The sequence below is a fragment of the Panthera onca genome, chromosome A1 (genome assembly GCF_046562875.1).
Source record: "Panthera onca isolate mPanOnc1 chromosome A1, mPanOnc1 haplotype 2, whole genome shotgun sequence".
Classification (NCBI taxonomy): Eukaryota; Metazoa; Chordata; class Mammalia; order Carnivora; family Felidae; genus Panthera; species Panthera onca.
In genome coordinates, this window is record NC_138339.1 from 196878729 (window position 1) to 197022907 (window position 144179).

A 144179-nucleotide genomic window follows, 5' to 3' on the forward strand; every position below is an offset into this window, starting at 1 on the left:
AACCATGAGAAACAATTTGTCTTTTGGTGGTGTACAGTTACATTTTATGTAGTTTACCACAAACATGGAGTCCTAAATTTTTATTTTGAATTTGTCTGTTTAGATGATTACCATATTAAAGGAATAGAGATGTTGAGGATGCTGTGTTACATGATTACTTGATGGGGCAACTTGATTGCTCTCGTAATATGTTCAGTAGTTAAGATGACCTCCAGAACCATTTGCAATAGTAAATTACTGCCTTATATTCAGGTTTCTTATCCTCTTTACTCTCCTAGGCAATTAAAAATTCATTATGTTAAACTGCCCAACTCAAAAAAGTCATTGTTATGAGTTTTCTACATTGTCTTATTTCATGAATACAGTATATATCCATGCATGGTTTATGTATGATTTTTTGTGTGTTGTATTTTATTAATGAAGACTAGCTGATTAATATCTTTTCAAAATACTGTGTGATATTTAAATCCTAGATTCCCCACTTGAATTACCAGTCCCGTTTAGTATCCTGTATGGGAATCAGAGAGGATAGGCACAAAAGAAAACACATGTATAGTTCCCTGGGGTCCATTGATTTTTCCAGGGTTGGCTGTGTTGATAAAAAGCTTTTAGCTCTCTTTCCTTAGTCTCCTTATCCCTAGTCCCAGGTGTCAGATAGACTTTTGTTTTCTTTCTCATTTTGTATTTGCCTCAAGTTCTTATCTGTCTGTAGCCTCTTGCTTGTTTGCTTTGGATTCTGCTAGCCTAACGTTATAAACCTTTCAGACTGGATTGGGATTGGGTCCTAAAAAAGGTTTTGAGGCTGACGGTTTTTTGTTTGTTTTGTTTTGTTTTACCTGTATGCCACTAGTTCACTTTCAAGTGTTATGTAAACTTATTCTCATTATTATATCCTAGTGCCTAATTGTGGTCTAGCTTCCATTTCATTTTATTTGGGAAGTATATTTCAGCTTATTTTTCTTTCACACTCAGAACTCCTCCTAGATGAACTGTTAATCTGTATTATTATTGTCTTGGAAAGTGGGCTATAGCTTAATCATGATTCAGAACTATCAATATTATAGTTCAAGACTTGTTCTTCATTGCACTGTAAGACTTGTAAAGGGAAAATAATTCACTTATGTTCAAAAGGTAAGCTAATAAAATACTCAAAAGAAAGTAAAAATACATATAATTTTATCACCTATAAAAATATAAACAAAACAATGTTGCAAGAAAATATTAAATAACAGTTCATAAAAGCCATTTGAGTTCTGATTATGTTTACAAAAACCTTTGCAAAATTTGATTATGGTCAAAGATTTTATGATGAACAATTGCAATGACTATAAGTAGAAAATATATTTTCTAATATATTTAAATAATAACTAAATAAAGCTTTTAACCCCAGTATATATGGTAGCTTTATAAATGATAAATATCAGACCTGCCATGATAACAGCAATATAACTTGCCATGGTTCAAGTGAATTATGGACAAGTGTCCTTCTGTCAGAAAACTTATAATCTGGTGTGATAAAGGCATGTATAATTAACAAGTAATTTCTTTTGAGAAACTTTGTGAAAAAAATACAACAGAAAAAATGTGTTTCAAAGTAATTCAAGTTACATGGGCAGTCAGGTAACAATAGTCATCTAATGCCCTCTGAGGAAATTACACTGAAAATCATTGTCATTTTTGAAAAATAGGAACAAGGGCCAATGTTATCTGCATAATAATAAAGAAGGAGAGGAGGAGAGGAAGCAGATAGGTAAGCAGGGTCTGGTTCTTTTATGACTTTATTGAAAGTAGTAATGAGTAATGAGTTCACTTACTCTTCTAAATGAAATGGAAAATTGCTCTAAAATTTGAGGAAAAGGATTACGTGAACTGAGTTGTAATTTTTAAGACGCTCTGGTTTGTGGATTAGGTTTGACTGTGACATGGCAATAGTGAAAAAAGAAAGGCCACATAGGAGGCAATTTTAACAATCCTTGTGAGAGGTAATTAATACCATAGCAATGACCACAGCCACCTTATCTCTAATTCTAATAAATTTCAAACAATATACTCTTTCAAATGCCAGCAGTAGATAGTCTACAATAAGAGCCCAGTTGGAGAGAGACCAGCCAGCCAGCATCAAAGTTCCAGATATGTTATTGAGATCATTGCAGATCCTCTGGATGCACCTGAGATATTAGCGACTGCACCCTGGGAGGGGTTTGTGTGATTTTTCAGGCCTGAGAATAGTCAGTGACAAAGGCTTTACCTGGAGGGCCTCACAGTAGAAAGCTGCCCTCTTCACACAGACTTAGTTCATAAACAGTGCTTTGTAGAGTATGAAAGAGTCGCTATCAAGGACTCAACAACTCTCTCCTCATCCCCTGCACCCACACCCTGCTCTTATGCATATCCAGATACCTCCATTTAGAAGTCTTTCTATGGGTGTTGGGGCGAGCAGGATTTAGGAGAGGCTGTCCTCAGCTGCCACTGTTGAGACCTCCTTATCAAGGGGAGAGGAGGGAAAGTTGAGATGCTTTTCTTTATTCAGTACTCACTATTTTCCACTCTTGGCCCCTTTCCTTCTCCCTCACCTGAGCCCCAAGATCCAAAAAACTATAGGGGCCTTCTGTTTGGGACTCCTTTACAAAAGAAGGGCTAAAGAACTTGGCTATTAACAGAAAAGGTATAGACTATAGAACCTACAGGTGAAATGAATCTTATCTAAGACCAACAAAGATCTAGTGCAGTACAACTTAAAGTATGGTTCATGTACTTGCAACATCAGATTCACCTGGGATCTTGTTAGAAATGCAAATTCATGTGTTAACCCATAACAACTAGATCATATTCTCTGGGAACCAGAGGCAGGGATCTGTGTTTTAACCAGCATTACATTTGGTTCTTAGGAAGGAAAACATTTAAGATCCACTTCTAAGGCATGTTTGCATTCACTTAGGGTTAGCAACTTAATTATTTTCAGTCAGAAGAAGGAATTATTGGCATAAATATTTTCATAACCAGGGTACAGAGGTACTCTGAGGCTAAACAACTGCCCAATCCCAACAGTAAATAAATTTTGATTAACATTATTTCCAAAACATGTTTGTTTGCTAGAGGAGAAACTATATAGAATTCATTTATTGAGGTAGTATATACACATAATGAAATTTACCAATTGTAAGTGTAATAATTGATGAGTTTTGATGTATGCATATAATCATGCAATGACCACCAAGATTAGAATGGTCTCATCACCTCCAAAATATCTCCTGAGCTGATAAATCAATCATATGCCCTCTCCCAGTTTCTTGAATATCATCGCTCCTTTTCTGTTCTTACATAAATACATACGTACATACATACATCTATTTATTTATTTATTTATTTATTTATTTATTTATTTATTTATTATTTTCAGTTTAATGAATGCAATATAAATGTAAATGCAATCATTCAGTATGCAGTCTTCTGTGTCTGGCTTGAATACACTTAGTTTAATGTATTTCAAATTGAGGCATGTTGCATGTTTGAGTATCTAGTTTTCCCTATTGATTTTTCAATAGTATACAAATGTACTGATACCCTGTAATTTACCCATTCACCAGCTGATAGGTATTTGGGTTGCTTCCACATTCTGGCTATTATGAATGATATCTTCAACATACCTATACATGCTGTTGTGGAAGATACGTATGTATGTATTTCTGCATTTCTTTTAGGTAAATATCCAGGAGTAGAATTGTTGGGTTTTAAGGTAAGTGCATGTTTACATTTGTAAGATAATGCCAGACTGTTTTCTGATTGTTTTTACAGTTTACCTTTTCATCAGCACAGTATTATATTCCCAGCCAAACAATTCCCTCACCAACAATTGGTACCTTCAATTGTTTTAGTTTGGTCATTCTAATGTGTACATAGTAGCATCTCATTTTGGTTTTGATTGAATTCCCTTCATGATTAATGTTTGGCATTAAAGTATTGGGAAACATAGGCCAATTTCCTCATCAGAGATAAGGGCCATTTGAAGGATTTATATTATTGACTAGATTCAATTTTTTTTTCATATTTTGGAAGCCAGAGAATTGAGAAAAATGCGACTGTTTTAACTATCAAGAAGAGAAAACTAAATGCTGATTTCATTTTTTCCATTATAGGTAATTTTGATTAAGCTTATGCAAGCTTCCAGCTAAAGATCATGCACTCATGTTCAGTGAACTCTCACCTCAATAATTTTTATGATATTTAAGTCTGTTTTAGATAAATATTCAATGTCTTAATCCTTTTAGTTTCCACTGAATATAACATCTATGCAGTGCAGATAAACATCTTTAAATCAAACTAGAAATGGTGAGAAGCAATAATACTTTGCTTTCAAAAACATTTTCAAGTATGGCTGTTCCAATTATACCTCCACGCTCCCCCCTCCAAATTGTCATAAATAATACAGAGCATGGAACATAGTTTAGTGGGAAACTACAGGTAGCTTTGGTGTCATAAAAATTTGGTTTGAAATTCTCACTCCTCCTCTTCCTTGTTAGCTATGTGATCTTGAGAAGCAAAGTAACTTCTCGGATTCTCAGTTTCTGGTGTGTAACATGGTGAATGAGCTTTGACTCGGTGGCCCTGACTTAAAATGAAAATAAGTAGAAAGTTCCTGTAGACTATCTGCTAAGTAGTGAAGCACGATTAATACATACACATGTGTGCACACATTTACACACACACTCACATGCAGACACACACGATTTAGTTTCGTTTTTCTTCAGCTGCTCTCTCAAATAAATTATTTTTATCTCCTCCCTAGAAAGGAAAAGAAATAGGTTGGTCAAGAGTAACAACAACAAAAATAGATTACATAACTTTGGGGTTTTTATTGTCCAATATCTTAAGCATTTTCCATGTTTGCATATATTTAAGTAAGTTTCCTATGTTCACTAACAAACTTTATAAGAGAGATAATACATATCTGAGCTAAATTGTTCTTTAACTGAAATGTTATATTAAAAAATATTCTGTACTTTTTGAGTTACATTTCAGTATTTTTATTGTTTGTCAAAATTTTATATTTTCTTATAGTATCAAATAAGACAGCATTTTCTAGTGTTGTTAAATTATACTATAGATGAGAGTGCAATGATCTTTTACGAAACCAAGTATAAAGATGATAAAAATGTATATGATTTCTGTTGATGTCTGATTGTCCAATTATCTCAGAAAATTATGATAAAAAGTTCTGCCTCAGCCTTATTTTAGTGTACTCAATAGGATAATTGGAAAAATTTCTTCATATCTTTATAGAGAAAGAGAAGCATATAAAATTTGATAACAGTTGCTAACACGTCCATCTTCAAAACAAAGTAGAAAGAGACATTCACTTTCAAAATAAATAGATCATGGGGAAACTTCCCCTTGTAAACTGTTTATAAAAAAAAACCTCCACAAAGCAGTTCTCAAACCATGTATCCACACTAAATTATTCTATTTGACATCTTCCTTAGGTCCCTCAGTACATCCTCTTCTCATTTCCTGAATTTACCTCTCTTTCTCTTTTCTACTGCTTATCATTTCTATTATACTATTTTTTAAACTTTTTTAAAAAAATTTTTTTAGTTCTGTGAACTCTGATATTTTATTGCTGAATTACATCGCAATTCTAGGCTCAATGTAATCTTACTTAGCATTTTAATTTGATTGGCACATTTTCTTAAGTATTTTGTTTTTCCTCGTTGCTATTCAATAAAAGTGAAGTGATTGACAATAATAAGTAAGCAGTGGGAGTTTCCATAGACTTAGTCACCTTAAGAAGGACAAGGCTGATTTTTGGAAGAAACACTGAGAGGTGCAAGGCAGACAGAGTGATTTCCACACTCCTAAATAATACTTGTTACTGTGTTTTGAAATGTAACCACAGGGAGAGTTCAGAAACATATTAGTACAACTTCTTTATGTAACATTAATGCAAACTCAATCTGTAAAAGACTTAACAGTCTCCTAGTCAATTAGGGACACCCACCTGTATAGAGCATAGCTTTTTGGTATCCTTCATAAAGTGTCTATTCATTTTATTTCCCGTTCTTTGTGAAGATTTACTGGGAAAATATTTCAAATCCTTGTGGTTTGGGATACACCTACTTATTCACATTCACATCTCGAAAATATATTATTGTTTAGCATTTCATAATTTCCAAAGTGATATGATTCATAGTAGCCTCAGAGATTTTGAGATATAATTATATCATAATGAATTTGGACAGACAATTCATAGCTAATGACACTAATAAATAGTAGGGTATCTAAAAAGTTCAACATAAGAATAGTAGTATCTATTTCACAATATTGCTGAATTTGAAAAAAACTACTAAAGTAAAAGTGACCTATAAACTGAAAATGCAGTAAGTGGTAGTTTCTATATATGTAGGGAACAAGGGTGGGAATTCCCTGAGCCTGCACTGATGGGTTAACAAGGCATAAACAATTAGAAAGCCATAGGATGAACACACCCAAGTTTGGGTAAACAAGATTAGGCAAATAAGATTAGGTAAATGGGGCTAAGGCCACCAGTATAGGACAAGGTATAGGACAATAGCAGAAAGCTGCTTCCACAGGAAGGAAGGACTAATTAGGTAAACAGGTAAATAGGGCTATAGACTGCAGAGGGGAAAAGTTGCCCAGAGAGGAGCTAATTAGCAAAAGAAAGATGCCTTGTCGCCCCTGAGGTAGCATGCTCTGTCTGTCTTGTCCCCTAGGCCAGTTTAGGTAATCAGAGGGGAAGCCTCATGTTTGCTGTAAACACCCTTCCACCCAGCACCAGAATCTTGTTTTGTATTCACTCAAACCCCTAACAACACATACCTTCAAACCCCCCTTTTCCCCAAGCACATGAGTTAATGTTCAGGGTTTCATTTTCTCTTTGTGCATGCCCATCACACTTGTAAGCCTTCTGATCCTAATAAAAATGGAGCAAGGACCCTTACTTGAGGATCTTGTCTTCTGGACATTAGCCTCTCTCACATTTTTAATCCCTTGTCCCACTCTCTTGCTGGACAAGAGGGAACTCCAGACCCAGAGTCTATGACATCTGTATATATAGATATATCACATCTTATTGAATTTTTTTTCATTCTTCCTGAGTATAGTTGAAATTTAAAATACATGAGGTACCTGGCTGGCTCAGTTTGTTAAGCAACTGACTCTTGATTTTGGCTCGGGTCATGATCTCATAGTTCATAAGTTCAAGCCCCCATTTAGGGCTCTGCACTGCTGGTGTGGTCTACTTGGGATTCTCTCCCTCTCCCTCTACCTGTCCCGTGCATATGCTGTCTATCTCTCTGTCTCAAATGAAGAAATAAACGTTTAAAAATAAAATAAAATGAAATAAAATAATAAAATAAAGTCAATAATAAAATAAAATACCATCCACATTTCCATTGTATGTTCATTATCATAGCTTCATAGCTTTATTTGAAGTTTCTAAGACTTCCTGAACTACTTAGCCTCCAAATGAAAATATATTTATATTTTAATGTACCTAATAGTTTTAAAAGAGATAATTCCTACATTTATAAGCATAAATATTTGCTTATTTTGAGAGATACCTTATATTTTTCATGCTATTCTAATATCTTCTTATAGATATTCTGAAATGATATACAAAAATTGATTTTCTTTTAAAGTAAGGCAGTATAGGGGCGCCTGGGTGGCTGAGTTGGTTGAGCGTCCAACTTAGGCTCAGGTCATGATCTCAAGGTTTGTGAGTTCGAGCCCCGCGTCGGGCTCTGTGCTGATGGCTCAGCGCCTGGAGCCTGCTTCTGATTCTGTGTCTCCCTCTCTCTCTGACCCTCCCCCATGCATGCTCTGTCTCTCTCTGTTTCAACAATAAATAAACATTAAAAAAAAAAAAAGTAAGGCAGTATAATTTTTTGTTTGGGTGCTCTTGAAAGCATAAATATTTGAACCGTTTGCATATAGGAAACTGTTCATAAAAATATTAATAGGTTTTTTTTTTAACTTTCACTTTAAATCAAGGAAAAGTTTTTAATTTTTTTCCAATAGGTTGTATTTGACATTGTCTGATTGCTCCTTGAAGAGTTCACATAATAACAAAAGCACTTTGCATTTTTTATCTCATTTATTTGCGAAAACAATCCTTTGAGCTTGATATTGTTAGATTCATTTTCCAAGAAAAGAAATTGAAGAGCTTTCAGCAATGTTAACAAATAGATAATTTATAAATGATTAGATTGTCCTTTGAATTGCAATCTTCATGACACCAAATAGTGTATTTTATGGACATACATATTTTTTGTTTATTAGTTGTATCGGAGGTTAATTAGAAACAAAACCATCAGAAGTCAGGCAGTTGGGAAATGAAGATGGAGGTAATTGGGAGAAGAAATGACAGATGAACCTGTGAACGTGTGTGGGACTCCCAAAACCAGACATGAATCGGAATTTTGTTCCACTCTGAAATCTTCAACTTTGTTTATGGGGTGATTTGCCAGAAAGCTTGGACATTTCACTATGGAAATGGTGAAATGGACACCATTTCACTTGGACATTTCACTATGGATCACTCATTGGTTAATGAGGCTGAGGCATCAAAGAAGCCGAAGTAGAAGATTCATCAAGAGCTAGACTTGCAACACATCTGCTTTTTCTTCGAGAGAAAAAAAAAGAAAGAAAAAAAGTTGTTCAGCAGACAATTGGCAAGCTATGTCAGTTAAAACAGCTATCTTGTGCCTTGGCCCAAACTGGAATCTAAAAAAGAATGCGGCTGCTATTTCATTTCCACACAAAAAAATCTCTTGTAATCGCATATGTTTGGAAATACAGAGCAAATGTAATACTGGAAAAATACAGTTCCAGCCTAGCTATGTTGGCACATTGCTAACCTACCACAGTCCAAATCTTGTCAACTGGGTCTCTACATATACCACTTCTAGCCACATTTAACTTCTAAGTAAAGACATAAGCAAAATCATGATCATATCCAATATCATGAAACTTCTCTTCATATAATCAAAAATATTCATGATTTGAAAGATGTCTCAAAAGTTTCCCCCCAGATCTCACTAACTATCTTTGGGTCTTGTATTTTCCCCTAGCTAAGGCATATGCCCCTTTGGTATTCTTTAACTTAAATCTTGAGATTCAAGATTAAGCAGTAAAGACAATAATGTTACACAATAGGGGAGTGGAAGAGGTTAAGATAAAAATGATAAGTACACACACTAATATAACCATTTGTAATTTTAAAAAAAGAATGTTCATAATTATTGGAGCAAGCTACATATTAGGCATTATAATAAAACTCTACTACAAATGTGTGGTATTTTAGGCTTATTATTAAATATATTTGGGTTTGTCATTTTTACCTTAAGGTGAATGAAAATCTGAGGACGTATCTATTCATATGCATTGTTACTTTCACAATTTTTATTTTATTTTATTTTATTTTATTTTATTTTATTTTATTTTATTTTATTTTATTTATGTTTTTATTTATTTTTCAGAGAGAGAGAGAGACTGGGATCTAGGGGAAAGGGACAGAGAGAGGGAGACACAGAATCCGAAGCAGCCTCCGAGCTGCCAGCACAGAGCTGGATGTAGGGCTCGAACCCATGAACTGTGAGATCATGATCTGAGCCGAAGTTGGACGGTTAACTGTACTTTTTTTTTTTTTTCTTTAACAAAACAAATCGACTTTCCACAATTCCACAGTAATAAAGTGATGATACAACTGATTTGGAAGAAATAACGACTTATTTCACTAGTTTCACTTCAAGTAATCTTACGTATATTGTGTTTGATTGGTAGCCACGATTGATGGTGAAGTCCTAAAAGTGCAGTTCAACTCTATAAAGACTAATGAGGGCGCCTGGGTGGCGCAGTCGGTTAAGCGTCCGACTTCAGCCAGGTCACGATCTCGCGGTCTGTGAGTTCGAGCCCCGCGTCAGGCTCTGGGCTGATGGCTCGGAGCCTGGAGCCTGTTTCCGAATCTGTGTCTCCCTCTCTCTCTGCCCCTCCCCCGTTCATGCTCTGTCTCTCTCTGTCCCAAAAATAAATAAAAAACGTTGAAAAAAAAATTAAAAAAAAAAAAAAAAAAGACTAATGAAACAATAAGGCCATTAAAACATAAGCATCATTTATTTAACAAAACCCAGAAAAAACATCAAATCCAAGAGTTCTATGAAATAGAGTATTGGACTAAGACACTGACAGAAGCAGATGTTCAGGATTTTGCAAGTAAACATGAGTGTTTGTGGGCTTATAAAGCAGCATTCTAGGACACCTATACACTAGGTGATGATTAGGTTAAACAGAAAGATGATAAGATAGATAGATGATAGATAGATAGATAGATAGATAGATTCATGCTTAGATAAATATACAAAAACATATCCAATTGGTAAAATATAACAAAAAGACTACATCAAAGATATTTGTTTAAAATGCTGGGTGATTCTGCAACAAAGAAGGTAGCTCAAGTACTACTTTCCAAAACCCAATTAACTTCACATCTTCAGAAACTAGCTATGTTATTGAAGAGTAGTTCAGGAAAAAAAAAAAAAAAAAGCTGGCAGAGTATTTTTATTTGCAGTTTAATTAATTTGCTTATTATTAACATGATAAATTGCTGTATATGTGCATTTGAAGAAATGCTCCCTTCAATTTCAAGACTCACAAATTCAACCAGTTCTGATGTGAATACAGCATGAAGCATTTCATTGTCAAATTTGTGAACTGAAGTTTAAGTTTTGTGTAGAAATATGTTCTGGTTGTTCCCCAAATATAGGAAGTTTCACTAGGCCCATTCAAGGTATACTGATATAAAATGTCAGTAATGAATGATTTATGTATTAATATAAAAATATGAAATACACAAAATCTAATGCATTACATTAAATGTTATTCTCATTGCAGAAGCTTGTATATACAGCAACTATTGCATATTAAGATATGTGTTATTGAAGGGAGAACGTCTCTTGAGAAACTTGAATGAACTCTTTGTATTTCTGCAAGATATCAATTTGGTCTCCACTTAAAAAAAATTGACAGTCATCCTTGTTTATTTATCCAATATATTCAATATTTTAATGGCTATAAAACCACCTACAAGGAAGGAGTGCCACATGTTTATCAATGTCAGATAAATTTAAAGGGCAAAAACAGGAGAACAGAGGAAATGTGATTCTACAAACATTATGGCATGTTCAAGGAGTTGCCAGTAATTATCAGTGAAGTTTGTGATGATCTTTACATGGTATATCTGTAATCAGTTGTAACCAAAACCCTTACAACTGTAATAAAATATTTTATATTTTATTTTTCAATAAAAAAGATGAATAGAATGCACTGAATATAAATTTTTTGTAACATTATTATTTAAACTTAGCAATAATCACGTAGGATGCATTATTGGAACTGGCTACAGATAGACTGATGATACATTTTCTCACAATTTGAAAATATAACGGCACCTCTTTCATTTGGGGAAAAAAGTTTGAAATGACTTCCTTGAGACCGGCTAAAATTGTTTTAAATGTTTAGTCACTTGTTATCTTTTATACCTCTCTGAGACTTTATTTTATTATGGTTATTATTAAAAGACAGTAACAATTTAATTGTATTGTATCCCTTGCAGACAGTGCTGTCATGAATTCAACATACACTAGGTAACTTAATAAGCATGAAATAAGGGGTACCTGGGTGGTTCAGTTGGTTAAGCATCAGACTTCAGCTCAGGTCACGATCTCAGTTTGTGAGTTCCAGCCCCGTGTCGGGCTCTGTGCTGACAGCTCAGAGCCTGGAGTCTGCTTTGGATGCTGTGTCTCCCTCTCTTTCTGCCCCTCCCCTGCTCACATTCTGTCTCTCCCTCTCCCTCAAAAATAAACATTAAAAAAATAAAAATAAATAAATAAATAAACATGAAACAAGCTCATTTGTCACATTAGAAACATTTAAGTATTTATACACAAAGCAGTTACTTAAGGAGACATATATAGGATTAATAGTAGAAATCACCCTTTCACAGTATTTTGTTCACTTCAATAACAGAAAACAAGCAATGTAATCATAACAGAAATGTAGCATTCTAACTATCTATGCACATAATTTCAGTGATAAGGAACTAATGTACATTTTTTTTTTTGTAATTTTGCCCATATTGTATTTGTTCTAGCTGTATTTACTGAAATATAATTTTATGAATCTGGACTAGATAATTTGTTTTGCTTGTATTTTATGTCATTTTTATGTCACCTTCTAGATCATTATGTTGTTATTCAATTCTATAAAATGTGTTGGTATAGATTTGAATACAGTGGTGGTAGTAGAAGGAGAGAGTTAGTTTTCAAACAGGTAATTTCACACTAACTTAAGTTTACTGATGAGTATGATCTAAAGTTGTGTCCGTGAGGTTTGAAACAAAGTGAATAAATTAGAGAACCCCTCCTAGGTGTAATTGCCTAAAGCATGTGATTAATAGATTATGGGGACAAAAAAAGTTAGTAAATGTCAACAATGCCTCATGTTTCTGTTTTCGACAATAGCAACTACTGGTGTGCTGATAAATATTTAACAACTGTCTCTCCAAAGAGGAGGGAAACAAGTTTATTCAGGACCTTTGCCGATTTCCATGGTATGAATATAGAAACTATGGCTGATTTCGAGCCATGAACACAATATCACTAAATGTGTAGTTGGGAATAAATGCGCACCATTGGCTCCGTGAGGCACTGGTAGCCAGCTGCATCAGACCACTGATTGCTACTGTGTCATTTACAGAAATAAGCAAATCTAGAAGATTAATGTATTTGTAGAAAACAGCTATAAATTTTGTTTTGGATTGTTATATATGTGCAGTATCATTGTATTATTCAAGAGTCTAGCACTCAAGAGATTTCTGGTATACAGAAATAAATCTATATAGAAATTCTCTTTGAAGTCACTGCAATATTTAAGATCATCAAGGAAAAGCTTATAAAATGAAGGCATGCAAAAGCACAAAAACATTTCAATGAAAGCAGAGAAAGAGAGGGCCATAATTGACAATGAAAAGAAACATCTAGAAAGTTAGTAAACAAATGAGGTGAATGAATATTCACAAACATCAAGTGAACACAACACTTCAATCAGGAGGAAATGGATGGTCTATGGTGACAGTTAACAAACCACAGTTAACTATGAAACTGCATTTTAGTGCCCCAACGTGTTTTGCTTACATTTGTAGATTTGTCTAATAACATGTCATTATTGATGCGTAGACACTGGGTTTAGATCAATTAATAGAAGTCCTTTTTTCTGTAAAGATACAGTTAACAAGAAAGAAACAGACGAATACAAGCAATAAACCACTATGTAGAGATTCTTTTTTCTTTAAGTTTATTTATTCTGAGAGAGAGAGAGAGAGAGAGAGGGAGAGAGAGAGCATGAGTAGGGGAGGGGCAGAGAGGGAGGGTGAGGGAGAATCCCAAGCAGGCTCTGTGCTGTGTTGAGAGGCTTGATCCCAGAAACTGTGAGATCATGACTTAAGCTGAAATCAAGAGTTGGATGCTTACTCGAACTGAGCCAACCAGGCACCCCTAAACCACTATGTAGAGGTTCTTAAGACTTCGGAAAATAGGGGAATATTATCAAGTTCTTAGAAGTAGGTAGAGATTAGTAAATAAACTTTAGAACACATTTTTATAATTATTTTATGTTTTAGCCAAAATTGGGCTCCAAATCATTTTGGCTACTGATTGCAGTGAAATCAAACCCTAAAGCACATTATTTGTCCCTAACGAAAATGTTAGTTTTTTGTTATTTTTATGTATGTAGTGAATGTTGAGCACAATTCCAACATGAAGCATAGGAAAGATTTATTATACAGAAAGACAAGTTGAAACAACATATAGAATATCAAAATGAAATTAATGGTATTGGAGGAGCCATATAATTTATGAACATAAAATAACATATAAATAAAAATATAAAAAATGCAAAAGGAAAAGGAAAAATGATACAAACAATCATTAAAAATTTATAAATAGTAGAAATGAAGATTTAAACTATAGACATTAAATGGTAAAATTGCTGCAATGGGAAATTGCAAATGGAAATTACTCTCTTAGAATGTAGAGTTAAAAGACAAAAAAAGAACAAAAAAAGAAAAGAAAGCATATGGGTTCATTTGGAGAGTAGAGAAATATGATACAGTCTACATACAAATGGAGTTCCTGAAGAGAACATATTATAATTGAACATTCATGATAATAAAAATACAAGGAAAAATGATTTAGGACACTGTGATTGTTAAAATTTCTCTTAATGTAAATTTACATACATATATCACATTTTAACATTAAAATTACAATATGATGTTTTTTAAACATGGTAGAAATATTCTAAATATTATTCTAGAAAAAGAAATTAACTTAAATGTCAAGGATATCTTGAATTAGAATTGTAATGGTAAGGAATCTATGCTGATAATAACTTCTAACAGTTGCTCACATAAAATAAGTTAAGTAACTAAATGGATACTGATTGAATGTTAAAATATTTATTTAAAGGTAAAAATAATTTTAAAAATAAATTATTTTGTGAAAACAGCAAACTTTCTTAAGGAAATATAAATCTATTAACCTTTCATTACATATCAAAACAAACTAAACTTCTTATAAATCTGTATTTGCCTAAAAGTATATTTATTTTTCCTCTCTGTTTCTTGCTAGTTGAGTGAAATTGTAAGTGAAGTCTGGGTGTTTGTGTGTGCATGTGTGTGTGCATTAGAAGCAGTTTGTGTTAGGGGTGCCTGTATGGCTTAGTTGGTTGAGCGGCCAACCTAGGCTCCAGTCATGATCTCTCAGCTCATGGGTTTGAGCCCTAAATCCGGGTCTGTGCTGACAGCTCTGAGTCTGGAGCTTGCTTCGGATTCTGTGTCTCCCTCTCTCTCTGCCTTTCTCCTGCTTGTGCTCTGTCTTTCTGTCTCTCAAAAATAAATAAACATTAAAAAAAAAAAAGAAGCATTTTGTGTTCAAGCATGATGGTAAGGTGGGATTATGTGATCTAATCTAGAAGCTTGCAGATATCTGATACACCTCTACGATTCTTAAAATGCAAGAAGGCTCTGCAGTTATTTGGGCTGCTGAGTGCTTCCATGAAGTCTTATTCATGGTGTTGGAAGGACACACCATAAATCTGATAGGAGCCTGCTCATCTCTCAGTCAGTCCTGGAGTAAGGACCTGGAGAGAATTCCTCACCTGTGTTGAATGGATTCTTGCATTTTTACCTTCTAGCTCTTCATTGGTATGAGGGAGTCCACTACTGATATTGAACCACTTACTGAGCTCTTTTAGTTTTGGACTTTGTCAACAAAGCAACACAGCCATGATTACTGATGGTCACAATCTCCCCATCAACTGTGTTAAAATGACTAAAATTTGATCATTTCAAATGTGTAAATTGAAGAAGGAAAACTAAGTTCAACAAGTTTAATAGTATTGAGGCAAAATCAATGGAAAGACTAGAAAATATCTTTAATGTTAATGAGATATTCTGAAGCATACTATATTTTAAAAGTCAGCAAATAAGAGGAGATATTTTTGGTGAAAATAAAAGATAATGTCCACTTTGTAAAGTTTAATATGAATTCCACATGAATGTTTATATCTAAAAAATTGGAGACAAGATGTCCTGGAATAAATAAATGAATAAACAAACCAGGAAATTAATATCAAAGTTGTAAAAAAGTATATTCTTCCTTAAAAAGAAGAAATACCTAACAATATTAATGAAAATACCAATATGACAGAGCTGAAGTTGACCACAAAGTAAAAATAAATCATCTGAATTTTCAATACCACTGATAAAATGAAATTATTAAGCACATGGGAAAAATAAAAGATCAATGCAATAAAGCAAATAAATAAATTAATAAAAATAAAATCAGACATTAATGTAGTAGAAATAAATAAAACACTTTATCCCAAATAAATCAATACATGAGATAATTCTTTATAATGTTCAATAGAGTTTATAAAGTTTTATCTAACCTAATAAGGAAAAAAGGAGTGGGGTGCCTGGGTGACTCATTCATGTAAGCTCCAACTTTTGGTTTCAGCTAAGGTCATCATCTCACTGTTCATGAATTCCATCCCCATATGGGGCTGTATGCTGACAGTGGAGCCTTCTTGGGATTCTCTCTCTCTCCTTCTCTCTCTGCCCCTCCCCTGCTCTCTCTCTCTCTCAAAATAAATAAACTTGAAAAAAAAAGAGAATGTAATTCTGGTTCATTATGAGATCTATTAATTAATTTATTTTTTGAGTGTTATTTATTTTGAGAGAGAAAGAGAGAGAACAAGCCATTGAGAGGCAGAGAGAGAGAAGGAGAGAGAATGCCAAAAAGGCTCCACACTCAGTGTGGAGCCGACACACGGGGCTAGATCTCAACACTGTGAGATCATGACCTGAGGGGATATCAAGAGTCTGTTGCTTAACCCACTGAGCCACTCAGGTGCCTTGACATCTATTAATTTAAATGAGCCTTCTGATAGATTTAAGAGAAAGAATCATATGAAGAAGTTGCTTGATGCTAGAAATAATTTCAAAATTTCAGTACACAATTTTGATAAAATGACTCAATAAAATAATTAGTAATTACTTCTTAACAGAAGAAAGTATATAAATATATATCGATCTAATACCATTATCTAACCTAATAGATTATGCAAGCAGTCCCACTATAGTAAGAAAAAGTAACTATCAATATTTTATTGGAGGGAATTAAGCTAAAACAATTTGGAATTATTATCCCTATTTATAGATGCCAGATGATGTAATTGTATGCCTAGGAAATAAAAAAAAAATCAAATCAAAATTACTGAAAATTACTGAAATCAAATCAAAATTACTGGAAAGAATTTTTTTTAAATAGTAGAAATAAAATTAATATATAAATCAATAGAATCCATTAAAATAAAAAAACAGTTAAAATGTAATGTAAGAGAAGACTTCATTCAAAGTAGCACTAACACTTATAAGATGTCTTCTACTAACCTAAAGATAAATACAGACAAAAATATAAGCATTTTTTAAAAAGAGTCTCGAAAGACAAAACAGAAAAAAAGACAGAACTCAGAAAATGAGTTGAAGTGTGATAACACCAAAATAATAATAATTAGCAACAGAGATGAACTGAAAGTTCACAGAAAAACAAAACAAATGGTCCTTAAATATATGGAAATATGTTTAATCCCAACAAGAATAAGACAAACACTAATTAAAAGCATGCTAGCATAATTTCTAACTTTTCAAACTAGTAAATACTCAAAATGCTGACAACACTGTAGAAAAATAGGTGCTAGCTTATACTGGCAATGGGACTGCAAAATGAAAAAATATTTTGGAGAAAAACTTGGAAGTTAACCCAATGACCCAGCAATCCCATTTCTGGGACTAAATTCTGTATAAATAGTACACATTTAAACTAAAACATGTTTGTAATTTGGACCATTGTTTATGATTTTAAAAATGTTGGAAACAATAAAAGAAGTCCATCTATGAGCGGCTCATTAAAAAAAATGTATAACCATTAAATGTATATGTAACTGTAGAAAATACTGAGAAATTTCCATGTAACAGAGTATATCAGTATGGGATGATTTCATTATTATGATTTTAAGCGAAAAGTTTAAATCTCAGAAACTAAATCAAAAAGGTTGGGAAGTGATAATAAAGTCATATATATTACGAAGAAAAACAGACAAATGAAAAATAAAAGTGATGCTAGATGTGTGGATGTTTTGGTGAGGATAATTTGATAAAGTATTTTTTTTTTTTTTTTTTTTTTTTTTTTTTTTGGGACAGAGAGAGACAGAGCATGAACGGGGGAGGGGCAGAGAGAGAGGGAGACACAGAATCGGAAAGAGGCTCCAGGCTCCGAGCTGTCAGCCCAGAGCCTGATGCGGGGCTCGAACTCACGGACCGTGAGATCGTGACCTGGCTGAAGTCGGACGCTTAACCGACTGCGCCACCCAGGCGCCCCAAAGTATCTTTATACAATTTTAATTTTTGAGCAAAGTGAATGCATCATAATCAGGAAAATAGTTTTCATTAAAAGGCATTTAGAGCTTGAATAAGTTTTTTTTTTTTTTTTAAATAACAAGCTGACAAATAGAGTGTATAGTGCTACAAACTATGTTTTCCAGAAACTCTACCAAATGATGTACTATCTTTCAATACAAAGGAATATAACAAATACATATAAAAAATGAGTTTAATGGTGACATATTTTGGATGCCTAATTTGTCAATAGCATAAAAATAATATTACAAATTATTCATAAATACCCTCACGGTTGAGTTGGGGGTAGCAAAAATGCTCTTAGTTATTAAAATTAGTTATTAAAATTTTATGTAGTGAAGGTGATGACTTAAATTAATATATTGGGATAACTACAAGTAGATAGAAGGATTGAACAGGAGTTGAAAATTTTAAAATAATTTCTAGTGTTAAAAGTAAGCTAAAAATATAAATTAGTTATTGATATTCGTGCCTCAAACTTATGAACCAATAAATAAATCAATTCCTACTAAAGGAAACAATTAAATGTTTCTTAGTCTGATACTGAGAGTACAGTGACTCTATATTAAAAACCAAAAGAAAACATTAAAATTTTAATGATACACATTTAATATTTGGTATGTAATACCATAAAATAAGAAGTAAAAAAAATATGCTAACAATGTAGATGACAAAAAAAGCATAAGTATATAACGTATATGTATCAATTCATAAGGAGTTATTGAAATTGATGTGATACACAAAACAGTGGGTAAAAGGACAGAAGTGAGTCATCAAGATGTTTGTGATGCAGAATTCCCCTCCACCCCAGTAAGGACTTAGAGACGGTCACTTGCAATATATGAAAAGAGGAGAGTGATATGTCATTCACCTATCAAAGTTTGATTAAGCAGTGGATTTAATGAACTGCATCATGTGCCCCAGGTCTACATAAATAAGGGGGGAAGAAAATTAGAGAATTGTTGCTGTGAATGGTGGTGGTGGAGTTTTTCCTGACAGTAAAGTGTCCTGCAATCTTACCAACTGGCATGGCGAAGATATGTCCTCCCCACTGTATTGTGCCTGATCTCCAGTGGTACTGGTAATTCAAGAATGGGACCCACTGGGAGAGGGGATTCTACCAGAAAGAAATTCTGGAAAATAACTTCTTGTCCCATAATCTGAGGAAAATCTAGAGGAAAAGGTCTGTTGGTGACAAATGCCCAACACTAGATAATTATGCTACTTGAAAGCCCTACAGGGTTCCTGAGTAACAAATACATGAACTCTACCCGAGAACCAACACATATACATGCCTGTTATCCAGAGTGAAATAGACGGCCAAGCTAAGCCAGAATGTCAGGAATAACCAACCACGAGTATCTATAGCCATGGAAAGCTTATCAAATCAATGTTTGGCCTATTTTTTACTCTTTTTTCTTCTTTTCCAAGCTTCTCAGAAAAATAGTAAGAGCTTTAAAAAGAAACGAGGAGGCATGTCTGAATCAAAATATACCACTTATCTCTACATCAAAGAGCCAGAGTAAGTAAGAAGAAGAGTAAAATAGGAAGTCAGACACCTTTCTCAATTCAAGTCCCTGGAGATAATATCTTTCCATTGTACGAAGAACAAGAAGAAAATATGTAATGCGGTGATAAAAGATGGGCTTTTAATTTAAAACATGTAAACTGAAAGTTATGAAACTAGCTGCAAATTTTAAGTGAGAATATTTTATACAGCATAAACTTAACATTTATTAAGGAAAAATTATATCTTATCTGCACTTTTCTTTGATGAGCCTATACTTAGACAATAGCTCTGTCTATTGATGAATATGACCAAAGACTGTCCTAAACTCTAAAGCTTCAAGTTCACATCTCCTTCCACCTTATAAGAAGGCATCAAATGTGGTAGGAGAGTTAGCTGTCCTTCATTTGAATAGGGACTAAAACTTGCTTGAGTCCAAGGTGTTTACTATATGGCTGATAGCAATCTCCCAAAATAAAAACTGAATCATCTTTGGATTGTACCAATAAATACAGAAAACAATTGACAGCTTTAGGAATCATGATTTACAGTCTTTGTCTCTAAAATTTTAAACAGACATAAATACATTTTTTCACTCTGAATTTTATCAAAGAGGCTTTATTTATTTGTTTGTTTGTTTATTTATTTACTTTTCTGTCGGATGAAGCACCTCAAGAGTTTTCATTTGAGGATCTGGCATTCAGTTGTAATATGTTTACAATCTATGTAATGTCATACAATCTGTTCATATCTCCAAATCCTCAACTTTTCCAGTTCTGAAACAAGGGTAATATGTTGAAGGTTTCTAAAGTACTTTCATCTCTTTAATTCATTGCAATTTTAAGTATACCAACATGAAGAAGAGAAGATCATTTATGGCATTTTGACAAATTTAAACCACTTTTTATAATTTTATTTTACTATACTTATGTTTCAGCATTAAGATTTACAAAATAGGAGACACATCATTTTATCTGCTTGGGTTTTTGCAAAGTATCAAATTATAGAATACTCACAAAAGAGCTTAGTCACAGTTTCATCCTATCTGTGACCCAGAACATTACAACAGCTTGTGCAGCATGAAAGGGCAAGAAAGGATAAACATCCTTTGCAATTATATAACAATAAATGAACCATAGCTGATCAAGCATTATGATGGGATGTGTCTTGAGAGAATTTATTTAGTCAGTTAGTCATTTAGGAGAATTTGCACAGGGTAAATTCATTGGGCATATGGACAGCATGTGTTCAAGGACTCCCTGCAGCATTGAGATGACACATTATTTTAAAATATAGTGTACCATCCCTGTTATTATGGTGATTCTTATGAGAAAAATAAATCTATGTTTTTTTTATATACACAAATTTCCTGGGAATAAAATAACATAACAAAAAAAGGTGATGTGGAATGTATCTAAAGATATTTTTTAACTACAAAAAGTAGTGAATTAGAATGAAATTTGATTGGGAATGGCATACACTATATAAAGACTTTTTTTTTAATTTAATTTACCAGATGCCTAATGGTTTTTTGTTTTGTTTTTGATTTTGTTGTTTAGTTTTTGTTCTTTGTGTCATTTATTTTCTTTATTTCAAATCTAAGGTTCTAATTGACAATTGAAATTGGGTGTTTTCTTTTTATTATTGGAAATTCAGAACAAACATCTAGGACTACATAGTTTAACTCACTCTTGCAAGAATATTCACTGAGTAACACTGTGTGGGGTATAGACGCACTTAGATGTTTCTTCTCTAAGAGATTATGTTTGTTTTCCTTTCTTAACATATAATTCACTACTGTAATAAATCCACAACAATCAGTTAAATAAATCAAAATTTTGTCTTCAAAAGAAATGGTTCCAGAAGAATTATTGAAATTCCCAATGTACTTTTTGTACTGACTAAGAACAGTGGAAAAGATAGACTGTACATGTTCACATCATCTTAGGGAAATCTTACATTTGAAAAAAATAAACAGAGAAGCATGCAAATAAGAGAGGATTTGTGAAACCAGATATATTTTCAGTTCTGTGTCACATAGTCACTTGTTTAGTAATAAAGATCAGGCAGTGATATTAGGTATTGATATACAAATAATTCTGTGAAGAAGCCAAATCATACCAGCTGTCTAGATCCACTCGTTAAACACAGCCATGATTAAATCTATTTTATACTGATTAAATTATGCTAAAGACAAAGATAATAAAAACTTGAATCTCATTACTTTCTCATTCTTTTTTTAATGTTTATTTATTTTGGAGAGAGAAGGAGAGAGAGAGAGAGAGCTTGGGGGAGGAGCAGAGAGAGAGGGAGACAGAGAATCCCAAGTGGACTCCAGGCCCAGGCCAGAGCCTGATGTGGGTCTCAATCTCAGGACTGTGAGATCGTGACCTGAGATGATATCAAGAATCATATGCTCAAACCACTGAACCACCAAGGCATCTCAACTTTCTAATTCTTCTACTACATTCTACTAATGTCCCTTGTCTTGAGGTTATACCTATTCTAGCTGTATGATGAAAATAATAAGTAGCTGCTGCCTTGCATTTTTTTTTTTTCTTACCTGCAAGTGGAGTTAAATTGGTAGCTTGAAAAAGTCTCATGTGAGTGTTTGCATCATGAACCTGGACAAGAGCTACCAATCAGGGTTGAATTTATTGTTCTGTTGATTTTTTAGATATATAAAAGTGATTGAAAATGTTGTGTATGCCATGCCTGTAGCTGTTTTATTATGGTTAGAACAACAATATGGAGTAATATTCTCTTACTGTAAAACTATCACCTGTTTCGGCAAGTAAATCATACACATCATTGACAGACTTTTGAATTTCCAATATAAGTCATCATTGCTTTGCTTAATCATCAATTTAAACAAAATTATCAATCAAATTTCATGTTAAAACTATTCGCATCAGTCAATTACATCCATGGATACAAAAGGTTTGGCAAAACATTTTAAAAGCCTTCTTGAGAACTGATTGTCTCTAAGAATTTAGAATAAAGAGAATTGTCAATAGTTGTATATGTGCACTCTACTTCACGTATATCAGTAAAATTTGTAATAAATGTATGTATACATGCACACATTTTTCTTTCAGTGAGCTGTGAAATTGCACCATTACCCACTGTATAAACAAAAATGAGGTGACTAAGACAAGTTAGAGTGCAAAGAAAGGGAAAATTAGAAAATAAAGAAAAAGAAATAGGAGATACAAGTTTCTCCAGCAATTCTTACTCTATGGTTAATAAGAGTGAAATATTCCGTTTCAAAAAAAGGCAAATGATTCAAATGGACATTTCTCTAAAGAAGGTTTACCAATAGGGTCACCTGAGTGGCTCAGTTGGTTAAGCGGTCGACTCTTGATTTTGGCTCAGGTCACGATCTCATGGTTTCTTGGTTTGAGCCCCATGTCCAGCTCTCTGCTGTTAGCACAGAGCCCACTTCAGATCCTCTGTCCTCCTCTCTCTCTGCTCCTCCCCCACTCGCGCATGCATGCGAGCATTCTCTCTCTCAAAAATAAGTAAACATTTAAAAAAAAAAAGGTTTACGAATAGCCAATGACACATGAAAACATGCTCAATAGCATTAGTCATCAGGGAAATGCAAATTATAACCAGGAAATAATCACTTTACACATACTATGATCACTATAATTAAAAAGAAAAAAAAAATGGAAAGTAACAAGTGTTATCAAGGATATGGAAAAATTGGAACCCTTTTACATTACTTACGGAATGTTAAGTGGTGCGGGTTTCTCAAGATGTTAAACATGCGAATACTATATATACAGCAATACCACTCCTGCATCTATCTAGAAGAAGTTACCAAAGCAGTGACTCAAACAGACATTTGTAAACTAACATTCATTTGTTATGAAATTTAGATGAATTATTACAACTTATTGCCTACTTGCATGGTTTCCACATCTCTACCTCCTCTTTTCTGCCACTGTAGGTCAGTGCTCACCTCCCATCTCTCCTTGAAATTCACCCATATTTTGTGCTAAATCAGGCCTCTATGTATGTGCAGGAAAAGCCACCACAGAGATTAGATACTTCTCTATTCCTGTCTCCAAATTCCCCAATGAATACATAGTCGATAGCCAAGCAGAGGAGCCAGTGAGTGCATGCAAACTCCACTCTGTCTGCAACTCCCAAGGTTCCTATACACACAGCCAGTATATTCTCAGCTTTTAACCATTTGTTAAAAAATGTAGATGAATTCTTACAACTTATACATACTTGTATGGTATCCATGTCTCTTCTTCCTCTTCTCTGCCACAGTGGGTCAGTGCTCACATCAAACATTCCCATGGGAAATTAACTCATATTGTCTTAGGTATGAAGCTACTTGTTTGTGCAATAACCTCAATTCTCTGATGGATTCATGAAAACTTACATGATTTTGTAATTGATCCAGCTTTTTCTTATTGTTAGAATGGTATTCATGCTCTTTCTGGCTTTATACATCACAGGGAGAATCTGAAAAAAATTTTGAAACAACTGTAAACCTTTTATTTTTAGATAAATACACTGAGTTCTCTAGGTGAAAGGAGTTAGACAATGGGGGCAAACCATTTGGCTTAACTCACTCAGAAAAAGAAAAGCTCTAGACATAAGCAAAACACCATTCTTTGACATCAGTTTGGGATGCTTGAAGATAGCATTTTTTTTCCCATGTATCCGTATAAAAAAAAAATTGACTCATCAAGTTCCAATAAATGTTCTTGTAAACCATTTTCTACTTCTAGTTTATCATTTCCAGTGGTGTTTTATTGCCTTTTTAAGTCAATATCTGTCTTGCTGTCTTCATTCAGGCTGCTGTAACAGAATGCCATACATGGGTGGCCTAAAAACAATAGAAATATATTTCTCATAGTTCTAGAGGTTTGAAATTTAAAATCAGGGTGCCAGAATGGTTGAGTTCCAGTGAGGATCCTTGTCCAGGTTGTAGACCATACACTTGTATCCTCACATGTTAGAGAGCAGAAAAAGGAAGCAAGCTCTTTCATGACTCTTACAATGGCATTAATCCTATTTATAACTCCAGGGATTAAGCCACTGAGGTTTTAAAATGTATATGTGAAAGGACTAGTGTAGCCTTATTAATAGAGAAACTGATAACAAATATTGCAGATCCTCTTTGGTAGATTAATGCCACTGGTTTGGTATTCTGGAGGGAGAGGGCAAGAAGATAGATATTTCTGGATGGAAGGGCAGAGAGGCTTCTTATGTGAGAAAACACTGGTAAAACTGTCTCTCTTCTGTGATGATTTTCAAGGCAAATGAAGTGTTTACTGAGGCTGTATCTCTAAGAGAAATGGAAAGATTTCTTGGAAGGATTGGATTTCTTGGATTTCCTTCCATCCTTGAAAGGATTACCTTGCTAATGTGTTTGGCTATTATTGGAGTCTTCAGGCAAGGTATTATAATAAATAGTTCAAGAAAGAATATTGTTTTTCATTTGTTTGCTTGTTTGTTTGTTTGTTTTTAAGTGCAGAGATGAAGAGAGATAGTATAAAGATCAAAGCATTTCATGTTGAAAATCTTTCTGGTTCTAGACCCCAAAGAGGAAATTATAATAATAACCAGTAGAGCAACAAAGTTGAAAAAAAAAAAAAAAAAGGCTTGGAAAGTGAAAACTTTATAAAATATCTTAGTTGGATGAAGTAAAGCAGCCTTGTATCAAACTTCAGATTAAGAATGTGGCCTTCCAGATGGCTTTGAAAAATGTCATTAAATTGAGGAAAACAGCATGGGGGAAAAGAAACAAAGGAGTAACAGAAAGACTGAAACTTATGTTCAGATAAAACCTTTGTCTTTGGTTGCTTGGCGCACAGAACGGACAATAAACAAGAATATTAGGAGCCAACCACATTTTTCAAGCAATCATACAACCAGAAATAAAAATCCTAGTCATCTGTCAAAAATGTAGAGAATTAATAAAACCTGAACACTGAGAAAGCATTCTTGCCAACATCTTTTTTGGGACAGGCCACAATGAATAATGTGGAATGAAGAATAGGGATAGTTTTGAGTGTGAAGCCAAGGTACATAAAGGAAAGTGTCCAAGAAGACTCCTCCTGGAAAGAACATTCAAGAAATTTTCACCAACTAACTCAATAACTATACTTTCCCAACTTAAAAGTTGTTTTGTACTAAAGTCTGCGGTGGGACTCCTCTTCTTCTCCTGCACAAGTAAGTGTTTATTGTACTTATTTTGTCTTTCATTAGCAAAAATTACCATCACTTTACTGGTCATTGAAAATTAAGACAAGTATTTCCATCTTATTTTCAACAATTATCAAACCCCCAAAGGAGCCATCCTTGAGTACCCTATCTAATATTATGCCCCCCACAATTCCTTGTGTGTAGGTATAGAACCCCACCCTACCTATGCATGTCATTTTGTATGTCCTTATTCTGATTTATTATTTTATGGCACCTTTAGCAATATGGAATATATTAAGTATATTTGTTTTTTTATTGTCTAAATATCCCTCTACAAATTAAGCTTCTTGAGAGGAAGAACTATAGGTCTCCTTTCTACCACTGTATATCCATTGACTACGTAAGTGTATAAAACATAGTAAGAGCTGACTAATTCATAAATTGTAGATACTCAGATAAAATCTGCATGTTTTCCACATGCATCTGTGAGATGACTTCCCTGCTATTAAATAAAGAGAGCTGTTTATATTTTGTTTCCTAAGGTTAATTCACAATGGGGTTTCTGAATATAATAGTAATAAATATCTATGAGTTAATATGGAATTACATATCCAATACTTTTCACACTAACATTTTTTCTAACTATATTCCTAGTGCAAAATAAATATGCCAAATGTTAAGTATCCTAGGGAAATAATACCTTTATATATATGCTTTATAGAATTTCACTTTTTATTTCTAGGCTAGAATTTCTAACTAATTATGTATCAGTTGAGGTTAAATTACCTATGCAATAATTCCACCTGCCCAATGTATCATTTAGAAATGGTTACTTTATTTTTCTTTGATAATAAATAATGCATATTTAATATATAAAAATCAGAAAGTGACATTTAAATACTATACATACATAAATAACTACTACTATTATTTTGCAACATTTTCCAACCAGTTTTTAATTACTTAACAATATATTATGAGCATAGTTCTATGATGTTATATATTCTTCAAAACTATCATTTTTGAAAGCTTACTGCAATCTGTCATGTAATTTTACCATGATTAATCAAATTATATATTCTTTACGTTATAATTTCCCTTTATATAAATTACTGTTTTGGCCATATGGTTTTATTATTATGGAACACATTCTTAAAAACCTCTATCTTATATACACACATGTGTTACACATATCATGTATGTGTCAGATACATATATAAAGCAGAGAGGTATCATAAACTTTGATATCATGTATATTATAACATATAGTTGCTTAATTGTTTTAACACATTTACAACTTACTGTGTACAATTACCTGAATGGCCTGCAAACATCTCTTTTATACTAATGTAGCAATTTTCTTAAATTATTTACAGTTTTTAAGGAGAACACTTCAGTTTCATTTTTCCCCTTTCATTTTCACTCCACTGCTAAGCAGTAAGTTTGGATTTGTTTTCATATATATTGGCCTCCTGGAATTCCTCTTTTGTAAATTTATATTTCACATTCTTTTATAATCATCCAAATATTTTGGAAAGAAAATGTGAGCTGAACTATACATATACTGCTAAGATCCTTCCAAAATAAATATTTTAAGACTCTCTATTCAGAATTAATCAAGTATAGCCTAGAGATAGCAAATCAACAACAAAATTAAATATTTTAAATTTGAAAACTTTAATAACAAACTTCATTATATATTTTGGTTATTTTATTTATTTATTTATTTTTATTACAGCTTCAATGCCAAATCACTGGTCTAGCGTTTTTGGTATTTTAGGAAACTGTCTGGCTTAGCAGTTAAACAGAGGCATTTTTAGCAGAAAGGAGTGTTGAGATTAGATGCATATCAAAGAGTGTATACACATTCATTAGACAGAGTAGATGTAGAAGATAATTCAGGTTGATAAATCTAAAGGTTTTGGCATTTAGACATCATGTTTCAGAAAACAATATAAGTTTTAGCTGTTAAAACTGAAATATTAGTTGAGAAATACACAGAATAAATAGTTTTAGAGAAATCATGGTATTTTAAATCTAGATTATATTGCTCTCTCCTTTAGACTCCTGTCTGTTTTCCTATTTTAGACATTCTGTCATGTCACAAGATGATGTACAATCCCTATGCAAATTTTCTTTTTTTTATTAATGAAATAATTGCTATTCCATTCTTAGTCCTAGAATTGAGAGTTCAGTGCTAAAGCTTTGTTTAAAGAACATATTTAAAAAAATGTTGTCTTTCAAAGTGTTATTTCCTTTACTGATTTAATTAAGGAAAATTATGTTTAAGAGATCATTTGCTTATTTAAATTTACCCCAAATTTCATAATTACTTGATGTAGAGAGAAAGTATTAATTCAAATTTAATATATTCAAGAATGATCTCATTTATTAACTCTGTATGAGCCAACTTAACTTCATCATATAGCTGGCAGATAAGATACACAATATCAGCTATTTATGGGATTCAATATTTTCCAGGAAGTACAAGCATCATATAGTTTTCTGTATATCCAATTGAGTGACAGAAAGTTTATCTAAGATGAAATTATAGAGATAGGTGTGCAAAGGGCCAATTATTAAGTGACTAACAATAAGAAGTTTTTAAAAATAAATTTACTAATAAGCCACTGGAAGTTTTAAAAATTGTTTTTAGGACTTGCTTGATAAAAGATAAAAGCCAGCCTTGTAGTGTAAAAAAAGGGATAAAGATGTATTAGACTAGGGATTCAGAAGTAGATCTAGGGTGAATAAAGTTTTAAAAATGGGATTATGTTTAATTATAATAATTGATAGAATGGATTTTAAGCAGAAAAGTGAAAGATGACAATGTTCCCCCATTCCTATATTGCCAAGAAAACTCCAATCACAATGACCATTCCTCAGGAACTATAAACCATCAAGTAAACACAATAAACAAATTCCAAGTTACTAGAGATAAAACAACAGTAGACAGTTTTGAATAGTAATCAAGTTGGAAGAATGTAATAACCAAATCTGAGTTTCCATTTTTCACAGATGTTTCGCCAGAAGGCCAAGTCCTACCAGTATGGCATGTGGTAATTAGAAATCTCTAGAGAATCTGCTCTTGTTCTGTGTTCAAGAACTAAAGATGTGATTCTGAATTGCCCAGGGTTGTTGGAGAGTGAGGAAGGGACCCTAGAAAACAGAGAGCCAGAGAAGGGGATATCAAATGTTCATGTATTATTTGGAAAACAAAAAAAATCAATGATTTATACCTGAACCACTCAAGTATGGGACAGACTCACCAGATTTGAACTGAAGCTCAAGAGACAGATTTTGTTGTTTGTGTCCAAAGAAGTCAATTGTTTCATTAAAACATAAAAAGAACATAATAGATTTCAGCATTTCTTACAACATTCATAATGCCCAAGATACAATGAAGATTACAATTTCTGTATTCCAAAGAAAAAGAGTCAATGAGGCTGACTTTGAGATGATCCTTATGTTGAATTGGCACTTAAGAACTCCAAACTATTATAACCATGATGAATGACATAGAAGCAAAACGTTCATAAATAATGAAAAAACAGAAGTCTCATCAGAAAAAAATATAAAATATGAAAAAGGACCAACATGAAATAATGGAACCGAGAGATAAAAGCATTTGACATTTAAAAGACACTGAATAGGGGCGCCTGGGTAGCTCAGTCGGTTAAGTGGTCCACTTCGGCTCAGGTCATGATCTCACAGGTCCCTGAGTTTAAGCCCCCGGACAGCCTCTGCTGCCAGCTCGGATGGAGCCTGGAGCTGCTTCAGATTCTGTGTCTCCCTCTCTCTGCCCCTCCCCCACTCACACTATCTCTAAAAAATAAATACACATTGAACAATTAACATAAAAGGCAGTGAATTGGGTTAATCGCAGAATAAAGATGACTGAGCAAAAAGTTGGTAAACTGGATGATACAATAGATAGGATTCAGTCTGAAGAAAAAGTTTACCTGGAGTTTGCAATATACGTTTACAACTAATCCAAATTTTCTTTCAAATAGAACTATACAACTTTACAAGTAGTGTCTGTAGTTTAGAATGACAAAGTAATCCTAATTTCCCCCTTCCATCAATTGTGGTAGTGGCAGGTCCCTTGGCCTCTGCACCTACCTTGGTTCCTGAGTTTGGCCTTGAAAGAGTGAAGAGCCAAACTAAAACAAACAAGAGTTTATTAGAAAGTTTAAAAAGAGGAAGAAACGACACTGTCAAGATGGGAGAGCAGGCAGGCCCAGTTGGCAGCTACACTTGGGATCGGGGTAGTCTTTTCTTTTTCTTTTAATGTGTTATGGGTCTTAGGTAGGGCGGTTCCTGACTAATGTTGCAGCCAATCATCTAAGGAACCTCTCCCACCTGTCAGGAGGGGGAGTTTTTGACCCTATATCGTCCTTGTCGGAACTGTCATGGCAGCCACGCCTTGCGGGGGTCGGGGGTGGGGGGAGGCAAACCCCAGTGTAATTGTATTTTAAGGAAGCTATATTTTACTCTAGGGCAGTGGTCATAGGGGAGAGTGCATGCGTGTTCCTGGGCATCTCTCCCTGCTATCTGAAACTTGGTTTCTGCCCTTCCTCACCTGTTCCGTGCTCACAACTAGCTAACCGCCTACCCTAGCATTTTTATCATTGTTGTCATTTATTTTACTTCTCTTTAAGCATAGATAAATGAATGCATTATTGCTATCATTATTCTGAGCAACTTTTATCTGATAGAGAAGCAAGAGAAGGAAAAATAAGTTTTTGTCTTATCTTCACTTACTCCTTAGCTGCTCTTCCTTTCGTTAAGTAGATCTTAGTTTCTCACATAGCATTTTCCTTCTCCCTAAAGAACTTACTATTTCTTGAAAGAAATATTTAATTTTTCTACTGGCAACAAATTTCCTCAATTTTTTCTTCTTGAGAAAGTAATTCTCATTCACCTTTGAAGGATAATTTCTCATGAAGAAAAGTTCTAGGTTGATGGGTTTTTTTGGTCAACTGTTTTACTACTCCACTCTCTTCTTGTTCACATGCTTTCATGTTTTCTGAGGAGATGTCAGATATAATGCTTTTTTTTTTTTTTCCTCCATAGGTAAAGTGTTTGTTTTGTTTTGTTTTGTTTTCTTCTGGCTCCTTCCATTTTTTTTCCCCTGCAAAATGAAAAAAAAAAAAAAAAAAAAGAAAGCATCTTTTCTTTATTTTTGCTTTTCTGTGGTTTGAAAATGATATGCCTAGGTGCAGGGTTTTTTTGTTTTGTTTTGTTTTTTTCTTTTTGCATTTTTCCTACTTGGTCTTCTCTGAGCTTTCTGGATCTGTGGTTTGGTCTGACATTAATAGTCCTTGGATATCCTATGCTATTTTTTTCAGTGTTTGTTCTCTTTGCTTTCCAGTTTTAGAGGTTTCTATGAATATACCCTCAAGCTCAGAAGTTCTTTTTTCAACTGTATCTGGTCTTCCAATAGGGTCATCAAAAGCACTATTCATTTTGGTTACAGTGGGTTGTTTTGTTTTGTTTTGCTTTTTATTTCTAGCATTTAAAAAAATTCTTTTAGGACTTCCATCTCTTTGCTTATATTGCCCATCTGGCATTGCATCCTGCTTTTTCAATTAAAGTCCTTAGCCTATTAAGCATAGTTGTTTTAAATTCCTGGTTTGATAATTCCAACATCCTGACCATACCAGGTTCTGATGCTTGCTCTATTTCTTCATATTGTGTTTTTTGCCTTTCAGTATGCATTTTAAGTTTTTCTTTATTGGCAGACATGATGTACTGAGCATAAGGAACTGCTGTAAATAGGTCTTTAGTAATGTGGTGGTGAGATGTGGGGAGGAGAGGTGTTCTGTAAACCTATGATTAGTTCTCAGTCTTTTTAGTGAGTGTCTGTTTCTCAGTTTGTTTTTTATCCCCTCTTCCCACTTAGGTGGGACAGAATGACTAGAGTGGGATGGAGTTGAATATTTCCCTTCCCCAGGTTGCTTAGGCTCTGATACTCAAGCAAGTTAGGCCCTTGTTAGCTAGTTTATCCTGAAGGCAGGCCTTGTCAAGAACAGAGTACTCTGGTGCATTTACAGGTATTTTCCCCCTTCCGCTGCCTGATGCATGAAGGGATCTCTCTCTTACATTTGCTGTGAGAATCTGGGGGACTCAGGAAGTAAAACTCATTAAAAGTGTAGAGGATTCCCCTATGACTGTGGCTCCCTGGATTTTTAACTCTCCAAGGTGTTCACACTGAGCCTCCAGCAATTTGCCAATTACAAGGATGCAGGTTCTCTGACCCCAGCACTCTTTTCAATAGAGGTTCTACTCATGGGCCTCTGATGAAGTAAGCAGACTCCCTGCATTTGCCTTTCTTCCTAATTTAAGGGACAGGGTTTCCTTTGAGTCTTTACCTCTCTTATCCAAGAACAGTTTTTGATTTTTCAGTCTGCTTAGCTTTTTATATTTTGTTAGGATGAACTGGTGACTTCCATGCTCCTTACTTACATGCAGAACCAGAAACTGCCCAGCTAAGTTTTTGAAGCTTTTATATGTTTTCTGTTATACTTATTTCTCTAGCACAATGAATAACAGCTTAAATGCACATACTCAACCAAGCTTGTATTAAATTGTATTGTGCTTATTATTTATTTTATTTATTGTTTATCTTATTCACCAAAATGTATCTTTAGTCAGTCTAAATTGGCTTTCTATGAAATTCGAGTGTATGATTTTATAGGATATTTACAAAGCAGAAAATTGTAGTTTGGCAGAGATTCAAACTGTATCTAGCTCTGAGGTAACTGTCACAGCCTGAAAACTCTACTTCATGAATCTGTATAAAGAAAAAAAAAAAAGGAAATGAACTACTATTATGTTGAATAGGGGTGTTCAATTCATACAGAGCACCATAGATTCCAAACAATGTCTTATTCATGAGATTATGATATCATTCACATAGGCTGAAATATATTTAAGCATAGAATTCTGACCCAAAGACAGTCATAAAAATGTTTTACCACTTCTAGCGACAAATTTCATAGCAGAGGATCCTTAAAACCAAAAGTCCCTCAGTCAGTATAAGTGATAGACTGAAAAGATTCAAATTGACTGAGATTGATCCTAAAATGGATGCCAAGTGTAAATTTAACATCAAAGAATCCCATGTGACAAAGGATCATGCCAAGAAATCACAGATAAGGAATAACTTTTCTTTAAAAGACAAGTTAAAAAAATTAACTCAAGGCTACTTCTTGAGTAACTTACATAACTAAAATGAATTCCAGACCTTTTTTATTGGTTCTTCACTTTAAGCACTAAGCTGGAATCTTAAAAAAAAAAAATCTATAATTTGTATTTTTGGAGTCTAGATTATCTCTGAAACTTGCTAATCCTCACAGTAAAAATAGATGGCTTTCCTGGTTTTTTTCCCCCGTTAATATATTTTGAGTCAATTTGATGTTTTGCCCTAAGTTTGTTATTCTAAAATTTTCTGAATGATGAAAAATAACTTATACTAATCTGTTGGAATATTTTTGCTTCATTACTTCCTGGAGTTTCCTGAACATCACTTGAGAAAGTATTTACATTCATTTTAAAAACAATATCTGAATAACAGTCTAAGATTCTTGATGGAATTCCTTAGACATAATCAGTCAAGTTGAAATGATGCAGATTAATTCACTAAAATGACAGGGACTGTGATTTACTAGATTTTGTAGATTAGTAAGCAAGCAAATCCATGCACAATAAAAAATTAAGGGTAGCACAGCATAAATTGATTTTTTTTCATTTATCTTGACAACTATAGTTTAAATTATTTATGACGTGCTTCACAGTATGCTAATGAATAGCCTCTAGTATCCTACAAAATAGAATTTTGAAGTTTAGACAAGTAACTAAAATCCTGTGCTAATAAATCTTGTCTGAGAGTACACTGAGATGCGAGGGCTTTGTGAGAAATTGGTTTAAAAAAAAGTAAAGAAAAGAAAGAAAAAGAGCAGAAAACTGCTATATAGGTTGGCTTCCTTAAATAGAATTTATTTTAAAGTGTGATGTGTCCCTCTGGCATATCTGATTTCTTTAACATTTCTGTGTCCCAGAAAAGTCTAGTAAGTTCTCTGAACTGCTATTTGATTTTCTTTGCTATATTCCTCTGACAACTTTGCATGATAGAGATATATAGTGTTAGTGTAAAAGTTATCAGAGGTCTTGCAAATCAAAATTAAAGAATTGGTATCTCTTTAAAATTCATTTTGTAAAAAGAGACACTTAGAAATTAATTGTTATTTAAAATCACAATCTTATGATTTCCACATTATTTCAAGCTATTGGTTAGGATCATACTCATGGTGTGACCCTTCATTTACTCATTTTGCAAGAAAATCTGAGATGTCAAAATGTATTCTCAGTTTTTAGTTGTAAACACATATATACTTCAACACATACAGAGTGCAAGGCTTTGATGTCTCACTGAAGTGAAAATTTAATGAACTAATAAACAATCTGACCAATTTTTGAATTAGAGGTGAAAGACATACAAGCTATTACTTATTTACTTCACTTTTTCTTTGTTTATGCCTATTGAATGATTGATTTTTGGCACTTATTCAGTTTTGTACACTGAGAATGATAGGATTTATTAATATTCAAGACAGTATTTTAGGTGTAATGATACACTTATATTTTATTTGGCATTAACATACTTCTTACCCAAAGTCATTTTTCTCCTTCCTCAACACCCAAACATGTACATACTCTAAAACACACATACACACAAATAGAAAAAAAATCTAAAGAATAAAAATATTTTTTCAATAGCTATGTCTGCAATCCCGTTTTAAATATGAATTAAAGCATCAATTTTTTGTTTCTGTGGCCCATAAAACTTAATTAGTCTACCTATCACATTGAGGACTGAAGTAGACTGGGTAAGTTTACTAGTCTTGTAGGCCTGCCATAGCAAAGTACCACGGACTAGGTGGCTTAAACAACAAGAAATTCATTTCTTATAATTCTGGAGGTGAGAAGTCCAAGGTCAGGATGTTAGTAGGCTTGGTTTCTTTGTCTTGCAGCTCACCACCTTCCCACTGTATCCTCACATGGTCCGTCCTCTGTGCGCACAAGTTTCAGATATTTTCCACGTTTCCTCTACTTAAAAGGACCTAAGTCATAGTGGATTAGAGTCCACCTTAAAGACTTCATTTTACCTTAATCACTCCTTTAAAGACCTTATCTTGAGTTGAAATGTCATTTCTTCTATTCTGCTGTAGGCTCAAGTGTCTACTAAAGTTCATGGCACCCCAGACGTTGGTTTTGGTCCTGGCCCTGGTGCAATGCTACTCTGGATGCAAAGCAGCCATTGTGAAGAACATTGATGATGGTACCTCAGATCATCCCTACAGCCATGCTCACTCTTGTGACTGAAATGGACTGCTATTCCCACAAAGTGACAGCTGCCATGGACAAGAATAAAATCGTCAAGAGGTCAAAGATCAATGTTTTGTGAAAGTTTATAACTACAATCACCTCATGCCCACAGGGTACTCTGTGGACATCCCCTTAGACAAAACTGTTATCATCAAAGGTATCTTCAGAGGGGCGCCTGGGTGGCTCAGTTAGTTAAGCGACCGACTTCGGCTCAGGTCATGATCTCGCGGTCCGTGAGTTCGAGCCCCACGTCGGGCTCTGTGCTGACAGCTCAGAGCCTGGAGCCTGTTTCAGATTCTGTGTCTCCCTCTCTCTGACCCTTCCCCGTTCATGCTCTGTCTCTCTCTGTCTCAAAAATAAATAAACGTTAAAAAAAAAAAAAGGTATCTTCAGAGACCCAACTTTATACATGCTACTTGTCAGTGTTTATTCAGGAATCTCTTTGTAGCTATTGTGAAGGATTTGTCCAGCATTAAAACGGAGTAAAGATAAATAAGCATTGCTTTGTAAGTTCATTACAACCTAAATTAAAAATGAATACAATGGGGAGTGCATTGTTAGTTTCTTTTATTATAAAACCTGAGAAGGAAGGGGATAATGTTGTTCACCTGTGTTCCATTTATCTACAGTTCTGCGACCAGGCACTCACAGAGGAAAGAGAAGGCAAATGGCCCCATCTAATATTTTTGTAAGCATGAGAACTGGACTTCAAGGTGAACAGTATTTGCTAGGGGAGAGTATTTATCTTGGGAATGCTGTTAATAGTATATTACTAGTTTATGATCATTTTGTGTGAACACCCCTGCAATCTATGGATTTATGGCTAACTCCACATCAAATGTCAGGTAAATAGTCAAGTCTCTGTGGTAAAAAAAAAAAAAAAAAAAAAATGGAGAGGTTTCATAGCATGAATGCTGCCTGCTGTATGAGGTGATGTAGGACCTCATTTAGGACCTGATGAACCTACCATTCTATACCAGGGAACAATAAGTGAAGTGTAGAACAGAATGGGACATCTAAGATGTGCCAGACATCTCTGCTTTACCTATGCTTACTTACTCTTTAAAAGTTTGAAATTATTAGTATAATGTAACTTGGGTAAGATTGCTGATTCCTGTGGGTTGGATCTGGCAAATCAGTCTTTATCTAGTTTTAGCTTAACACACACATACTCACACACACACACACACACACACACACACACAACTGCAAGCTTCATATCCATTTAACTTAAATGGATATGAAATCTTCAATTTGCCTTTGGATTCGTCTTGTATTCAATAACAAATTTGAAGTTTGACTTGCATATAAAAGATGATGAGATTTTAAATGGCACAGTTCGAAAATTTTTCACAAATGTGTACAAATTTAGAGCAAAATATAAAAAGTTCTGTTACCACAGAAAGTCCCCTTCTTCTTTTTTCCAGTCAAACATTATCCTTTCCTCAACCAATGGCAATTACTGTTCTTACGTTAATCACCATGTATCAGTGTTGCCTCTTATATGAAGGAATGCTAGGTTTTATTCTGACAGATAAATTACCAGAGGATTATTGTGATCTTGTGGAGGCCTGGTTTTGGTTCTACAAAAAAAAAAAAAAAAGAAAAAAAGAAAAATGTAGATATCTGTCCTTTGTCCTACAGAAAAACCTTTAGTCCAGAGCTGACTCCTAAGATAGTCCACTTTGTCTACCTGAAACACCAGATTTTTTTTGTAACAAACTACTCTCTTTTGATGAAATTTTAACGTCAAGGGTTTTTTGTTTATTTTTTCTTTTCCCCAGCAGAGGTTGTAGCTTAAAAAAAAATTACCTCTAAACTGCTATTTTTTTCTGAACCTCTTGGATTTTTGTCACCTGATGGACTGTTAGAGTCCAAAATGGATTTGAAGAAAACGTTTGTGTAGATTTTGGGAATCCACTTAGTGACTCCCTTATTTCTAGAACTTCCCATCAACTCCTACTATATCTGATAGGTTCAAAAGCTTTGACCATTATTCCTGCATCTCAGTAAGATCATCTGTTTCTATTTTCCTTCTTCCTTTTCTATTTGGCCCTACCTGGGAAGTATTCTTAAGAAAAGATAGCTAAGTTCCTTTATTCTTTCTTACTGTATACTACATAGGGTGGTGTACTGGAACTAGCTCCCACTGTCTTGCAAAAACTGATTGTTGAAAGTTCATAAATCATGTAAGTCTGTTGACATCACACTGTTAGCTTGACATCAGTAATGGTGATTGGTTTGATGAGAGGCAAATGCTACAAATTGTTTTGGTTCCTTCCCTAAGAGCTGTTTGTTATTCACTATTATTTACTAGCTCACTGCTAATTATATGTAATTTAAAATATTTTTTCTTTACACACAAACATAGACATAAAATCTACATTTGCATACCTGCATGTAGATATGCATGTGCATATGCATATATATACACACATATAAATTATATAATATATATATTTCAAGGAAAATTTCCATAAAAATAAGGATGTTAGTATCAGTTTCCACACATATATGTGTATATTTACACACATATACACATATATGTGTGTAAATATACATATATATATGAGTTGAAATGTATGCTTGGCTATAGTCAATTTCTAACATACTGCACAATTATTTGCTTTCAAATCTGCATACGTATTTTACTCTATAAATACATAAATAGTATAAAAATTCATGGGCTGCTTATTACTTAAGGTATTCTGTTTTTATATTCTTATTTTAAATGTTAAAGTCATGATTTATTCATTTTTTCTCTTTTATATAATGAGCAGTCACACTCTTTGCTATCTTTGTACAAATAGTCACTGAGATTCATGCAAAAATAGTCTTGTAAAAGAGTAAACTCCCAATTCGCTATTAAGAATTTGTCTTAATTATAAAAAATAACAATATTTTCTACAAATAACATATTTGGTATCCTTAGTTCTAAGAAATAGTTACTAACACTATATACTTTTTGAAAAGTTTATACATAAAATAGCTTGATCTTTTAAGACCAAGTGGTTGAATATGTAAAACTTTTAGTCAATAATTTTGACTGAAATAATTAACAAATTACTATTGGTTAATATTTGAATATTGAGTATTGGTTAATATTTAAAACACTGTAATCACAAAATCTTTTTATCAGCCATCAGAAACTAATTTATCAAAAATGCTTATTTTCCTACTATTTAAATTGTAAATGAAATAGGCGTCCTTTTGTGTCAACAAGTAGGTATTGTGTTTTCATTTTGTTCTTCTAAGTTAGAAATTGCATACAAAGATAAATTCAAAGATATTTTGATTATTCTTGATCCATTGCACTTAATAAAATAAACCAAAAATGAATATGTTATATTTTTTTAATGTGTTTTTTCATGGACAAATTATTTTAGCTAAAAAATAAAATATTTATATATTTTCCAATGTTTAAATAAAAGTCCATGTAGATGGGCTCTTTTACAGCATGGTGAAAGGAGAAGGAAAAAATCTTGCTTGATAAACCATCTGCTCCTAAATTTTACTTCTGTGTGTTTGTATTTTAATTTCCTATGTAAAGAAGAGTGGAAAAAATATGTCTACCTTCTTGTCCATAAGTCCATCTTTGATATGTAAAACTGTACGGAACCATATATAGTTGGCAGAATTTCTGATCCTGGGAAAAGCACATTTCATTTCTCAAACTCTTATCAATTTATAGATGTGAGTTCAATGTCCTCTAATATGTTTACCAACTGGTCCCAAATTCACAGGTGTTCAGTTTCATCTTTAAAATATTTCTCCCTTGCAATTCATTCCAATTTTCATTGCCCCTAATGGTCTCAATTTCACAGATTTTAGAAATTCACTTTAAAGTTCCAGCTTTTAAATGATGTGCTTGTCAGCATTTAATAGCAAAGTCCATCACTTCCCTGACTTTTTAATTGATGCTTTTAGCAGGTAAGGACTCATTTTGCCCAGTTGATTTCCTGTTTAACACAAACTATTAATTTCCACTGGATTCCAAAAAAGCAATAAATGTTACTCACAAGTGTCATAAGGAATTTTATTTTTCTGGAAAAAGAGTGAAGATGGTCTTTACAGGGTGGATTTTTCATTCAGAATGTCTCACTACACATTGTGCTTTAGTCAAGTTTTCCCTTAGAGGATGGAGTCTGATATGGAAAATGAAAAAAAAAAATCCTCAATATTTGTATCTCTGTATAACAAGTAGGGTGTTGCTTAGAAGGGATCTGTTTTTACTTAAACATAAAACAAACTACTGTTACAAATTTTACATAAAGATCCATTTCCATAAGAATTCCTTTGGTTTCTAAAGTTGATAAAATTCACCTCCTGTCTATTGCTTTGCTTTCATGAACATCAAAGTGATAGTTAATAGTGCTGCACAGACAGGGCAAAGAACAAAAATCGGAAGGGGCAGCTGTGTTTGGGGACTTGTCAAATCTAAAAAACAAACCGTATATATGCTACAAGTAGAGGTTATTAAAGAGAATTTAGCAAATTTTTTAAATGCAGACATACATATATTTAGGAAAGCATGGCATAGATACTAAAACCTTTCCATTCCACAGAAATATTTTCATTATTAGCAATCTTAGATTCACATGATGAAACAAGCATATTGGATGAATATAGAAGAATAATCATACAACTGCACTGGTTTAATTATTTTAAAAATTACTAAAATGAATGTCTTGTGGATAAACTGATGCCTGAAGGAATTTTATTAATATTCTGATTTCAGAATAGATAAAACCACAATTATATTAGTAGCAATACATACTTTGTGCATGGAAAGATTTAATAAATATTCTTAACTGTTACAAGTTATTTGTGGAAATCATTGTTTTCTGAATATAGCAAATTTGTTTTCCTGAAAGTTAGAGCACGTGCATGTGACAATGGTGTTTGGAATGACTATATAGAGAAAGAATGGTCATTTGGCAAAATATCCCTGCAGAGGAGATATGCCAGCATTTACAGCTGAATCCAAATGTTCAACAGATGGCAGGCTGAATAAGGTGCAGCTGGAGCTAAAATATATTTTTTTAGAGAAAAAAAGTATATGTTGAAGAGAAGGTGATAATGCAAAAGAGGAATATTAACAAGATATGTTGAAACAATAGTGAAATAAGGTCAGTTTAAGTCATATTATTAATATTTCATGCTGAGAAAAAATAATGGGACCCTGCTGGACTAATTTCAGCTTTAATTTATGACATGACCTTTGGGCCAAAGTATGACATTATAATAAAGATATGTCTTTACTCTAAGCTAGATTTAGTTCTGTAGTAACAGTAATTTGTTTCATCATAAATCCGTATGAATATTTTACTTTAATGCATGCATTCTTATAAACCCAAGCCATCAAGACATACATTTCCATTCAATTATTCTGTGATCCTGCTTCATGCAAAATTAGATTCCTATTTTTTTTAAAAAAACTGATTTGCTACACACTTTAAATACTATAGCAACTTGCAAATATTATCAGAGCTTATGTAAATTATTTGCTGAAGATTAATACTCTGCTCCCATGTTTGTGTTATGACTTTCATTCCTTAGATGGGATTTCTTGAGAATGATTTTACATTCCCATTCTTCCAATGTTCATATTCCAACCTTTTTGTTGTTGACATTTGTCTCTGCTTTTCCAAAGGAGTAAGACGACATCTTTAATATAACCATTACTGTAGCAAGTCAAACTGGAAGCACAATTATGATGGCCAACATGATTATGAGTGAAATGGTAAATTGTGTGAACCAGTCTCTGAATATTACCAATCTGTTAGGATTTCATTTCCCTACATTTATTCTGAATTGCCCATAAACATATACATACTAATACTAATTTTTATAATTATGCTCTCAAGTTTAGCAAACCGTAATTTAACAATTTATAGTTAATGGACTATATTAAAAGAAGACAACAAGAAAATCTATTTATTCATTTTTAGAACTAATTTTGCTCTTGTTTCACAGATACATGTGTCATGAAATTCAACATCTATGCAGTTGCAATGACCAAAGCAAAAGATTTTAACAATTGCAAGTTAAGTTTCAGTTAAACATATTGTTAAAGTCAGTCTTCTTTCTATTATATTCAGCATTGTACAATTAATGGTTTTTTTCAGTTGATATCATAGTGGTTTAGAGCTTAGTTTCTGGAGGAGGAAAGTTTTTCAGACTGACCCTACCCTCACTGCATAGATTTTTGGGAATTCATTCAACCTCCCTGTACCTCAGTTTCTTTCTGTGTGACATGCCATTACTTCTATTGACCCTCAGACTCTGTTGACTCTCAGACACACCCTGGCACAGGGTGAGGGGGGCCAGATAGAAGCAGGGCTCACTGTGGGACATCTTAGAGGTAGCTACAACATTCTCCTTCTGAAAATAACTTATTTTTGGGCCTTTGTTATCAAGTGAGTATATTCTCAGAATTTCTCCTTACTTTCCTGAGGATTGTTATATAATTTATCTTATACTATTATTACTATTTCATAGTGTATCCTCTAGTATAATCACCTGGCCATAGGAAGAACTTCTCATTTTGCTACCTCATTAAACATATGATATTGTTAGCTTTTAATAATGTGAAATATATATTTTTTTAATTTTGTATTTGTTTTTGGGAGAGAGAAAGAACAAGTCAGGGAGGGCAAAGAGGCAGGGCGAGAGAATCTCAAGGAGGCTCCGTGCTGTCCATGCAGAGCTCCATGTTGGGTTCAAACTCATGAACCATGAGATCATGACCTGAGCCAAACGAAGAGTCAGATGCGAGCCATCCAGGCACCCCAGTAACGTGAAATATTTTATGTTTAACATTCCTTACTACAAAAAGTAAAATGCCTACCTCAACCTCTACAATGTGGCATTTCCATGTTTGTTTGTTGTTTCCCATTTTAATTTTTTTTTTCAACGTTTTTTATTTATTTTTGGGACAGAGAGAGACAGAGCATGAACGGGGGAGGGGCAGAGAGAGAGGGAGACACAGAATCGGAAACAGGCTCCAGGCTCCGAGCCATCAGCCCAGAGCCTGACGCGGGGCTCGAACTCACGGACCGCGAGATCGTGACCTGGCTGAAGTCGGACGCTTAACCGACTGCGCCACCCAGGCGCCCCTGTTGTTTCCCATTTTAAGCCCTATTTTACTGCTGACATCGTAATGCAATATACTATGATACCCTGTTACATCGTATTTTGAATTTCTCTCTCTTTTTTGCTTTCTTAGAAGCAGTCAAGGAAGTTACATCAAGGGACATTACAAAGATATGGTTCTGATCAACTTATCAGCTCTTCTGCATCAAGGTGGTCACTGTTCTCCATTTATTTGACAAGACCTAGTGTACCAAGAAAGGAATAAAATTGTTTAAACTGAGTTCTGAAATTGTGTCTGTCAGAGTTTCATCTATGTTTTAAATCTGAGGTCGGCAAATCTCCTCTGTAAAAGTCCAGATAGTAAATATTTAGGGCTTTACAGGACATGTCATATGTCATAACCACTCAACCCTGCCTTGAAGCAAAAAAGAACCACAGGTAATATATAAAAAACATGAGTGTGGCTCTGTACCAATGCAACTTAATTAAGAAAAAAAGGGTAGTGGGTAGTATTTGGTCAGTGGTCTATCGTTTGCTGACTCCTGCTTTAGGTGCTAAAACTTCCATTCATAATTTATTAGATAGTTGACCAAAATTCCTGTTGTAAAATGTGTCCCCATGTTTTCCATTTCATTTTGTTTTTGCTTGCATGAATATAGCAAAGTAATACTGGGGAGAACAAAATCTAATCCATGTATTTATTTCTTCAAATTTTTATAGAGAACATACAGTGAACTAGGCATTCCTTTCCATATTAGGAGAAGGAATGACTCTTGATATCAGATGACTCTTGATTTCGACTTGGGTCATGGGTCTTGCAGTTCCTGGGATCGAGCTCTGGGTTGGGGTTTTATGCTAACCGCACTGACAGCGTGGAGCCTCCTTGGAGCCCTCTCTCTACCTCTCAGTCTCTGCCCTTCCCCTGCTTGTGTGCATCCATGTGCACTCTCTCTCAAAATAAATAAATAAACATTAAAAAAATAAAATATTATCCACTTTTAAGTAGCATACATTCTAACTTGCTCATTCCAAAGGTCTTCTGGTGGAAAATAAAGAGGAGCAGGATCATAGACATTAGTCAATTGTTAGAGATAAAAAAAATGTTTATTTAATTATATATATATATATTTTTAATGTTTATTATTTATTTTTGAGAGGGAGACAAGAGTGTAAGTAGTGGAGTGGCAGAGAAAAAGGGAGACACAGAATCTGAAACAGGTTCTAGGCTCTGAGCTGTCAGCACAAAGCCCAACACAAGCTTGGACCCACCAAGTGAGAGATCATGATTTGAACCAAAGTCAGACGCTCACCTGAGTGAGCCACCAGGCACCTCTAATTATATTTTATTTTAGCAGAAAGCAGTATAGTTTGGTTGTTTGGTTGCTGAAAACATATTCCTAAGTCTGACTTCCTGTATTAAAATCTCAGACATTTGCTAGTTCATAACCTTGGGTAAATTACAAAATGTCCTATAATTTCATTTTTTTATTTTTAAAGTCAGAGATTAATAGTACCTACCATATAGTGTTGCTTTATGGATTAAATACAATAATAAATATAAATTTTTTATCTCAGTTTCTGACACTTTGTAAGCACTAAATAACATAGATATGATAGTCTTAGAAATCTATGGTCATTCAATGCTCTATTATTTTCCAAGAAAGGAATATATCTGGTCACAAAATATTTTATTATGTAAATTAAAACTAACTTTAATTTTTAATAACTACACCTTGAAATATTGTTATTGAAATCTGAATAAAATAGCTACCCTTACTTTGAATCAGACATCAAAAGAATTCAGAATAAGATATAGTTCTTTTATAGTTTAAAAAATACAGCAGAAATAAATTTATATACGTAATTTGGGTATCTTTTACTAACTCTCATCAAACTTCAAATACAGATTGTTATTTTACCTATTAAATATATAAAATATTTCCATATAATAATATTGCACAGGATTTGTAATTAGATTAAATTTTGTGAAGGTATATATAGGTTTAAAAAAAAAGAATGACCAGCCACCTATAAAATATGCCTGTATTGGAATCCCACATATATTTTACATGCATGTACACAAGCACACAAGAAAAGTATCTGGCAGATGGACAATAAAAGCTTTCTCTCTTCAAAAATAGAAAAACGTGATGCTGTTTTAAGAGACCACTTATTTGAGGAAGCTATTCTGCATTCTGTAAAATATGTTCTTTTCTAATGTTAACCTTAAAACACTAAAAAAAAAACCCTGTTTTGACCTGAATAGTTGTGTCATATTTTCTTTTTTATACTTTATCATGATATCCTATGTTGCATTTACATGAAGTTTTAAAACTCAAAAATATTTTAATTTAACTAAGTGAATCAGCCAGGTAGAGGTCTGGATCAATTGTCAGTACAATAAAAACTTGGATTGTGAGTAACTTGTTCTGCAAGTGTTCCAGAAGACAAGCAAACATGTCTCAAAAAAGCTAACTTGATAAACACGCAATGTCTTGCAATATGAGAAGTACGTGATGTTGAACATCACATGATCACAATTGAGTCAATGATCCTCTCTCTCTCTCTCTCTCTGTGTCACTGAGAGATTGTGTGTGATTGTTCTCCAATACTCAGATGCTTGTTCTCAGGCCACAGTGTTTAGCAGAAATCAGTGATTTTTCAGAACATCAGAAGGTGCCCACAACTGGAACTAGTTTATTTCTTGTCACTTCAAAGCACCAATGGACAGTCTGTTGCCTTTCCATACAAGAATAAGCTTAGGAATGCTTTGCTTCATTCTAGGTTAGACTGCCTGCAGTCTTAAAACAGCATCACTTTTTTTCTATTTTTGAAGAGAGAAAGCTTTTATTGTCCATCTGCCAGATACTTTTCTTGTGTGCTTGTGTACATGCATGTATAATATATGTGGGATTCCAATACAGGTATATTTTATAGGTGGCTGATTAGTCATTCCTTTTTTTTAAATCTATATATAACTTCATAAAATTTATAAACCCTTTCCTCTGCTGCCTTATTGTCACATTCAATACAGTATATGACAAGAGTTTATTAATACTGTACTGTAGTCAACATCCGTGCAATCATATACAATGGCCCCCATGCAGAAAAATGTTGAAAAGAAAAGCGTTAAGAAGAAGGAGATGACAACTTCCACAAGGAGTGGAAGTTAATTAGGAAATCATCAAAAAGTATGAACAGGGTATGCGAGTAGCTGAAACTGCAATATTTTTTAAGAAGTCTACGTCCACATCTTGTCTGCAGAAGAGGAGGAGAAAAAAGAAGAAGGATCCTTCACTTCAAATGAGATTAGGGAAATGTGGGGAAAAAATGTGAGAAACAGTACAAAATTTTATAGAAAAGCACCACCTGAATAACTCTGTAGTAGCGTAGCGTGAGCAATGAATCTGTTTAATGACAATCCAATGTCACATTTCCACAAAATCCTCAAAAGGAAGAAAAAGCAAGTGTCATTGGGTAGGTTCCTTGTTAAATTTGCATGAAAAGAAAGACTCCATTAAGCCAATAGATAACAAAGACTCCATTAGTGACAGTGAAAATAGTCCTACACCATAATCCTCCTCTCTTGTCTCCCTCACAGCAGCCACAAAGGTTTTCAAAGGTAAATTCAGGTTAATTTGTTTATTTTTCTTTATATTTTGCATTTTCTTTATTATTTTGTATTATATTACAGTATTTTAATCATTTTTTATATAAATATTTTTGGTTTGTGAAACAAATCACCTGAGTTTCATTATTTCTTATGGGAAATGTGCTTTGGATTGCAAGCATGTTTCTGGAATGAATTATGCTTGCAAACCAAGGTTTTACTGTATTTTTGTTGCATCTGCTGGTAAAATACAAATTGCATAATTCACAAATTTTAATGATTTGGTATTGAACATGCTTTAAACTTAAAGTCTGTAATATATAGGTGAACAGTAAGAGTTTGATTTTTCATTATTTCACTAGTTCTTACTGTAGAATTTGGACCTGTGATAGGGATTAATCTGGGGCAAGAAATACAACAGGGGACATAAAACTCTGAGCTGTGTTAGGAGAGTTGATTGAAGGAAGCTTAGGTGAGACCTTGATATTGGAGGATTAAGCCATACCTACAGAAATACCTACATTTTTGACAGTTGCTCCAAATTTTTTTCTCTTAAAAGCAAGCAACAAAAACATGTAGATTCTCCCTAAAATAAAAGATCCGGTTTTGGGTTGAATCGTGTCCTCCCAAACTTCTGTTGAATCCTACCCCCCTAGTACCTGTGAATATGATTTTATTTGGAAATACGTTCTTTGCAAGTATAGTCAAGTTGCAACAAGATTATACTGTGTTAGAATGATCCCTAATACAGCATGACTGGTGTCATTATAATAGGAGAAGAGACACAGCCAAAAGAAAGAATGTCATGTGATGACAGAAATAGAGATTGGAGTTGTGCTGCCATAAGCCAACTAATGCCAAAGACGGCCGTCAACCATCTGAAAGGCATGAAGACTGATTCACCCTCTGAGCTCCCAGGAAAAAGTCAACTCTACTTAATACCTTGATTTTAGATTTCTGTTTCCAGAATTATAACTAAATAAATATCTGTAGTTCTAAGCCACACACTTTGTGGTAGTTTGTTACAGCAGCATTTGGAAACAAACATAGATTTTGGTATCAGGAAATAGGATGCTGCTCCAACAAATACCAAAAACTGTGGGAGTGGCTTTGGAATTGGGTACTGACTAGAGGGTGGAATAATTTTGAGGAACATGATAGAATAATTGATTGCTCCGAAGTGATGGTTGGTAGATAGATGGATGTTAAATGCAATTATGGTGAGAGATCAGAACTAAGTGGAGAAAATGGCAAGGTTTCCATCTTGTTAGAAAGTATATATGATATTGTGAATAAGAGTCTTGTAGAAATAGGAATGTCAAAGCTGCTTTTGGTGAGGTCTCAAATGAAAATAAGAACATGTTACTGGAAATTGGAAGCAGGTGATCCTTGTTATAAAGTGGCACAAGACTATGCTGAATTGTGTTCAACTGTTGGGTGAAAAGCAAAACCTGGAAGCAATGGCCATGGATTGTTAGCTGAGGATATTTCTAAGCAGAGAGCTGAAGGTGTGTCCTGGGTTTGCTCTGGAGAGAACACCATGGTGTGGCTGGGTAAACTTTTGATGGAGAGATTAAATATGTGATTCAAAGACCCAATCCAGTATCTTGGTAGGAATATTGCTGGAATGGACTGAAAAGGGTAGAATAGGGACAAAATGATGGAAGGCTGTCAGACTTCTGTGATTCTACAAGTTCAAAATAGCCCAATAGAACTACTCGGTGTATGTACACGTGCTGTCCTTCAGGAAAAGGAGAGAAGGACTTTGAGGATGGTTCAGAGGCCATTAGGGTTGCAACTGTCTACCACAAGCTTAGTAGATAAGCTCACTATTAAGGACTGAGAAGATGGGGCTATTGCCCACTCAGACTAGAGAATGGGACACTGAGACATATAGCTTATTCTCAGGATAAGAATCTCAGCTCAAGATCTCAAGAAATATGTCCTTCTGGATTTCAACTTGCTTTGGACCTGTATCCTCCTTTTCCCATTGAATTCCTCCATTTTGGAATGGAAATGCTTAATGTACGCCTGCTCCACCATGGTATGTTGGAAGCAGATAACTTGTTTTCTAAGTCTCACAGGTCCACAGATACAGAGGAATTTGTCCTCAGATGGAACATACTCAGAGTCTCAGCCATACCTGATTTAGATGATTTTGAAGATGAGATTTGGGACTTTTTTGAATTGATTACATGTAAAAGAGACTTGGGACTTATCATAGATGCTGTAATGGGTTATGACCTTTGGGGATACTGGAATGGAGTAAACATATTTTTCATGTGGGAAAGCCATGGACTTTGGAGAGTCAGAGGGCAGATGAGTATGAATTGAATTGTTTCTCCCCAAATACTTTGAAGTTGTACACTCCAGTACCTATGAATGTGATCTTACTTGAAAATAGCGTCTTTTGCAGAATGAAATAATGTTAAGATGAGGTCATTCTGGGTTAGAGTAGAACCAAATCCAATACACTGGTGTCCTTATGAGAAAAGAAGAAGAGACATCTATAAAGAGGGAGAATTCCATATGACAACAAAGGAAGGATTGGAGGTTATTTGGCCACAAGCCAAAGAACACCAAGGATTGACAGCAATTACCAGAGGCTAAGAAAGAGCTATAGAACACATTTAGCTTCTGAGACCCTAAGAAGGCTGCCAACATTTGGATTTCGCACTTCTGGACTCCAGAATCATGAGACAATATATTTCTGCTGTTTTAGTCTGTGGTACTTTTTTAAGGTAGCCTTAGGAAATTAACACAAATGCATAGAACCTGTTGGTGAATACAAACTCATGGGGTGATTGCCCATCAAGGGCTCAATTATGATAAACATAAAATCACAATTAGCCCCTGCAATGGAGAATCCCCCAATAGAGCTTTATGTTCTTATATGTTAGACTCCAGATAACTAGCACACACTGACAGGTATAATGTAAGGAGGGAAAAAAACTAAACATTTTCCATCTAATTTCAGCTTCTCTACTTTTTTTTTTTAAACCAGCTGGTCACGTGATGGATGTGACCCAACTGTGAAGATGGCCCCCTTGTATTGTATAGCATCAACTGACGAATGGATAAAGAAATTGTGGTTTATATACACAATGGAATACTACGTGGCAATGAGAAAGAATGAATTATGGCCTTTTGTAGCAACATGGATGGAATGGGAGAGTGTGATGCTAAGTGAAACAAGTCATACAGAGAAGGACAGATTCCATATGTTTTCACTCCTATGTGGATCCTGAGAAACTTAACAGAAGACCATAGGGGAGGGGAAGGGGAAAAAAAAGTTAGAGAGGGAGGGAGCCAAAACATAAGAGACTCCTAAAAACTGAGAACAAACTGAGGGTTTATGGGGGGTGGGAGGAAGGGTGGGTGGGTGATGGGTATTGAGGGCACCTTTTGGGATGAGTACTGGGTGTTGTATGGAAACCAGTTTGACAATAAATTTCATAAAAAAAAGAAATCGACTAATTCTCCTACAGAAATTGACAAAATATTTTACATTTACATGTATAACAGTGATTAATGAAAGAAATATATTGTGAGACTTTTAGACATAATTTTTTGTATTTAAAACTTCTACAGAGGAATATTAGGATCCATAGGATTTTTTCAATCCAAAACATATCCCTGAAAATGAGCAATGGTATCTTTCTCCTCTTTTCAAATGTAATTTTGTCATTTAATACAGAAGTTGTCCAGTCACATCTTGGACTTTTAAGACAAAGCCCATTCAATACCACATACCTAGCAATATGGCTTAAGAAATAGTTAAATGTGAAAAAAAAAAATGAAGTGGTGCTATTCCTAAAATAACATTATCCCACAAAAAGGGTTTACTGGGGGGAAACAGTGCAAATATGTTTCAGTTTACACTCCAATATATATATAGAAATTTGCAAAGGCCTTTAGTGAAATATAAACTAAGTAACTATGTAGGAGAGCCGGCTGGCTCAAACCCTGGCTTGATTATTTGCAAATATTACGCCAGGTTTCAAAAACACTCTGTAGCAGTTTTTCCATCTTAAAATGGGAAAATGATAGGCCCTATTTCGTGGGACTGATGTGAACAGTAAATTAGTCATGTATGTAAAACACTTAGGACAAGTACTGATACTTGCACTAATTCCAAATTTATTAAGTCCAAATATTTTTAACTTCCAGTATTATTAAAAATCACCATTTTAGCAAGGATATTAAATATTATTAAAATTGTAAATAAAAAACAAGATATAAATTACTACTTAAATAATAAAATTATCAGCTGTGATTTTCTTTCTCAAACATTTTAATTTATTTTTGATTTGGTTAATGATAGCAGATTAAAACTAAGTGTTTTTTAACATTCAAAAAGTGCAAAAGATGATGTATTTAGTTTTAAAACTATATATTTGAATTTAAAAATTTATAGTAATATTATTAGCAATGTAGTTAAATCCATTCTTAGTTTTTATAAATTAAGAATAATAGATTCTCTTTTTTTTTTTTTCAATTTTACACTGGTCTTCTTTTGAGGACAGTCTAGTAACCTCTTAATTGTTCTCCATTATCCCATTTTCTATTCATACTGTATAAGCCAGACTTCTCCAGAGAAACAAAACCCCAAGGCAATAGGATATATACCTGCTCCTGTTCCCTTTAAAATGGAAGTTAGGAACAAAGGGCTGATGCTTTTCAAATTCCACATGATAATCCTTCTTAAAATTGATTTGTCTTTCTTCCCCAGGAAGTCATTGCCTTTACAGAATAAGAGAAGATTATGAATAAAAGCTTAGCAACATAAAGTAGCGTGCCTGAGGTGCCTGTGTAAGGTGTGCCAAGGAGTTCAGTGTGACGGAATTTATATTGTCCTTTGTACTGAGGGGAGTGGGGAGAGGTAAGGAGCCAAGAGATAAGACCTCTTATTACTTAGAAGAAATTAACAAATACAATCTCTAAACTTAGTGATTTAGCACCATACCTGTTCTTTGTGCACCCCTAGTTTTAATTCTGTCTCTATGCTTCTGTCACAGATTTCTGTTGCCGATGAAAATGTAAAAATATGAGATGGGAGAATATAAGGTGCTAAAGTTGGCAGTATAAGTGAGGATGGAAGAATAAACAATATTCACGTGTCGTGACTTTGTTAAATTAACATTTGTTAAGTAGAGCCCTGAGATGTCCAATGTGAGCCATTGTTAACTGCAGTGTAGAGTGAAATAGAGAAGGTTAGGACTCACAGGTCCTGGAGGTGGTGAAAGACAAGCCTCCAGGAGCCTCGAAGAGAGATCAAAGCAGGATCCTGACAGGGTGCTTTGGGGTTCCTGGGCTAAGGCTGGATTGGTCCATTCAAACCCAAAATAGGAGGGTTTTGCTAAGCTCTGCCTGGCTCTTACCTAAGGAGCACACATAGGGAAGGCCCTAGGAGGCGCTGAAGAGCGTTTATTGCTGGGCTCTTGGCATCCTGTTGGGAACTTAGAATTACTTGTGACTGCCATCCAGAGCATGTGCTGGCAGAAGGCCAAGTGGCAGTTCCAGTCCTTTGCAGGCTGTTTAGTCACACAAAGTGGATGCTGAGACAGCAATATTATGGAGTAGTTTTGCTAAGCTCTCAACAAGTCACTTAAGATTTAGATTTAGCTAAAGTTTCTCAAGAGATGTAGAAGAGGATAGAGGAAAGACTCAAAGGTGATGTTATACAGTGAAGGCTGAGGTGGTTGACATAGGAAAGATCAGGAAAAAATTAGTCCATCAGTATAGGATTTGATAAAAATTGATTTGGATTTACTTGTGCCTATGCTGAAATACCATACACACACAATTAAGCGGATGTGAATGTGTCCTCTTTAATTTATTATGAGCTCCTATAATTCAGAGACTATGATTTTTGTGTGGTAATTATCCTAGTAGATAAACACAGGGTCTGATTTTCAGTGAGGAAAGAATTAATAAAGAAATTGAACTTGTATAACATCATAGGGTACTCAAAAGTGGTGCAAAAAAGAAAGGAGTGTCTGTGCAGGCATGTTATATACTTTAGTTGATAAGGGTACAGTCTGCAATACAAAAGATCCAGCTTGAATACTATCTCTAGCATTTATTTCCCATGAATATATTAAAGTTCCCAAGGCATAACATAGTTCTTCACTCAAAAAATGGGTATCATGATAAAAGCTGCTCTCACCATTATCTCTAGGACTGAATTATATAAGATAATGTATAAAGGCACTCAGTGGCAAAACATAAATACTCAGTAAACTGATCCTAAGTTCTTATACTGGCCATCCTTTTCACTTGAACTTTATGAGACTTTAATCAATTAAACTACATTTTATAATTCTTACTTTATATGATAAATGATTTTAATATATCTTATTATGCTTGTTTCAAAGAACTTAATCCATCAACACTACAAGGAATAACAAACTATGGCATATTCAGTAAATATCAAACCATATGACACTTAGACGAGGGATTAAAACTACAAGCAAACAAGCATATATATTTAATTTCACAAACATTGTGTACAGCGAAAGAACCTAGACATAAATGAGTATATACTGAAAAATCCCATTAATATAAATATAAACTATTTTAATATAATATAAAGATCAAAACCAATACAAAATTAATCTATTAGAAGTTAGAATAATAGTTGCTATTGTGAAAATTAAAGGGCTCTTAGGGTTCTGCTTTTTTTTGTTTCTAGATATGAATGCTATTCACACAGGTCTGTTCATTTTTGTGAAAACTAATTGAACTGCATACTTAAGATTTGTACATATGGCTATAAGTATGTTATACATTAATAAAATGTTGACATGAAACACGAACTCTAAATCATAGTATTGTTAGAAAATAAACAGTTGAGTAAAGAAAATAAAGATTCTATAAGAAGATGAGTTAAGTACATTTCAATTAGTATTAATTGCAACCTTTCAAAAACAGGTTGATCATATTGTATTCAATGTGCCTAAGTATAAATGAGCCCACACATTTTAGAATGACCATCTCTTTATCAGTATATTAACTTAAGTAATGATATATTTGTTCAGAAAAGTGAGTCTACTCAAACTATCACAAACTCATTAGTGAGGATAATAATATGATTAGAACCTATTCTATTGTTTTTGGAGGGAAATGGCATTTTTTTGCACCGTCCTCGTGTGACTATTGCATGAGAACATTTTATAATTTTTTAAAAGATTCACTATTGAATTTTTATGTGTATCACTTATTATTTAAGATGTCACTCTTATTTAAAACTGTTTTTTAACATGGAAATTATTGTACAGAACATAGGATACTGGGGCGCCTGGGTGGGTCAGTTAGGCGGCCGACTTCGGCTCAGGTCATGATCTCATGGTTCATGAGTTGGAGCCCCGCGTCGGGCTCTGTGCTGACAGCTCAGAGCCTGGAGCCTGCTTCGGAATCTGTGACTCTCCCTCTCTCTCTGCCCCCTTCCCAGCTCATGCTCTGTTTCTGTCTCCCAAAAAATAAATAAATGTTAAAAAAAATTAAAAAAAAAAAAAGAACATAGGATACTGAATAAGGCTGTCCATGCCCATGTTGAAGTTTCTTGATTGCATTACTAGCTCTTGAATGTAGACACTTCCCCAAAAGAAAGTGTTTGCCTCCAGGCAAACAAGTTTGAGGATTACTGAAAAAGACTCCATAACAAATGTTATTAATAAAGCATAAGTGAATAATAATAATGGTGATAATAAATCATAATAACAATGACCTCAGAGATATGCTAAAGGATGGCAGGAAAATCATAGGGTACCAGGGCAGTCTTAGCCTTCAAGTATTTCAATAGTTTTTAATAAAATATATCAAGAGAAACATGCCAAAATTTGAGTCATGTAAAGAGATCCAAAGTGAGCATAGTAGGACCCTGGAATTACCAACTAGGAACATGAATTAAAATGCCAGTGAGGAAGTAATCTGGAGGAGATGAATTTCACACAACACTACAAATGTGGCTTAATAGATAAGTCACTTATTTGTTTATTAATTACATGTTGAATAACCATAGAGGAGAGAACCGTTAAGGGATAAAATTAGGACAACTTCCTTATTTTAATCATATTCTCTATATAACAACCTCTTTACAAAAAGGCCAACAACCATCTTAATGGCAAAGGAACCACAAGGAAACCTTGAGCCAGCTTCAGTAGTATAAGTAGCAACACTGTGTTATTATTTAAATTAGTATATGGGTATTGCAGGATTATATATAAACACTATTATGGTAGTTATCTTGGAAACCAAAGTTTTCAACAACAAAAAACCAAGATGTATATCAAGAATTTAAGTTACAAAATTTTATTACCTTAACATTGAATCAAAAACTCTTTTTCCCTTGTTTTGACTGGTAAAAAAAGGACAACAATAACAGAAAACTAGAAATAAATAAACGTAGCACCCAGACTCTGATCTCCAAATATCACTTCCCAATAACTGGTACAGGTCTGATCCAGAGTAAGCCTGGAATACTGTTTTGATACAGAGAAAAAGAAAATAATTGAAGACTTCTGATTTGATATCAAAAGTTGACTGAAAGTCAGGGGTTCTTACTATTGAATGATGAGACAGTGGTGAGTGCAAATGAGAATGAGTTCAGCTGATTGAAACACAAATATATATATATATATATTTATGTGATATTTAAATATATTCAATATTTAAATTATATTCAAAATATAATATAAATATATTATAATTATATAACATCATTAACATTATTAATTTTGCCATTATTGCATAAACATATCTGTGATTAACTGAATAGTTTGAGGGAAAGTTCTTGATGACACTTTCTGATGGAATGATAGAATTAGAAAATAAACATCATAAACACTCTGAGTGAAGTAATTTAAGCAATAATCAGCAACAGATAATAAAACTACTACTCAGCCATTTGTAATAGACAGATCAATCTGTTAATAACTGAACACAATGATGAATTATAGCATCCTTAATGGTGGGATTACCATATGTCTGTGCCTTTGGTTGTGGTACCCAAAACAGGCTTGCAGAGTGATCCTAGATCTTTTTGAACTTCTGTATTTCCTATTTTTAAGATACAGTGAAAAAAGTAGGAATAACTAGCCATAACCAGAATGTGGAATTTTCTAAGGAGACAAATCCACATTTTTTTCAGCAACAACATTGCCTGGAAAAAAAAGTTGTGTGTGTAGTGCTGGGGATGATTATAAGTTAGACTAAAATGTATGAACAAACTATGACTCTTGTTTAGATTCTGATAGAACCAAGCACACTGTAAAATGACAGCTTCAAGATACTTAGGGCAATCTGATTATGAGCACAGATGATGTTATAGAATTACTGCTATACTTATTAGAAGTTTCATGACATTTCAGTTATACAAAAAAATCATTTTTAAAATTTTATAACATTACTTACTTACTGAGGTATTTATGGGCAAATGAAACAATAAGTTGGATTTGCTCTAAATTACTTGAGCAAAGTAATGAAGAACTAAATAAATACACAGAAACATACCCACCTACCAACATGCATACTACATACTTATCTGTATAGGTGAAATGAGATTGGATTATAGATACAGTATGTACTTTCTACTTTTGTATTTTTGTGTTATTTGGGAAATTCCATAAATAATTGCATTTACTTGAGTTTTTAGCAAGGTACTTCTATATTAACAGGGATCCATCTAAATCTCTGAACACACATCCTACCACTCCTCTAATCACTCTGCTCTGTTCGTAGTGAGCATCTTGGGGTTCCTCAAACCCAGGTACACTTGCCTTTATATTTAGCATTTTCTCTAGTTGTAATGCATTACACCCCGATATTCACATGAACACTTTCAAGTCTTGGTTCTAAAATCTCATTTGTGGTGAGTCTTTCTTCTACCACCCTCGTACAAATTGAACCCTTCACTAACATTTTTTCCTATTTTACTTTCCTGTTTTAATTTTTGTATTAGGTATCACCATCTACATTACTATATTTCCTTTAAATTATTTTATTATATGAACCCTCCAATAGTATATGAATAACATCAATATAGCAATTTTCGTCTCTTTTGTTCAATTGTGAATAATCCAATACCTAGAAAAGTGACTGGCACATGATCGTTACTTAACAAATATCTTTGACTGGCTATGTCATGTAATAGAAGGAGTACAGGCTTGTAGTTAGACAAAACTTAGTTTGAGATTCAGCATCACCAGGTACCATCTAATCTTGAAAAGTAGTTCCTCACTTATGAGACTAGTTTTCTTTACATATCAAGAGCAACAGTAATAGCAATTCTTAACTGTAAGCGCTGCTAGGAAATTTAAATGAAATAATGCTTAGTAATGCTTATATACTTGGTATATAAGTTTGTAATTCCTCCTTTTATTTTCATTATCACTAGCAACATGATTATCTTCCAAATGTTATAGTGTTATTATAAGGAGTAAACCATTTCGGTGTGACAATTAATAACCAATGAAATATATATATAAGTATATATATATAAGTATATATATACTTATATATATATATATGTATATAAGTACTTATATATAAGTATATATATACTTACATATATATATATATACTTATATACTTATATATATAAGTATATAATATATATATATTATATATATATAAGTATATATATATAAGTATATATATACTTATATATAAGTATATAAGTATATATATATATGTATATATATATAAGTATATATATATATAAGTATATATATATAAGTATATATAAGTATATATAAGTATATATAAGTATATATATATATAAGTATATATAAGTATATATATATAAGTATATATACTTATAAGTATATATATATATATATACTTATATATATACTCTTTCAATTTAGTTATAATTCACTGTATGACTTGCTAAGACATTTCTTGGGAGAATGATTCAACAACTTAAAGTTAAGTAATTCTTTTTTTAAATGTTTTTTAATGCTTATTTAGTTTTGAGATAGAGACAGAGACAAAGACAGAGACAGAGTGCAAGTGGGGAAAAGCAGAGAGAGAGACAGAATCTGAAGCAGGCTCCAGGCTTTGAGATGTCAGCACACAGCCCAATGTAGGGCTCGGACTCACGAACAACGAGATCATGACCTAAGCCAAAGTTGGACACTTAACCGACTGAGCCACCCAGGTGCCCTGAAGATAAGTAATTCCTACCACGCTTACTTCATGAAAAAAAAAACACAAACATAACACACATATTTACCAGAATTATATTTATGTTTGGAAATTTTATAAGCGGAAACAGTTGCTATAAGGCTTAATTTAATTAATCAGATAAATGACTTTTAGGTATTCTGGTGGCATTTTAAGCCAACGTGCAAGAAAAACTGTTCTAAGTCTCCCAGACAGAACATTATAATTTTGGCTTATCTGGAATATTTTTGAAAAATATAGAAGACTCTAGGAAATCAAGAGTGAAAGTAATAATAGGCCAGAAGATGGAAAGAATCCACACTGGGTCTAGGTTTAAGATAAATTCTTCTAGAAATTTCAAAAGGACAAAACAAATGGAATTTGATATTTTAAGGATGAAAATGATTGATCCATATACCGTTAAAAATGAATTTCAATACAAATTGTTGTGAAGTGTTCATAAAATGTACTTTTAAGCAATGCAAGGCACATGACCTACTATTTCTGTTTAAGTATAAAACACAAAGGATGTGAAATTCTGTCATCGTGTGGTAGTTTGAGTTTCTGCATACCACTACTAGAAAGATGCAATACCACTATTTTATTTGTTAGGGTTACTACAACAAAGTACCACAGACTTCCTGGATTAAACATCAGACATTTATTTCTTTACAGTTCTGGAGGCTTCAAGTCCAGGATGATAATGCCATCAAGACACGTTTCTTTTGAGGCCTTTCTCCATGACTTATAGAGAGCTGTCTTCTCCCTGCGCCTTTACAGTCTTTCCTCTATATCTGTGTCCTAATCTCTCTTATAAGGACATTTGTTTTACAGAATTAGGGGCCACCTTAACTACCTCATTTAAGCTTAATCATCATTTTAAGGCCCTGTCTCCAAATGTCACATTTTGAGGCATTGAGAGGGCTTCAAAATATGAATTGTAAAGGGACACCATGTAGCCCATGACAATCACTATGCTTTTACCACTGTATCTTTCACCTTTGGTCTTTATGATTCACCTTTATTGTGAAAACACTGAAATATGGTGACATTGTGGTTCATTATTTTGGAGAAGTGTGCCATATATAATAGTATCTGCACTAATAAACTCACTTCATTTTTTTTTTAATTTTTAAATGTTTATTTATTTTAACAAAGAGTCAGAGTGTGAGCGGGGGTGGGCTGTGGGAGGGGGGCAGGAGAGAGGAAGACACAGAATCTGAATCAGGCTCCTGGCTCTGAGCTCTCGTGGTCTGAGCCACGAGATCATGATGGGAGCCAAAGTCAGACCCTTAAATGACTAAGCCACTCAGGTGCCCCTAAACTCACTTTAATAAAAGCAGTTAGTTGATATATTTGGATATTAGTTTCAAAAAATCATCAGAACGCCATAATTTCCATACTCTCATGATCTTTGTGAATAATTTTAGAGGGATTATTTATTAATGAACATATTTCGTGTTAAAAAATTATTTCTGATTTAACATTCTCATCTTTCTTCTGTTTTCTCCCTATATATCATTAAAAGTAAATTAAATACATTTTCAAATAGTATGCATAATATAACCTTGTTTACTATTATCTACATGTATTCAAATGTTTATTGAAAATTTAAATCAATGATCAAACTTTTCACTCTTTAAATGATGGTTTTGGTTTATTTTGATTTATCGTGTTTATTTTTGTATGATTTTTTTTTGGAACATGTCTTTTATAAAATGAAATCTATAAGCCCATAAGTTCTAAAATGAAAAGATATAGGTAAGAATTCTAAGCATTTAATAAATTACCAATCATGGAAAATTATAATTATTGTGCCATTGACTCCCACTTAAAAAGAAAGTCAAGTGACTTTCTTGAGAATAGTGATATATATTTTTTAACATATTGTACTTCCCAAGATTCCAGGAATTAACCTTTATAAAGTACAATATGATCTCTTGTAACACATTTCTAGCACCATTACAAATATACCCACATTTTTCCAGAGTATAGGAGACCACAAATATAGGTTGAATCACAATACTTGTAGAAAAATAAGTATTTTGATAATTTCACCGCTTCTCAGACTGCATGAGCTCCACCTTTCTTAAAATTTCCTAAACAACTTGGGGCACCTGGGTGGCTCAGTCGGCTAGACATCCAACTTTGGCTCAGGTAATGATCTCATGGTTCGTGGGTTTGAGCCCTGTATCGGGCTCTGTGCTGACAGCTCAGAGCCTGGAGCCTGCTTCCAATTCTGTGTCTCCCTCTCTCTCTCTGCCCCTCTACCATTAGCGCTCTGTATCTCTCTGTCTTTCATAAATCAATAAAACCATTAAAAATTTTTTAAAAATTTCCTAAACAACTTTTGGTGTCCCCAGGAATTGCTCTTGTGTGCCTGTGAACTTACCTTCTTAGCTTATTTAAGGAGATCCTCAATTTTATTCTTTTTCTGCTGCAGTCTGTTGAAATGACTCATGTTAATCAACAATTCTGTGCTGAAATATACAGTCTTGTCTAAATATGCTAAAGTCACTCATTAGCTGCTACTGGGATGTTGCCATAAAACCACCAAAGCAAGATGCCCTTCAATGCTTTCTTTTTTTCTGCTTCAGTTGTAGGCCGATTTACTCTATGCTCATAAAATGCATAATGTTCCTAATGCAAGGTCCTCTCTCCCAGAGCAGTTCTAAAAGGAAAGATACCTTTCTTCATTACTTGCTTCTATTGCACATCTTAAAAATAAGTGTTTATTGTGTCCACAGTATTCTATGGAGACTTAAAAAGCAACCCCTTGGTATCACTTGCTTTTCATTGTAATTCCTATTTTCTGAAGTCACATGAAATCATGAGCAGGGCAGGTTCTTCGAAGTGAAAGTCCCCATTGTATCAATCACTCCAGGCTAGAACCACTGGTCATATTATTATTGGATAAAACATGTGCTTAACACTTTTTTCCTTTTTAATGAGTTCTCTGTTACCTTTTGGGTCATACCACTTACAAAAGCAATTTTTCTTTTAAATGTTGATAAATAGAATTAATTGTTATCTCAGAGTACGGATTTTCTTTCCTTTTTATCTCCCTCCATCTTTAATTTTTTTGGGCATCTTTATTATCTATTCTCATGTGTGGTAGGTTAGAAATGTATCCTTTTATATAGTGTTCTGGACCAAAGTATTAATCACATCATTACATAATCAATATATAAGCAACTTGCTTAATGTGTCTATCTCCCATAAATGGAAGATAAATTGGTACTGGATTCATTATAGTAAGTGTGGTTATAATTTCGATAGTACTAGCAAATTTCTTAATGATTAGTATGATAAATAATAAAAATTAGGTAGTCTTAGTTTCTTATTTGGTTATTCAATTTGGATTCCCTTCTATCGATAATTTAACTCCTGCCTTAACTCCTCAATAACTATTACCTCTATCCTTGGCTTTATTGTGCTTTTCAAATCAGAAGACGCTTACTAGACATGATCTCAAGGTTGGCGAGATCAAGCGCACCCCGAGTGGGGCTCTGTGCAGACAGGGCTGGCCTGCAAGGGATTCTCTCTCTCCCTCTCCCTGCCCTTCCCCCACTTGAGTACAGGTGCACATGTGCTCTTTCTCTTTCTCTCTCAAAATAAATAAACTTAAAAATAAAAAAAAAACAAAAACAAAAACAAAAACAGAAGCAGATTAGACATGTATCCTGCAATTATTGAAAATCAAACCATCTACAGGAGTTGAGTTTAAGTCTCAGCTGCTGCCAGAGTGGTATTTGATATAAATTTTTTTGGATATACAGTTAAATCAGTTGAGTAAAGTGATAAGAAATCTCCCTTTCTAGATCCTTCATTCACCTTCTTTGCATGTCTTGGCATCATGGGAATATCACAGGTTGGCAGTCTTTCCTGAGTCTCTGCTTTTATATTAATTCTTAAATGTTTTTTCTTCCTAAGGAAGTTCTAGATTATTAACTGAATATTCTTTGCCAGTGCATTGTTCTTAAAACTACTGTTCAAGTCACATAAAGTAAGAGGAGAAAAGGTTTGAAAATTAAACAAAACAAAACAAAACAAAACAAAACAAAACACACATTTCTTTCATTAGAAAGAAAAATATATGCAACAATGCCAGGACAAAAGAGTTTCTCTAATTTTACATGAAGATCTTTTCTATAGTAAAATAATAAGACTATAAGCCCTAAAACCTTTAATTTCAGGTTCTGGGTATGTATATTACATGTTTGTATTTTATTTTCTTTATGGTTCAATTATCCATCCAGATGGCTTATTTATGTCAATACTAATATATGACAAATTTGTGTATTATCACCATTAAGTTTTCACCCTTAGAGACTTTAGATAAAAACTAGAGAGCTTCCAACTTACAATTCTTTGCCAAAGAATATATTTACTTTCTTGAGGTTTATGCCTTATCCTTATTACTCAGAATATATTTCATCTGTACACTGAAGAGAAGCAGATTGGGTTTACATCATTTTATCCATGATCTCATTTGACTAAATATCTATATGCATTTTCCAATATTTTTAAAATATATTAAACAGGGCTGAAGTCAAAAATGAGAAACAACAACTGTTGGTAAGAATGCGGAGAAAAAGGAGCCCTCTTGCACTGTTGGTGGGAATGCAAACTGGTGCAGCCACTCTTGAAAACAGTTTGGATATTTCATAAAAAATTAAAAATAGAGCCACCCCAAGATTCAGTAATTCCACTACTGGGTATTTACCTCAAAAAGACAAACACATGTATTCAAAGGAATACATGTTTATTGCTGCATTGTTTTATAATAGCCAAGCTATGGAAGCAGCCCAAATGTCTACTGATAGATGAATGGACAAAGAAGATGTGCTATGTGCACATTATATATACACATATAAAAGAATGGAATCCTGCCACTTGGAACAATGTGGATAGAGTTAGAGTGTATAATATTGAGGAAAATAAATCAGTCAGAGAAAAACAAATACCATATGATTCATTCATATGTGGAGTTCAAGAAACAAAACAAATGAGCAAAGGGGAACTAAAGAAAGAGAAGCAAAAAGGAAACAGACTCTTACTCTAGGGAACAAACTGATGGTTTCCAGAGGGGAGATTGGTGGGGTTTGGGGAAAATAGGAGATGGGGATTAAAGAGTGCCCTTACCATGATGAAAAACAACAACAACAACAAATGGCCAGGCAAAATAACACAAAATACATTAAATATATTATCCATATGTCAAGTATTATTTAACCCTTAATTTTAAAATAAAATTCCTTCCCTGAATTTTTCAAAATATATACATTTTTAAATTTCTTAATAGTATTGGGTTTACAGAAAAGTTGCAAGGATGGTACAGAGTTATGTACACCTTACTCCCAGTTTTTCCTAATTCTAACATCTTATGTACCATGGTACATTTCAAACATTAAGAAATTAATAATGGTATATTATTATTAACTAAGTTCCAGGATTAATTCAGATTTCACCAGTTTTTCTACTAACGTCCTTCCCAACCCTGTTTTCTATTTCAGGATCCAATCCCAGTAACACAATCCAGTAGCCAACTTTTTCAAAGAAACTATTTTTCCTCATTTCCCTTCTTAGGATCTTATAGAGTAAACTTTATAAAAATGTAATAACATGACAATATTAAGTAACTTAATGCCAAATGTAAATCAGGTATAAAGAACATTCTTTTAGTTCATGCAAATGTTTCAGCAAAGTAAATAACACAGAGGACAATCCTGCACTGTTAAAACAAAATGTTTAGTGATTCAGTTTCATAGAGTCCTTTTTTTATATTGCCTAGATAGTTGCAATAACTACAAACATTTTATGATACTGATTCCAAAAACATGAAAATAATGCTCCCCAGTGGAAATAATATCCAGATCATGGTATCTATGCTAGATTAGTACAAAATGCCAGGAGACATGTTACTATAAAATGGGAAAAAGGCTGCTGCCAAACTATGTCACTAAGACATAAATGACCAAACAATTTTGCAAGCCTACTGAAATAATAGCTATTTTTCTGCAATAATAACATTTAATTGTTTTATATCTTAATATTTAATTGCATGGACTTCATTGGAAATAGGTACATTTAAATTCACACACCTTACTTTGATTCACAATACTGTTTATCTTAATTTATCATTGCTGTTTACCGATATGCTTCAGTTATAAGAGAAGGTCAAACAGTCCTCCTCAGGGCATTTCAATCTCTGGCAACAATTTTTATTTGCTGATCATAAATGTACTTTAGATTTCTGCATTGTTATTCTATGTAATAATGTCAAGGACAAACATTCTGAAGCATGTCTAATAACATTGAGATCCATTTTCTTTCCACTACAATTCAGCACCCCATTAAATTTAAAAATAACTGAACAATTCTTTAGCTTGGTAGGGGGTATTAGATTTTCTTCAAAAGATTTTGTTTTTGTTTCCTAATTGTTCTCATTCCTCTTGGTTTGGAGAATGTCTGTGCCTAGAATAATATGAAGTATAAGAGAAAAGTCTGGTGGAAGAAGAAGATTCTACTATATTTTCTATGCTATCCTTGTTCTTGATCCTAATGAAGCAGTAAGAAAGCATAATGATTCTGGGTATAAACGATGCATTAATTAAATTTAAAAAATGTAATAATTTAGAATAGGAAATCTGTTAAAAACAAGACAACAGACCCAAAATGGAGTCGCTTGTGCTAAACTCCATGTCACCAAAGTGAGACTTAACTACAGTTTTGACTCTCCCAAAAATGGAATCTTACACTAGTCAATCAGGAATCACCCAGTTAACATCAGTTAGGTAATCTACCTGATATACCCTGCCATCCCCTAAAGAAAAATAACCTTGCAATAACCAAACTACTTTTTTGCCTACTAAACTTCCTTCTGCCTATAAATATGTTTCCTTTTGTGCAGCTCCTCAGAGCTCCTTCTTATCTGCTAAAATAGATGCTGCCCATTTCATAAATTTTTGAATAAAGCCAATAAGATCTTTAAAATTTACACACTTGAGGGGCTCCTGGGTGACTCAGTTGGTTAAGGGTCTGACGATTTCAGCTCAGGTTCATGAGTTAGAGCCCCGCATCGGGCTCTGCAGTATGGAGCCTGCTTGAGACTCTCTCTCTCTCTCTCTCTCTCTCTCTCCCTTTGTCTCTCCTGTGTGTGCTCTCTCTCTCTCTCAAAATAAATAAACTTAAATTTTTTTTTAATTTACACAATTGAATTTTGTTTTTTTAAATAAAATTATATTCTATATTCTTGTTAAAAACATTTCCTTACGGAGTACACCACTTTTAAAAAGTCAGTTAGAAAATGTACAAGAATAAATCCCTAAGAGCTATCCATTTAAACTTAAGTCAAATGTGTTCGCTGCTGTGCTTTTTTTGTAACAGATCAGCAGACTATAAAATCTCTGATAATAAAACTTGTGCATTTACTTGCCCATCATTGCATCCACATAGGAGTCCTTCAAAAGGTATTTTTTGAACAAATGGATGCTCCAGTATGGAATCCTTTGGGGAAATGTTTCAGTTTTTCATATGCATTTTATTCTATTTTGAAATATTTTTAAAAATATAGGGTGAATATTAACCATTTTCTCTCATTTATGTTGCAAATACTTTTTTCCTTCCTAATACTATGTTATTGTTTTCTTATGGTATTTACTTTTACAAATAAATTTGCTAAATTTTAACACATTGAGACATTTTAGAATCTTATCTTATGGATTTGCATTTCCCTACAGTCAACTTATAAAATTAACTATTTTAATGCATTTTCAAGTATTATTGTTTATGTAGAGTGTGAGGCCACTCATGTCAGATTCCCCCTACTTACTACTTACTAGTCATGTGATCATCTATTCCTCAATGTCCTTTTCTTTTCATATTTATATTTTTACTATTTGAATATTTTTGTACTGTTTAAGAGCTCTAAAATTATGTTTACACTTTAAAAGACTTCCAATTCCCTTAACCTATTTGTTTGAATTATCCATCCTTCTACCAAAGACTTAAAAGTTCTCTTTTACCAAAACTGAAATCTCATCTATAAATTGGCCTATTTCTGCATTATTTATTTTATTCCATTGATCTGTTTGTTGATATGTCATTTATGTACCCTTTTAATTACTTTACACTAAGAATCTTGATGCCTAGATGTTCAAGTCATTCATCATTCCCAAATATCTTCTTTCCCTTCCCCCCCTCTTTCCATTACTAAAATTAGATTAGTTTATTAACAGTTATGTTCTCGATAAAATAAAGATAACATCAAAAAAACCTGAAATTTCAATGGAAAATGATGGGGTTCATAGGCAAATTTAAAAAGAAATGTCAACTCTACTGTATTGACTCACTCAGAACACAAATATGTCATGAATTTATTGATTCATATTTTTTTGTATGTTCTCGTAAAAATGTCATTGCTTTCTTAATGTATAATTTGGTTCATTTAAAAAATAAATAAAAAATAAATTTATACTTCTGATTGCTATTTTAATGGGATATATGAAGATACTAAATGAATTCCAATAAACTGATCCTGAAAATAAAGAAAACTTAATGTCTCCATTGTCAATTACATTGACAAAATTCATGCCACTTTCATAGACTGAACACTATTTTCATTGCAGTACACACTTACTCTACACTTAGTATTTTTCAAATGTATGTGGGTACTATAAAGCAACTATTGTCTACAACTTACTTTTTCACTGAACTGTCTGACACATTTATTAGTGTTTGTCTACTGTGGATGAGCTGCTCCTTATTTAACTAATTATTAAGAAAATTGATCATGTTCGGGGTAAATATGCCTAAAATTTCTCTTGGCAACTTTCTTCAAATCAAACTTGATGTGTTTTAAATCCAGTTATCTGCACCTATTGGAACCAGTGATGTGCAATGAGACCAATACTGAGATCACAGAGAGAAGCATTTGTCCTTTCCCTACTGTAGTTCAATCTAAGCAGCAGCAGGTAGGAGCTGTTAGCTGTCCTCTTCCTACCGATCACTTGAGATTTGGTAACACATGGCATAGAGAAGAAAGGCCTGAGAAATGGATACAGACAAAAGCTGTATGTTGTACTTTTAAAATTTTAGGCTTATGAGAAGAAAAGAAAATCCTATTTGTTTACAACAGTTTAACCAAAGTGTATAAACATAGGAGGACACTGGTGCAAGCATGACCAAAATAAACAACAATATTCTCTGGTATGTATTTATGTATGTATGTATTTTTATCTACTTTTTTATTTGAGAGAGAAAAAGAGAAAGCACGCACTAGTAGGGGAGAGGGGCCCAGGGAGAGAGAGAGAGTGGCAATCTTAAGCAGGCTCCATGCTGCACATCCCTGGGATCATGAACTGAGCAGAAATCAAGAGTCAGATGCCCTTGTGCCTAGACGGCTCAGTTGGTTAAGTGTCCAACTCTAACTTTCCATCCAGGTCATGATCTCAGGGTTAGTGAGTTCAAGCCCCACATTGGGCTCTACACTGATGGTGTGGAGTCGGCTTGTGATTCTGTCTCTTTATCCATCTCTTTCTGCCCCTTCAGCACTCTCTCTCTCTCTCTCTCAATAAAAAAATAAACTTAAAAGAAACAAGAATCAGACTCTCAACTAACTGAGCCACACAGGGGCCTTCTCTGGTTTTTCATACGCATTTTGAGATATCTATTCTTTAGGAATCTAAAGGAGAGAAGAAACATGATGCTATTGCTAATAAAAGCAAAGTCCCAGCCCTAATTATATTAAGGAGGAAGACAGAATGAAAGAAAAGCAGAAACGACTGAATTTGGCATCCAAATACCTTAGTAGATTGTTTTTTAACCTGTGTTTTCTTGCACCTATTTTTTTCTTTAAGCCATATAATCCCACACATTTGATAAGTGAAATCACTTCTAGACTCTATCTCTAAAATAAATGTAAAATTTCCCCAAATTTCTGAGATTTATTAATTAGATGTATTGACACTTAAAAACTATTGTCAAGGCTAAGACATAATCTTAGGTTGGTAATTCTTACTCTAGCATGATGAAAATACAATTGGATTATAGAATTAAAACTCAATTCTTAAAACACTATTTTATTATGGTTATTGTTATTATTAATCATAATTCAGGTAATGTGTAAATGATTTTACTGGAACACAAAGTAATGAAAGACCACAAGAAGTAATACGTGCACTACTGAGAAAGGTTTTGTTCTTTTCTACTTTTTTAATGCAAAACTAACAGCAAATACATATATATGTGTGTGTGTGTGTGTATATATATATACAGTATATATATGTGTATATATATGTATGCATATATATTTAAGTTAACTGAAATGAAAATGAAAATATGAAAACAATGTTAAAAGAAAAATTGCACTGGAAAAGTTTAAATTAGCAAAAAAAATTATTCAAGGTTTTTGTTTTTGAAACAAAGCACTGAAAATTTATTAAGAGTTGATGTAGGGGATTGTAGGACATTTCCATTTGGCAATTGGTTTTGCACAAAGAAAAAGTAAGATTCCTCATATCTCTATGACAGGAGGTAGTTTTAAAATTGGAGCAAGGCACCTGCTAAGTTTAGCCTTCTGCCCTCCTACAAAAACTGGGAGATAGGGACATCATGTTCCTTGATGATTACATTTCAAAGGGCGTGGTTCCCTGGTCCCAGAGAAAGACGGTCCAGGTTGTAAACTGGCAACACCTTTCACTCTGGACAAAATTTCTTCTGTTTCTAAGGATACCACAGTTTAAAGAGACTTGCAGGAGAACATGATTAACTTTTATTGGAGAAGGTTTTATAAATGTATCAGCAAGTACACTAGGCAACTATTACTGTTCAGAGTTCTAACTAATCCTGTTTTGAATTTTAATTGTCACCCGTTGTTATTCAAATTCTGGCTGTTTCTCACATCACCAGAAACAAAAGTGATTTCTCTACATGTATCTGGTGAAAATAAGCATGTCTTCAGTTTCTCACAACTGAAAGTCAAACTAGTGTGCTTCTAAATGTGACACTTGTCACAGATTGGTTGGCTTCTTCGAAAAGACAGATGCCAACAGACTTTTTTCCCAGAACTTAAAAAGTCCACATGTACAATAAAATGAATTTTTTGCTAAGGTCTCTGGTCTATGTTTTGGTGCCCATCTGGATAAAAAAAAATGTTCCTGCTCATAAGAAGCTCACAGTCTATTGGAGTGATTCATGACCATCGGTACATATTACAATAACCTGAAAAGTAATTCCCACATCAGAAATGATCCAATCAGAATCCTATAAGAAAATGTATAGCATCAGCATATTTTGTATTGTTAAAAATATCCTGAGAATATTTTATTTATTGAGGCTGGGGCTAAGATGGATGATTTCAGAGACCACAGTTTAAAAAAAAGGAGGGTCTGGTGCATTTTTACTAAAAAAAAAAAAAAAAAAAAATCATTATTCAATATATCAGGACAAGCCAAGTAAATATTTGCTAAACTAGTATTTCTCTTAATAAAATGTACCTAGTAAAAGAAAGAAACCAATTAACTAACACTTAGCATTTAAAAAGTGTTCCCAAATTCACTTGTGATTATGAGGAATGATACTTTAGAACATTCTATTTCAGATTTAGACATGCTATATACATTTTGAGAATTGGGATAGGAAGTAAATCTGCCCTGTCCTAGCTATTTGATAAAATGTCAAAAAAGGCATACAATGATTTCTTCACTAATTGAGGCTTTAGCGATCTTTGAGTTGCCTATCCATGGACCATTTAAGAATTTTTCTTCAGGGACACCTGGGTGGCAATCAGTTAAGGGTGAGACTCTTGATTTCAACTCAGGTCATCATCTCACTGTTGTGGGCTGAGCATGGAGTCTGCTTGGGAATCTCCCTCTGTCTCTGACCCTCCTCCACTTACACTCTCTCTTTCTCAAAATAAATAAATAAAAACATCAAAAAATATTTAATAAAAAAATTAAAAAAGAATTGTTCTTCACATTCTTTCACTTAATTTTTTTTTACCCAATTTGCTTAGATTTACCCTTAGTTATAACAAATTCACAGCTACTGATAACAAAATCTGGAATCATTAATTGAAAGAATTACTGGTCCATCACAAACAGAAAAAAAGGTAATAAGTATCTATTGATTGTTTTAATTTGGTACGAGACATCATCGTCATCATAAATTGCCAGCATTTTCAAAATGAATGATTCATTCTGTTTGTACTCCAGATATTTCAGGGAGATTGATATCTTAACTAAATTTATTTGATTACTAAAACTGTAATGAATACTTGATATCTTATTCTTAAAACACCTATATTACTAAACATTTCAAAACCGAGACTTATAGAAGAAGTCAATATATTCTATGGGTTAAATCTAATTTAATTATGTCCATTATACAAATATTCTTAAAGGATAATGTTTTTAAGGTTATATCTTTGATTTCACTGAAGTTACTTAGCAAAGTCAGAGGCCATTATGCTGTAAGTTCTTTGTGTCTGTCTGAATAATAATACTGTATAACCAAATAAAGTCAGTGAAGTGTATACAATCATATTATCTAATGCTGTTTGTGATGCTTTAACACATGCTTCCTGGGAACTAAAGAAAAATGTGTCCTCATCGTAGGAGTAATAAACACAGGCAATTATGCATAATTATGGAGATTAAGTTCCAATTAAGGCTCAATTTCAATAATATCCCTATCCACAAATCTTCTCAAGTTTTCAGTGACATGAAACAAGATCAAGGTAACTCAAGATACTAATCTCTATTATGGTTAAAGATAAAATAAGTTTGATTAGGGAGTTCTGCATGTATTCCAGTATTTTAGCAGCATGGCATGTTCAAGAGCCTATCTCCATTTGCATCTATGTTTGCACAGTTATCTCTAGCAGTATTGTAGAACCAGGAAAGAGTTTTTACATCCCCAAACTCCATTTAACGTTTGAAAACATGCAGAAGATTCAGTTGTCTGCTGGCTAGCTCAGTCGGTTAAACATCTGAGTCTTGATTTAGGCTCAGGTCATGATCTCACCGTTTATTAGATCGAGCCCCAATTTGGGCTCTGCACTGACAGCACAGAGTCTGCTTGAGATTCTCTCTCCCTCTCTGTCCCTCCTCCACTCATTCTCTCTCTCTTTCTCAAAATAAATACGTAAATAAATAATCTTAAAAAAATCGGTTGTCCATCTTGTTTTACTTATAAAAATATGTTTTAAATGTCAGTTACAATGTAACCCAATGGGCCTTAGAACATTTTCAGCTTAAACCGGATATTATCTTTTCAGAACACAATGAAAGTCTTTGTATTTTATATTGGTAATAAGAATAACATGATGATACAAAACAACATAAGAAAATGTATGGTATATCATTCCATTAAGAAAAAGGAAAATAAAGTTATTTTCTTGTTTGCTTACAAAAAGCCCAGAAACCTAAATATGATTGCTATTTTCATGTAAATTCATTGTTGGAAATATCAAAACTATACAATGATTTATACGTTCTAAACTATTCTATAAGTATTAATTATTTATTGTACTACCCCTTATTTATATAAACAATATTATGGTCATCACACACATTATTTTTGAAATAAATCACTTTTGAATTACTGTGTTTTAGGCACTGATAAAAATCGTTCTGCATCTGTCCCTACTAAGTAAGTACCACGATTATCACTTTATACAGATAAGGAAACTATGGGTTATGGAGTTTAAATAATTTGACCACTACAACATAGCTAGTGAGTTATGGTATAACTGGGTTTTAAACCCATGTAATGGTCTTGTATGCTTAACAAATTTCCTTATTCAGAGTAAGCAACTATATTGCTTTAAATGTAAACATCTATTTAACTTGTTTTTCCAGTATTCTTTAAACAGAGAGCAGACTAGAAAGGGCTATACCATGTGCTCCATAGACATGTCCAAACTTCATGACGTATTTAGGACTTGTCTAAGGAGTGAATAAATTAATTATAATGGATTGTCTAACTGGAATTCTATGATCAAAAGTTTTTTATGATCAAAAGTCTTGCACCTTTACAGCAAAAGATATTCGTTGGTCTTCTCCTAACACCCTTTCCACTCCACTTTCTTATTGTTTCCTTATACAGATTACTCTCTGCCTATCACATGTGCATACACATATCCACATAACATGTTATCAACATAAACATAGTTGAAGGTGCAGGATAAAGACAAAAGAAAAGGGAAATATTTAAATGAGGGAGTTGGAAGGAATCAGAGTTCTATTTTCATATACTCACATTAAGAAAAATATTATCTTCCATAGTCTGACATTCATCTAATAAGAAAATGTAATTTCATTATTCCATTTATTCATTTTTTTATCTTTTTAATGTTTATTTTTGAGAGATAGAGAGAGAGAGAGAGAGAGAGAGAGAGAAAGTGGGGGAGGGGCAGAGAGAGAGGGAGAACCAGAATCTGAAGCAGGCTCCAGGCTCCGAGCTGTCAGCACAGAGCCTGACTCGGGGCTTGAACTTACAAACTGTGAGATCATGACCTGAGCCAAAGTCAGATACATAACCAACTAAGCAACCCAGGTGCCCCTATTTTTCTTAGTTTTTAAGTGTCTATTTATTTATTTTGAGAGAGAGAAAGAGAGAGAGAGATAGAGAAATGGAGAGAGAGAGAGCATGCATGAGCAGGGGGCAGAGGCAAAGAGGGAGATTGAGAGAGAGAGAGCGAGAGAGAGAGAGAGAGAGAGAGAATCGCGAGGAGGCTCCATGCTGTCATGGCAAAGCCTGATGCGGGGCTAGCTACATCCACAAACATGAGATCATGACCTGAGCCGAAATCAGCGATTGGATGCTTAACTGACTGAGCTACTCAGGCACCCCTGCTCCATTTATTAAAACAGTTATGCGTTTTCCTTAATGGGAGCATACTGGATAATAGCAAAAGAAATAAAAATCATACCTCCTTTATTTTTAGTGATGAATTTTTAAACTGTGAAGACATGTGGGTGTATACCACTCACAACATATAGCAGCCAAGAAAATTGAATGTTTACACAGTAAAAAATAAATTAATGAACAAATGTTTAACAGGGAGGCTGACAGTTCCTAAACAACATAAAGCCAATTATTCTGAAATAGCAGGCATTTTGAAGTGCTTTTTAGGAATAAATAAATAAAGTCTAGAACACAGTAAGATATCAAACAGAATCAATTATCTAGTAGCAACTGAAGTTAACAGATATGTGGGATAGATAGGGTTAATGCTTGAAGGTCTTCATTTTGTTCCAGTGCATTTTCTAACAACTCAATGAAAATAAAGGAGGGGTGTGCTATGGACTTAATGCTTATATCCCCCTCCAATTCATATGTTGATGCACAGCCCCCAGTATGAAGATATTCACAGATGGGACCTTTAGGAGATAATTAACATCTATTAGGTTATGAAGGTAAGACTCTCATAATGAAATTAGTGGCCTTATAAAAAGAGACCAGATGATAGGCCATGTGAGAATGCAGCAAGGAGGCGGCCATCTACCATGCAGGGAACTCTCACCAGACACTGACCCTATTCACGCTGATCTTGAAATTCTAAGACCTGTGAGATCTTCCAGAACTTCAAGAAATAAATTTCCGTTGTTTTTAGCCAACCAGTCTTATGGTATTTTGTTATGGCAAACTGAGCAAACCAAGGCAAGACAGTAAAGTTCAAGACTTTATGAAAGTGTATTTATCTTCCCCTCACATTGAACTGATAGTAAGGCTGGGTGTAAAATTTTATGTGGGAAAATTTTCACTTCAGCATTTTGTGGTTCAGTGTCTCATAGCTGCCACTGTCACTGGCAAGGTCAATGACTTCCTGAGTTTTTATTCTTCATGGGAAAATATTTGTTACGATTATATTTTTCTTATCAGAGGATTGCAGAAATTTCTTTGATTTCATTCTTTTGACACCCAGTGATGTATTTTCTTATAAGTCTATTTTAAATAATTGTGCTATTACTCAGTGATGCTTTCTTTCAATTTGGAAAATGTACATATTTTATTGAACTTTACTTAATTGTCTGTTAGATTACTTATTTTCCCTGTTTGCTCCATTCTCTCACAATGGGATGATTCTTTTCAAGATCTTGTTATTCCTGAACTGTTTCTATAACTTTATACCTAACTTTAACAGATAGATATTAACAAAAATTTTGATATTATCATAATAAATTAATGCAACATTTTTCAGAGTATATTTTACAAAATGTGAGGACTCCAAGTTTGTTAATGGGAATTATAAGAAGCAAATGATTCAGAGTCCATATTAGCTTGGGAAATGCATGGCTGAACAAAGTAATCAAATCTCTTAACTGTAGGTATTATCAGACTATTTAGGATACCATGTATTTTTGGGGAAGATTTTCAGAAAGAAAACATGCTATAGAACATGTATCTATGACAAATGTTTATTTTAGAGGATTATTCACAAAACTAGTTGTTAATAGTAAAACGTGAATCTAAAGAAACCACTTTTACTTTCTTATATGTCTTCAGAAAGCTTTCAATATAAAACGTCAATTTAAAGTTAGCTTTAAGTAGGGGCGCCTGAGTAGCTAGCTCTGTGGGTTGGGCGTCTGACTTCGGCTGGGGTCATGATCTCACGGCTGGTGAGTTTGAGCCACGTGTCGGGTCGGGCTCTGGGCTGACAGCATGGAGCCTGGTTGGGACTGTCTCTCTTCCTCTCTCTTCCTTCCCCCCGCCGCCTCCATTCATACTCATGCTCGCTCTCTCTCTCTCAAAATAAATAAACATTAAAAACAAAAACAAAAGGAAAACAATGAACTGTACTGAAATAGTACCAGGAGAGACGAACAACTCCTGTATTTAATAAACATTTAGTGAAAACCAATGGGCTAAGCTATCAGATTCTAGAGAGCAAAGATAGTCTACCACCTAAAGGAGTTCATAGTGTGCTATCAGGCATAACCCCAGTGATCGTCCTAACTTCTACATGCCATTTGTGGCACATACATTTTTCTGCTCACAGAGTCAGACACTAAGACTGGTTAAGAGGCTCTGATTAATAATAATCTTGGGGTGCCTGATGGCTCAGTTGGTTAAGCATCCAACTTTGGCTGGGGTCGTGATCTTGCAGTCCCTGAGTTTGAGCCCTCCATTGGGCTCTGCGCTGAGAACCTGGAGCCTGCTTCAGATTCTGTGTCTCCCTTTCTTTCTGCCCCTCCTGAGCTCGCTCTCTCTCTCTCTCTCAAAAATAAAAATAAAGACATTTAAAAAATTAAAAAAAATAGTCTTGCTGAGCAGATGATATCTAAATTTTGAACTGTGATTTGGCCTTTGTGTGTGAACGAAGCAAAGCTGGGAATGGGGTATGTAAACCACTCACTCAAAATGAGAATTCTTTAGCACAGCAACTTCGGAGATTTAGCTAAGATTTACTGTTCTTTTTTCTAGTTGACTTCTGTAACAAATAACCTCATCACTAGGGAGAAGAGTTTTTGTTTTGTTTTGTTTTTTTTGTTTGCTTGCTTTGCTGTGTTTTGCTTTTTTCCCCCTCATGTAAGCAGTACTCAACATCCTGAAGTAGAACTGAGTTAAATGCTGATATTCAAGTACCTTACTGATTCAGAGACAAATTTATCGCAATTTATGGTGCTATTGAAGTCATTTAGAGCAAGTGTGGCTAATTGCTTTCATTTTGTATTTGTGGTAATATATTCACTAAGTAAGGTGAAAGATTAACAGTTTATTTCCCTATATATTGGCAAAAAATAACTAGTACTGTTTTGTTTTAAAAATAGAATATTCTTCAAAAAGTCCAAATTAAAAGACTTATTAACTCTCTGTTGAAAGATGGTATAAAAATAAAAGATATTATAAAAAGATATTTACAATATCCCCCCTATTCACTTATGGAAGCCTTAGAATATAACATTTTCAACTCAAGATCTTCATCAAAGGGTACAGTTCTGTCCTAACCTCTGAAAATGTTTCACTTCAAATATGTATCAGGTATAGTCTCTCTGCCTGACCACATTATACTTAGCAGCTGGTTCTGTCTGGGTATAGTGAATTATAAAATTTCCATTTTTTAATCCCCTATCCCTGTTCATTCACTAAAGATCAGGGAACATTGGTTTGGTAGTACCAACTGATCACATCAGACATCCTTATTCAATAATTTTGTCTTTTCCATCCATGATTTGCTGTTGCTATTTAAATATCCCCCCTGGTAATCACTGTCATGAGTTCCAGACAAACTTTGTTTGTAAGAATATGTGAAACATAATAGTTTTATAAAAATTAGGAGAAATGACTTTTATGATGTAAACTGTAGTATTTCTTGGAGGGAGGAGATTTGGAGGCATGCTATTGATTTATTGAGGTCATTAGAGTAATGAAATAACCATTGAAGAATCCATTATCTTTGTATGTCTGCAGTTATGGGGGTACACAGATTAGCTTTATGACTTGAAAAATGCTTCATAATGCGGCACCAAGAAAATAGACTTATTTAAGACATTATAATACGTCTTTGATATATCCCTTGCTATTTAAACCAAGCAACATTTTATTGAGTATGTGAATTATATTTGTCAAGTAAAAAGACCAAATTAAATCTTCATTGGATTAAGATTACTTATTCAGGAAATTACATTTCTCAAGGCATGAGGCATAGCAGGGAGAAAGGTTTTATTTGTTGTAGACTTTCATTACTAGTATCAGAATATCTAATGCTGTAAAATATATTCAGTAAATTCAAATTCATTTACATACTCTTTATTCTTAAATATTCCAAAGACAGTCATGTGTCTAGACTAAAGAAGATCTAGTAAATGCCTCATATAATAATCCTTGGGTCTTTTTTGCTTTTTCTTATTACTATTTACTCCTCATCCTGAGGCTTATTTGAAGCCAGAAGGGCAGAGCAGCATGGTTTCCCATGCCTGTAGTTACTGCTTCTCATTCTGACAAATCAATATAAAATGTGAGCCTTAAACCTGATATTATCAACCACATTTTCTCAGTTTCACAGCAGGAAATAAAGTCATTTCAGAATCCAGGGCATCAAATGCATAAGTGTTTATCATAACATATTTTTGCCAGGCAAAATACTGAACTATTATTTTCTTATAACACTGTGGCTTAAAATAGTTGATTTGATATTTTTTTAAGAATATGCTGTAAAGTATATATCCCTTTTTATATATACTTGTCGATAATATCTATTATTTGAATGTAGGTCAGTCTAGTGCAAATCGTAAAAGAAGTAAAAATATGTTTTCAATAGTTTACCTTTAATGGTTTTATTGTTTATTCTATTTTTTATGCACGTCTTTTCTGTCCCTTAGCATCCATTGATACTGTAGTCTCTAGTGTATTTGGCATTTAGTAAAACTGAGCTAAGAAATAATTTGTATGAATTTTAAATAAAATGACCACAATTTTGGTACAATTTCAATCAAATCAAGGAGATATTTGACGTTGAGTGGTTTCCCTTTATCCACAATATCACGCTACAAAGATCTTTATTTATAATGTGTGTCCTAATTTGTAAAGCTCAATGTATGATTGTTAAGGATTAAGAATTCTAATATTTTGAATGGTAGGTATAATGGTTATGGCATGTATCGTAAGACAAAGAATCATCTCTGTAAATCTCTGCCTCTGTGACATTCTGAAAGGAAGGTGGGTGAATAACATCTTGCTGCTCAAATATTACACTGGATTTCAATGTCTTTCCCAGAAACAGTGTACTGGCATTTTTCAATATTGTGTGAAGTTTTTGGAGTAACCTGGAATCAACTTTGTTTGTGAATCGCAAGATCTCTATGACTATACTGAGCCAGAATTGAGAGTCATGAAAACAATAAGATGTTATCAAAATAGTGGGGAAAATGCATTTTAAAAATGCTAAATATTTCTTCCAATTCATATTGTCTAGATGGACTGGGACAGAATGAATCTAGATTTTGGGGTTTGAGAGAAGGCTTGTTTGTTTTGTGAGAGGGCTATTATCACATCATGTACAGATGAATGCACAATTTTAAATATTACATCCTGTAACAAGTCCCATTTTCCTTTTCCAAAACAGTCCCTAGGAATTTTAAGATACACAAGTTTTAGAACTGGTTTGAATGTTATGAATGGTTTAATGTTAAAAGAATTTCAGTGTCTGTAACTTTGGATTATTGATCACTCATTACTTATTTGTATTTATATCGCAATAGCAGGCAAGATCTATAATTTCCCCCAGCTATTCTGAGGAATTGCTTCAATTTATTAATTGGTTTATGTTCATGATATTTTCTTCTATTAAATGTGAAAAAATTTTCTCCTTTAATTGTATGGGGAAAACAGTGCCAAATATATACAAAAGGAATAAATCAATTTGTGATGACACTAGGTACTTTATCAGGTAGTAAAGTCCAGATGTTTCAAGTGCTGTTTGTCCTTTCTATACAGTGAATAAAAATATATTCAATAAAGAGGAAGGAGGTTTAGTGAAGAGGAAGGAGAAACTTGAAATAGCATAATAGGCCCCAAATAGCGCAAGATTATTTCTTAGAAATTGAACCAAAGTTCATCATTCAAATAGCTCTCAACAGTTTAACTATTCAGAAGGATGTTTATGTTGTGTGTCAAATATGAATACATTGGAATAACTCCTTAGACAAGCCAGATTTTAGCTCAGTAGGCATTGGAGTTGATCCAGGTAGCTGGCACAAGGCCCCAAATAAATACATGTTGAAGAATAGTACACTGAAACAGCAATGCTAAATTAAACTTGACATTCTTAACAAAAAGATTCATTATTTGTGTACTTTTGGGAAATCTGATTTGTTCCTGTAGTTCCCTTCCCTTAGTATTCTGAGCAGCTGGTATAAAATAAAATCTGTTTCTGCCACCTTAATCTATTACTCATAATTAATACTTATGAAAATACAAATATTTACAAATCACCATAATTTACTAGTTAAATTAGTTAGATCATAATTGGAAGTATAATTTGAAATCACATTATTATGCAGTTATTAGCCATTTGAAAAAATCCATTAACTTGTATTATATTACATTGCTTTTCCCTAGACCATACCCATCTTTATGTAATAATGATGTCAAAATAGCACTAAAATATTTATTAAATTCACCTCTAGGGGCCAAGCTTACACTTCAGCCTCTTCAAATTATTTCTGGATTATGTTGGAGGACCTCTAGGGGGTTATTCATGGATGCACATAGCATTCCTTTTTGATGTTCTGTGGTAAATGTCAATTTCCTCATCTAGCATACTAGGGTGACAAAGACTACAGATATCAACAACAAACAGCCAGGTATGTGGATGATGATTTAATTCCAAGGTGTCTGCCTTAGACCATCCAGACAAAGACCTCTCTCAAGAGGAGATGTTTTCGCCCTAGTAAGCCGCACTGCTTCCCATTGCTTTTTTCTTAATTCAAATTGTTCTACAGTAATAGGAAAAGGAAGTGCCTTTTTTCCCTACCAGTGGAATTCTCCATTATTTCATACCTACTATTTCATACATACATATACATACATATAAATTATATATATATAATCACAAAAGGGACTGGAAAAATATGTACATTTTATAATAAATAATTTTGCTTGTTATTCAACAAACAGGGGTTCCTGGGTGGTTCAGTCAGTTAAGTGTCTGACTTCAGCTCCAGTCATGATCTCGCGGTTCGTGGATTTGAGCCCTGCGTGGGGCTCTGTGCTGGCATCTTAGAACCTGGATCCTGCTTAGGATTCTGTGTCTCCCTCTCTCTGCCCCTCCCCCACTTGTGCTATGTCTCTCTCTCTCTCTCTCTTTCGAAAATAAATAAACATTAAATTTTTTTTTTAAAAAAGAAAACATTCCTTCACATTGTTTTTAATGAGTCAGTGTATTTTAAAGAAGTTAGACTAAAATATGACGTCCGTTAATTCAGTTGTACAAGTATTCAGTCTTGATAATATGGAAAATTGAAGAATGAAGATAATTAAGGAGTATAAATTAGAAATCTATCAAAAGCCTCATAATAGTATTTTATAGTAGAAAATGACTCAATAAGTTGCTTCGATTTTAAGAGATCAATGGCAATATTTGAAAGAGACAGCTTCACTTATCTCACAAGATAATCAACTTGCATAAAGGTACAAAGGAAGACATTATTAACAATCAATAAAATTATAATGTTTACTTTTAAAAAGAAAGAAAAGAGTATAATGAAAAGAAATTTTCATAATTTCACACTTGTCATGGAATAATACGAATTTGCTGTTGTATGGGAAATAAGGTTCAATCCTCTCATTTTGAAGATAATATAATATGACCTCAATATATTAAGTGATTTATCTAGGTTCAAATACTTAACTAATACTAGATAATTGCTGGTTTTCTGGGCCATGTTTCAAATATCTTGACTTTTAACACCAGGACATTTTTATCTATTTTGTTTTACATTAAAATAAACTATGATTTCTAATAAGTTTTGCTGGCAATATTAAGTTACAGATGGACAAAGTGTAACTAAGCTCACAGTTGAGTGCACACGTTATATTCTACTGCAACAAAAGACAAATAATTATACAAGGAGAATGTTTGATTCTAGACCAAATAGTCACAAAAGGAAAACTTATCCATGATAAAGGCACAGTACCAAAATATAAATGAGTGATGAATAATTAAATATAAGTGTCTGAGTTAAGCCACATATTTATGTATACACATCAGTCCACATAGCTTCTCATATAGATAAAAAAGGTATTTTTTATAAACATGAGAAGTTTAAAACTGATAAAGCCATTACTAGGAATTCGATAGAAGAACTTACATGACTTTACATTTTTACTATTAATTAAAATGTTTTATAAGTAGTGCAAATAAGTTTTAGAATTAAAGGGATGCCAACTTTGTGAAAGTTGTTTTTTAAATGGAAACATCTGCTTGCATTCACTTGAGATCACCTTTTTTTTTCCAAGCTGTAGAAAGGAAATTGATTTAGAATTGAATTTAGAGAAAATGTCCAAGTAAAACAGTTGTGATACATTTAGGAAAGTCTTTTCAGTCAATAAAATACTCCCTAAAGATATCAAGCACTTGGTCAAATCGAATTAACACTTTCATGACTTTAGGGAACTAAGAATTAATTAATACTTTATTTAGTAACTGACTTAGAGATTTTTTAAAACTCACTTTCATAATATATTTGATTTTAGCAAACAATAAACATCAACCAACATAAGAAAAAAAAGGAAAATTAAAATATGATATTAATACAGTCTTTATTTATTTATTTATTTATTTATTTATTTATTTATTTTGAGGGAGTGTGTGCAGCAGAGGGGCAGAGAGACAGGGACAGAGAATATTAAGCAGGCTCTACGCCCAGCTCAGTGCCATTGCAGGGCTCCATCTCATGACCAAGGGATCATAACCTGAGTCAAACCCAAGAATAGGATGCTAATCAACTGAGCCACCCAGGCATACCCATCTTTGTAGTTTTATAGGGTTTGCCTCACATAGTCTGACACTGTGTTGTTAGGTCCATGCCCATTAAGGACTGTTATGCTTTCTTAGAGAATTTGCACTTTTATCATTATATAATGCCCATCTTTATTCCTGGTAATTAATGTTCCTTTGTTAGAAGGCTGTTCTGTCTGAAAATAATACAGCTATGCCTGCTTTCTTTGATTAGTGTTAGCATGGTATATTTTTCTCCATCTATTTACTTTTAATCAATGTGTCCCCATATTTAAAGTGGGTTTCTTGTAGACAAATATAGTTGGGTCTTCTTTTTGATCCACTCTGACAATCTCTTTAATTGGTGCATTTAGACCACTGAAATTCAAAGTGATTATAAGATATAGTTGCATTATGTCTAACATTGTTGTTACTCTTTTCTGTTGTCATTTTTTGTTCATATTTTTGTCTTACACTCTTATTATGCCTTTTGTGATTTTAATCAAGCATTTTATATGATTCCCTTTTCTCTTCTTTCTTAGCATATCAGTTATATCTTCCCCCCTGCCCAAACTTCTTTGGTGGTTGCCCTAGAGTTTGCAATTAAACATTTACAGCTCATTCAAGCCCACTTTCAAATAATACTTTACCACCTCATGGGTTGTGTAAGTACTTTATGGTAACAACAACAACAAAAAAAAACTATTTACTCACTCTTCTCGTTTGTATCAATGACATCCATTGTGTATTTGCTTATGTATGTGTGTATATATATGTGTATATATATATATATATATATACACACATGTGTGTATATATATGTGTATATATGTATATATATAATATGTATAAGATATATTCTACACACACTATATATAATGCTTATGTATGTATGTGTATATATACATGGTGCCTATATATATATATATATATGTGTGTGTGTGTATATATATATATATATATATATATATATATATATATATTCTACATACACTACATATAATATATACATACATTAAGCAAATATATTACTTAAGTATATATAATTAAATATATTGTTGCTATTATTATCTTCAACTGTTATCTGTAGATCAATTAAGAGTATGATCAATTAGAGTTTTTATTTTACCATAATGTATTCTTTCTTCTATTCTCTTTTCCTTTTGTAGATTTGAGTTTCTGACTATATTGTTTTTCCTCTCTAAGTGTATCTTTTTAAAATATTTCTATATGGCAGGTTTATTATCAATAAGGTCCCTTAATTTTTGTTTGCCTGAGAAAGTTTTCACTCCCCCTTCATTTTTGAAGGATGGTTTCACAGGATACAGAATTCTAGGTTGTTTATTGTCTCAATACTTTAAATATTTTATTTCACTCTCTTCTTGTTTGTATGGTTTCTGAGAAGTCAGAGGTATTTCTTGTCTTTGTTCCTTTATAAGAGAAATTTGTTTGTTTTTTCTGACTTCTTTTAGGATTCTTTCCTTACCTTCAATCGTCTGTAGTTTGAAAATGATGTACCTATCTTTAGTTTTTCGCAGTTATTCTCTTTGGTATTCTCTGAACTTCCTAGATTTGTGGCTTGGTATTGGACATATTTGGGAAAATTCTCAGTCATTATTATTTCAAATATTGCTTCCATTTATTTCTTCTTTTGATATTCCCATTACATGTATATTATACCCCTCGTATTTGTCCCACTGTTCTTGGATATTTTATTCTGTTTTTTGTTTTGAATATTTGTTCCCTGCTCTTCAGTTTTAGAAATTTATATTGAGATATTCTTAAGTTCAGAGACTCTGCTCAACCATTCAGTCTACTAATAAACTTATCAAAGAAATTCACCATATCTATTTCTGTGTTTTTATTTATTTATTTATTTATTTTACATTTTATTTATTTTTGAGAAACAGAGTGAGACAAAGCGTGAGCGGGGGAGGGGCAGAGAGAGAAGGAGACAGAATCTGAAGCAGGCTCCAGGCTCTGAGCAAGCAGTCAGCACAGAGCCCGATGCGGGGCTTGAACCCACAAACTGTGAGATCATGACCTGAGCCGAAGTCGGATGCTCAACCGACTGAGCCTCCCAGGCGCCCCTCTATTTCTGTGTTTTTAATCTCTAACATTTTCTCTTTCTTAGGAATTTTATCTTTCTGCTTACATTGCTTATCTGTTCTTGCATGCTGTATATTTTATCCATGAGATAATATTAATCATAGCTGTTTTCATTTCTAATTCTGATATTCCAACATCCCTTACATGTTGGTTCTGATGTGTGCTCTCTTTGAATTTATTTATTTATTTATTTATTTATTTATTTATTTATTGTATACCTTAAAAGTTTTTTCTTGACAGCCAGATGTGATGTGCTGGGCAAAAGGAATCACTGCAAACAGACCCTCAGCAATGTGGTTGTAAGGTGTGCAGGGAGGGGAAGCAATCTGCAGTCTTGTAACTAGCTCTAAGTCTTTGGGTGAGCCTATGTTTCTGGACTATTAACTTCACAAGTGTTTTTCAGGGTTTTTTCTCTCCCTTTAGATGGGAGATAATGGCTAGAGTAGGTTGGAGTCGGGCATTTCCCTTCCTCCAGGTAAGTTATGCTCTGATAATACGGCAGCAGGTTATGATCTAGTCATCTAGTTTCTCTCAAGGGCAAGCCTTGTTAAGAAGAATTGAATACTCCAGCATATTCAAAAACGGTTCCTTTAACCTTCTCCTTGGTGAAAGCAAGAGGAAATTTTTCTCTGGTATTTACCGTGAGCATCTACTGGAACTCCTGGAAGTAAATTTCACAAAATTGTTTATAAATTCCTATGACTGGGACCTCCTGGAATTTTGAAAGCTCAGAGCTGTTCACACCGAGGCTCCAACATTTCCTCAATTACAGTTCAGGTTTTCCTATGGGTGATTCTAGGGTGTATCATTCAAGAGTCTCTGCTCAAGTAAGGCATGACTCCCTATATTGGACTGTGTCTCCAATCTTCAGTTTACCCTGTGACCTCATGTTTCTTATGGATACTAGAAGAGTTGTTGATTTTTTTAGTTTGGACTTTTTCCTGTTGTTAGAATAAACTGGCAACTTCCAAGTTCTTTATATGCTGAGCTGGAAACCAGAACTTTATCCTTGCATTTTGTTACCTTCTTGTTAGACCCTGTGCTACATTACAATATTGAAATGATTAGAGTGGACATCTTAGCCTAATTAACAGTTTAGGATGGAAGCATTTAGTTTTCACCATTAAATATGAAGTTATCTCTAGATTTTTTTCAGAGATGTTCTTCATGTGCCAGGTTTGGTATCAGTTATTATCATGAATGAATGTTAAATTGTACCAAAAACTATTATGGCATATATTAAAAATATCATACGTTTTTCTTTATTTTGTGTTTCTTTTTTAGTCTGATAATATGTCCAAATGTTAAATAAACTTGCATTCCCGTGATAAACCCCAATAGAACATGTTATGTCATTAACACAAAAAAATCAATTGAATAAAACTATAAATCTGAAAGAAAAACAAAAAAAATATTTACAACTAAGCTCAAACATACAGATAAAAATGAATGAAAATAAATATATCTATTTAAGAAATACATCAATAATAAAGCAAAATGTATTTTGATGGTTTCTAGAAAGGAACCACATAAAATGGAGTTTTTCATAAAGACTGAAATACACATATGGAAATATATAAAGGCAAATGCAAATTGAAAGTTTGGAATATAATTTTAATATCAGATAAGGTAGATTTTGGACTAAAAATTATTACATGGGACAAAGAATACTTTACGATGCAAAAGACTAATTACCTGTAAAGTTACAACAGTTATTAATATATCTCTGCATCTGTAATATAGTAAAAATTTCTATAAATTGGATAACTCAGGAAAATAAAAGCGAAATATATAAGCATATACTTGGGATAGAACACATTCACACATTTATCTGAAATCTGGAAACACATGCCTATTTTCAGGTGTTGAGGAAAATATTTGGAATCTGTTGAAATGTTAGCATCATCTACAGGTGAACTGCTATACTAGTTTTTTATGCCCTCAGTGTAAACTATATGTAAAAGACAGTGAGGAATAAAATCCTCCCACAGTATAAGACTTGAGATATATATATATATATATATATATATATATATATATATATATGTCTATATACATATATATATATATATGTATATAGACATATAGACATATAGACATATAGATATATAGATATATAGATATATAGATATCTGGTGTGCAATTTGCTTAAAGGGGAAATGGTCAAATATGTGTATATATCCTGCTTGATCTGAAGTGGTAATAACTTGGCTAAATGAGGAGAGAACAAGATCAGAGGACTGCACAACTATAAGACTTGAAAAATATATGTGACTGGATCTGTCAGAAAGGGTTCAGTACATAAAAATATGTGTGTTCCATTTGAATGCTTACTCAATACTGATGAGGTCCTTAATACTCAGGTGGGAAAGAGGACTTATTTTATGAAAGTCAATCAGCCTTTTTCTCAGCTATCCTACTTATGCTCAATAAGCTCATGAGTAAAGTAACTATGGTGGGAAGTATGGAGGTATTTGCCTAGGTTCAACTAGATGACTTTTTTTCTCTCCAAGGCTAAACTGACCCCAATATCCAAAAGCAGAGATCAATTGAGAGTCCAAAATGATACCATTACCCAGGGAAGCAGTAGATGGCTTTCATTCTCACTGAAAGAGATACTTTAATTGGATTTAAATGTATATCCTTTGCCAAAATGCTCTGATAGCCATGCCATCTGTTGATTTAGTGAAAGCTTTATTTATATAGCGACCATAAGAGAGAGGCATGGAACAGATTCTCCCTCACTGCGCCCAGAAGGAATGAACAGCCCTGATGAACCTTGATCTTGGACTTCTGGAGTCCAGAACATGAGACAATAAATTTCTGTTGTATAAGCCATACAGTTTGTGGTGCTTTGTTACAGGAGTCCTAGAAAACTAGTACAATAAGCAAAAGCATGATGTTGTATACTTTTTCTTTTAGGTTTCGTTATGAATAGAAGTGTATTTAGGAATGATGACTAATAGGTTACTGCCTGTTGACAGTAATCACAATTCCTGCCTTGATAACTTTTTGTCCATACTAGAGCTGATGGAGATCTCTCTTGCCTGAAAGTTTCCACTTAAAATTTTGTTATTAAAAGACACTTGTGCAAAGACCTGGAAAGTGAAATAGAAGCCAGGTTTTTCCTGCAGCAGTGGTAACTGAGCACATTGGCTTTGGCAGGTGATAGATGTGAGGTTTTGCTGGTAGGTTGTGGGCATACTCTTCAAATCCCTCGGTTGAATGCTGCGGGCAGCTCGTCTTATCTGCAGAGACTCCTAGCGATATCTGCTTGTCCTGATTTCTTAAACAGGATTTATGGATTCTTTGACCTTCTCACCTCAACATTTCTCATATTATTTTAAGACTGTAATTCCCTATATTACATCCCTGGCAGTTTGAAATACCTGAAGCAGTCTGTTTTCCTAACCATATGCACATTCCCTCAAACTTAATAAAAAAATAAAATTTAGAAATAGAAATCCTCAGATAATCCAAAAATAATGAAAAACTTTATAGAATATTACCTTAAAAGCAAAACTGTATGACCTTTAGAAGGAAAGACCTATTTTATTTTCCAAAGACAAATGCTAATTGATGTTCTGCTTATTCTAGCTTCACATTGTACTGTAAAATTTTCTGAAATCATACATATCATAAGGCATTAATGTGACTGTCATGTCAACTATGGATTGATAGTTCAGAGAACCCCATGGATTAAGCTCACTGGCAGGTCTCTATGTCTTCAAAGTGATGTTGACTTTAAATGAGAAAAGCTAAAAGCGGCACCTTACTTGGTTAGAAAATATTTTACATGTTATATTATTTCATGTGAAACAAACTGAGACTGCTGTCAAACTGATTTTATCGCCTAGAAAATTATGCTACACTTTCTATCACAATACAGACATTTATTATAGAAGCAAAGTGAATCTAGTGCATAGTTGTCATAAGATAATAACTACTCTTGGGAATTATAGATACTTGGTTAAGTTTAGTATCTCTTACCGCCTTAGGCATGTGGTTATATTATGACAAACAGCCCTCATCATTTCTTTTTTAAATATATTATTAGTATAGTATTTTAATACTATTAAATTTTAAGTTTTAAATTCCCACAATGGAGAATTCTAGCTATTAAAACAGTTTTGAATGCTTCCTAAACTCTTTAGTCTTGCGATAACTGCTATGCATTTCACAGACCGAGCAGTACAGAGGCATTCTGTTAGTCTAAATTCTCAGTCAGTCCTGGCTGCTATGTTTTCCACGAACTGCATGCTGATAAGGTTCAAATTTGTTTGGGGAGTTATGTTCAAGCTAGGTCCTTAAATGGTACATATCTTCAGGATTAGAAATAGCTGCTATTAAAAACTCATTTTCCAAATAATTCCAAATTGATGATGCTAGGACATACCTGAGTGAATGAGGATGCTGCGTTTTTCAGACCTCCATTAAGTCCATATTCTTTCACAAGCAAGTACTCAATTGTCTTTAGGGCTTTGTATTAGGTAGGATAAGTCTACGGGTTTGCATATTTATAATTAAGGCTGATTTGTTTTAATCCCTGCCACAGAAAGTCCCATATCAGACGAGTATGCTTAGTGAGGTTGTAAAAATAAAAGTAGGCAGGTTCCTACCTTAGGAACCTTGAAAGTCAAGCAAGCACAGTACACTCTTTCTCTCCTAATGATTTTGGCTATAAAACCTAAACAGAGCACATAGGGGAACTAGGTGAGAACTCCAAAAAGTAAATAGCAGCAGACATATTCAGAAGATCAGAATTTCAAATATCATTGAATTATCATTTTTCTCTGTTTTTTTCCCTCAATCTGGTCTCAAGGCAATTCAGAAACTAGACTTGGACATAAACACAATCAGAAAGAATTCCAGAAGAAGCCTCTCTGTTCAGCTTTAATGTGTAGGAAGAGATTCTTCTGGCAAGGACAGTAGTGATAGCCAAGACTCATAAGACCTAAGACTCTGTATGAGGGGAAAATTCCTCTTCAATTCAAAAAACAATCTTACCAGATTTTAGGAAAGTCCCATTGATGTTTTTCTCCCCCTGTCTTTATGCCACTTTTTCCAGAATGAAGGTGCAGTCAAGAAATTGCACACTGGTGGTGTTAGGGGGTAAATGGAGTCCCCGTTGTCTAGCCAAAGGACCCAAAAGCTGGTACCAGGAAGATGACAGCAAGAGAGGACCTAGAGAAACTAAACTCTTGGTTCATCCTTAATGAAGCATGAGTGAATCTAAATACTAAACAGAGATAAATCACTACTCTTTTCCTCAAAGTGGCTACTGACTGGTGCACATACGGGGCCGGTCAGAATATCACTGCAAAATCTTTGAAAATTGAAGTAACATTAAAACCAAAACCCATAGGAGCCTAAAAAGAATGTGTCAGCCAAATTCAGCCATGTTGATTGCCAGCTTAAAAAAAAAAAAAAAAAAAAAAAAAGGTTCAATCTTAAGAATACAAAAAAACAAGAAGAAAAAGAAGATAGGAAAGGAAGACATCAATAAAGATGATAGATGTAGGAATTATGAATAAATGAAATTGAAAACAGTAAGTAGTAGCAAAAATTCAGTGAAACCAAATTTGATTCTTTTATACACTTACAAATTTTGAACTTCTCGCAAGACAGAATGAAAAAATAAAGACATAAATAACCAATATCAAGAATGATGGTGACAATATCACTACCACAACTGAAAGCAGTATAAGGAAAACTATGAACATTTTCATGCATATGTATTTGAAAACTTAGATAAAATCAACCAATTCCTCTCATTGCTTCAATTCAATATCACACTGAAATCAAAACTAGTGCAAGAAGGCAAGAAAAAGAAACAAAACTACACCAGTTGGAGAGCAACAAATAAAATTTTCCCTATTTGTATCCAACAATGTTATCTACAAATAAAATATTGGAAATACACAAAGAAACTTTCAGAACTAATAAGTGAGTTTATTAGGTTTACTTGAAACAAATTAAACACTCGAACATCAATCATATTTCAATATACAAGCAATGGATGGCTGGAATCCAACTCAAAAATAGCATTTGAACTAGATCAAAAAGTCTTAAAATTCTAAAGTTAAAAATGATTAAGTAATGAAAATGATAAAATAAAAGAAGGACTAAATTAACACAGAGGCATTATGAGTCTATTGGTTCAAAGATTCAACATAATAAACAGCTCAATTCTCCCAAATTGATCTATAGATTTTATACAATGTCCATCAAAATCCCAGCATAATTATTTTGTAGGTATAGCCAAGCTGGTTCTAAAATGCAAAAGGAGGGCAGGGTGCCTGGGTGGCTCAGTCAGTTAAGCAGCCAGCTTCGGCTCAGGTCATGATCTCATGGTTCCTGTGTTTGAACCTCTCCTTGGGCTCTGTGCTGACAGCTCAGAGCCTGGAGTCTGCTTCAGATTCTGTACTCATTCTCTCTCTGCCCCTACCCCACTCGTGCTCTGTCTGTCTCTCTCTCTCAAAAATAAACATTAAAAAATAAATAAATAAATAAATAAATAAATCGTAAATGAAAAGCAGAAATACAGAATATTAAAACAGTTTTAAAAAAGAATAGAGTTGGAAGTCCCACACTGCTTGAATTGATAACAATATAAACTTACAATAAAAAAGACAGTGTAGTATTAGTGAAGTGAGAGACACATAGATCAATACAACAGAATAACAGAGATTCTTGAAATTTTTCTACATGAAAATGATCAGTTGATTTTTGACCAAGGTGTAAAGGCAAAAAACTATTGATATTGGAACAAGTGGACATCAGTACATATAAATATGAATCTTAACAAAATTCTAGTATTTTTACAAAAACCAACCAATAATAGATGTGAATGTAAACTTCAAATTATAAAAATTTTAAAAGAAATCAAAGAAATTTTCATGATCTAGAGTTAGGCAAAGAGTTTATAAACCTCATACTGAGGGTACAAACCATTAAAAAATTACAAATGGAAGTTCATCAAATATTAAAATCTGTTTTTTCTTCTGAAAGACTCATCCAGAAAATGAAAAGACAAGCTAAATATAGACTGGGAGAAATTATTTGCATCCAGACTTAATAAAGAACACTCAAAATCCATAGTGAAAAATAAGCAATCCAATGGGAAAAGGGGAGAGTAGACAAAAATGACTTAGACTCTTAAGCAAATAAGACACATATATATGTGGAAGACAAATAAACACAAAGAGAGTGTGCGAATATATAGAGGGCAAGTAAGTGTATTTTCTAAATAAAGAAGTAAACAAATTTCATTCATTCATTCATTCATTCATTCATTCATTATTAGATTCTAGTACATAATTATTAGACTGGTTTAAGAAATAAGAATTATGACAATATCAAGTCCTAGGGGGATGCAGAGCATACAGAACTCATACACATCATCCACTGAAACAAAAAAAATATTCAGCCAATCTGGAAACAGTTTAGCAATGTTTTTTTAATAAAATTGCCCATACACACACCATATGACTCAGCAATCCTACTTATCAGAATTTAGCCTAGAGTAGTGAAAGTTATACTAGCCTAAAACAAGAACACAAATGTTGATAGAAATTCTATTTACAAAATAAAAACCTGGAGGGCGCCTGGGTGGCTCAGTCAGCTGAGTGTCCAGCTTCGGCTCAGGTCATGATCTCACAGTTCCTGAGTTCGAGCCCGCGTCAGGCTCTGTGCTGACAGCTCAGAGCCTGGAGCCTGCTTCAGATTCTGTGTCTCCCTCTCTCTCCACCCCACCCCTGCTTGTGCTCTGTTTCTCTCTGTCTTTCAAAAATGAATAAACATTAAAAAAATTAAAAAAACAAACAAACCTGGAAACGACCTAAATGTACTTCAAATTATGAATGGAATGGATAAACAAAATGCAGTACCTCCATGCAATGGAATAATACTGAGTAATCAAAGGGGATATTTACATTTCTATACACCAAATCACTTGGCTCCTGACAGAAGGTTTTATTGATGCACACAACTTGTATGAATTTTAAAGAGTAATTGAAAGAAGCCATCTGAAAAGTCACTTTGTGATTCCAGCTACATGACTTTCTCACAAAGGGAAAAACCTAATGACAGATAACAGATCAATGCCTGCCAAGGATTAACAATGGGGCAAGTGATTGACTACAGAGGGATAACAAGAGGGAGCTTTTGGAGGTGATGGGACTGCTCTGTATCTTGATTATGGTGGTATTTATGTGAATATACACACATGTCTAAAAATTCATAAAACTCTACTCAATAATAAACTCAATTTTTCTGCATGTTAATTTAAAGAGTAATGTGATATTAATTCTATGTGAAGTGATGTTATCATTTTATTATATGAGTAATCTAAAGACTGTCAATTTCCAATTAATATTTTAGCTAGGATCTCTTCTAAGTTTCACTCTTGAATAGCCAATTATCTGTCTGACATCTCTAGGGGTCATAGGACTGGGGTATTCCACATTTATTTAAACAAAATATTTAAACTCTGAATTAACAAACTATATTCTCCATTTATAAATTTTCTCCATTCTTCTCCAATTCTGAAAAGAGCAATATCACTACCCCAAATTATATTACAGAAATAGTAAATTCATCTCGGCATCTAGCTCTCTCATCTCACATTGAATCAAACATCATATCTCCCTGATGCCACCTTCATTATAGGCACACACAGACACAAAGTCACACACACAAACATTTAATTATCTTCCATCACTAACATTTATTTTAGTCCTAATGACCTATAGTTCTTGCCTAGAGCCTTCTAAGAGGCTTTTGTATCTTTTTGCTTCATCTCTCATTCTCTTTAAATCTATTTTTTAAACAACAGGCTAAGGAATATATCGATAGTTTCTCAGACATTAGCATGCTAGAGTTTAAAGTCTTTCCATAAATTTGTACTTGGATTTATAATAAAATACACACACACAAATAAAAGGATCCATGAGCTCTTATATGATCTGGCTCATGCCAGTTTTTCAGGTATCCTTTGGTACAACTCTCTTGATTACTACTTACTAGGCTCTCTAATTTCCTTTTTTTGCATTTTCCTTATGAAAGGAGTTCTTGCTCTCTCTCTCTCTTTTTTTCCCCCTCTTTCTTTGTTTATATCAAAGCCCTCATCATGTCGGTCACTTTGCCTATAGGACATGTATCACCTTCTACACCTCAGCTGTTATTCATCACAAATATGTCTGCCTAAATAGTATTTCTGGAAAGACCCTTGACTCCTGCCTTTCAGAGAAGCAACTAATTATGTTCTTTCATGCTTACCAGTTGTTCCTTTAGAGCATTGTCATTATATGGTTATATACAATGTTGTGGATTTTTAAAATAACTGAAGTATTAGTTGCCAGTAAGTTCCAATAAGACAAGAATCACAAAGTCCTGTTTCAGCATAGCTCTAGCCACAGTGTCCCAAATCATCTGCTTTTAGTAGGTCTTTAATATTATAGTTAATTAATAGATGGATTTTAAACATTTGATTACTTTTGTTACAAATTATTGTGTTTCTTTGGAAAATACAATAGTGTAGTATATTTTGTCATTTATCTGATGTAATTTTATTAAATATGAGTTGATAATATAAATAAATTAATGCATAGGTTGAAATCTGCTAAAGCCCTTGCCAGTAGTGGAACTGCTGAGTGTCCATGCCAGTTTTCAATGAGTAAATGCTTCTGTGCTTAACAGTTTTCTTTAAATAAAATAATCTACGCTTTACAATTTAAAAATACTCATAAAAGTGAGCAATCTAGGGATAGATACCTCTTGTCTTTAATTCTATATATCCATGTTCTTTTTATTACGTATATAGCATGTCATAATGACATGGCATAAAAATGGTCTACATTTTTTAAAATTCCAACTGGAGAATTAGCTTCATCATGCCTCAGTCAAGAAGGGCAGTATATTAGTAAGGATTTTATGTTTTAAGTAACATAAAACCTAACTCAAAGTACATTAAACAAGTAGAGCATTTAATGCACATGTTTCTAAAACATTGAGAATTAAGAGTTTCAACTGGAAAGCTTAAAAACTTTCCTTTCCAGGCTTCTGGATTGTGCTGCATGGTTCAATGCTTTCACCTCCCAGCTGTTTCTTTCTGCACTTTGCTGATTTTAGCTTTAGCAAATAACTGGCCCTTATTTTCTACAAGGTATTAACCAATACTGTGGTATTACCTCTTTGCTCACCTAAGAAGAGAGAGGGCAAGATAGGAAAAGGGGAGAGGAAGGAAGGAGGAAGAGAGAGGTACAGGGAGAGAAAATGATTCTCTCTAGTCAATATACTATTGCTACTGCTATCCCTGTGATTCACTGAGATGGGACCAAATTAAGACAGGCATCCTTACCTAATCCAATCATATGTTAAAGGAAGAACCTTGGGCTGACTGGGTGACAAGTGTTATGGATGAATATTTAATACCCATAGGCTAATGGGGCCTCACTTCGAAAATTTCATTGGGAAAATTTCATTCAAACTATATGACTGTGATACAAAATGGGTGTTACTTTAGAGAAAGAAAATCTGAGAGATGCAGTAGGGAAGAAATAAATATATAAATGTTAAAATGCCGGTCTGGGTAAATGAGGCTGCCTGTAACAAATCACAGGCAATTATTTAAATATTTGATTAACTAGCTAATGAAATACTACCCGAAAGATCCTTAATTATATTTAATAAAGATGCAGGCCATCTTTTTTTTTTAATCGAGCTTTCATTAGGATAGTAACTATTTATTCAAATGCATTTGATTTCAAAAGTCCATAAGTTTTAACCCACGAGATGATTGCTTATTACTTGTAAAAGTTGCATTTATAGGGGCTTCTAGGTGGCTTAGTCGGTTAAGTGCCAGACTCTTGGTTTCAGCTTGGGTCATTATCTTATGGTTCGTGGGTTCAAGCCCCACCCCAGGCTCTGTGCTGACAGCATGTAGCCTGCTTGGTATTCTCTTTCTCTCCCTCTCTCTCTGCCCTTCTCCAGATGGTGCTCTTGCGCTCTCTCTCCAAATAAATAAATAAACTTAAAAAAAATTGTATCTATACAAAAATCATATTTGAAATTAAACATATTGTATTAGGTAAAAGTGATAATAATATTAATTTCTCCATCTCCATAAACATATTTCCCTTGTATCATTATTATGGACTATTATGTGCCATTCTACTTCACATAAAATGAATTGTATCACAGACATTCTTGCCTCGATGTATACACAGAAAATGGTAAAAAGCAAAAGACACCCATTTAATAAAAGGCGTAATTTCAATTGTTCTAATTTTGCTAGAGTAAGCTTTTTATAAAGGATCATTGCTTACATAAATAATCCTATCTTCTAAATCTAATTAACTCTGAAAGAAGGTTTTATTGTACTCTTTTATGTAGAAGACTATCCCTAGAAATGATTTGCATTATCCCTATAAACAAAGATGATGTTTCTAAGATTCCCTCCAAACAATGAGAGATCTGTTCAATACACATTAAATGGGGGACGTTTTGTACAAATAATCATTCAACACTTTGTTTGGATGGATATTCTTTCATGCTGAAGACTGGGAGTACCCTGTAGCAGCTCTTTGCCTTAAAGTTTGTAGATGTTGGTCTCACATGCAATTCAGTTTTGTTGCTATAGCAATCACTACAGGAAAAGAAAAATAAAAGAAAATTAATCTGCCTTACAGTTTAGGTTCCTAGAGTGCACCCACTATGTGGTGAGTGCAATAATTAAATCTTGTTTACTGTTTTCTCTAAAACCTTTGATGTACCTGATGATATCATCACTGCCTGATTGATTTTCAGGTAAAGGAAACAACCAAAATTAATTGCCCTAATCTTCACTCAAGGGCAACACAGACATTTTGAGCAGAAACAAATTGTAGGTGTGTGTGTGTGTGTGTGTGTGTGTGTGTGTGTGTGTTATTTCAGTTTTAAAAGGATGGAGACTTTGAATTTTCTTTTTCATTTCATTTTCTGTATTATAAGAAAACACATTCTCAGGGAGGGAAAAATTGTTGTAATGCAGAGGTTGAGATTTTGGATGTGAAGCTTGAAATGGACAGAACAAAAGGGTTTGCTCTTAAATTAATACAATTTCCCTCCTGATAGAAAATTACAGCAGGAAAGGAAAATTCTTTTCATATCAAAAAGGAAGATATAGTTTAAGGTGGACCTGATATATTAAATTCTAAAAGCAAATAATTATTAAAACTGTTTTAAATTTTTTCCTCAGATTTTTATGTAAGATTTAATACATATATTAATGATCTATAAAGTACTATATAGGACTATTCCAGAACAGCAAAAAGAAAAAAACTTAAAATGTATTACTTATGTTCTTATGACTTTATCACTGTTGTCAGTTTAACATGGAGATGAAAATTTTCACATGTCACATCACAGACATGAGTTTCTATTGATTAATCAAAGAAAAAAGTCTGTCTTTAAGAAAATAATCAACTTTCGGTAGTCAGTCCCAATGCATGTCAACATTTACTGTGATTACCTAAAACCAACATAAGATGTTCTTTCAATCCTTCAGTTAAGTGTTTCACTCATTCTTAACTGCCAATTTTCTTTTATACCCTTGAATAGTTATTCCTTGTTTTTGCCACTATCCTGTTAAATTTATATCCCTTTCATAAAATGAGATCCTAGTTTCTCACTTTCTAAACAAAATGGAGAATATTACTTATGTAGTTTCCTAATGTTTTCTATATTGCAATTATACAATTTATATATCCATGCTCATTTTATGTCTCCTTTTCTCCATGACACTGGAAATTCCTTCTTCTGCTTCAAGGCAGTCTTTGCACCTATATTCTTAACTCTCCCCGCAAACTGTCCCCCACCAGAGGTCATAGATCAGTGCAAATCTCTTCTAGTACCCATTCTCAATTTTAATCCCGTCTCAGTAGCAACCTATATCCTTTGCTTTATCAAGCATATTTCTCATAATGTTTGCTCCTAAGTCCCTGAAGAAAAGTGCATGCCCCAGATTTTTGTGTTTTCCCTAACAATATTAAATATACTCCTTGTTAATAGAGACTAATTTCTGGTCATGCCTTAAGCATTATTTGAAAATATCTGCAACCATTTATGTACCTCCCTCAGTCTGGCTAGTTATCCAGGTTAGTTTAAAGCTTACATAAAATAAATACTTTTTTTTCTCCTGAATTCATCTTTAACTAGAGGTGATTTATATTGATTATTTTTATTTAACTCTTAACTTTCCTTCACATTCTCCTTTGTATCCTCCTTCAGTATAAACCCCTCAAGTAAGGATAAAGTTTTTATAATCTTATATTGACAAAGATCAATATCAATACATTAATATACAAAATGGAATTCGATCTCTGAAAACAACTACAATAGTATATAGCATAGTTTCTGAGGCTAATTTCTATTTTTTTTTCTTATTAAGAAACTGATGATAACAATTTGAACTTATCTTTCAAAACAGCACACTTTTGAGAGTGACAAATACTCTTTTAATAATAATGTCAAAGCAACAAATTAACATCAGCAAGTAGGGTTGTCCTATAATTCTGGGCATTATATTAATTTCTCTCTAGGCCTACATGTTCTCTCATACATTTTTCTTGGTCACTGAGATTTGTATTGGGATTCCCAGTGTGAACTCACTTTACTTATAACAATTGTTTTTTCTTACATTCTTTTTTAAAGTTTAGCTTCTAAAATATTTTGCATCCATATGTAAAAACAAATTCAAAAAAAAAAAAAAAAAACAAAGGCATATATATCATGGTGTTTACTATACAACTTCAACAACCTTGTTTGGAGTATATCATGGAGAAACTGTGTCCCACAGGGTTAATGAGGTTGAGACTAACAGAAACTTTAGAGCTTGTTTTTCAGGGAACTATTTCTTCCTAATCAGCTATTGTGTCTTTTCAGACCCCCTAACAAATCCATTACCCAAGAGAAGGGGCCCAAGAACCCATCTAGTTTATACCAGCTCTGGAGGCATGCTCCCAGCCCCTTCTCCTTGTCCTTAGAGAACTTCCTGACCTCAGGGGCTGAATTTTGCCTTGTTCTGATGCTAAGTCTCTACTCCAAAGTGAGCATGGGATACATGTTAGGTATATATTTGCTCAATGTGCTTGCTACATTTTTCCTTATGAATAGTTATATTTCCCCACCCTTTTCATCAATATGTATATAATCTCCATCCTGATGATTATAAACTTGTTCTCTCCCCCTTTGGGGAGGTGGATTTGAGGCTTGCTCTCTCCTCTCCTCCTGGTTTGGCTGCCTCTCGAATAAACCCTTTTCTAGAGGCATACCTAATGTCTCAGTGATAGGTCTTGCTGTGCATAAAGGCAGCTGGGAGTCACTGTGTATAAAAGTTATTAAAATAAATAAAGGAGGAGACCATTGGACTGAAGTGTCTCTAATGTCTTCAAAGCCTAAGAAAGGAAAATGAAACCTTAACCAGAATAAATGCCACAAAATACCTTAAAATTATGAAACCTCACCCTAAGAATAACCAGTCACAAACAGCCAATTCAGCTTTCGCAAATAGGGCAGTCTCTTAAACTATAGTCAATCAGATGGTTGCCTTGCTTTGCTTCTGCTCCTGGCACTGGAGTGGTCCTAACCATTTGTGGTTTGGTGCCACCTCATTTGAAATCTATGTTTGCTCAAAGGAACTCTTGAGAATTTCAATGTGCCTCTGTTAATACAACATACCTCATAGATGAGATAATATAAGATGGCATGTGATGGCTACTTATAAAAGTCTGCAATACTCTAAATGGAAGTGAGAAAAGAGTACCATTCCAATGATTTTGTTTTAATTATTATTATATTTTGGGTGTGCTTGCCAATGAACTTTTTCCTTTCTTCAAAGGTTTTCAAGGTTTCAGATCAGAAAAAAAAAAGGCTTTCAATATTTATGTATTATTTTTATAAGTCTTCTGATTATTTTCATAGATACAGTTATAGCTAGCTACACATTTGCAGGCAACACACACACACACATATAAGCATATAAGGAGAGATTTTCTTATATATCTATTCATTTGTCTATTTAAATATTATTTTTTAAAGTTTTTATTTATTTATTTTGAGAGAGAGAGAAGGAGAGAGGATGCAGGAGGGTCAGAGAGAGAGGGAAAGAGAAAGAGAGAAAGGGAGAGAGAGAGAGAGAGAGAGAGAGAGAGAGAGAGAGAATCCCAAGTAGACTCCGCACCATCGGCACAAAGCCTGACATGGGGCTCCAACTCACGAACCATGAGATCATGACCTGAGCCAAAACCGAGTTTGAGGTTTAACTGACTGAGCCACCCAGGTACCCCTTATATATCTATTTATTTAAGTGTAAACTTATATAAAACAGATTGGTGTATTTACATCTCTGAATTTATACGGCATGATTCAATTTTTATTTGTACAGATTTTGCTAAAATAATTTTACAAAAATAATTAAATTAAGTATGCTTGCCCTGTTACCTAACAATTAGGGGCTAGTTAGTTTTCTTTTCTTTTTTTTTAAGTTTATTTATTTATTTTGAGAGACAGAGAGAGAGAAAGAGAGAGAGAGCGAGCGCACGCACTTTTGTGTGTGTGCGAGGGGAAGGGAAGGTACAGAAAGAGAGAGAGAGAGAGAGTGAAAGAGAGAGAGAGAAAGAATCCCAAGCAGACTCTCTGAAGTCAGTTTGGAGCCCAAGAGACTTGATCTCACAAACCATTAGATTGTGACCTGAACTGAAATCAAAGAGATGGATGCTTTACCATCTGAGCCACTCAGGTAACCCTAGGCATTAGTTTTTGTTTGTCAAACATACTAATCGCTTTCATGACAAGTTCAAATCTTATACACAGATTTTATTTTTGTGTTTTATTTTTTAACTGGAAAAGAAATAGTGTAATGAAATAAAATGTAATAAATTTATCCTTAAATCCATATAGATGGTCTTTCATGATTTAAAACTTTTTAAGATTAATGTAACAATATTATATTTTAATATTGAGAATTCATAAAAATATACAGGACAAATAGTAGTAAATTTGCCTTTTTTCCAAATTTTTATTAGATTAATATTTATTTATCAATAGAGCTACTTCTAAGTGTTTAGAGATTTTATTAAACATAAACATTTTTTATATCTCAATTATAAAACAAAGTAGCATGATATTCTGTTTGAGAAGAACCAATTAAGGGGCCCCTGGGTGGCTCAGTAGGTAAGGAGTCCAACTCTTGATTTTGAGTCGGTCATGATCTCACAGTTCATGAGCTCAAACCCCACAAAGGATTCTGATAGTGTGGAACCTGCTTGGGATTCTGTCTCCTTCCCTACCCCGTGCTGTCTCTCTCTCTCTCTCTCTCTCTCTCTCTCTCTCTCTCTCTCAAAAATAAACAAACTTTTTAAGAAGAACCAATTTATAAAAAAAATAGAAAATTACCTTCATGTTGAAGAAATACAGTTAATTGAAGCCACACATTTAAATGCATGGTAGGTGGGGCACCTGGGTGGCGCAGTCGGTTAAGCGTCCGACTTCAGCCAGGTCACGATCTCGCGGTCCGTGAGTTCGAGCCCCGCGTCAGGCTCTGGGCTGATGGTTCGGAGCCTGGAGCCTGTTTCCCATTCTGTGTCTCCCTCTCTCTCTGCCTCTCCCCCATTCATGCTCTGTCTCTCTCTGTCCCAAAAATAAAAAAAAAAAAAAAAAATAAAATAAATAAATAAATAAATAAATAAATGCATGGTAGGTTAATGTTTGTGCTTACTATGTTAGTCATAAAATGCAATTCTGAAAAATATACTGGAGTCTAATATATCTTGAATCAAATAATAAAAATATTGCCATCAGAAGAAATACATGAACTCTGATGGTCAATCACGTATTCATTCAATATCTAAAGTATGCTACCTATTGTGTTTAATTTGAAACCAAAGTAATTTGATAAAAAATTCACTGTGTTTTAAAGAAACAATGAAAACAAATACCAGAATTGTGCCTACATGAGGGCAATTGTGGATTGTGCAGGTTGGATGTATCCATGCTGTGGTTAGAATAATATTAACTAATTCCCTCACAAATATGTATTCATCAGCATCATGAAAGCACTTATTAATTCCCCACACACCTTACATTAATTCTTAATTAGTAACTAAAAATGTCAAAGCCAAATGGGAAATGCTGTACAAATTAAAAATAAATGAATTATTAGCATTAGTCACCAAAAGAAAACCAGAATTGTTCCTTATTACATGTATAGGGTACTGCTAACATTCATAATGACTTTAATTATGTTTGGATTAGTAAATTTATGATAATTTTTCCAATGGTGGATTGTAATTATGTATGAGTTGGTGATAAAAATAAAGAAGATGATTTGTTATATGAAAATATATCAAACTGAATATCTACATATCCATGTTAATTTTCTAATAAAAACCTTGGAGATTAAGTAACCTTTTACATGCAGAACATCATTTTGAAAAAGAAATAAATGAAAGAAGCATCTAAGGAAAAAATAAGTTTACATATTTGAATTCAAGGGTCTAAATATTATAAATCTACAATATAAGATGTATTATATTTGTCCACCTGAATAAATGTAATAATTTGACTATTTTAAATTATCTTATTTGAAGACACATAGAGGAGAATTGGCTAAAAGCCAATCAGTAAATTACACTAGAAATGAAAAATGGGAAAAAAAAACAAACAAGGCAAGAAAACTAATAGCAAAGCAATAAATCTGGAACATCTTAATATATCTGTAGATTCTAAAAACAATAAATATTAAATGTGATTATTACAAGGATATTAATACCAGAGGAAAAGAAGTATGATGCATACACTTTCAATCTTGGGCTAGGAAGGGAAGTACCTGACATACAAAACAGAGTTTTTAAAGTCAAACACTGATAAAATGAAATGCAAATGAACACTGAAAATGTATGCAGGTAAAAAAAATCTATTTAAAAAGGCAATAATCATTCTGGGAGAAAATGTTGCAACGAATTACCAACAAGAGTTTACATCATTAACATGTATTTAAGTCATAGAAAAACATTTATATATCTGTTCATATATAAATACACTTCAATAGAAATATGTATCTACATACACCACATATATGTGCCCCATAGAAAAAATAGACAAAATCAGTAGTGCACACAATTAATAAAAAATACAAAAGTCCAATAAACAAGTAAAAAGATGACATATTTTCATATATGCATTATTTATGTGTATTACATGGATCTTAATTTTTAACATTTAAATGACTACATCAAATTAACAGAAAAATCAAGCTCTGGAACACTATACATACATATTGATAACATTTACCAAATTCATTATTGTATAAGTGTGTGCAACATCAGGTTTTGCAAACCATTGACAGGGAGCATTCTGTATTTATTAACATCTCTTCAAATATCTTTGTAATTTTCATTGTGCAGGTCTTGCACTTCTCTGATTAAACTTATTGCTAAGTACTTTATTACATTTGATATTGTCGTAATGGCTTTACTTTTGAAATTTTCATTTAATTGTTACTGGTATATAAAAATATGCCTAATTTTTGTATGTCAATCTTGTATGCTGAGACCTTGCCGAAACAAGGGACTTGTTAGTTCTGGTAGTATTTTATGGCAACTTTACAATTTGAGATATTCAGGGTCATGTTATTTGTGAATAAAACAGCTCTATTTCTTTTTGAATGATTTTTAATTTGTTTCTTAACTTTTTTTTTCTTTTTGCCTTGTTGCACTGGGTAGAGCCCCAGTTGATCAGAAGTGACAGGAATCAAATCTTTGCCTCATTCCCAGTTTCAGAGAAGAAAATCATTCTTTCACCATCAATGGTAATGATAACGGTAGGTTTTTCAATACTGCTTTTTATCAGGAACAGAAAGTTTCCTTCTATTACTAGTTTGTTGCAAATTTTTATTATGAATGGATTTTGCAAAATGATTTTTGTGCACCTGTTGAGATGATCATGCCTTTCGTCATTTGTATTATAAATATAATATATTACATCACTTGATTTCTTTGAACATTAAAGGTATCTTCATTCCTGGAATAACATCACTCGGTCATTTATATACATGGTCACATCTATTAAAAATGTGTGTAATGCTTTTTATATATTGCTAGGTAAGGCTTGATAATATTTTCTTGTATTTTTCATCTATATTAATGAGGGAAAGTGATCTTCGGCTTTATTTTCTAAATTTCTTTATCCGGTATCAGGGTAATATTGGCTTCGTAGAACAAGCTGAAATGCATTCTCTCCTCCTCTATTTATTGAAATAGTATATGAAGGATTTGTATTCTTCCTTTTTTACAAAAATGTTTGATAGAATTCTCCGGTGAAAACTGCTTTCTTCTTTGTACCAAGTTTTTGTTTTTTTGTCTTAATAATGCAAACTATTATCATAGGTCTATTCGCATTTTCTATATTTTGCCAGTTTTGGTATTTTTGTCTCCTGTAGGAATTTGTAAATTTCATACAAGTTGTATAATTTTTTTACAAAAATTAAAGTGTTCCTTTATAGTTCTTTTTATTTTTTGTAAAATATTTAATTATATCTCCACCTATATTCCTCATTTTGATCATTTCTATATTCTTTCTTTTTCTACATAGTCAGTCTAGCTAATTTCTTAGTATTTTTTAAAAAGTCTTTCCAATGATCAGATTTGTATTTTGTGTTTTCTCTATTTTCTGTTGTCTGTTTCATTGATTTCTGCTCAAATTTTTATTATTTTCTTGATTGTGCTTATTTTGTGGTTAGATTGTTCTTTCTGGTAGTTCCTAAAATTAGATACTTGAGTTAATGATTCTTATTTGTTTTCTAGTATAGACCTTTGCAGTTATAAATGTCCCTCTAAACACTGCTTTAGCTACATCTCATGATTTTCGATGTGTTATACTTTTTATTTTGTTCATCTCAAACTACTTTCTAATTCCCCTTGTGATTTCGTTTTTGACTTCTTGGTTAATTTTCTTTAAAAAAATTTTTGTAATGTTTTATTTATTTTTGAGACAGAGAGAGACAGAGCATGAACAGGGGAGGGGCAGAAAGAGAGGGAGACACAGAATCCGAAGCAGGCTCCAGGCTCTGAGCTGTCAGCACAGAGCCCGACGTGGGGCTGGAACTCACAAACTGTGAGATCATGACCTGAGCCCAAGTTGGTCACCCAACCACGTAAGCCACCCAGGCGCCCCTTGGTTAATTTTCTTTTAATTTACAAATATTTGTAAATACACTTAAAAATATAGCCCTTCAGTCATTGATTTCTAATGCCATAAAGATCAGACAACATATGGAGTTAGTTCAATTTTTTAAAACTTATTGAGACTTGTTTTACGACCTTTTATTATGATTTATCAAGAATATTCCCTGTGTCCTTCAGAAAAATCTTCACTCAGCTGCTGATGTAGCAGTGTTCTTCTGATATCAGTTAGATCAAGTTGGCTAATTGTGCTGTTGGAGACTCCGATACTATTGCTGATTTTCCAATTGTTCCATCCATTATTGAGAATGTAATATTGAAGTGTCCAACTATTACTGCTAGAGTGCCCATATCTTCCTTCAATTTTGCCAGGGTTTGTTTCACGTATTGTGTAATTCTGTTGTTAGTTGAGAAGGAGTTTGTAATTGCTATAACTTTCTGATGAATTTGTCATTTTATTATAAAGTGTCATTCTTTATCTCTGACAGCTTTTTTCTTGAAACCTATTTTGTCTCATACTATAGCCATTTCATTTCTCCTACTGCTTGTTGCATACTGTACCTTTTACCATTTTAAAACTTTCAATCTGTTCATGTCTTTGAGTCTATATTGTGTCTCTTGTAGACCTCAAAAGGCTGGCTCTTGCCTCTGTTTTTGTTTTTCTTTAGTATGATTCCCCCTCTCCCTTGTGGGTAGGGTATTTAATCCATTCACAGTTTGAATATGTCATGCTATGCCTCTTCATTTTTTTAATGAAAAAAATCTATTAATCATGTGTTGTGCCCCTGTAATTGATATATCAGTTTTCTCTTGACTTACTAAAGATTTATTTTTGGTTTCAGTTTTCAAGTTTTGCTATGCTCTATCTAGATGTGAATTACTTTATATTTATTATACTCAAATTTTTTAAGCTTCTTAGATCTGTAAATTAACGTTTTTCATCAAATTTGAAAAGAATTTAGCCATTATTTATTCAAATATTTTTATTTTTCTTGTCTTTTATATTTTCTCTATTTTCTATTTTATTTTCAGCATTCTGAGCATGCTGCTATTCTTATATTGATGTACCTGATATTTTTTCTCAGTTTTCTAATCTCTTCTCATTCAGTGTTCTATTTTTCTGTTCTTCAAATAGGACAAGCATCAAGCTGTGTTGATAGCTCAGAGCCTAGAGCCTGCTTCTTATTCTGTCTCTCTCTCTCTCTCTCTGCCCCTCCCCTTCTTGTGCTCTGTCTCTCTTTCTCAAAAATGAATAAACATTATTTTTTTTAAAAATTTATACAATTTTTTAATTTATAGAAACTTGGAGATAAAAATAATTTGTCCAGTAGTAGTAGGGTGTTTTCACTGGCTATGCTTCCCATCCCATTTCTTTATTTTCTCAGCATTGTCCTTGATCCTTGTAACAGACTTGATTTATTGAGCTTCTAATGTATGGTAGTTTTTATACTAAGATGTCCTTTGAACATGGTTGGAACATACCTACACTTGCTGAAGAGGATAGCCATCTTCTATATTTAACAATTGATGAAGCCCTTTTTTACTCAGAGAGATTTATTATTACTTCTTCTCAAAAGGGTAATACCTGTTTCACAAAGATTTGGTAGGCCTAGCTGTACTTCATGTCAGGTAAGTTCATTCTGTCCAATTTGAACAGCGATATCCAAGAAACAGGGAAGAAAGAATCAAATTTCACATGACAAAAACATATACCTGATTCTGAAAGATCCTGAAACAAGCAAAACTATGTCAAAAAATTTTCTCCTTAAAGGTTCAAGTATGGGGCATGGAATAGCCATGCCATGATATTTTATCTTGTGACTTTAAAACTCATTTGTTAGGGCAAGTTTGGATTTTAGAGAAAAAAAATCACCTCATATTTAAGATGATTCAATGAACTTATATTTAAATATATTATGATTTACTTATTGAGCAAAATTGGTCATAAAATTAATTCAGAGGTATTTTCAGTTGCACAGAAAAAGCTGAATAGTAGATTGTGACATTAAATATATAATTGTGATCAGGTTATCAGGGGAGCTCCTCAGATCCCTCCTTTTGTAATGATGTTGGTTAGTACTTGTTTTACTGTCCAGAAATTTCTTTCTGTCCAACATTCCACCAGGGAAAAACATCTACACTGCATGTTCTATACCATGTCAAGAAAATTTAACACAATATCTAATGTAGAATATTTTGCTGCAAGGCAGAAGCTTGCACATTGTGATTCTAAAGGGATAAGGATTAACTAGAAATGGTAACAAATTATCTAAAGATCACCTTTATAAAACTCTTCTGCAATTTTATTTAAAATATATTATATATATTCCATAGATCCACCCAATCTTACTGAATATGAGTTTTTGATGGTAATATTTTAGAAATCTGTAATATTTTAGATAATCTGTAATATTTCAGATAATCTGTATCTGTGCCAAACACAATTGTTGAACCACATGTACAGTAATGTTCAAGAACACCTGACTTAGAAACACTGAAATAAAGATTCAACCAGGTTCATTCCATCTCAAAATCAATGATAATAAAAAATATCCCTGACTCCAACATTAATATCATATGTACCTCAAGAAGATACAAAGCTTGGCACTCTGAGCTAATATAAAGTACTCTAGTAGGACTCTATAAAATACTAAGTATAATGAATTAAAACAACTTTCTATTGTTGGTTCTTTAGATCACAGAAAAAAAAAAAGAACTGTGAAATAAAACTTTCCCCCATTTTCTAGTTATGATGAACTTACATTTAAATTAATTAAAATTTCAAAGTTATGTGGTGTCAAAAAACATAATTCTGTTTCCACAGAAAATGGACACATATATCTGTTCTCTAACAAAGGTATTTTTCAAATATGCAATTTAAGTTGTATTCTAGCCCAGCACAGAGATTCTTTGTCCAGCATAATTAGAGAAAATGATAAATCTGAAGAAAAAAAGAAAAGCTATTTTAATTTTAATAAAGAAAGATGTTATTGAATAGAAAGTACATTTATAATTGATTTTTGAATCAATTTCACTTTGTGGATATTTAAAACTGAGAGAACAGGTGCTTTTGTATAGCTCCTACTACTACAATGTGCCAATTAAAATGATTTAACTGATCAAAGTCCTCTGCACTATGTGGAGTTTTCTCACATAACATGCTTGGGGTTTCTAAATATGACTTCCTTCCTAACTGAAATTGAATCAAACTATGTTAGAAGCAATTCTTAAAATAACCATTGTAGAATAAAATAATATAAATTAAAAATACAGCACTACTTCTGTATTATAGAAAAATGCTTTTATATAAAAACATAAGTTTCTTTTCTTATTTGTATTTTTTGAGAGAGTGTGTGTGTGATAACACACACACAGGTGGGGGAGGAGCAGAGGGAGAGAAGGAGAAGCTTAAGCAGGCTCCAGGTCCAGTGTGGAGCCCAAAGTGGGCTTGAATCTCACAATCGTGAGATCATGACCTGAGCAGAAATCAAGAGTTGACCTTTAACTGACAGCCACCCAGGCACCCCTGAAAACATAATTTTCTTGTTATTCCTGGAAGATAATTAAAATTAAACCACCAGAAAGAATGACTGAATGAGGTTAAATCAATCAGTGTGTTCTTTTCTATCATTATGAAAGACAAACACTCTTAAGGATCACCTTGACCAGAAGAAGAAATCTGGATTTTGGATATAACACAATTCTTGAAGCTTTTCTTGCCTCATAAAATATAAAGAAATCTTCCAAATTTGTTTTCTTAAAAACAAGATAAAAGAAAAAAGGAAATTTGAGAAATATAGAAAATTAAGTTGTGGTCACTAGGAAAGATGGTAATTTCCAGATGACAGAATTTTGCGATAAAACTGTTAAGTAGCGAGGATCACATGTATGTAGTAAACTTTTAGCCTAAGTTTGTGCCTTTAGAGAGTGTGTAAAGCAAGGATTATTTGTAAGAAAAAAAAGATAGTATTGAAAGGATGTAAGACATCCATGAATACTTTTCTGGATTTCAGCACCACTGTTTCACTCTAATTGTTAGGATAAGTCATCAGAAAATTAGTAAAGATATAAAAGATATGAAGAATACTATCAAACAAATTGACCTCATTGATATTTATATAAGATTCCATGTTCATACAATAATAGCAGAATACTTTGTTTTTTTCACTCATTGTATATTTAGATATTTATTTTTTATTTTTTAAAATATAACTTATTGTCAAGTTGGCTAACATACAGTGTATACAGTGTGCTCTTGGCTTCGGGGGTAGATTTTCATGATTCATCTCTTACGTACAACATTCAGGGCTCATCCCAACAAGTGCCCTCCTCAATGCCCATCACCCATTTTCCCCTCTCCTCTGTTCCCCTATCAACCCTCAGTTTGTTATATTTAAGAGTCTCATGGTTTGCCTCTCTCCCTCTCTGTTTGTAACTGTTTTTTTTTTTCCCTTTCTCTTCACCCCTGGTCTTCAGTTAAGTTTCTCAACTTCCACATATGAGTGAAAACATGATATCTGTCTTTCTCTGACTTATTTCACTTAGCATAATACCCTCCAGTTCCATCCACATTGCTGCAAATGGCAGGATTTCATTCTCATTGCCAAGTAGTATTTTATTGTATATGTAACCCACATCTTTTTTATCCACTTATCAGTTGATGGGCATTTAGGCTCTTTCCATAATTTGGCTATTGTTGAAAACACTGCTATAAACATTGGAGTACATGTGGCCTTATGAATCAGCACTCCTGTATCCTTTGGATAAATTCCTAGTACTGTTATTGCTGGGTCATAGGGTATTTCTATTTTTAATTTTTTGAGGAACCTTCACACTGTTTTCCAGAGTGGCTGCACCAGTTTGCATTCCCACCAACAGTGCAAGAGGGTTCCCGTTTCTCCACATCCTCACCAGCATCTGTTGTTTCTTGTTAATTTTAGCCACTCTGACTAGTGTGAGGTGGTATCTCAGTGTGGTTTTGATTTGTATTTCCCTAATGATGAGTGATGCTGAGTATCTTTTCATGTGTCTTTTGGCAATCTGGATATCTTCTTTGGAAAAGTGTCTATTCATGTCTTCTGCCCATTTCTTCACTGGATTATTTGTTTTTGGGGTGATGAGTTTGGTAAGTTCTTTACAGACTTTGGATACAGGAATCAATCTTCTCCATGACATGTGATAGTGAAATTGGCAAAATACAAAGATAAACAGAGCAGCTAGGGAAAAATGGGCCTTAACCCACAAGGGTAGACACATAAGGGTAGTAGCAGACGTATCCACTGAAACTTGGCAGGCCAAAAGGGAGTGGCAGGAAATATTCAATGTGCTAGATAGGAAAAATATGCAGCCAAGAATCCTTTGTCCAGCAAGGATGTCATTTAGGATAGAGGAGAGATAAAGGTTTTCCCAGACAAACAAAAACTGAAGGAGTTCATTACCACTAAATCAGCTCTACAAGAGATCCTAAGAGGGACTCTGTGACTGGAATGTTGTAAAGACTACAAAGGACCAGAGACATCACCATAAGCATGAAACTTACAGATAACACAATGACACTAAATCCACATCTTTCAAAAATAATGCTGAATGTAAATGGGCTAAAGGCTCCAATCAAAAGACAAAGGGTATCAGAATGGATAAAAAAACAAGACCCATCTATTTGCTATCTACAAGAGACTCATTTTAGACCTGAGGACACCTTCAGATTGAAAGTGAGGGGATGGAGAACAATCTGTCATGCTACTGGAAGTCCAAAAACAAAGCTGGAGCCATATTTAGACAAACTAGATTTAAACTAAATACTGTAACAAGAGATGATGAAGGGCTTTTTATCATAACTATGGGTCTATCCATCAAGAAGAGCTAACAATTATAAATGTTCCTGCACCCAATTTGGAAACACCCAAATATATAAATCAATTAATAAACATAAGCAATCGGTAATTGCAGGTGACTTTAATACTCAAGTTACAGCAACAGCAGAATACTTTCAAGCTCATGTGTAATATTTACTATCATAGACCATATGTGGGCTGTACAATATGTCTTAACAGATTTCAAAATACTCACAACAGAATTAAAAGAGATGAGAATAACGAAAAAAAACCCTGGAAAATTCCTAAGTATATGGAAAATAAATAATACACACAAATAACCCATTAATCAAAAAAGAAATAAAAAAAATTAAAGTATTTTAACTGAATAAAAATGAAAACACAACATTAAAAGCTACATGGGAATATAGCTAAAGCTATATTTAAAGGAAAATTTATATCTCTAGATTCCTATATGAGAATTGAAGGTCACAAGTCAACGACATCAACTTCCAAGTAATAAACAACAACAACAACAACAAAATTAAAAATAAATAAATAAAGAAGGCTAATGAACAGAAGGGAGATTAAAGTATTCTCATTTTAATGAGGAATTCTAATAGTAGAAAAGTAGAAAATAGAAAGTAGAAATAGTAGAAAGACAATATAGATCTTAACAGAAATCAGTGAAATAGAAAATGCAAAACAATAGAGAAAAATTGATGTAACCAAAAAATGTTCCTTGAGAAGACACATCACATTTAAAAATTTTTTTAAATGTTATATATTTTGGAAGGAGACAGAGAGACAGAGCATGAGTGGGGGAGGAACAGAGAGAGAGAGGGAGACACAGAATCCGAAGCAGGCTCTAGGCTCTGAGCTGTGAGCACAGAACCCGATGTGGGGCTTGAACCCACGAACTGTGAGATCATGACCTGAGCCGAAATCAGACGCTTAAACAACTGAGCTACCCAGGTGCCCCAAGACACATCACATTTATGGTAATACTTTTTATAATTTAAATAAAAGAAAAAAGATACAAACTACAAAACCATGGTCAATATTAAACAGATAAATGAAGCAGCTTTCTAATTATTAAAAATACAATTTTTCTTTCAAACAAACAATTCTGCAAAAACTCCATCAAAGTATTGGGGGAAAAGTGACTATTTTGCAGATTTTTCTATGAATTCAGATTACACTTATAACAAAAACAAAGAAACTATTTATAAAAACAGAAAACCAGAGAATCTCTTGATGTTGATGTAACATTTACCAAAAAACAAACAAACAAGCAAAAACAGCAAATAGAATCCAGCAATAAATAAAACAGAGTGATTTTTTATGACAATTAGATTTTATCCCAGTAATGAAAGGTTGCCTTAATATTGGAAAATCAATGTAATACACTATATTAACCACTTAAAAAGAAAAAAAATTATGTATATATTTTATAACATCCTGTTATATAAGGATCAAAAATGTCTATCAATTTTTATATTAAATTATAAAATATTCTATTTAAATTATATTGAGGCTCATATTATTTACTCAAAAAACTATATAAATGTAAAAGCATTGATACGTTAAGCACAAAGTTATCCATGAGATATTTTCATAATGATGCAAGTTTTACAACATAGTGTCTTTTTTAGAAAATGTAAACATTTAGGGCTTTTTTGGCATATCTAGTCTAAATTATTATAAGGTATTAAACATATCTAAAATATAAAGAGCAGATAAAATAATACAATTCTATGATAAAAAGCATATCAAATATGAACTATCACACTAGTTTGCAAACTGCACGCCTTGAAGACATTTTAAGCTTCCTGGGGGTGCCATTGGTGTCATTTTGGAAGACGTGGGTACTTGATAAACTCTAGGCCCTACCACCATTTAACATGAACAATCCAGCTTGTATTTTTTTATAAATCAAATTTCTCTATAATTATCTTAATGCTTTCCACTGTTAAAATCCTGGAAAACCACTGATCTAATGCTATGACTCATAGCTTAGAACAGTTGGCCAGAGTGGTTGTTTCATGGCAAACATCTATTAGCCAGACACACAAGGGACCAGACCCCAAGCTCTTGATTCATGGTTCTTGGTTCCTTAAACTCTAGTTAAATGAAAAAATGTCATTTTGTTATTATTTGAAATAATTACTAAGATTAGCAACATTTGATAATTCTATTTTAAATAATCCCCATCCATTAGGTTTTTGTTTCCTCTAGTTTTTGAAAAATAAACCAGACCATTGAGGTAGAAATATAAATGACAGTTACAATTCTAGGAAACAATTACTGTTGTATTTCTGTGCAGTATATTAAATCAGTAAGATCTTTCAAATATTCAATTATCTTTGAGTCATAGTCAGTGAACCAGATTCTGTAATGATATTTGCTCTCTTTGATCATGAAGTTTTCTATTCAGTGGAGTAATAAAATAGCTTATTAAGAATATCTCCAGCTTGAGGGAAAGACAGTAATGAAACCTGCTCCTTAGATACATTATGCACGTATACCATAAGACACTGCAAAATACATTGTTTCCTTTAGGCTACCAGGTTATTACATAATAAGACACCTTAAACACTCATGACTTTATTCAACATATGTTTATGGAACACCTGCCATGTGGTTGGCAGAGTGCAAATCACTGGATATACAAAGCCAATCCATACAGGCACAATGCTTACCACCATCCTCAACCTTTCAGTTTGTGGGAACAGGAACAATGAACATGTTAATACCGAATTCAATTCAATCTGTTAAGTGCCTTATAAAATAAATGCAATGGTTATCAGCACAGATGGGGCAGGAAGTGGGAATTTCTGGCCAGAAAAACATTTCTGGAGGAAATTGCTAAACTTAGAAATAAAGGAGCCTGCATTGCTGGGCAGTATGTGTTGAGAACACTGAGCCATTCTTCCTAAAACATTGAGAAATAGGTAATATACATTTTTATATTTTCCATTTACACATAACACAGAGAGAGGTTGAGAAACATGTCCAAAGTCTCACAGTTCCTAAGGGATAGTGTAAAGTCTGGAGGCTCAACCAGGACAATCTAATACTGGAGTCCTACTTTTTTCCTACCACCTAGCAAAACACTAGAAGAGAATATTGATAGTGTGTAACAGTATAACATAGCTAGACACTCACTGAAATATAATATATGTGTGTATGTGTATATATGTACATATATATAATTATGATTACACTGACATTAATAGTTATTACCATTCTTATTACAAACATTCACATTCTATCAAATTACTTTTATCCCTTAGTTATTTCCAAATGATTATAGATAAGTGGATCAAAAAGTATTCATTGTTTCTGTGAATTATCCTGTGTGTATTGCTGTTCAAAAAATTGCTTTATTTATATTTAGATTTCCTTATAGATGTTCATATTTCTTTTACTTCTCCAACAGGAGATTTAAAGAAAAGTATGCCAGAATAGCTTATTCTTTTTTTTTCCAAGTTTATTTATTTATTCTGAGAGAGAGAGAGAGCACAAGCAAGGGGCGGGGGCAGAGCGTGAGAGAGAGGATCCCAAGCAGGCTCTGTGCTGTCACCACGGAGCTGGACACGGGGCTCCATCCCACAAACTGCGAGAATCATGACCTGAACCGAAATCAAGAGTCGGGCGCTAACCTGCTGAGTTAGCTGGGCGTCCAGGATGGCTTATTCTTGATTTAACAGGAGAAAGTTTATAAACTTAACAATTACATAAACTGGTTAGCCTTGTGTTTTTCATTTGACATGACTGTGAGGGCCACTGTTCCCTGTGGTATTTTTGACCTCTGTAAAGAGCCTCTGAATGCTGAATTCCACACCTACCCTGAGAGATATCCTTGTTCAACCTTTCAAAGAGCTTGAACTATAACTTATGAGATATGATTTTAGCCTGGTCAATTATTATCATATTTATTCCATCATAATAACTGAACATCAGGTATAATTTCCTAGACAATCTAATCTATATTTTCTCTGAATCTTTTAGCAGTAGTGCAAATTTTTATATATTCTGTGTAAATAGAAGGAGCACCAATGGACTTTTACTGTCTGCCTTCTTTCCTGGAATTCAACAAAAAGTCTCCCTTCCTGACTTTCTGAACTCATTCTCATTTTCCCTATTCTCACAAATTGCTCACTGTGAAGCAATCTTTTATTCATTTATTTTTTTACTCTAAGCGGTAACATCTTAGTTCAGTGGATAATTTAATAACGGCCACATATACAGGATGATAAGCCACTGTTGGGTCTTATGGGCTAAATTGTGCCTCCCTATCACCAAAATTCATATATTGACATTCTATGCCCCATTATCTCAGAATGTGACAATATTTGGAGATAGGATCTTTAAACAGGTAATTTTTTTAAAATGAGGTCATTAGGGTAAATCCTAATCCAATATGACTGTGTCCTATAAACATCATAGGCACATACAGAGGGAAGATCATGTGAAAACAGGGAGAAAATGAGCCAACCAGAGAGGCCTCAGAAGAAACCAAATTTGCCAACCCCTTGTACTTAGACTTCTAGCCTCTAGAGTTGTGAGAAAATAAATTTCTGTTTTTAAGTCACCCAGTATTTGGTACTTTGTTATGACAGATATAGCTCACTAATTCATTAGAGAAGGAGAATATTGTTCTTTTCAGAGTCACAGCCACTGCTTTGCTCCCTATTAAAGTTCCCCATGGTGAACAACAGCATATATGTTAGTCCTGTAGCCAGCATTCATGAATGTAATCAATAGTCATGCCAAATTATAAGCCCTGCAATAGCATTCATATTAATAGTTCTCACCAATTTGCTCACAAAATGAACATGTGAAAAGAGATCAAAGTGGAAATACAGAAGAATGTGAACTTTACTCACTCATAATTTTCAAGTGCCGATCTTTTGACTTTATCTCCAACAATTAGTGCTCATCTAAATTAAAGAAAACAATAGCCTTTAAAATGCTAGTCCTTTTGCAATGCAGGAAGATAAACTAGTGGCTTAGGTAGATTCACATTGATGTGACCACACTTGTCGAACTTCATGACACAAACAAACACAGACTATTTATATGCAGCTCCTTATGTATGTTATGTTTGTGGTATTCTTGGGCTACTTTTCACAAGTGTCTTGTAAATGTCATAGTCTAGGGGAGGTGTGCAGGCAGGAAAAGGGGATGTAGAAAAGAAAATTAGGCCCACAGGGACACCGGTTCTGATATTTCAAATTGAGTCTACTACTTGAAAAGTTCTATAATTCTACTGCCACATTACACTATGTGAGGAGTTGCTGTAGTTTATATACTGAAGTAATGGAGGAAAAGCGTAAGGATCTCAACACTTCAACTAAATGTGTGGTAAGTCTAGTTCTTAGTTTTATTTTTTCCCCTGGATATGTCATCTATTATCATAGTAAATGACAAGTAAATATCATTTATTTAAAAAAAAAAAAAAAAGAGGTTAGAGTGGGAGAGAGCCAAAGCATAAGAGACTGTTAAAAACTGAGAACAAACTGAGGGTTGATGGGGGGTGGGAGGGAGGGCAGGGTGGGAGGGAGGGCAGGGTGGGTGATGGGTATTGAGGAGGGCACCTTTTGGGATGAGCACTGGGTGTTGTATGGAAACCAATTTGACAGTAAATTTCATATATTAAAAAATAAAAAAAAAAATAAAAAATAAAAAATAAAAAAAATAAAAAAAATAAAAAAAAAAAATAAAATACGAATCTGAACAGCAGTCAAATACGTTATAAAGCATTCAGGTATTTATGCTAGTCATATTGGTTTTAAAAAAAAGGACTAGAAATAAAACAGAGACAAAGATAGAAATAAAACAAAGATAAATGAAGTTCCGAAAATGTAAGCAAAATATTTCATACATATAATAAAATATTAAACAATAAAAGCTGCATTAATAGAACACTAATATGAACAGTTGATTATTAGGACATTTTGTAAACATGCTATTTCAGAAAGGACATTTTGTAAAGATGCTATTAAATGCAATTGGAGACATTCCTATACATTTTTGAAAAATGTATGGGTTTCAAAGACATTGCTAAAAGATATCTGACTTTGGTAATTATTTGATACTAGCATATTTAAAGTTCCTAACACTACCTACATATTAAATTATTCATTTTTTTAAATGAAAACTGAGTAGAAATACATAGTTTTATTGTTTCATATATAGTGACAGGCAAAAAATATTCTTTTGTTTAGTTTTTATTTAAATTGCAGTTAGTTAAGATACAGTGTAATATTAGTTTCAAATGTACAATTTAGTGATTCAACACATACATACAACACCTGGTGCTCATCACGAGTGCAGTCCTTAATCCATATCACCTATTTCCTCCATCTCCCCGCCATCCGCCCCTCTGGTAACCATCAGTTTGTTCTCTATAATTAAGAGTCTGGTTCCTGGTTTGCCTCTTTCTTTTTTCCCCTATAGTCATTTTTTTTTTTTCTTAAATTCCACCTATGAGTGAAATCATATGGTATTTATCTTTCTCTGGATTATTTTTCTTAGCATAATACTCTCTAGCTCCATCCACATCATATATATATGTGGTGTATATATATACATATACATTCTTTACCTTCTTTATCCATTCATCAGTCCATAGATATTTGAGCTCTTCCATAATTTGACTATGGTAGATAATGCTGTTATAAACATTAGAGTGCACGTATCCCTCCCAATTAGTATTGTTGTATCCTTTGGGTAAATACCTAGTAGTGCAGTAGTTGGATTGTAGGTATTTCTATTTTTAACTTTTGAGGAACCTCCATACCGTTCTTCAAAGTGGCTGCATCAGTTTGCATTCCCACCAACAGTGTAAGAAGGTTGCCCTTTCTCTGCATCCCTGCCAACACCTGTTGTTACTTGTTTTGTTAGTTTTATCCATTCTGACTGGTATGAGATGATATCTCATTGTGGTTTTGGTTTGTATTTCCCTGATAACAAGTGATGTTAACATCTTTTCATGTATTTGTTGGTCATCTATATGTCTCAATAAATACAACTTAATTAAAGAATATATAATGTATGTATGTAAATCAAATGTTAATATTAGTGATTGTGGTTGATATATAACAAAAAAGACAATACTACTACTAATAATAAATATGTACTGTAAGGTTTCCATTGACAAACAATTCATTAAGTACTTATGGAGATTTACTTAATTACATAACAGGACAAATAATGAAGTATGTCATTATTACTTTCAACATCTTTTTAGGTGAGGAAACTGAGGCACAGATAGATGAAATATCTTGCCGAAGAAGATATAGAAAATAACAGAAATAGCAATGAAACATTATTTTACTTTCTTATCATTTATTATACATTTCCCCTATAGTAATAATAATAATAATAATAATAATATATACACATATATAAACAACTATATGTGTATATCTATATATACATGTTTATAGAGATAGATACATACATATGCAACTTTATATATAGAAAGAGTGTGCTGTGTGTGTTATAAACAGCAAATGCCTTGTTTTTGCTTGTTCATACAGTTATCTTCATTTGCTTATTAAGCTAATGGACGGAAATGAAGATACGTAAATGTGTGAATAAGGACAGATATATAAACATGCATGTAAAGTATTTATGCATTTTAACTGATACAAATGACTCCAATTGATTTTCTGTTTAAAAAAAGGAAATATGTATACACACTTTGCTATCACACTAAATCATTATAGATAATCGGAAATATTTTAATCACCAAAAAAATGCTCAAATAAATTGCATCTTGTCAATAGTCAAAATTTATAGAGAATACAATAAAAACTAGTCTAGATATGAGATTGTCTCTTATTTTTGTTCTCAACAATGAACATACTTTATATAAAAGGGATTTTATTGCTAATACACTTAATATTAGGAGTAAAAGCCAATTCTGATATTTGATATTTGTAAAACATATTTTTCTTGTTTTCATATAATTCCTTAGAGCATTTGTTACAGGCGGCAAAGTTTTCTTTGGTGTTTTTTTTAATTCCAATATTTTCTTCCTAGTTTTTGTACTGCAATGTAGCCAAACTGAAAATGATACAAACGATACAAAACTCCATTTGTTCATTGATTTCTCCTAAAAATGGACTCATGTCTTCTTTTTTTTCTTTTTTTAATGTTTATTTTTGAGAGAGAGACAGAGACAGAGCATAAACAGGGGAGGGGCAGAGACAGAGGGAGACACAGAATACCAACCAGGCTCCAGGCTCCGAGCTGTTAGCACAGAGCCCAATGTGGGGCTTGAACCCACAGACCAAGAGATGATGACCTGAGGCGAAGTCAGAGGTTTCACCAACTGAGTCCCCAGGCACCCCTCGACTCATGGCTTCTATAATCTCTTCTGATATCAACCTAGATCAGTGGAGGAGTATCACTTTGACTATCTTTGCAAATTTGCATTAAAAAAATTAGAGTATATACTTAATTGGGAGACTTCAAATTATTTTATAAAACTTTGTTATATTGTTGGACATCAGACGCATAAACTTTTGATTAAATATCAGATAAACAATTCCATAATAAATGGATTGATATGTAATATCTGTTAATTTAAGAAGTGTTTATCGTAAATCTATTTACTATTTGCTAGCTTTTAATAGTGTAATTGTTTTCCATTTATCACAATAATAATTATTAAACAACATAACTCTGTGAAGTCACATTTTACTGCAAAATGACAGTCTTTAAATCCAGTTGCTGTACTATGGAGATGGTTCATAATGCCAGATTACAAAATAACCAAGGGGGGCACCTCACCATGGGGGGCCCTCACCATGGGTGTCTCAGTAGGTTGAGCGTCCAACTTCAGATCACGTCATGATATCACCGTTTGTTCGTGGGTTTGAGCCACACATCCAGCTCTGTGCTGACAGTTTAGAGCCTGGAGCCTGCTTCAGATTCTGTGTCTTCCTTTCTCTCCACCCCTCCCCCTCTCCTGCTCGCTCTCTTTCTTTCTCTCTCTCTCTCTCTGTCTCTTTCTCTTTGTCTCTCACTCTTTCTCTCTCTCTGTCTCTCACTTTCTCTCTCATCAAAAATAAATAAACTTGGGGCGCCTGAGTGGCTCAGTCGGTTAAACATCCGACTTCCCCTGAGGTCATGATATCCCGGTTCGTGGGTTCCTGCCCCATGTCAGGCTCTGTGCTGACAGCTTGGAGCCTGGACCCTGCTTCAGATTCTGTGTCTCCCTGTCTATCTCTGCCTCTCCCTCATTCATGCTCTGTCTCTCAAAAATAAATAAATATTTTAAAAAATGAATAAACCTTTAAAAAAAATTTAAATAACTGTGGAAAAATAATACTTGAGTATTAAAGAGAATATTTTCCATTCAGGCCTCTGAATAGAGATCTCTTATATAATTAAGAGTCTTCTGCCATGAGATTCTGCAGCACAGGCTTCTGTTTTATGAAAAAGAACATGCCCAACAGAGCAAAGGAATGCAAATCATATTATACAAACAAAAGAAAGCCTGTAGATATACTCTGAAACTTATTCTAGATAAACTATGCTTTATGAATATGCCTTATTATTATTAATAATATTATGAAATGTGCCGTAGGCCTATGGCTATGCTGACGGTGCTTTTTAATTTTCTTAAATCTGATGATAGACAATGATATGAAATTGTTCAACTTCCAAAATTTTACTAAATGCTCTTTTAAGCATCAAAAATCCTCCATTTTGTCAAATTCATTCTGATATTTTCCCTGAAGGTGAATAAAATAGAATAAAGTTAAGCAATCATCCTAAAAATTGGAATAATAGAAATAAAAGTAGAGAATGTTGCTGCTGATTCTATGTGGGGAGAACTTTTTAGAACAGGCTGGAGGGGTTGAACATATTAAGAATATATGTTCTTTTGTGTTTTATGATAAAGAAAAATAAACCAAATTTTTGGTATGTAGAAGAAAGAAATTTGTATGTTGAAGCAAGGTGCTATACCTTACAGATTTGAAAAATCAATCTGTGAACACAGTCATTTGGTCTTTGATCTGTTTCTACCTTCTCTATGCTCTCAGCATGACAAGGTGAAGGAGAAGGAACATTTTTTTAATGGTAATTTTAGCATTGGTTTTTGCGTGAAAAGCCATTTTGGACATTTCAAAAAAAGTAGCAACTGAAATACTTTACCAGACACTGGAAATTTGTAATTAATGTCATATTTGAAATAAAACTAACATCATTCGAATGTTCAAAATAATGGACATATTCCCTGACAACACACATGTATGAATTATTATGTACTCTATACTTATCACTGGCAGATATGACTGCTTTCGTCAGTAAGACCTTTTTGCAGTGAGAAATTATTTGTTAACTTCCTTTGCTATATTTTTTGAGGGTACTATTATAAATTCTGAATATAAATATCATTGCAACCTTCTTTGTTCTGATGGGTATATTGATTAACTTAATTGCAATGATCATTTCACAATGTGTATTTATATTTAATCATCAGGTTGTACACTTTAAATGTGTACAATTTTATTTTTCATTTATACTATAATAAAGCTAGAAAAAAAGGTAAGAGTATTTTTCTTGTGAGGAAAAGTTTATTATCACAAATTTGACCTGCTTCTTTAATCTATACAACTGTGCTATAGGCCTGAGGGCTTTCTAACATTGAGATTTATTTTTCTATATTATATATGAGAAAATGAACAATAAAATACTATAATACCATGAAACTTAAAAAAATATTTTTGATCCTCTTCAAAAACTCAAAATAATCATGGAGAGCAATCCTCCATGTTATGATCTATAATGCACATCTAAAGAATATATTCTAATATTCTCTTGTTGCCAAATTGAAAGCTATTGGTCAGTAATATTTGTGCATTTAAAACACAAATTAAAAAGGAATTTTACCTTGATTTGTACATTTCAGAAATTGAGAATCTTTACCAAGACCATCCCACTTTATTCTATCTTCATCCTCCGCTTGGAGCATTTCAAAATGCTAACATCCTAACAGATGTACCCATGTCTTTTAATTCACCAGTCCATTTAATTTTACATGGAGCATAGTGCTTTTACAGAGCTGTGATCATGCCACTTTCTAGTTTTAACTGAGTTAATTAGTTCTCTTTGCTCTTTCATTAAAACCCAAATTCCAACACATTCTATAATGTCATGAATGACATAACCCCTTGTCTGTCTATAAAGCCTCAGATCCCCCACCTTTGCCTAATTCTAACTGCCCCCGTTGGCAAGAGTTATATTAGTTATTTGTGTTAGTGGCACCATTTCCTTACATTTTTGTATTCTGAGAAGACATCCTAATTACTCTTAAGAACCAAAGAAAAATCAGCATGCCTGCCTATTAGTAGATACATTTTCTCTCATCTTTGGAAAGAATATGTGAGCATCTGTGAGATGTATATTTTATAGACCCCATAATGACAGCTATTTTTCATGGAACCTTCTAACCTAGCAAGGATATCATTGATTTAAAAAGAAATTATGTGAATAATTCCAATTTTCTGAGGGGAAAACTTTAGAATATAAAATGAGTTAACATAAAAAATACAAAGTATGCTAATCTCAGATTTTTAAAAAATATGAATTTTATATTTGCAGGATGTATTCAGTTTTCAAATACTGTTAGAGTTTCCCCATAAGATGAATATGAAGGGAGGCCAAAATATGTTTGAGCTGGTCTATACTTTGTTAAGATTACTGAGTACAGAGAAACAAGTTTATAAATTATAAAAATAATAGATTTATAAACATTCAAAACATATGATGTCTAAAAGATCTGAATGATTTTATTTTTGGATTAATAATACCGTTTCTTTTTTTAAGGTATATTTTTAAATGTTTATTTATTTTTGAAAGAGAGAGTACAAGCTGGGGAGGGGCAGAAGGGGGGGGGCAGTGGGGACAGAGGATCCAAAGCAGGCTCTGCTCTGACAGCAGACAGCCCGATGTGGGGCTCAAACTCGCAGACTGTGAGATCATGACCTGAGCCAAAGTCAGATGCTTAGCCAACTAAGCCACCCCCAGGCACTCCAATTAATAATACTGTTTCTTCACACAAAGAATGCTATGGTCTAAATGTTTGTGTCCTTTCAAAATTTATTTTCAAAACTTAATCCTTCCTCAGTGTGATGGTATTTGGAAATGGGGCCTTAGAAAATTGATCTCTTCACAACCTTTATGGTTGTTTGTATCATTTTTGGATACTGGCATTTCATATGCACTTCCAGTTTTGTCAATGTCACACTCATATTTAATTTGATTTATGATAAATGTTATTTTAAAGTTCATTTGAGGAGGTGAGGGGTGGGCAAAATGGATGAAGAGGAGTGGGACACACAGGCTTCCAGTTTTGGAATGAGTAAGTCACAGGAACAAAAGGCACAGTATTGGGAATAAGGTCATGGATACTGTAATGTGTTGTAGTGTGACAGGTGGTAGCTACATTTGTGGTGTGCATAGCATAATGTATAAATTTGTCAAATCACTATGTTGTACACCTGAAACTATTGTGATAATGTATGTCAACTACACTCAAATAAATAAAAAATTATGTGAATACCACACAAGAACTTTTGGGAGATATTTTTACTTTTTTTGGCAGGAGTAGTCTGTTTCGTCATAGAGGAATTTTTAATCACTGACATTGTTTAGAATTACTAGTACAGGGTGATAAAAAGACTCACTTCTAGTCTTTACCATTATTATTACTTTTTTATCATTATCATTTTAAAGTCTCTTTATACAACACATCCAATTATTACTTACATTTGAGGGCAGATTGTTCCTACCAGCCCAAAAGTATTACATCTTCCTCACAACTTATTCTTTTTTGGTAGTGGCTGGCAAGCACATTTAATATTAATTTAAATCTTGATAATTTTCAGAATTACTAAAGCATGAAAATATACTTTTCTGAACCTGTGAAATAGGATATGTGTTTAGAAGGTATAATATAGAGACAAAATTAATGTTAAGATATATGTGTATATATATGAACTATATTAAATGACCTCATATATGATCAGTGTAACTGTTAGTTGTCATATTTTGTAAATTTGCATAATATAATTTTTATAGTTAAAGCATGTTTTAAAAGAGTGGATAAGTAGTATGTTGTCCATAACATTCCAAAATTTTAGAGCATTTACAATAACATAAAACATTTAACAACATATACTAATAGGAATTAGTAAATTTTGCCAATATGTGAGATCTATGGAGTACATGAATCGTTTACGCTAACATATCAATCCTTTTGCTCATCATATAATTAATTCTTCCAATTGCATATGATTTTCAAAACCATCTAATTACTTTAAGGTAGGATGTGTTATGGTTACAATATAAGACTTCTCTTCAACAAACCCTCTGCTAGTTATAGAAGCTTAGAACCTATTAAATAAATTTTAATTTTGTTACTATTTTACTATCTTAATTTTATTGTTATTTAAGCAATTCTATAAACACTAAATATGGCTTCCATAGCTTTCTTCCATCTTTTGATTTTTGGTATTTTGAAAAATAAAGATATGTGTAAAGACATTTAATTTCCCTACCTCTATGTAACTTAAAGTGGATGCATCATATTCAAAAGTGTTTCTTTTTTAATTCTCCTCCTACCATGTTAAATTTAATTATGGTAGTTCTGCCAGAAACACAATTGTAACATCATGGCTTGAGGTAGTTTTCAAATAAAAATCTTTTCTATAATACCTTTTAAACTAACTCTGTGGGTTGTAAAGTTGAAACTTTAAATAGTTGAAACTTTACTAGAAGAGAAGTTTTAAGTAGCTAAAGATGAACCAAGACAGGTTTAAACAAAAAGCCAGATATATACAGTGCCTGAATAACTAAAGTTATCCTAACATTCTGGCAGAATGGGCAGCGGAAATAGCCTTTAAAAGTAGAGAGCAGCTGAAACTTATCAGGTATATCTTGTATTGAAATGATCTACTATACTGCCAAGAAACTGGCAGCCTTGAATTGCTGTTCAGATTTGTTGTAGTTAATAATTCTGAGTGTTAGAGGGTCATCTTTGAAACATATTAACTGCACTACACTATTAAATGTCTATAGATGAAATGCGTGTTATTATGAATGAAGAATATGGGTCTATGAGCACTTAGGGAGTAATTTGGTTTCTTTTGCCATGATTTATGTGTATGCATAGAGATAACTTAATCCACAAGAGATGTGCAAGTAATTTATTTCCAACCATTGAAGTAAAACTGGACAATAATTTATATGACTTTTAATGAGATGCTGCAGCCAAGGCAAATATGACAGTGAATGATACAGAACTCTTATCACTGTACTGTTTATCTTTGGCCTGGGGAACTTGGACATTTTTGTTGCAACATCAAATTATTCCCTTTTCATATAACACACACACACACACACACACACACACACACTGAACATGCACATTTTGTCTGGTTTGGCTTTAAAAAGAAACATTAATATTCAGTGTTGGCTGTTTTTACTTATGTTGGATAGATACCATATTTCAAGGAAAAAATATAATACCACATTATCAGGTGCTGAAACAAATAAATATTGGTATACCACATTAAACAACAGATTTTATACACAAAAGATGATTTTTTCCTTTCATCCTGAGGCTGTTGTAGAATTTTACTCACAACATTGTAAAATATCTTTTCTTGTGGGCATTATATATTTTCTTCTAAGAATGATTATGGGATGTTTCTATTTTATTTTATTATAGTTATTAATATTTTAATATTACAATGAACAAAATAAAATACGGATTAATTATAATGAAATTTTGGGGATAAAACAATTCAGTTTTATATATAATTAGTTACACAAAAACAAGTGCAAATTGAACATTGTTTAAATTTCAGAGAATATTGTAGTTACTCTACTATTGTTTCTTTGATATTGATTATTATACTATTGTTTCTTTGATACTGTTTCTTTGTACTTATGATAATTTACTGAGATTATAATATATATTCAAAATCTAATGTGAAATTATACTCTAAACACAGTCTAGTTTTTTGACCTTTGATAGGATAACTTTTCATTTATCATCAAACTTGTTTCCTAGAAACCTAGATTGGCCTTCCAATATTGGTTGTGATTTCTTTTGCTTTGAATAATACAAGTTTATTTTCATTAATTAAATAATGCAATATCAGAATTCTAGTGCTGATAAAGATGAAGTGAACCTTGCAGTGTCTCATTTCCCCACAGATACAATTGAAAGCACTGGACAGACTCCAAAAATCATCTATATGAGGACTGTGAAAAATCAATTCAGGCAGATTGAAAATGAAGTCAAAACTTGAATAGAGTCCTATATAGCAGTGAAGATTTTTGTTTTTGTTGCTGTTTTCTCCAGCTTTGACCCAATGTTGGGCCCGAGTCTTGGAATTGGTCAGAAGCATGTATAGCAAAATATCTAGGGGAAACTATCTCTCTTTAGAGCAATGGAAAATTTGACTCTTATCAGCAGGAATGAGGGAGAAGTTTCTTTTAGTGGTTTAATTGGTGTTTACTTGTTTAGCCTTTATATGACAGCTCCAGTCAAGGATCTATACTTCTGGGATGTCAGTGACTGAGAAGTCACCAGAAACCTCAAGAGAAGTCTTAGTACTAAGGATAGAGGAAAAGGGATGCTATTGGTCCAAAAAGAAGGGAGAATTCACCATTGTTCCTTTCGTTTATCTCACTGTATTACCACAAGAGAACTACAGTCCAACAGTAAATACTGCACAGAAGTATAGTCATAGTGTATTACACTTACCACAGTATTTCAAGAATGGAGTATACTAATACCAATGCCAAAAAAGTAATATGGAAAAAATATTATTTTATCCCTTTATATAAATAAATATTACAATAAAATATTTGAACTTGAATCTACTCCCATTCTCTTCAACACTATTCCCATTATAATTCTTTATTTTTAGGTTTTATTTATTTATTTATTTATTTATTTATTTATTTATTTAGAGAGACAGCACACAGCAGGTGAAGGGCAGAGAGAAGGAGACAGGGAATCTCAAGCAGGCTCCACATGGTCAGCACAGAGCCCAATGCGGGGCTTGAGCCCATGAATCATAAGATCATGACCTGAGCTGATATGAGGAGTCGGATGCTTCACCAATTGAGTCATCCAGGTGCCCCTATTCCTCTTATAATTCTGTGTAGTAATAATATTATTACTATATAAATGCTATCAATACTTGACATCTCAGTTCCTTGAACTTTGTTTCTCCAGTGTTCTTATCTTTTATACAACCTCAGGTATCCATTCCTGTGTTTACACCTTAGGTGTCAGCAATCTCTCACAATTTTCATTCTAGCCACTCCAACCTCTGAATACTGCATCTTATGGTTAAAACTCACTTATTCTGATATATCAACCACTAAAATATATAACCCTATCTGAAACTTTTATATGAATTTAAGTCCCAAGTCCCTTTAATTTCATTTTACTATTTTGAGTAAACCAAAATCCAGTCCTAGACTATTCCATGCTTAACCCATATAGGTTAATGTGGCTGGAGTAAAATGCAAAGCCATTGTAATGAACAAATTGTAAATTCACAATAACTAACAAGTTGTGTCCTAATGTTTTACTAGAATCTCCCCAGCCCCTTTACTATCTTACTTCTCTGTGTTATCCCACTTAGATATTTTTTGAGGATTATCTTCTTCCCTTACATCTCTACTGAGTTTTTTTCCACTGATGACCTTGCCACCTATTTTACACAGAAATGAAACATTCAGGAGACAACATTTGCAAGCCCCATTCATTACATCTATCTATCTGCATCTGAGGCCACACTGTCTTCTCTCTTGATACTTTATTTCTCCAAATTATCTATATTTCTGGAAAAAATCTTTACCATCACGTGTACATAAAAATTGCATCTCCTTTATGCAACTCCAAGAATTAACATTGACAATTCTCCAGTTTGCCTCCTGCAACATTGTTTTATTCACTCTACTTGCACTTCTCACTATTATTCAATAAATGTTGTTTCCTTTTCAATTTTTTGCTAGTTTTCTTGAGGAATGATAGACAAATAAAAGTTGTATAAATTTAGGCTGTACAACATGATTCATTAAGGAATAGGTCATCAGTGACATCATTACTGTTAAACTCTGTTGAACTACTGTCAAGCCTCAGTTCCCCTCATTCTTGACCCATCAACAGTCTTTTAACACACTTGAATGTAAATATTGGGACCTTTCTGATAAATGACATGAAATAAATTTGTCTTCCTATATTTATTCAACTACTGTTCTTATTTGCTACAATACACAGTGTCTTTATTTTGATGAACATTAGGAAAATGATTCAATAGGGAAAACATCAGTATTACTTAAAATACCCTTGAAATAAATGTTAACAGAATTACGTATTGTGAATGTACATAAATATTACTCAGTGCATTGGTTCTTTGTTGATTTTATACTCAAGGCACATTGTTGATTACTAAGGTTCTATGGAAAGAGAAAAGGTGTTAAAGAATGGCTTTTAATAATTGGAAAAATATTTAATAGTTATCACTTGGATGTCCTTCAACATTAAGTCAATTAAATAGCAAAAAAAACGCTTTTTACTATGTTGCTCATGTTCTTGTGTGTATTTAAAGCTCATGTTCTTGTGACCTTGAAAATACAAACTTAATATCACATAATACCTAAATAGTGGATATTCTGACCAAAAGAAGCACTACAATTTAATGTCAGCATATTCCCTGAGATTATAGTGAATATATGACTGTACTACAAGTCTTCACAAAATATTATTGGAACACATCACTGTAGTTTACGTATGCAGCTAGACATACTTTCCATATACTCTAGACAATAGTATATTATCTGATAGCTTTATAATATCATACTTGTTGGTACAATAAAAAAGCATCTGAAGTTCAGGACTATAAAATCAAGGTTTTCAAATTTTTATTTTATGTTGCACATTGTAAAATACAAGATCTATCTATCATCTATCTATCTATCTATCTATCTATCTATCATCTATCATTTATCTCTATTTTTTCCATGTATATAAACATGTAAACATTCTGTATACTTCTGCAATGGAAATCTCATATATTCGATGGATATTTCACAATACACAGTTCCTGATTTTAATGCAAAAGAATTCATAACAACTTATAGTGATTTTGAAATAACCAAACCACTGGAAAAAATACTACATAACTCTTATTATCATGGGTAGAACTGTGTGTCATGCTGCATAAAAGAATTATTGAAGAATGTCACCAGATGCACTCCGAGAGAATGCATAGCCTTAATTTTAGGTTTTCGTTTTTAATCTAATGCATGATACTAAAGAATGTGCAGAACAATAAAGCCAAAATGTGGGGACAGTCTTAGTAAAGGAAATAAGTGGAAATACTACACTATAGTGATATAAAACAAAAGGTAGAAAAAAATGTTTCATTAAACAGTATCCCATAAGAGAAATTGTACCTTAACAATAAATAATGGATATAATATAATCTCAGGAAACAAACTTAATTCCTTTATATTTATAAACTCAGTTGAATATCTTCCTTTCCTAAATAGTGAAAATTCTATCATGAACTGCTATTGGCATTTCTGAACCTTCACTGTTATAAACTAAATACTAACAATACATTTGTTGATTCAATAATTTGTGTAACAAATATATATTCAATGTCTCATATGCACTGTGATATCTGCTAGACTCTAATTATTAAAAATAAGAAAAAAATAATAAAAGCAGGAAAAAGTATATTCCCCAAGTTCAAAGAACTTTAGTCTCAAACCTAGGCCAAATCTATATTAAGGTTCACATCAGTCTTTATATTAATTCCTTTCTAGGAAATTGTTCATTACTTATTATGAAATACATAATTCCAGGCAATAAATATCTCTTCAAAAATTTACAATTTAGTAACAACGTATTTCTAAATCTTTATTAATATACTTTGTTTTACTTTTAAAAAATAATGTTCTCAGATTCATAAAATTGACTTATTTATACCTTTTAAAAGCCTAAATGGAATGCTGCTAGAAATACTAATTTACATACATTGATGTAAACTAGCAAAACACGTTGAATTTCTCTTATACAACAATGAAATTCAGAAAACCACTCTATTAAAAAAAACAAAAACAAAAACAAAAACAAAAACTGCTCCTGTGAAATTTTATCCAGCTTCATTAGGCTCAGATATAGGGATCTGAACCTAAACCTTTGAACTTTTGTTTACTTAATTTCACATAAGTTGATTTCTGAGCACTTGAAATTATGCCACTCCAGCCATTGTAATCAGCCCGATACACAGTTTCATTTTGTGTTTTTCTTTCCTTAGGAGATTACTTGCAACTGAAACTCATTTCTTACTTGATAGTGGATATTACTGAATCATTCTTTAAAAAATGTGTCCTGAGATATAGAGTAACAGCCTCAGGTTCTTTGGTCTTTAACACTCCTTTTCCTTTTTTGTTAAAATATCAACTTCTAAAAGATTTCTTATATTTTAAAGAGCAACAATTTTGTATGTACCACAATGTATGTATGTCTGTTAATGATCTGTAGGAATTTTTTTTTTTTAATTTTTTTCAACGTTTTTTATTTATTTTTGGGACAGAGACAGAGCATGAACGGGGGAGGGGCAGAGAGAGACGGAGACACAGAATCGGAAACAGGCTCCAGGCTCCGAGCCATCGGCCCAGAGCCTGACGCGGGGCTCGAACTCACGGACCGCGAGATCGTGACCTGGCTGAAGTCGGAGGCTTCACCGACTGCACCACCCAGGCGCCCCAAGAATTTTTAAACTCTCTTTCTTTTGGGTATCATCATGGAGAGGATTAAAGTACTTAATATACATGTGTTAAGTCTTTCTAATACCAAATCTATCCTAAATATATTAAGAAAACATAAAAAGCATGTTTGAGTACCAAAGAGCTTTTTTGATATAAAGAGTGACATGTCAAAGTAACATTTGAGATGCTAGCTCAGAGACAATATTTTTTAATGAAAAGAGATCTTTAAAGAGTATATTAATTTCTGAATATATATCTTTCAGTTTGATATCCTTATAGGGCCTGGACAATTCTATTAAGTGATTATTATCCAGATTAAATTGTGTCTTAATTTACTTCCACTTTCTTAATATTAGTACATGTCTAAAGTAAAAATCAAAGAAGTTTTAATGTTAATCCGATTTAAATAGTCAATATAAAAATATTTCAACATAAAGTGTGGATTATTTTACTCTTTGAGACAAATTATGTGGTTTGAAGTTTAGAAAGAGGAAAACAATGATTTATAGTTTAACCAGAAGAGTGATTACAGATTTCTAGACTAAAAACTTAATGTGTGTGAAAGTAGAAGTTTTTCCACAAAGATCTGGAACAAAGTAAGAATGTACCTTGTCACTTTAACTTTTCAACATTGTACTAGAAGTACAAGATAATGCAATAAGACACAAAAAGACAATAAAAAGTATGATAATAGAGGTGGAAGAAATAAAACTGTCTTTGTTTACAGATGGCATGATTTCCCAGTGGAACATCCAAAAGAATCAACTACAAAAATCTCTTTTAACTAAATTGCTTATTACTTTGCTAAATAGCAAAGTTGCAAGATATAGGGTTAAAACACAAAATATACAAAAGTCAACCAACTTTCCTATATACTAGGAATGAACAAATGGAATTTGAGAGTTTTTTTGGAAAATACCACTAACATTAGCGCTCAAAAAACGAAATAACTAGGTATAAATCTAACAAAGTATGTACAAGATATATGTGGAAGAGAATTACAAAACTCTGGTAAATGAAAATCAAAGAGGAACTAAATAGATGGAGATATAGTCCATGTTCATGGATGACAAGGCTCACTATTGTCAAGATGTCATCTTTCCAACTTGATACATAGATTCAATAAATCTCATCAAAATATCAGTAAGTTGTTTTGCGGATTGGAATAAGCTGATTCTAAAGGTTATGTGGAGAGGTAAAAGACTCAGAATAGGCAACAGCAACTGAAAAAGAACGAAGTTGGAGGATAGACATTACCCAACTTCAAGACTATATATAAAGTGTGGCATGTGTGCAGAAATAGTGGTGAAAGAATAGATAAGTAGATCAATGGAAAGAATATGAAATTCAGAAATAGCCCCACATAAATAAAGTCACTGATACATGGTAAAGGAGCAAGGCTATATAATGGAGAAAAGGCAATCTTTTCAACATATAAGGCTGGAACAAGTAGACATTTACATGTAAAAAATAAATAAATAAATCTAGACACAGACCTTACATCCTTAACAACATTAAATAATAATGGAAAATAGACCTAAATGTAAAATGTAAAATTGTAAAAATCCTAGAAGTAGCATAGAATAAAACTTAGATGACTTTGGGTATGGTTATACAACAACAAAGGATTGGTCCATGAAAGAAATAAATGATAAATTGGACTTAATTAAAAAAAAAAAATCGGCTCTGCAAAAAACACTGTTGAGAGAATGAAAAGCCAAGCCACAAAATGGGAGAAAAGTGATTGCAAAAGACACATCTGATAAAGGACTATTATCCAAAATATACACAGAACTCTTAAAAGTCAACAATAGGAAAACAAACAACTCACTTAAAAAATGGAAAAAAGACCTTAACAGACACTTCATGAAAACAAAACAAAACAAAACAGATGATAAATAAGCACATGAAGATGCTCCAGTATTACATCCTTAGGGAATGCAAATTAAGACAATGAGATACACTACATATCTATTAGAATAGCAAAAATTCAGAATGCTGACAACACAAAATGCAGGTGAAGATGTAAAACAGTAAAACTCTTATTCATTGCTGGTGGGAATACAGAATGCTACAGCTATTTTGCAAGACTATTGGACATCTTCTTATAGAATTAAACATACTCTTACAATCTGAATCAGCTCACACTCTTTGCTATCACCCAAGGAGTTGAAAACTTCTGTCCACACAAAACCTGCATGTGGATGTGTATGGAAGCTTGATTCATAATTGCTATGCTGCCTGCACCATTCAGGTCATGATTTCCATCACCTTTAGATTTGGCGGAACTGTGGTCCTAAGCATAAGAAGTCTTCTGAATATGCTTGCATTTTTTAGTAAAACCTACACAGAGCAGATCAAGCAAATATCATAGGTAGTGAGACATCAACATGAGCTTCAAACATGGTCTGCAAGTTTTTGACCATGGAGCACATTTTGTCATAGGTAAGATCTACATTGTGGAAATTGGTTGGATTTTTATTATTTTATTTTATTTTATTTTATTTTATTATTTATTTTTGCCTGAAAATCCTCAGTAATTGGTTTGAATCTTCTAAATAAAATAAAATCTCATCATTTTGAAAATCAGTATGTCTCATTTCAAAAACAAAAACAAAAACAAAAAAACAATCCTTGGGCAATCAGATCCAATTTTGTTTTTTTGAGTACTTGGGACTAGTGTTTTTCCAATATTTCTTAAATTGAACATAGCTGATGCTTTCATACCATACCAATCTTAGGAAATAATGAATTCTTTTCTTCTTGGATTCCTTTTTGTCCCCTTTTGTAAGGCACTTACAAAACTCAGATATTACTTTTTAAGATTCATGCAATGGTAAGTTCACTATGGTTCTCTGAATAAAGTATCAGAAAACAATACTTAATTTTTATGTTGTGCTACAATTCAAATAACAGCAGTATTTTCTATTACTTGATAATTTTAAGGCAAATATATGAAAAAAATGCATTATTTTCCTTTGTGATGGGCAGTTCTTTAACATAAGGCATGATGTCTTTTATGGGTTTAATTATTTATTCTATTTATCTATTTATTAATAACTTTAAATTTTATTTTATTCTTAGTGTATCCTTTCATTTACATTTTGGGCATTTAAATAATATATTTCTCCGTTCCATGTTATTCTAATTAGTTGTTTATTTATATTGTTTATTACACATTTCTGGCTGTTGTGCGCATTCATCACTTTTCTGTACTCTAATTTTACTTTTGATTTATTAAGTTCTCTGAGGATAATTAGAATGTTTTTGCCGGAAAATAAAATAAACTATGTTTCAAAATTTTTTAAACTCTTAGGAAAATATACTATATCTCTTAAGAATTCTAGGTAATTAGTGAAGTTCAAGTTGATTGATTCACTGACTCAAAGATTTCATCAAGAGACCAAGTTGTTTCTATCCCAACATTAGTAGTGGTCCTTTCTTTCCCTACACAATTGCAAAATGACAAGGGCAATTCTAACCATTACAAGCAGAATCAGTGGCATTATGACAAAAAAAATGCATGCTTTCTTACAGCTTTTCTTAGCATTTTATTGGCCAGAACTGGCACATGTCCATTCTGCAACAAATAAGTGGCAAAAGAATTGGAAATACTTAATATTAATTCCACCCCTGAAACTGGTTGTGAAGTCAATTATTTTGAAGCACAGAGTTTCTTGAGGAAGTGAAAAATAGCTGAAGCATGTGCTATCATGATAAATACTAGATGTTTGGTAGGTAATCAATATTATCTAAAATATTTTCTTTTCTTCTTATTATTTTGCTATTCTGTTTCTCAATTTTTCTGTTAAATGATTAATTGATAGAAATCACCAGTACCATCAACATTATTATTTGTTATTATTAAAGAAACTATTTAGTTCTCATTTTCTAGTGAGTAAATTTTTTAAATTGTGAATTTCAGTACATAGTGCTATAATTATTTCCAAATAATCTGTAATAACAACTATGACTACATATTATGTGAAGATTAATTTTGGATAGCATGACTATTATGATAGATAAATAGACATATATAGATACACATATATGTAAGTGTATGTGTGTATATATATATATATATATATATATATACTTACATATGTGCATATAATAAACTATATGTGTATATATCTCTACTTGTAAAATTATTTTTATAACCTCTTAGATATTGCATTTCTCGTGTTTTGCGGTAAGTGCTGCTTTAACTACTTAATGCTTTGCAAATTTATTAGGTCTATTTAATTTCTAATTTGTAAAAATTATTCTAGATTTTATGACCTAATACAACATAGTCTATGTTAGGAATGTCTCAGAAGTGATTGAGACAAAGGATTCATTTCTCTTTCTCCAAAGACAATGATGTATTATGCAGATTCCATTGTAATGGTGACTGATTGGGAAAGTCCATTTTCTGTCCTATTTAGTTCCAGTGCTATTCTATCTCCTAACCTCAGGTGGAATCCATCCTGTCTGCTCTTCAGCAAAGGTAAGTATGATCCTAAATAAAATGGCAATTGGACCATCCACAAGCAGGAGCTCAGCACTCTCCTAGCTTTGTAGTGTTGTGGATCTTCTGAAAACAGCAATTTCTTCCTTTATCCTTAGCACACACTGTATTCCCATCTTTAGGACCTCCAGCGCACTTAATAACACATCCTCTATAATTTTCCTTTATAATATATTTAACTACAATTGGGGCCACAGAAAATTCTGGATATACTACTACGCCACTCTGGAGTTTGGTAGAACTTAAGCATTATTTGAGAGTAAGAGCTTTCTCACAACTCACCTTACATCAATACACTTATACCAACGGAACTAAGTTGCTACACCACGATAACCAGGGAGAATTTGCTAAATTTTGCTGATTACCTGAGCCTCACTCACCTAGAATCAAGGTGCAAATTCTCTTTTCCCCGAAGTAATAGTTTGTAGGAGGGCTCTTTAGTGGCCTCTGAGTCTCATACTCAAGCCAAATATTAACAAGAACTAGTGCCCACATGTTCATATCTTACTATGTTATAGTTTCTGAGAACCAATTTATTTCTCCAATCTTTGAAGATAATATTTTGTAACCATGCGAAACACAATATTGTATTGTGCCTTTTTATAGGTATGTTTAATCATTTCTGTTTTAAACTTGGATGGTGACTTTCAAAGCTAAGATATGCACCATATTTGTTTTCTGACAACACTAACCAGGAAAAACTGCAGTTTCATGTCTCACATCTATAATAACTTTGTTCAGAAGGAAGAGTGGGAGGAAAAAAAAGAAGATAAAAAAGAGATAAAGAAAATATCACATAATTATCCCACAACATTCTTCTTTGCATTAATATAAAATTAAGTATCATGGGGCGCCTGGGTGGCTCAGTCAGTTGAGCGTCCGACTTAGGCTCAGGTCATGCTCTCGCGGTCTGTGAGTTTGAGCCCCGTGTCGGGCTCTGTGCTGACCACTCAGAGCCTGGAGCCTGTTTCAGATTCTGTGTCTCCCTCTCTCTCTGACCTTCCCCCGTTCATGTTCTGTCTCTCTCTGTCTCAAAAATAAATAAACGTTAAAAAAAAATTAAAAAAATAAATAAAATTAAGTATCAAAGATCCATGTTTAAGGATAAATATTTTATTATTTAAAAAAAAATTTAATGTGTATTCATTTTTGAGAGAGACAGAGACAGAGTGCGAGCAGGGGAGGGCCTCTGAGCTGTCAGCACAGGGCCATACTCGGGACTTGAACCCATGAACCACGAGATCTTGACCTGAGCCAAAGTTGGCCACTCAACTGACTGAGTCACCCAGGCATCCTTGGATAAATATTTTAAAAGTAAATAATATACCCAGAATTTTTCCTGAGAAATATCCCCTCAGCTCAAGGAATGAATCACTGAATTCTACTCCTGAAACCAATATTGTACTGTATGTTAACTAACTAAAATTTAAATTAAAAAAAAAAGAAAGTACGACCCCCAAACTGTTTAGGAGGAGAGAAAGTTTGAAAGGCAAGTGAGCATATGCACAGGGATTAGTTATTCTGTCTGTACCATACCCCCATGGTTGACTTCTGTACCTGGATTTTGAGGTGGCAGTAGAATTGTGACCTACTTTTAGGGGTTCTTGAGAACCAAAAAATCAGAGAAACCTGTTTTATGGCAGTTATGAAGGAGACCTAGATTTCTTAGCTTTTCAGAGAAGATATTGCTAGAAACTAAACCCAAACATTCACTATAAGTGCTACAGTAACTACAGTATCAATGACACATTCACACTGATGAAGATCAAGAACAGAAGGTAATGTATGAAAACCAGATAATGTTGAATGGGCAGCATAGGAAGCCTCTTCCACCATAGTTAATGTCTAGTAGAGTCTCTGAGACTTTGAAGGATAATATCTGGTGAATGCAGTCAAGAACACTGAAATCCAACACTAACTGAACCCTTTGAACACACAGACATGTCCCGCTCCACCTTGCCGGAGGATGGCAGCACCACTTTCATGCCTGAAAACTTAGCATCTCAGGTGAAACCATGTCCAAAACCAACACATGACAGGTTCAGGATACCTTCTCCTGTTGTGGCAAAAATAACAACAAAAAGCAACAACAACAACAACATAATCGATTAACACTAAATTTCCATGGCCTGACTTGGAAAGAGTGTGCTTTAATAAATAACCCAGTCCATAATTTTCTAAAAAGCTCTTCTTTTTTTCCAAAGTGTGTCTCGTTGTCTTGCAGGACCTTAAATGAAGCAGTGACTATAATATTTATCCTGAAGAACTTTAACATTTTTTGAGACTAATTATGGCATTAAATAGGAAAATGTGTCAGAATTCAATTTTCAGGCTTAATCCTTGAATCATATCATTTAATCCAGACTGAACTTGCCAGATATAAGCCAATAATTCTGAAATCAATTTTATTCTGAAGTCAGCTATTTCCATCCACAAATTCATCATTTCAAGGCATTTGCTTTGCTCTCTGGAAAGCTCATCTCTCCCCCACTCACAGCTGTCCCTGAGCTGCTTGCTCAGAGGCCTTCTCTGATCTGCCTTCTCTAAAACAGCTATTACTATCAGCCTTTATTCCCTTGAATCTCTTACCTAATTTTTTTATAGCACTTACACCCAACTACTCTTGTTTTATATTGTTTGTTCTCCTCACTTAATTATAACTTCTGTGAGAACCATTTTGCATGTTTCATGGACCTTCAACTCTTATACTCAATGGCTAATCAATAAATATTTTTATTTAATAAATCTCTGCTTGAGCATTTCATTTGTTTCTCAGAATAGCAATGTTCTAAAAAGGATCTAAGACCTTTTTTGTAAAAAGAAAAAAAAATGTCTGGTGTTCCTCAATTCAGAAAAAATTAGTAGTTCTTCAAAGTTGACCATCCAGAAACTAAGGAATTTACCTCAAAATTTCCACTTTCTAAATTTATACTCATCTACCAACTTTTAGAAATTTTACTTCCTAGTGTTCATCTGCTTGCCCAAACTACAGCTAAGCAACCTAGTAATTTATAATACATGCAGTAAATACAGCAATATTGAGATGATGCACAGTGGATTTTTACCCTACCCAACTTAAAATTCTTCAGATAGAGTCCACAACATAAATATATGTGTCACATGATATAGCCACGACCATCTTATCTAACCTCATTTTGTGACAACGATCTTCTCTGTTCTATGATTCACTCTTTTTAAGTTTCTTTCTGGTCTTTGATATTGATGTTCTCATCCAGTTTTCAACCTCCCCATATGTTGTATATCTAAAATGCTTACTCCCTCCTATCCAAATCTTCACTCATTCATTTCCTGTTTTCCTTCTGGTTCAGCTTAAAAGACACTTTCTCTTTGCACAATTACAAATATATGATTAATTATATGTAGTATTCTCTTTAGTGTCTGTTTTTCCTACTTTAATAAGACACAGAAAGTTTTTTCTGTGTTCTCTAATCTTTGGTGAGTGGTAATTACAGTCTATAGGAAATGCTCAATAGTTCTTTATATTGTTACTAATCAACAGAAAATGCGTGTTGGGAGTCCTGAATTATTCAACTATGGCAACTGCATTTATTAAAATAAAATCTATTGCTCTTAATAGTCACCTCACTTTTGGCATTAAGATTTCTTACATTTATCAGTCTTTCTTTTCCAGAATAATGTACTTACAGTCATCTGTATTATTAACATAAAATATGTGGTGTAAAATACCTTGGAAATTAAGTATGTGATTTCTTTGTGTGGGTGATGGGCATTTGAGAGAGCAATAAACTGCATCTTCTATGCTGCCTTGGGAAAAGATGGAACTTTAACTAGAAATATGAAGCTATGTGATAAAAAGAAATGTTTACTAGCTGAACAACAAAAACATCAACATTTGTGTATGTAATATAATATGTCTTCAGAAAAAGCCACATAATATATTTTGGCAATAATATAAATATATAAAAGAGTAAGTCTATAAACAAAATTCACACTTAGATATTTCTTCATGAGGACCCTAAAGCAGAGAAAAATTGAGAGATATTTTAAAAATTAACATACAGTGGGGTGCCTGGGTGGCTCAGTCGGTTAAGCATCTGGCTTCAGCTTAGGTCAGGATCTCATGGTATGGGTTCAAGCCCTGTGTCAGTCTCTGTGCTGACAACTCATAGCCTGGAAGCTGCTTTGGGTTCTGTGTTTTCCTCTCTCTCTGCCCCTCCCCCATTCCCATTCTATCTCTGTCTCTCTCAAAAATAAATTAACATTAAATTTTTTAAATTAACATAAAGTGATTTATATTTTCATTTATTAAAATTAATATAATTTGGTGATTATATGACAAGCCAAAAATGTCAACAAATATTGATCACGGTCCTTCACCTGCATAAAGCACAGATATACTAGTTTGTTAATATGTGACTGAGACATAATCAAAATGACACTGAAAGGGTTAGTGAGAAAGGCCTGTGACTGTAAGGAATTAACTATCGCCATATTTCAGACAATATCACAACTTCAGTTTAACATAAAAAGTGCTGATTCATGAATAATTTACAATATTCAGAGCGATACAACAGCAGTGTTTCCAGATCACTGTAAATCTAAAGTGAACTATTTTAACCTAATGAGGATAACTTAATCTGCCTGAAAAGGGTATTTATGGTGTGCTGTCATAATTCCATAACTCAGAAAAGAAATATGATCCTTTCAACAGTCCGCTTTTTATTGTATCAAATCACATTATACTTTAATCAATTATGAGTTTTAGACCTTCTCACATTCGGACATGTATTGTGATTAGATGTTTGTATATTCTTCTCTCTGAGTAAATTGTGAGCAACTTAAGGAATTGAACTGTATCTTACCCATTTTTCACATTACAGAGTACTTAAAAAAACATTTTTATTTAATTTATTTATTTTGAGAGACAGAGAGAAAGAGCAGGGGAGTGGCAGAGAGAAAGGGAGAGAGAGAATCCCAAGCAGGCTCTGCACTGTCAGCGTGGAGCCCCATGCAGGGCTCAAACTCACATAACCTTGAGATCATGATCTGGGTCAAAACCAAGAGTGGGATGCTTAACCAACTGAGCCACCCGGGAGCCCCCAGAATACTTTTTATATGGAAAGGGTCAATATATTTATTTTAAATGTGGAAAGAAATAGTGTAGAATTAATGAGATTCCAAGATGCAAGTAAATTTTATTTAAAAAATTCTGTGTTTACCTTCTCTTTCTTCCTCCCTTCCTCTCTCCCTCCCTCCTTCCCTCCCTTCCTTTCTTCTTTCTTTCCTCTTTCTTTCTTACTCTCTTTTCCCTTCCCTTCCTTTCCCTCTCTCCTTTCTTTCCTTCCTTCCTTCCTTCCTTCTTTTTAAATTTAACAAACTCTTAGGTTGCAGACTTTCAGTAGATTGCAGTGGAGAGAGCTGCTCTGCTATGTACAAAACCTGGAAAAAAAATCTGTGTTTAAAATAATGGCATTATGATAGCATTATCTCTTCTTTGAATCCAGTGAAACTGAGTTGAACATAAACAGCAATTCCATCTTAATGAGCAGTAGGACAAACTCATACTGAATATAAGAATAGGAAGAAAAATGCCAAATTCAATGAAAAAAATGTATTACAGAATATGAGATGATGCAGTGTCGATATCTTATACTTTAAAAATAACGAAATACTGAGTAGAGAATTTTCCAAATTAGAATACTCTAATTAGAAATACTAGAAAAACAAAATGAAGCCCCCATTACTTGAACAGACAGATCAGAATGAATGGATCTGACCAAATGGAATAGTAGGGAGGAGCTAGTGGATGAGAAAATGGAAAACTATCCATTGACAGGGCAGAGGGATAACTGTGAATGTTAAACTCTTTTGCTGATAGTTATTATTACCAGAAAGCAAAGGCTGAATACACACACACACACACACACACACACACACCCCTGGATATGGGTATAGATATAGATGTAGATTATAGATACTGATACAGATAAATAGAGAGACAGAGAGAAACAGAGAGACAGAGAGAGGCAGAAAGATGAAAGATGGAAGACCAAAACAAAGACAGAGAGACTCACAAACATAACTTTATTCATGGAGATCATCTGAATATTTTAAAGCATTTTCCTGGTTCCTTTTTAGAACATGAATAATGATTAGCAGTGAAAAGATATGGAAGCTAAAAATAGACATAAAATAAAGAATGAAATTAATTGGAAGCAAATTGACTTAAATGACCACTATCATTTTTAAAAATGAGCATAACTTTTTAAAAAATGTGGCCAAAAGTTTTCCATGGTATCAAACGACCTAATAAGTAACTATTGTATTTTTGAATTGAGATGTTACTTACAATAAATAGTAAAAGAAAAATCACAGCATAATCACCTAGCACTGTAAAGGAAAGAAAGGTTTAAGAAAAGTAAAAGCACATTGAAAGTAACAACAAAAAAGGGAGTAGGGAGAATAAGAACATCAAAGAATGCCGTCAGAAATATTCAGACAGGCAAAAGAACCTTGAAGAATGTGGCAAAAGTAAATGTAAAGCATGAAGAATTATTATTCATCATGGACTGGCTTATACTGAGCTCTATATAGTCTTGACTTTGGGACTTAAATTAAGCATTGAAATCATTTCAAGAAATAAAAGCATTTAAGTAAATTAGAAAAAGAAAAAAAATCAAATTAAACAAAACAAAACAAAAAAACCAAATTAAACAAAACATGAGGAAGGTGTTTGTAAAATTAAACACACACACACACACACACACACACACACACACACACACTGATTGGGGGAAAAGAAAATATGAAGATTTCATAAACAATCTTATAGAAGATATTTAAATAATAATTTAAAAAGCAACAACTAAACAAATTATTGTATAATCAGGTTAAAAGAAAATAAAAATTAATAAATCAAGAGATCAAAATGTGTTAATATCAAGATACGTAATAGAACTTAAAGTGTTTTGGTTCAGGTTTTATTTAAAATAGTATTAACAACAGGGAAAAGTCATAGAATAAATTACACAAAGAAAATATAATCCATGTATACAAAATGCCAAATACAAAGCAGAAAAAAAAATTTGACACATATTCATTCTCAGCTAATTTAGTTCAAATTTTAAATTCTATACATGTTTATTTTTATATTTTATTAACTTAGTTTATTTTTCTAGTATAATATCTCATTATTTCTTGAACTTTTTGTCTTAAAAATTTTTTTACCAGTTTTTATTAGCCATTCTTGATTTTGTGTGTGTGTGTGTATGCAACTGTATTCTATTTTCTCTCTTTGAGTCCTTTTAAATGACTTTAAAAGGACAACTTGTACTACGCCTTGTACAAACAGGCATAGTCTGAGGAGTATTTTACACCAAAATTAACCTCAGGGCACACTTTTTTTATTAAGGTAAATCCAAGGTAATAAAAAAAACAATCATGCTAAAATATTTAGACTTCTTATGTATGACTACTTTTTTTTTTTTTTTTTTAATATATGAAATTTACTGTCAAATTGGTTTCCATACAACACCCAGTGCTCATCCCAAAAAGTGCCCTCCTCAATACCCATCACCCACCCTGTCCTCCCTCCCACCCTGCCCTCCCTCCCACCCCCCATCAACCCTCAGTTTGTTCTCAGTTTTTAACAGTCTCTAATGCTTTGGCTCTCTCCCACTCTAACCTCTTTTTTTTTTTTTTTTTCCTTCCCCTCCCCCATGGGTTTCTGTTATGTTTCTCAGGATCCACATAAGAGTGAAACCATATGGTATCTGTCTTTCTCTGTATGGCTTATTTCACTTAGCATCACACTCTCCAGTTCCATCCATGTTGCTACAAAAGGCCATATTTCATTTTTTCTCATTGCCACATAGTATTCCATTGTGTATATAAACCACAATTTCTTTATCCATTCATCAGTTGATGGACATTTAGGCTCTTTCCATAATTTGGCTATTGTTGAGAGTGCCGCTATAAACATTGGGGTACAGGTGCCCCTATGCATCAGTACTCCTGTATCCCTTGGATAAATTCCTAGCAGTGCTATTGCTGGGTCATAGGGTAGGTCTATTTTTAATTTTCTGAGGAACCTCCACACTGCTTTCCAGAGCGGCTGCACCAATTTGCATTCCCACCAACAGTGCAAGAGGGTTCCTGTTTCTCCACATCCTCTCCAGCATCTATAGTCTCCTGATTTCTTCATTTTGGCCACTCTGACTGGCGTGAGGTGGTATCTGAGTGTGGTTTTGATTTGTATTTCCCTGATAAGGAGCAACGTTGAACATCTTTTCATGTGCCTGTTGGCCATCCGGATGTCTTCTTTAGAGAAGTGTCTATTCATGTTTTCTGCCCATTTCTTCACTGGGTTATTTGTTTTTCGGGTGTGGAGTTTGATGAGCTCTTTATAGATTTTGGATACTAGCCCTTTGTCCGATGTGCATTTGCAAATATCTTTTCCCATTCCGTTGGTTGCCTTTTAGTTTTGTTGGTTGTTTCCTTTGCTGTGCAGAAGCTTTTTATCTTCATAAGGTCCCAGTAATTCACTTTTGCTTTTAATTCCCTTGCCTTTGGGGATGTGCCGAGTAAGAGATTGCTACGGCTGAGGTCAGAGAGGTCTTTTCCTGCTTTCTCCTCTAAGGTTTTGATGGTTTCCTGTGTATGACTACTTTTAAACATACTAAAATTAAAATTCTAAAGTAATGTCTTTAATTAGGTACTTCGTTTAATTAGTTTACTGTACTGGCTTCAAATTTTGGATCATTCACTCTCTTCAAAAGTTGGAAATAATTTTAAATTCGCTATAGTCACAATTTTTTTTTATCTTCCTTACTGGCTATTATGACAATTAAATGACTCAGTGCATGTAAATATTTTACTGTAATGAATAATATAGCAAGGCTTTAAAAATGTGAGGCAATTGATTGATTTTTATATTCAGTTTTGAAAAAGTAGTTTTTTCCTCTATACTATTCTATTTTAAAGCTATATCGTATTGTGGCTCAATACTCCCACAATAAGAAGAAATGTCACAATTCTTTATCAACCAGTAAAGTCCGATAACCTATTTAAAAGCTTAGAGTGAGATTTTAGGTTTACTTTGGACACAGAATATATTCTTGATATGGCCTCTGATTAAATGTGCTACTGACAAGTCCTCACCTCTGATGAAACAAGGAGAGAGCAGTAGTCCCAGGAGATCTAGAGGGTAAAAGTTCTTTGTTCTTCTTGATACTATTAGCAATCCCACAGGAAAGGTGAAGGTTTATCATCCTCTAAAAATGAGTTCACACAAAGGGCATTTGGTAGGAAATGTAGTAAAGTTTATTACTGTACAGTGACTACTCTTTAGAAAAATAGAAGACTTCTAAACCTAACCTTTTTTTTAGCTGAATCCTTTTAGAAATAATAAATTTATACAAAACTATATTTTCACTTGTTTATGAAGTTCATATTCCAAAATATTATATTTATTTGAAATCAAATTACAAGTAAAACGAATAGGACAATCTATAAAGTCCATTTTAACCCATAATACTCTGAAATAAGATTTTCAGTAAATATGTACATAGATGATAGAGAAAAGAAAAATATAAATGTTTACTGAGATTCTATTTTTACCCAAAGAAAACCAATCTTAGCTGAATAGTCCTCAATTAATTATAGTTTCATATACTGGAAACAACAATAGTGTAAGTTTGATATTGTGATTTATAAGAGGAATATATATTTCTATCTATTTGGTCTTCCTATGCAATTCCTGGCTTCCAGCTCTAAAAACCCTTGGAATTTCCAAAGTATGGAGAATGATAAAGGTATCTTTTATTATTCTAATGAGGTAATTTTGGTAATTTTGGGATCAGCTTGCAGTGGAGCCAACCATGTGATTACAGGTTGGGATTTTCAGTTCCATTCCTCAGCCTTCAGGGAGAGGATAAATGCTTGAGATTGAGTTCAATCAACAATGACCAATGACTTAATCAATGAAATCTCCATAAAACCCCAAAACGACAGGATTCAAAGAGATTCTTATTTGGTGAACACATGGAGATTTGGGAAAGTGGAATGATTGGGGAGAGTGTGGAAGCTCTTGCCCCACATGTACTTGCCCTTTTCTACTCTTCCATATAGCTATTCCTGAGTTATATCCTTTTATGATAAGTCAATAATCTAATAAGTAAAGTATTTCTCTGAGTTCTGTGAGCCACTGTAGGGGGGGTCATGGCAACTACCAATTTATAGCTGGTAGGTCAGAAGTACAGGTGATGGCCTGGACTTTGAATTGACATCCAGAATTGGAGTGGGTTGTTGTAGCTTCCAATTTGTAGCCAGTGAGTCAGAAGCATAGGTTATATCCTGGGCTTGAGACTAGCTTTAAAGTGAGATGGTGGGGAGCCTTATATGACTGAGCCTTTAACCTATAGAATATGATGAAAATTCTGGGTAGATAGTATCAGAATTGAGCAGAATTGACTACACCCAGCTGGTGTATCAGCATTGATTGTTGGTGTGGTTAAATTCTCCTTTATACTCACACATATTGAATTGGGTCCCAGAACCCAAAATAATAAGAAATTTTCTTCTAAGGGTATTTTTAAATAAGATGATTCACTATCTAAATATGTTTTAATAAAAATCTTATAAAATAAATAAAAGGAACTTATCCTTATACAAAATATACAGCTGATAGAGGTGCGAAGGGAAGATGGCGGCATAGGAGGACTCTGGGCTCACCGCATCCCGCTGATCACTTAGATTCCACCCACATCTGCCTAATTTACCCCTATAACCACCAGAAGACTAGCAAGACGGGCTCTCCGGAGCCAAGCGTAGACAAGAGGCCCACGGAAGAGGGTAGGAAGGGAGGAGAGGCAGTGTGCGCAACACGGACTGGTGGGAGGGAGCCCGGGCGGTGGAGGGGCAGCCAGCCCACCAGGCAAGGCAGAGCCCCCGAGTCTGGCTTGCAAAAGCAGAGGGGCCAGACAGAGTGTGTTCTGACAGCCAGTGGGACTTAACATCTGGAATGTTATAAGTCAACAGCTCTGCTCGGAGAGCGGGAGGGAGAGTTGTTGAGCCCCAGAGGACAGAGCTCAGCTTGGCGGGGAACAAAGGCGCTGGGAAGTGCCTTCTCCCTCGCCCATCCCCCAGCCAAAATCCCAAAGGGAACCAGTTCCCCTCACGGAACTTGCTTGCACCATGCAAACACCTAACGCTGTGCTTCTGTGGATCCATCACTCCGACGGGCCTGCCTCCCTCCTGGTGCTGCAGGGCCCCTCCCACAG

General features: G+C 33.4%; 1 long non-coding RNA gene across 1 annotated transcript; it reads right to left on the minus strand.

The window, feature by feature from the left end:
* Positions 1–23830: 23830 nt before the first annotated feature.
* On the minus strand, positions 23831–117511 carry LOC132680283 (uncharacterized). Its single transcript, XR_009610610.2, has 3 exons — positions 117400–117511; positions 113468–113521; positions 23831–24038 (listed from the first exon to the last, which is right to left on the minus strand). It is a non-coding gene; the product is annotated as an uncharacterized LOC132680283 (long non-coding RNA).
* Positions 117512–144179: the final 26668 nt, after the last annotated feature.